General features: G+C 39.0%; 5 protein-coding genes across 7 annotated transcripts; 2 read left to right on the top strand and 3 right to left on the bottom strand.

Annotated features, from left to right (window-relative positions):
• Positions 1-5,260: 5,260 nt before the first annotated feature.
• On the top strand, positions 5,261-17,483 carry hipk1b (homeodomain interacting protein kinase 1b). 3 transcript variants are annotated; one of them, XM_079242275.1, is made up of 18 exons: positions 5,261-5,490; positions 6,823-7,547; positions 7,915-8,106; positions 8,186-8,367; positions 8,494-8,617; positions 8,756-8,875; positions 9,096-9,182; positions 9,272-9,456; positions 9,534-9,684; positions 9,862-10,048; positions 10,279-10,397; positions 12,156-12,290; positions 13,276-13,433; positions 13,849-13,920; positions 14,045-14,215; positions 14,326-14,546; positions 14,657-14,769; positions 15,631-17,483. In XM_079242275.1, exons 2-18 carry the CDS (start codon positions 6,825-6,827, stop codon positions 16,102-16,104), a joined length of 3,414 nt encoding a protein of 1,137 aa, XP_079098401.1. In that variant the 5' UTR covers positions 5,261-5,490; positions 6,823-6,824; the 3' UTR covers positions 16,105-17,483. The 3 variants fall into 3 exon arrangements, with proteins under 3 accessions (XP_079098401.1, XP_079098400.1, XP_079098402.1); XM_079242274.1 differs by having other exon boundaries at positions 13,273-13,433; XM_079242276.1 differs by lacking the exon at positions 12,156-12,290 and having other exon boundaries at positions 13,273-13,433.
• Positions 17,484-23,943: 6,460 nt separating this feature from the next.
• Positions 23,944-29,849, bottom strand: ube2j2 (ubiquitin-conjugating enzyme E2, J2). The gene is made up of 7 exons (XM_079241955.1): positions 29,723-29,849; positions 27,403-27,533; positions 25,098-25,138; positions 24,820-24,922; positions 24,590-24,728; positions 24,420-24,500; positions 23,944-24,337 (listed from the first exon to the last, which is right to left on the bottom strand). The coding sequence occupies exons 2-7, from the start codon at positions 27,531-27,533 to the stop codon at positions 24,047-24,049; spliced, it is 786 nt and encodes a 261-aa protein (XP_079098081.1). The 5' UTR covers positions 29,723-29,849; the 3' UTR covers positions 23,944-24,046.
• Positions 29,850-30,897: 1,048 nt separating this feature from the next.
• Positions 30,898-93,340, bottom strand: LOC306757662 (arf-GAP with coiled-coil, ANK repeat and PH domain-containing protein 3-like; the record flags this gene model as incomplete). The annotated part of the gene is made up of 25 exons (XM_079242784.1): positions 30,898-30,966; positions 32,303-32,352; positions 35,298-35,359; positions 45,114-45,224; positions 45,659-45,768; positions 46,106-46,329; positions 46,499-46,600; positions 46,872-46,964; positions 47,050-47,270; positions 47,849-47,943; positions 48,124-48,193; positions 48,792-49,015; positions 49,100-49,211; positions 49,373-49,473; positions 49,679-49,730; positions 49,959-50,095; positions 59,349-59,423; positions 59,622-59,717; positions 59,832-59,876; positions 60,075-60,258; positions 60,597-60,655; positions 64,701-64,754; positions 65,174-65,293; positions 69,936-69,993; positions 93,294-93,340. The coding sequence occupies 25 exons, from the start codon at positions 93,338-93,340 to the stop codon at positions 30,898-30,900; spliced, it is 2,571 nt and encodes an 856-aa protein (XP_079098910.1).
• Positions 93,341-94,816: 1,476 nt separating this feature from the next.
• On the top strand, positions 94,817-113,080 carry pusl1 (pseudouridine synthase like 1). Its single transcript, XM_079242718.1, has 8 exons — positions 94,817-95,094; positions 95,179-95,239; positions 96,281-96,468; positions 99,920-100,069; positions 102,727-102,897; positions 111,988-112,042; positions 112,228-112,390; positions 112,975-113,080. The coding sequence occupies exons 1-8, from the start codon at positions 95,039-95,041 to the stop codon at positions 113,022-113,024; spliced, it is 894 nt and encodes a 297-aa protein (XP_079098844.1). The 5' UTR covers positions 94,817-95,038; the 3' UTR covers positions 113,025-113,080.
• A 55-nt stretch (positions 113,081-113,135) lies between these two features.
• Positions 113,136-124,907, bottom strand: LOC306757300 (ATP-dependent RNA helicase DDX19B). The gene is made up of 12 exons (XM_079242312.1): positions 124,723-124,907; positions 124,059-124,098; positions 123,808-123,903; positions 123,522-123,657; positions 122,120-122,212; positions 120,115-120,217; positions 119,867-119,981; positions 119,610-119,787; positions 119,161-119,398; positions 118,689-118,851; positions 115,496-115,687; positions 113,136-115,287 (listed from the first exon to the last, which is right to left on the bottom strand). Exons 1-12 carry the CDS (start codon positions 124,777-124,779, stop codon positions 115,226-115,228), a joined length of 1,473 nt encoding a protein of 490 aa, XP_079098438.1. The 5' UTR covers positions 124,780-124,907; the 3' UTR covers positions 113,136-115,225.
• Positions 124,908-125,569: the final 662 nt, after the last annotated feature.

Here is a 125,569-nt window from a genome sequence, read left to right as displayed (position 1 = left end):
AACATGCTAGTTTTTTTTGTTTTTTGTTTTTTAACAAGACCATCAATCCCACCGTAGGATCCAGCCTGGCCTCCAGTCAAAAGCTTCCCATCCTTTAACAGAATGTCTCCCGCATTTAACATTTCATTTGATTGATTTTCCTCTTTCTCCTCATTGTCACTGCCATAATTATATGACATGTATATTAAGAGTCCTGGAAAGCTCTGTTGAGAAAGTGCCTGCTCAAAAATCACAAAACCGATTTCAGGAAATATCTATTTTATGTCCTCCAAAAGGTTCCCAGTTACCTCTTTATTTTCCTAAATTGTGTGTTTAAAATGAACTTGATGGTGTTCAAACTTGATCTGAATTTAAGCTAGAAGCTCTAATTTGTCTAGTATGAATGGATGCTCATGGCCTGATTGATGCTACGTGTTGCTTTTAAACAAGCAAAAATGTACGCCCCCCATGTTTGTGTGAATCTTTGCAGTATTAGGAGAAGAAAACTATCAAATACCACTTCTGTACTAAAGAGGTAATATCACAAGTTGTGTAACAGCTGGGAGGATGTTGTTTTTTTCCTCTCTCACCTTGTCAGTTTTTAACCCCAGTAGTTAATTTAGCCACATGCAAGCAAACGCATAACCAGACAGTTTTTAGCAGACTGAATAACTTAAGCATTTTATTTCTTTGTCTGTATCCGTCTCTCATGTCACCACACAGATGTGATCGTAAATGTGAACACATGCATATAATGTCAAACACAAATGTACACATTCTGGCTTACACACAGAGACACACAAATTGGCTACACTTTTTCTCTCGTGTGCTTATATCTTTGGGAACAATGATTTTCTCCCTTAGATTTTACTCAGGGTTGAAGAACAGGGAGGTGCTATGTGGAGTGTAATGACTGCTGGCACAAAGGTGTACCCCATCTGGTGACTGTGTACATTTGGGTGCAGATATTTGTGTGTGTGTGTGTGTGTGTGTGTGTGTGTGTGTGTGTGTGTGTGTGTGTGTGTACATAGCTAGGTATATTCCATTTGTCCATTCATACAATTTACTTTAACACGTGTTTTCTAATATTCCAGTCCTATTTAACGAAGCAACTAATGTTACTCTTGGATGGATTTTTCTAAGAAAAAACACCTCTGAACCCCTTATTTTATAGATTTTTGCTTGAATAAAAATTCAATTAAAAGTGAGCAATAAGAAAATATATTTATATAATTGCTCTTGTCTTGAATACACAAAATTCTTAATATGGGCGATTTTTAAAATCATGCAAAAATAGGTAACAGATCATCTTGAAACTCTTGAAATGAGTAAAAAAAAAAAAAAAAAAAGACTTGAAGAATGTGTCCAACATGTTTTCTGAATATTCATCATTCTGAGAGACAGCCATGGTTAGGACAGTGTCGTCAGAAACATTCACACAATATCACTTAAACTGCCCCTCCTCTCACACCAGCGCAACTAAACAAAAATCAACAAAAAAAAAATGTATATCATGTTAACACACAGGCACATAAACACCAGTTAAATGCTTATCAACTCACACAATACACAGACTACAAACACACACTGCAGAAAATCCATCAATATGTTCATGTTTTGAAGAAGATGATGACTGTAAAAAAAATAGTATGTAGTGTAGAAAAGGTCAAATAAAAGAGAAAAAAGAAATGATGCCATATTAGACAGCTGACGTGCAGAGATGGGCTGTTCTCATAAGTCCACGTAGACATGAATGGTATAACCTTTCAGGCCTTGTTTCAAGAGGGCGTGGCCAAACACCACATTGCATGCTAGAATGATAGACCCTTATAGATAATCTATGGCTAGACCTCTCCTTGCCTTCCTCTTCTGTCACCCTGTCTTCCCTTTCTCTCTCATTCCCTGCTGTACTCCCACCCTGCCTGCTGTTGTGTTCTCCATGCCTATCTCAGTCTCTCATTTCTCCTTTTTTGTGGCCTAGTTTAACTCTTTTGTTTGTTTGTTTTTGCTTTACAAACATGCATGCACAAGCATCACTAACTTGTTGATGTTTTTAAAAAAAAAAATTTTGTTGCTGAGGCCATGCAAAGTGTTTTGAATATTGCCCTTATATGTGGAATATGTCTTCTGAATGCTTTACATAATTTCTGCTGTAAAATGAAATCAGAATAAAGAGAAAATTTGCACTTTATGTTATTTTCTGCCTGATACTTATGGCTTTCTTGGTTCTTGATGAGAACTTTGCTGTTCCTGCTTGAGGCCTACATGCTTTGTTTTACAGTCTGTGCCGCACTGTGTTTGTATATCCCCCCCCAAAAAAACACCATTTCCAACAACTACACTTGTGGAAATCTTAAAAACTTGTATGCTGGGTGCAATGGTTGCGTTTTACAATTCTTAAAACATTTTTTCCTTCCAGATGGTAGGATGTAAATCACAAGGTAGTAGGTAGGAAATACAATTTGTGTGATTGGACTCTATCAAATATATTTATAAAATATTCAGTTTTACTATCAGACAGCTTTAAGGATACATTGGGGAAAATAATATATAAGAAAAAGAGCAATAACCATAAATTACAGATTATGCAAAGCTGGAATGTTGCTGCTCACATGTATGTTGTTTTAGATCAAATTATTTTCTGAATTATAGAATATAAACATAAAGCAAGTATGATATGATCACTGTTTAGTTTTACTAATTGTGCATGTGAGTTTTAAGCTTGCAGATACCATGAAGTGGGCTGAGGTGATTATAATATGATATCCAAGCTTTCACTTGCAGCTAAATAAGGGTGCCAACATCAGACAGTAAACAGTCAATCATACTTCATAGTTTTTTCATTTAAATCTGATCTATATTCACCAGACACAAATGCTGTATTGCAAATAAAAAAGTATAATCCCAGTTACAAATTTAGTGGGATGTTGTGCAAGTGTAAATTAAAATGGAATTTTATTGTTTGCAAATAGACATAGACATATTTTATTCCCAGTAGAGGACCACATATCAGAAGTTATGCAAAGAGATTTAAACATATCATGTAAAATATCAGCTTATGCTGAAAATGATGATGCCAACACACCTAAAATAAATGTAAACAAGCTGATGTTTACCATTGCGTAGCATCCCATCTTCTTTGTCTAGAACACTGACTGCAAATGTAAAGGGAACTAGTTGCTGGACTTTAAGCATCCAGATTCCAGATTCTGAGCCACTGATGCCAGGTTTTTGTTTCATGATGCGCATAATGTTTGTTTCATATTGATAAAAGGTCTGACCTGTAGGAAAGCCAGTTTAGCACAAGTCAGTACTTTTCCCTCAAGGTCATGCTATTGGAAACGATGCAGCATGTGATTTAGCATTGTCTTGCTGAAATCTGAAAGGCTTTACCTGAAATAGACGCTGTCTGGAAGGGAGCAGATGTTGCTTTAAAACCTCCATAATGTTCAGAAGTGTAAGCTGCCCACACATAGGCATTAATGCAGCCACTCACAATCAAAGATGCAGACTTTAATTTACAGATGTAATTTTTAATTATGTTGCTGACAGACACACAAACAGACAGACCAAACAGCTGCTGATGAGAATATGATTTCTGCCTAAGTGGAGGTGAAGAACTAATATTTCCCATTAAAGTTTTAACATCTTTTATGTTTTTTCTTTTGTACTGGGAATAAAATATCGGTTTGTGAGTTTTGAAAAATAGTGTGAGCTATTTTATTGACATTTTACAGTGTCCAACCTTTTTTTAATTTGAATTAGTAACACAACTCAACTAACTGTATTAAAACCACAAGCAGAAGCACAAGTATAGTGGACATAAGGCAAAAATTAAGAAAATATTCAATTAAACACAAGTAAAAAGAAACATGAAGGAATGTTACAAAACAGGGTTATATTTGTCTGACTATGTTAAAAAAATAAAATAAAAATCTAAATAAACTAAAATTGCAAATTGATCCGGTAAGTGAAAGGCTACTGTGCAAAATATAACATCACTTTATTAAACTTCATTTTGGAAAAGGTTTGGCTGAAACATTCAGTTCAGAAATAGTTCCCATTTTGGGGAAGAAAACTTTGCAATACAAGTTGGAAAATTCCTTGCAGCTAGGAAGTGTATGATAGGTAGAACATGTTGGTTTCTTTTTACAAGATGTCCAAAACTATTTAATTTTTCAATTCAACTTTATTTATATAGCACCACTTCACAACAATGTTGACACAGGGCACTTTACATACACGAATCAACATACACATAATTTCAAGCCAATTCATACATATCCTATAACAGAAACCAACTGATTGCTTTGAGTCATGACTTTGATCCAAGCCCCCATCCTGAGCATGCACACGGCGACAGTGGGAAAGAAAAAAACTCCCTTTTAACAGGAAGAAAACCTCCGGCAGATCTGCCTTAACTGGTTGGGGTGGAGAGGACAGGAAAGACAGATCAACATGTACAACTATACTGATTCATGAAGACCTGCGGAAAAAAGGAGAAATAAGTTAGATACGGCAATACTGTCATATATTTATACATTAATATATTAGAGAAATAGAGTGAAGTACTTCTCAGTGCATCAGGTAACATCCCAAATTGCTACATCAGTAATGGATGGCTAGACTACCCATAACTATAAGAGCAAAGAGCATAACCTGGACAGTTGGGTCCCGTACATGCAGACTCCAACTCAGGAGATGCTCATATCCTAACTATAAGAATCATGAGAAAGGAAAGTTTTCAGCTTGATCTTAAAGGTATGGAGTGAGTCTGCCTCCTGAGCTTACAGTCGGAGCTGGTTCCATAAGAGAGGAGCTTGATAGCTAAAGGCTCTTCCTCCTATAGTACTCTGGGAACCACAAGCAAACTTGCAGTCTGAGAGTGAAGTGCTCTATTTGGAATATATGGAACTATAAGATATTTTATGTACAATGGAGCTCGGTCATGGAGAGCTTTATATGTGAGGAGAAGAATTTTAAACTTTATCCTGGATTTAACAGGGAGCCAGTGTAGAGAGGCTAAAACTGGTGAAATATGATCTCTCCTGCTAACACCATTTAAGTCAGGTTTTAGCTGTGTATGTATGAAAGTCAGTCCATTTTGTTTACAGTAAAAGAAGTACCCAAGTCCACACACGTTTGCAGCAGCTACCGGAAATGACGTAAACTTCGCAGCTGACACAAGGACGTGGTGCGTTCCGGAGAAAAAGTGTTTTTCACTGCTTCCAATCTGGACGGTTTTAGAAACAAACTAATCATGTTTTAATTTTCAGATGTACATATTTTATAAATACATAGTTTAATTTAGCAATACAATGAGACCTTCGCGATTTTTCCCTTGGGAACTTGGTATTTTAACGTTGAAGAGCGACTGAAGAAACAATGCAGGCCTAGCTAGCGTGAAACGTTAGCTAGCGGAGGCTAATCCGATAACTCGTCGAGCAGACAGCAGTGGGATTTAAACCGTGGCTCAAGCTGTGATCCGAAGCTGTGGTAGCGTCATATCTGGTATGTTACAAATGATTATGTCTTTTATGTTGTAAATTGTGAATTTGTGTGTACTCAAACTACATTTGTCTAGTTAGACGAACATTATTTGACGCCATATTCTTGGAAAGTTAAATGTGTTAGCATTAGCGGGTTAAGTATTCATTTCTTTTTACATATTTTTCGTTTAAATGCAGCTTAATCATGTCCGTAGCTCGACAGATTTTTGTCGTTGACTAAAAAAATGACAGATAATTATATAAATCTAAGCCATAAAATGGTCATAAGTCTAAAAAAAAATGTTTACGAAATAGTTGCTTAATAGCTATCCAGACTGTACTTGTCTTGGTGTCGAAACTTAGACAAATAAAACTGTAGTTTGAGGCACATTCAATGATGTTAATACAATCTGATTGATTTAGTATAGCATTACCTCATTTTCAGTTCAAGTAGTGTTGTAATATGAAAATACATGACATACAGTTTTATGCTAATTTTTGTTTTTAGAGGTGTCTTCAATATTTCTTTAAATAATGTTTGACATGCCTTTTGTATGCATACCATACCATACATGTCACATACTGCAGCTAATAACTAAATTCTGTCAGCTAATTTAACAAACAAGGGGCCCTTTGTGTGTCATTGTATTTCGCATGTTATTTACCTCCAGTGTATGAAACATTAATGACTCTTTACATCAAGTTTAAATTTCGCAAAGGGGATTTATTTTAAACATTTGTAACATTTGTATAGCTGAAAATCTTTCTTGGACTTGGATTACAGAGCATGCATGACTATATTTCTGTATGTTACACTTTGCACTATGTAAACCAAATTCAGGTTTTACAACAGCTCTTCTAGAAATATTCATTATTTTAATGACTGACATGCTTGTGTATTGTAACTAGTGTATTGAATTATGCTGACTTTGTCTTTTAATATCTATTTTTTTGCAATGCATTAATGTAACCATGTTTTGAATTATGAGTACGGAATGGTAATATGAGTATTTGTTGACATGATTGGGATCTGGGAAGGTTAGCTGAAATTCTAACAGTTTGGGCTTTATTTTCTGTTATTCGACTGAGGTACTGCTGTTGGAAATTACTTCTGGGGAGTCCTAGATGTGTCAAAGTAGCATCAGTAATGTAAAAATTTGATCTCCATTTTGTTATAATATTGTAACAAAATGGTGAGTTTGATTAGCATTACTAGTCAGTGGTTTCATAATGTTTGATGATCAGTGTGTTATTTTCTGTTAATGTTTTTATTAGATATTTTGAGACTGTTTCCTTTTTAATTTGTGTTAATTATTATTTTCTATTTATCTAAATGTTCTCATTTTCATTACAGCAATGAGTTCGCAGCTGCAAGTCTTCTCTCCCCCTTCAATCTCCTCCAGTGCCTTCTGCCGTGTCAAAAAGCTCAAGGTGGAGCCTAATGTTTGGGACGTATCCACCACTGATGCCTATAGTACTATAGCAGGCCAGTCGGCATACGCATTTACCCCAGCCATGGCTGTACCGCCTTTTGCACCATCCCTTGTCTTTCCTACAGCAGCAGCTGGCTCTAGAGGTCAAGTGGTTATACGTGCGGCAGACAGTACAGGTAGTCTTCCTCGTGGATCCAGTCGACGCGTCGCTGAGCAGGCAACATCGTCCTCTTACAATCACGACACGTCCTCTGAGACAAGAGCACACAGGCATGGGCAAAAGAGAAAGGTTGAGGAGACCAGTGAAGGAAGCGGATGCGGCAGTGTTCAGATATTAGAAGAGCTCTCGGCTCCTGCAGCAACCTACTCCAACCGCACAGTTGGTGGTGGAGGAGGGGGCACAGGCCAATCTATTCCTCACTCGGCTCCAACCACCAAGAGCAGCAGCTCCAACGGGGAGGGAGATTATCAGCTTGTGCAGCATGAGATTCTCTGCTCCGTGTCCTGCAGCTACGAAGTGCTGGAGTTCCTAGGAAGGGGCACGTTTGGACAAGTGGCCAAGTGTTGGAAGAGGGGCACCAATGAAATTGTAGCAATTAAGATTCTGAAAAATCACCCTTCATATGCCCGTCAGGGTCAAATTGAGGTAAAGAAATATTTATTAATGTTAATGTGCAAGTATTTCAATCCAAAATATGTCTAATGGGTTGAACTCCAGAAGTTAATGAAGATAATTTGATGTGAAATAAACTAAGTTCTGATCCTAAAAGCATGGTGAGATCAGCAGTAAAATAGTCAGTTTGTGTCTAATTTTTCTAGAGAATTGTGTCCATCTGGATTTGCAGGCATTTAAGCACAACACTAAATAGCAAGGATATCAACTTTTTGTTTTGCTGTTTACATAAATGATATTGTACCTCACATAAGCTATATTGAATTTTTATTGTTCTAACATGAAATATAATCAAACTATTGTTTCTTGCCACTAATCTGAGTTTTGTTTTGTCTTAAAGGTGGGAATCCTAAACCGACTGAGTGCCGAGAATGCAGATGAGTATAACTTTGTGCGCTCGTACGAATGCTTCCAGCACAAAGGGCATACGTGCTTGGTGTTTGAGATGCTAGAGCAGAATCTGTATGACTTTCTGAAGCACAGCAAATTCAGCCCGCTCCCCTTACGGCACATCAGACCCATCCTGCAGCAGGTTAGCAAATCATTTACTCATTCTTGTTTTCCATCTTGGTATTTCAGCTGGATTAATATTTTTTGGATTGTATCCTTAGGTGGCCACTGCACTGATGAAACTCAAGAGCCTGGGATTGATTCATGCGGACTTAAAACCTGAAAACATCATGCTGGTTGACCCTCTTAAACAGCCTTATAGGGTGAAGGTTATTGACTTTGGCTCAGCAAGTCATGTGTCCAAAGCAGTGTGCTCAACCTATTTACAGTCTCGCTACTACAGGTATGTATTTTATGTAAATGCACATTAAATCTTAATCTTGCAGAGGAGAGGATTAAATTGCCATAAAATATGAAGACTTTGACGTTTAATTTTGTCATTACTTGTTTTCTCTCGTTTGCCGTCCAGGGCTCCAGAGATTATTTTGGGCCTGCCTTTTTGTGAAGCCATTGACATGTGGTCTTTAGGCTGTGTGATTGCAGAGCTGTTTCTAGGTTGGCCTCTCTACCCTGGAGCTTCTGAGTACGACCAGGTGAGCACAACTATCAGCATTTCAAATGCTTGAAGATTGCTAAATTGAGCAAATCAGATATAGGCCAAGAGACACCAGAGCCCTGCTGAACGTTACTATCTTGACTTTGCAACATAAATGTTTCTTTGGTCTGTCTAGATCCGTTACATTTCTCAGACTCAAGGCCTGCCTGCTGAGTACCTGCTAAGCGCCGGCACAAAGACCAGCCGCTTCTTTAATCGAGGCCCTGACTCTAGCTACCCACTCTGGAGACTTAAGGTTTACATATCATGTTGGATCCTAAAAAATATGTGCTTGTCAATGAAATTGTAAACGAACACTCAGTGAATACCGACAAACATGCTATATATAACTATACAGGACCATTTTTACTGTTTATTATTTTCAAATATAGTTCATATAATACTTAGGTCTGAAAAACTTTATTACAAAAGATAAGCACATATGTATATCTATTCTGTTTTTTATTTTTCTCCAGACTCCAGCAGAGCATGAAATGGAGATGGGCATCAAATCAAAGGAAGCTAGGAAATACATTTTTAACTGTCTGGATGACATGATGCAGGTAAAAGACAATAAGAGCACAGACAAACCTAATTAAGTATTCGTTGTTGAAATGTTGCTTGATGATTATTGTTGTCTTGTGGATTGTAGGTCAACCTATCTTCTCATTTGGAGGGGACAGACATGCTTGCAGAGAAAGCCGATAGACGGGAATTCATAGACCTTTTAAAGCGAATGCTTCGTCTGGACGCAGACAAAAGGATCACACCTACAAAAACTTTAGGTCATCCCTTTGTCACAATGAGCCACTTGATGGACTATCCCCACAGTTCCCAGTAAGTGTGTATTAAGGTAGAAGTGTTCTTTATTATGGGTGATTGTTATGTAAATGTAATCAATAAATCTTCTGCAGTGTGAAGTCGTGCTTCCAGAATATGGAGATCTGCAAACATCGGAGCTCTTATGACAGTGGCAAGTCCCTGTATTCCACCAATGCAGTCCCAGGCACTGCGTCAGGCAACCTCACAGTTACTTTCAGTAGCCAACTCAACCAGCATAACCAGGTAAGACTCGGTTGTGGTTTGATGTTATTTACAGTGAACAAATGCAATGTATGAGGAACTAACCTGATGCACGTGCCTGCAATAACAAGAAAAGTCAGACACACATTAATAAACATTTATTTTTTGGTTGGTGTTTAGATTGACCTATAATATGTTAATCTGTGTTAATCTCAACAGGTGCCTTCTGCAGGAGGTGCGGTGCCTTTGCTGAACTACCAGCCAGCTCTCTACCAGCAGGCGACCATCAACATTCCCGGACTGGCTCACCAGAGCGTACCTCTTCCAACCCGTCCTGCTGGGCTGTGTAGCCAGACAGAACCCTTCCAGCAGACCCTTATTGTCTGTCCACCCTCTACTATTCAAGGTACTGATAACAGATGTGCTCAGATTTAAATGACTTCAGATGAGCATGTTTGTAAAAATTCTTTGACTTCATTTTAATTTAAATCAAGTAGCTATCGGCAAGAAAGCAGGTCATGGTATTTTTAATCAAAACATTAAGATATTTAATATTAATGTTAAATCGTTAATGTTACTTTTGTTGTTGTCATTTCGTCAGTTTGTAAGGTTTATTATTGTGGCAATGTTTTCCAGGGCTACAATCGTCTACTAAGAGTTCCAGTTTCCCTGTAAGGGTGGAGAACTCTGTACCCATTGTACCTCAGAACCAGTCTGCTCAGTCTCTGCAGATTCAGCCAAGTATGCTGACACAGGTAAGCATTAGTGAGGTTTGCATATGTTCTTAGATTTTAGATATCAATATGGAATCACGTATTAGAAATTTACATAACTTGTGTCAAAGAGCTGTAAATAAAAGCTTGTTGCAGTCTTTTGTAGTCCAAAGCATGCACGCTTCAGGTACACAAAAGATACGGACTGATACTGGAGTGTGGTTTGGAGTTTTTCAGCTGTTTTATGTGCACTTCTCTGGTTGTGTGTCATAGATGCACGTTGTGCATCATAATGTTTTCTAACAGAGACAATTCAAGCAACATTTGTCTATTTGGAAGAGATCTAACACTGTCTGCACACAGTCTATGTAGATGGATGCAATTTGAAGAGTCTAAAAGTGTGTGAGAATAAGTTTGTGCAGCTCCTAACATGAAGTTGATCCATTGAGATGCAGCTTTAACCAACCTCATACCAGGAGAGAAATGTATGTCTGAGAGAAGTTTTTTGTTTTGCAAATATTTTTATAAGATTTTTGTTTGACATTGTGCACTTTGTGCCAGTCAAACGTTGAGGCACGGACCCATTAAATTTGATTGAATAGGTGGTTCAAACTTTTGATTGACACTTTATCACTTTATGTTCTACTATTATTCTTCAAATAACCCAAACTCCATCAAATTAGCGTAGCAAAAAAAAAAATTTTTTTTTGACTATTTGCTTTTTTATGTGGGAAATGACTAAAGTGCTTCCACAAAGTTACTACCGAAGTATAAACTATTTTTCTTTTGACATGATTAACTCTGCATGTACCAGGCATTGAATAAATGCTTGAAGCACCAGTATTGAGCCTTGACATCGGGCTTGCCATAAAACTTACGTGATGCTGGTTATATCACATCCAGGCTTGCCTGCTCCGTCCATCATTGGCAGTGTGCGGCGGGTAATCCTTGGCCTTTTGACTCGAGCTGTCACTCTCAATTTCCTTGGAGCTACAGAGCTGTGTCTCCCAGGGTGCACAGGTGTCTGTCTGCCTGACCTCTTAGTGTTTCCTCCGTCTCCCAAGTCAGGTCCACTCTCCTGCAACTCGGCCTGTTTGTCCCAAAATCATTTCAACCCACCGCAGACCAGCCTGCAACGTGCTTCAATGGATCAATGCATATGACGTTGTCAGGCACATGTAGGTCAGATGAAGGGTCCCTTTTCCCAATAAATCCTTTTCCCAGTCCACTCCCCTGAACTTTAACCCACCCCACACAAAAACTGCGGCTGAGTCAAGTGTCGATGGAGGAGTAGTGATGAAAGTTGTCCAGTGCAAATCTTCTGGGGTTTTTTTTTTGGTGGTAAAGCAAACTCTTGGAGCTTGGCTTGGGAGATGGGTGGAGAAGGTGTTTTTTTTTTTTGTTGTTTTTTTCCCAGGCAATTTTTTTTAATATGTTAGATTTATTTAGACCTATTTATCATTTTGTATTACTTGTGTTTCTACTGATTTCATCTAGTTTTGGATTTGCATCCAAAAGCGTTGGATCTCAGTAAGGGCTCTCATTTGGGGTCCTTTATGTGGAATAGAGGCTAGATGTGAAGCACAAGAAACACCTCCAGTCTAAATGCTAGTTAATTGTTTTTGGTTTTTTTTGAGAGGTCATTGCTGTACACACCAGGGGTCCGGTGTCCAGCTGACCAGTGTTTTCTGTATGCAGCTGGTTTTCTATGCTTTCCCTTTTTATCTTCATCAGCCTTGAAAGGCATTACTAGCAGTCATATCTAAACATTGCCCTTCCTATCCTCCCTCCTCCCTCCAGGGTTCCTGCACACCCCTGATGGTGGCCACTTTGCACCCACCCCCAGCAGGCATAGCCCCCCAGTATTCTCTGCCCCTTGGGCTGGGCACTGGGGTGGGTCGGCCCACCCTTCTGGAGCACACAGCCACAGTGCTGGTAAAGCATCAATGACTTCTCCGGAAGAAAGACATGCACACTCCCTCTACCACTAACAGCGCCATCTCTCTCTCCTCTTCTTTGCTTTTTATTTTCTTTTCATTTGTCTGCAAGTTTCTCTTCCGTAACTGTATAGGTTTTGTCTTTTTGTTTTTTACGCATCATATTTCCACATTTTCACATCCAAATTTATCATGGTTGTCTGAATCATGGATTTTAGATCAATTAAATCCATCTTTTTGGTCTAACATTACCTTTTGATCTGCCTCCTTATGACATTAGGTCAAGGTTAACAAACTTTTCATATTTTTCCGCTTCAAAGGACACTGTCTCCACACACCATTGACACATTCATTCCCAAGTTTTTCCCCATAGGTGTGCTCAGGGCATGGAGCGCATGTGTTGCCGAGTTGGTCTGTGCTTTGCTTGCAGCTTCTCTTGTCCTGTCCTCCCTTTGTTTCAGCTGAGGGGGTTGCAGCTAAAGAAAACTACTAAAAGCCATCCTCGACAGCTTGCCTGACTCTCACACACATCTTCTGTTTCAGCCTCAGAACGTGCGGCATGCCTTTTCCCAAGACATATTGTCAGCAGTCAGTTTGGCATCGGGGATCTAAAACTAACCTGTTTCTTCTCTAACAGGCACCATGGTTCTTTGTATTTTTGTCTTTATACCTGCTCTGTTTACAGTGCTACATTGTTCGTGCTTTGCATGGTATCATTTCGTGGATTTGTTGCAGGGGAATGCTAGGATAAAGGAATGGCTTGGGAAAGGTTGCTCGCCTGTCTAGCTCTGTGCTTTTGCCTGTAGAGGATATTGGCCATTGGCTTGTCTCTTGGTATTCAGTCTTTTGGATTTATTGCTTGGCATGGCTTACTTTGTCTAGCAATCCAGCAATCAGACAGTTTGTGTTGATTCATTCATTCATGACTAATTCTTTGTATTGTCTGTACTGAAGTGCACCTGTCTGTCGCCTTTCCTCAGCAGGCCTGGCCCGCTGGTACCCAACAAATTCTCATCCCATCATCATGGCAGCAGGTCCCTGGAGTGGCGGTCCACAGTGCTGCGCACCAGTCAAATGTCACCGGATCACCTCTAGAAGCGATCCGCTCTGATACCGCCATGCAGCAGGGACACAGCTGGCGGTGGGTCGATCCATCACTACAGCAGCCAAGACACATTCATGCAGACGTTTGTTTCTTAAATGTGACCAGCTGGAGTATTTAAGTCTTCAGTCACTTTTTTTCCTCATTCTACCAGAGATGGCAATTCCTGGTCCAGAAAGTAAAAGTCCTGCCATGTTTTTTGGGTCTACTTGTACATTTAGAACAGTTTTTTTCAGGCTTGTTTACCTGGCAAATAAACTCTGCTCGTTAAATTCAGCTCGTTTGGTGACTGGTCGGAACAGCTGCCAGACAGGACTTTTACTCTCTGGACCAGGAATTACCACCTCTGCATTCTACAAATAAAGTGTTTAAAGATGTATTCTGGTTTATAGTTGCTCCAGATTGATACTGATCACCTAGAATGGCTGATTTATTTAAAATGTCACCCCCACAGGAATATGACCCAAGCAAGGACGCAGCAGGAGAGGAAGAAGGTGAAAGCCAGACGCGGGGAGAACAGAAACAGGTTCGTTCCTGTTCCTGTTTTTTATCAGGCTTCCGTGTGGCTCAGGACATGGGAACTCTTTTTATATTTAGTTTTTTTTTATTGATAACCAGGATGGGAAACATGCATTTCTTTCTGATTCTAGGGGTTTATCTACTTCATCCTTGCTTAGCAGTAATGGTGTGACCCCACCCACTTCCACCATCATGTTGTCTCAACCAATCATCATCTCTGACACGCCCAGCCCAGCGGTCAGCATCATCACTATTCACAGCGACACAGACACCGAGGATGAGCGCAAGTTCCATCCAGCAAGGTGAAAACTGAGCTTCTCAGTTATTTTAATAAGGAATCCACGCACTTTTGTTTTATTCTTTTTCTTTTCTTTTGATGAGAATGGCAAATAAAACTTTTCTCCTTTTACAGTGTTGGACTTAGCCGCACTGAGCGCACTAATGTTATCAGCTGCGTAACCGTGCACGATTCGGATTCCTCTACGGCCAGTCCTCTTACTCCTCTACCCCGAGCACTTAACCCAGCAAGCACCATGTCGTCACGGCAGGCTAAGTCTCTCGCCGTGGTGGCACCTTCAATCAAACCCCAAGCAGCCGAAAGAGGGACCGTTTCACATGGCCGAGTAGAGACTGGTGAGTTGCGCTTCCGCTGCTGCACCTCCTGTTTTTATTTACAGTGAATTTTTTATTTTTAGTGTGAAAGCAGCAGGAGTCAATAATGATTTACTACCTTCAACCTGCAGTGAACTACATGAAGCCGAAAAGAGCATCAAACAGACAACCCTGCAGTTCAGGGGAGAGCATGGATCGGCATGGTGTGATCCCGAGCCAGTCACACCCCTTGAACCTCAGCCAGGTGAGACTGAAAGTAACTCTCTGACATATTAGTTTCACATATTTCCCCTGATGGAAAGCTTTCAAACTTGTCAGCATCTTCACCACAATGTCCAACCCTCTTACATGCCACATCGCATTGCTTTGAACTTCTCACCAGTCATAGCGGGCAGGATGCCATGTGATTATAATGTCAGCAATAATAAAGTTCAACAAAGTTCAAAGCATATTAAAAACACAATTTGCAAGAGCTATGTGTGTGTCTCAGAAGCACTACGGAAACAAAAATGGACTGGAAAAACATGTTATGTCTTGATTGGGGGGGGGGGGGGGGGGAGAAGCTCTCAAAGATCAGTATGTGATGTGACTTTTGTACTTTGTCCTTTTTTAAAAATGGTTTAAAGAGAGAAATGTGCTCTGTTGAATCCAAAGTGCACTCTGCTGGACAAAGGGTGTAATAGCAGATGAAGTCTGTAAATGAATTTTGAGATTCATGTACATTGGGGGCGCCCAAGTTTGTTCCTCAAGATATATCATCCTGCAACTTTTAGATGCAGCACTTATCCAACACTCCTGAGTCATATAAACAGCTCGTTACGAGGCCTCTGTAACTCTGAGGTGTTTGATTCTGGTCTGCTGGACAAGGGTTACATCTAAAAGTTGCAGGATGATGTATGTTGAGGACTATGTCTCCTGGCCTATTGAGCCTGGTGTGATTTTAAACTTTAAAACTGCTTTTCATCATAGATAAATGAGGATAATATAAAAACTAAGATCAGACTTTGTGTAGGTTATTTTCATGTTGACTAAAAGACAATAGATGGTAAAATATATGCATTTAGAAAACATTATTACTTCATGTGATACGATTTGTTTCCTTTAGGTGCAGTCTGTAGTTTCTTCGTCTCAGGAGCGTTTTGGGGCTTCCCACAGCGACTCATCTTTGCGTCGTCAGCAGACTTTCCCTCCGACAGTCTCTGCACCGCACTACAACTTCCCTGAAATGTCCGCCCTGGGATCGGGCTCAGCTGCTGCTACCAGCCTCTACACCTACCCAGCCTCCACTGCCCTCTCCTCAGCTTCTCAGGCTATGGAGCAGCTGCTAGGCCGCGGCCACAATAGCCACGGACATTCCCCCTCTGCCTATGCAGCCACATACACCTCATCTTCCTCATCCTCCAGGAGAGACTTGGCCAGTCGCAAAGATTCTGTTAGTAGCCTGCTGCACGGTCTCCCTGTAGCCTACCAGCATCAGTTTGCTGCTGGTTCTCCCTATGTTAGCGTGACGCCCCGGGCTGAGGCTTACAGTGCCTATCAGCTGAGCCCCAGGCGCCTCACTCAGTACCCCTACTTGTAGAGAATCTCACAATAAAGCAAAGAAGAAAACTTATCTACTTCTCTGCTCACGTACATCACAAAGAGACATTTAAACTGTAGAAAAAAGAAAAAATCTTGGCCACTTACTCGTTTGCTGCTTTTAATTCCAAGACAGCATTTCACTTCTGGCTCATTTATTTGCTCTTTTGGCCAATTTTAGTGTTTTTTGACATGTCTTTTGGTATTATATATCATTTTATTTTCCCTTTTAAAAGCATCTTTAATGATTCGCATTTTATTCTCAACCTATTCAGTCCAGTTCAGGCACCGTGTAATCTGTATCTTGCCCCTTTTTCACCTTGAGAATTTGTGTGATGAGAGATTATCCTCCTGACACGAGCGTTGACTACATTTTAGGTGAACTTTTTTTAGAGGCTGACTAGAAAGGTCGGTTGAGCTCATGGTCCTTAGTTTTTCATGAGCCTTGTTTCAAATGTTCCACACTAATCCACCGAGGCCCTTTGTTTTAGTGAACATATTGACTGTAACTTAACCATGTCTGTTTACTCATGTCTTTTTACTGTATTTAAATTATGTTTTGTCATTGTGAAGTAAGAAGAGGAAGGTCTGTGAAGATGAGAAGGTGTGGTGAAAACTGTGGATATGTTAATTTAAGTACACATTGTGGTAGTGTGTTTATGTAGTAACTGTGTGTGTAGGCAGGCTAGATCATGTCCGTATGCAATAGAATGAAACTACATACCTGGTGGCTGAATGTATTTATGAAGTTCAGAGTGTGATCACCTTCCTGAGGAATGATGTGAAAAGCTTTTAAATTGTTGGGGGGTAAAAAAAAAAAAAAAATCCACTTTAACTTTGAGCGCAAAATATTCTTTATATATAAATATGTGTGAATCCCGACTGTGTAGGACCTGTTATTGTTCAGATTGATTCATGGCCAGTCTTTTTTTTTTTTTTTTTTGGGACTCTTAGGAAATGCTTGCTAAGAAGCTGTAATAAACTACCCACTATGCTGCACAAAGACTAATGAATACAAGTGTATTCATACTTTTAGAAATACTCAGTTATCCAATGTGTGATGATAAATATCCTTTTGTGTCTCAAGCATACAGTGTCTTTCCTGCCAAAAAGGTGTTTGTTTTTTGTCTTGTAGATTGAACTGCAAATTCCTTGTGTGGAAAACTGCAGATACTGTGTTCAGACCAGACCTGCAGCTTTTCTGCTTCCCATCTTTGTTTTTAAAAGAGGTGGGGGTAAATCTCTGGATTATTTCTGGACTTTTTTTTTTTTTTTTTAAAGTAAATCCTTCCCCAGCTGTTTTTTTTTTCCCCTATCAGTTTTGTATTGTAATGTCTGAATATTTAACTGTATTTCATCTTAACATAGCATAGTTAAGGGGCTGTTTTTGGTAGAACTAATTCAGGGAAAAAGATTTGAGCTCAAATTATTCACTGTCACTGTTTCCAATAAAATAACCACAATCTCACAGTGCGTTGTCTTTTTTTTCCCCCCCTCTGTTTTGTGTTTAATAGTCTGAGTATCAAGCTGAAGAAAGTCCAGCGTATTTGAATGATTTTACTGTAAAAAAAAGAAAAAAATGTAATCAACTTTACTTATAAAGCACTTTTTGTACAGTTGCATTTTAAAGTGCTTGACAACCTAAAGCAGTTTCACATGCAGCTACACCCCTCCCCTAACGCTTAGTACCAAAATCAAATTTATTTCAGGTTTCTATCTCTGCATCTGGCTTGACACGGCTGTGAGGAAACAATACCTCTATCCACATCAGGAGCCGCCCCAAGAATGTCCACCAGAGACACAGTCACAAGAAGTCCTGGCGTTCCACAGACATTAGGCTGCAGTGCAGAGCCCCAAGCAACAACAACCCCACAGACCAAATGTGTAGCCCCCAACATAGAACCTCTCCATGTGGGAAAACACTGGCGCTATAAAGACAAAACTAAATCAAAATATAATTCTGAAAAACAAAAAGAACAATAGAATTAAACAGTGATTATATAAATGCATGAAGTACGTATGGTTTGCCATAAAATTAGGTAATACATTATATAATATTAAAAAAGTGTATGAAATAAGAAAAAATGTCAATTAAAAGCTAAACTAGTAATAAGCAAAAAACCTGTCAGTATTCAGATCTGCGCTGGTGTCTCCTGTTTTTCATGCTCGTAAACTCGTGAAAAAAAATACACCAGACCAGAAGAAATACAATAAGCAGTGTAAAGTGAACATTAGCCCTTCTGATTTATTATCAGCCTATTTGTCTTGTGTACTAATAAACGTATTCCCGTCATTAATCAACGGAAGTTAGTTTATGAGTGTTTTTCAGAGGAACTGCATTCAATGCCCAGCCTCTCCTGAAGTCTTTGAAGGAGCAGATAAAGGAGACGATAAGACTGATAAGATCATTTGCAGACCTGTCGTAGAGAGAATTAATATAAAACACGTGATGTAAACTAAACTTGATGGCATGGTGCTTGCTGCATTAAAGAAATTCTAGAGAACTGTGTCATAAAATGAGACTTTATGAAGGTCAAAAGTTTTGTTTACTTCTGTCATTTTATGCATGCAATATGCTGTGAGCTCACGTTTCTTTTATGGAGTTTCCTGTGACTAACTTAACATTAAAATTCCCAGGCAGAGGTTAAACCATATACTCCTCAGTTGTTTAAACAGCTCTTTATAGAAGCTGAATGGACAGGGTTGTGATGGCTGACTCACGGCTTTAAGCTAAAAAAAATAAATAAACAGGGTAGTTCATGAGAGCAGAACCAGGATCGTCACAGCTGTGACTCATGATAAACATGTAGCATCAACAAGCAGAAATGACAACTAAAAACACAATCGCTCTCATATTTCCTGTGAATTTAAGTTAAAATGACATAATTTAAAGATAATGTCATAGTTAAGAAAATTGTAATAAATCAGTTGTTATGGGGAATTTTAGCCCTCTCTTCTTTATAAAGGTTGATTGAGTTTTGTGCAATTGTTCCATGTTTTTCCATCTGGTAAAAGTCTTTAATTTCCCAGCATTTCTGATGTAGATTGATTGATGTGACTGGGATTATCTAGCAGTTTCATCGTCCTGATTAAGTCAAACTTAAATGTTAGGCTATCTGTCCAACAGTTTGACTGGTTTGCAGAAAGGCTTGCGCTGAAATCAACGACTGTGAGAAGCCCAAGTCCTGCAAAACAAGCCCATATCTTTGCACCTCTATTTCCTCATCAGTTGGTATGAGGTGTGTTTATATTCTGAGTTAGATTTTTTTTTTTTTTCTTTTACTAAACCTGGTGCAGTGCATCATGACTAAACACCTCAACTTTGAGCTGACTTTCTGGACGACCCTTCTGTCCTTTAGTGTAATAGGTCTTGTGGTTTGTTCAGATGCTACTGTCGTCTCCTTCTCAACACACAATATTTGATCAGTCTTTGTTGTACATCTTTGTGTTCACAGCTTTATGAAAGGTATTGGTTGAGATAAAGTGTCTTATTAGCAGCAAGATTATAAAAAAAAAAACAAGAGTTCAAACCAGTCAAAAGAATAAAAAACTTTTGTTTTACAGAATATATTTTATAACTTAATTTGGTCATATTTTAGTTATTCTTCAAAACAGAAAGGACTTACATATTAAGTCATTGTTTGTCTTTTACACACAGAGTGCACAACTGTGTGAAGTTTGCATTTGATCTGTAATATCTTCCTTTAAGCTAAAGTTGTGCAAAAAACTTATACAAAGTGTCTGTTTATTTATTTTCCCCCAGTCAAACACCAATGAAGGATCCTTTCAAAAGATGTTAATTCCACTGCTGCAAACCTAAATCACTTCAACAAGACTCTGCCTACAAAAATGCCCCAAACATGGTTATACTTCATGAATAAGACTCTCACTGCTGTAATAAATAAATTTCATGCAGCTTAGAATACTTGAATTCTTCATCTTTATTATACAAAATGTGAAATAGAGACAATCAAAAAATGAAAAACAGATCTTAGCAGCCCAACTAAAATAAACATAAATAACTTCAATAACCTGGTTGGAACAAATTATATCATGTATAACAGATGGATTACTAAATACTAAATTTTCACAATTTAAGACTATTTTACATAGATTTAAATTTTGATTAAATTTTCATGACATTTAATTGTTATATTAAAAATAAAACTTAACAGTAACATGCATGACAGATATGTTATACAGATATGAATCTACAAGGTGTCCTTCTGGAGCTGCAGTCAGGTCCAGTCCAAACAAGTAATACATTCAAAACTCGAAAGCATGAAGTTCAGGCCGTTCATCCATTCTCAGGAGACACACGCAGTCACACCATTTGTGTTTCCGTACATGACAGAATCATGTACGGCTTTCACATATTTATCAGTCCAAATATGATGACGAACAGATGTGCTGCAGGATTTTTTCCTCTGGTGTAACGCCATCAGTAGTTAACGATGTGATGGAACTCCAAAAAGATCCTTTAGGAATCTTCGGGCCATTAACTTGAGACCACACTGTCTTGAATGGGAGCTACAGAAATAAACAGAAGGAGATGCTTTCATTAGAACATGACACATTCAGAAATAAATCCAAACTATTCTTTAACAGATGAATAAATATGCTAGTAAGAAAAGCTAGGGAGCAGGATGGACTTACGGTGCTGAGCTCTTCTTTGACTTCTCTGGTTTTTTCCAATCTGAATCATTTCTCTCATTTTCATCTGAAATTTGATCCCATATCTCCGTGTTGATCCAGAGGGCCCCAGACAGGGTCAGATTGTCTGGGGTGCAGGTGATCCAGCGGCACAAAGGACAGGAGACGGTGTAGATGTTACCGTTAATCTTAGACATTTTCAACATGCAAGGAGCACAAAAAGTGTGATTGCAATGAAGAGTGCGTGGAATCCGGTGCCTGCGTGAGTACATGTAACAGCACACAGGGCACACTGGCTCTTCATCTGTCAACATGGTGACTTTGTCTAAGTCTTGATCAGAAGATTACCTCACAAAAAAAAAATGCCTGCAAAGCAATAGGATGCAAAAAACTGAGTTAAAAAGATTGCTGGTAAAACATTCACACACACAAAAGAAATGACATTAAAGTGAGGATAAAGCTGATTTAAAGGTATATTTCCAACACTCAAAACCACTACAGTATCACTACCAATCTATGAAAATACTCACTTAATGCAGCGTTGAGACACCTTTGCTGAACTGAATGAAGTTGACTGTGACTCTTGCCTCTGCCTCCCTCCTCTTATAGCTCTGCCTGCACAGCCTGTCCCATGTGCCAGGATTCCAAGGAAGCACTAGCCTCAGGTAAACAAGCTTCAGTGGAATGCCATATAAGCAGTTTGGAATAACTTCCTGAAACACCTGATAAAAGCAGCTCTGTAATATTCAAATTCTGTTTTCAGAAAAAAAAAAAAGACTTCTGGTCTGTTTTCCAGCATAACTTGATCATGGTGAGTGGTGACTGTCAAAAAAAAAGCACATTCAAATAGGGTCTTATTAAATGCCCTGCCAAACAGGGTGATTTATTTGCATTTACTATGAAAACATTTCACACAAGATTAACTGAAGCATGGAAATTTCTGCATTTGCTGTATCACTACACAAACGCACTCCCATTATCAGTTTGCCTTTTTGTTTTTAGATCCTTTTTTAGATGGTGCCAAGAAATGAAAAGCGACAGACAGGAGAATCTTCAGCTTTCAGATCATATCTCTGCTCAAACATGAGACACAAAGTAGAACCATCTTTACTAAATGCAATGCACAATAGTAAATTATCAGCAATTATGTGAGCTGAGGCCATTGCCTGTGTTTGACTTACTGCCCTGCTTAGCAAACACTAGACCAGCTGGCCGCTTCTATAAATAGGGAGAACGAAAAGAAAAAAAAAAAAAACATATTATGAAAAAGAAAACATAGTATACAGAAATAAAAATATTGGTTCTCTTCATGTGTCTTTATTTGGACCTAAACAGACTGGTGTTATACTGGTCAGCCAACCCAAATTTAAAAAAAAAAAAAAAAAAAAAAAGTTCTGGTCTCATGTTCCTGCAGTGCAGACAATGCTTGGCTCATGGGTTGACTGGAGGGGACTTCTGGACCTTTATCAGACTGTAACCAAGGAGTCAACAGCTCCATCATGAGCTTTAACACCTCAGTTTAATTCATAAAATCCATTTACAGATATTAAAACACTTTAATCAGAGATTAAAGAGATGTGTTTCATTAATCTAATCAGTCCATAATGCACCGTCATTAGTTATGAGCCCAAAAAAAGAAAGAAAAAAGGTAATAAAAAGCAAGTGTAGCTCATGTTTCTGCCACGTTGTGTCAATTCTAATCTCTGACAACATAATTCAATCCACATGTCTTCCTTTTATTCATTGTTGCTCAGCAGCTTTTTCTGACTTTTAGCCTGTGTTTAAATAACATAAAATTACTGATCTATTCTTAATTGTGACAGACATGCCATGAATGTTTCAGAGTGAAAAGGTCTTTCAGATATCAGGGAGTGCCATCTCTGTCTCCGGTAAGCATGACTGGTTTTGTTGGCTTATGAAAAGATCTTTCCTTGGAGAAAAAAAAAAAAAAAAGCTTTCTTGTTTGACCCACATTAATACAGCTTGGTGATCATACCACCCACAAAATGAAACCAGCTATTACATGATTAGCAGGTGATGTTGTCATAATCCTCGTGAAACGTGACAACGTGGAACACGTATACAGCTGCTGTTTAATTCCATACTCTGAAAACTCTGCTTTAAAAGAACTTGTGTTTCAGGAATCAGACATTTTTCAACAGAAATTTTCTGCAGAAGTGAAACTGTATGATCTGTTCAGGTTTCAAGCTTGTGGATTATGTCTAAGAAACTGGACCAGAATGGTGCTGCTGGACCAGAATGCCCCCCCCCCCCCCCCCCCCATTACCTCTGAAAAGAATCTCTATGCTTTGTCCAACCTTCCAACAAATTCCTTACCAGAAACCAGAGTAAGGCATGCCACTGCACATATCCTAGACTGATATTCACGAGTTTAGCTGCTCAGGCTAAACTGTACCTTAACAAGTTCTGCTCCAAGATCAGATTCTAATAACTTGCAATAACTTCCAACGAAAGAGTTGCTTTACTTGTACATGTAATGAGTTAAGGACTGCAACACTTTGAAGTGCGAGGTGGAAGACTTATTCAGAAACATTGGTCCAAATAAACACAGAGGAGAAGGGTGAAACATTGCTGTCACACACAGGCTTATAGATGGTTCATCATTGGCTTATGATCACCTTTTGATGTTCTGTTTGGATCAACTACAGAAATAAGCACAACAGTCAGAATAAACCTTCTTAAAAAGGCAAAAAAAAAAAAAAGTTATGAACATTAAATGTTTTTGTCATCAGACTTAAAGAGCAAATAATACAGCTTTTCTTTTTTTGGTTGGCTGTTTTGTCCTAGCAACGGCCAAAAAGGCCGTTGAGCTTGTCTCTCCACTCGTTTAGAAAAAAACCTTGTCTTTGTAACCTGACAAAAAAGAGAAAGAAAAAAAAAAAAAAAAAAAAAAAAAGACCCCGGGTGATTTCTGGATAACCGTCTTGGCGGTGAGACTTGCCGGGAAGGAATTAGTCTACACTCTTATACAACCCATGAGCCAAGTTTCTTTCTAGGACTGATATAAACCACTGAAACACAAAGTGGATCGTAACCATTTTAATAAAGCCCCTGCAACCCCCCTGGCCAAACTCCCACTCCCATCCACTTCCCCTCCCACCTCCCGCTTACAGTCTCTCCCAGGTGGGTGGGCTTTGAGTTTTTGTTTTCCAAAGTCCATGGTGGTAGTGGTGGTTGAGGAGGGGTTTAACATCTCTCCCCCACATAGTGTGTTTGTCAAGTTTGTTGTCCATAAAGAGGCTCACCAAGTATGGGGAGAGCCGCTCTTCTCACTCCTGGGCTATGCTCCTCAGAACGTACTTGACTGTGTAGGCAAATGCTGCGAAGCCAACAATCACAAACAGATTGGCTAGAGCCCCACCTACAAGTCCATGGTTGCGATTGGCCTGCTGCAGGCCAGGGGCAGGGTTGGCACCCCCCACTGGGGCCTGTCCTCCATTTAAGGCTGGAAGGCCATAGTGGGCTTGTTGAGGGTCACCGTCAGGCACCACATCAGGTAAAGGGAGGGGCTGAGTGCGGGCATTTAACTCTTCCTGGATCTTCTGTTTCTGCTTGATTTCCTGGAAGAAATCAATATCAAAAATCAAGAATCAGAAATCAAAAAAGAAAGAAAAAAAAAAGCTACCTGTGAGCCTTACTTACATCAACTACATCAGGAAACAGTTCACAGAACACTTTGTCTTTGAGGTTGAAGGCCAGACTTTGGGCTGAAAGTTGTCTTTTCTGGAAAAATAAAAAACATGCAGAATATATCTAAACGATCACAGGAGCTTCGTGCCATTATGCTTCATCTATATCTATTTTTAACTCACAGTGTAGTCTGACGTCTCAATGCTTCCGAGGGTTGGTCCTTTCTCCACCATGAAGCTGAGCAAACCAGTAAGGATTGTGGAGACGGACCAAGCTGGGTTCCATGTGTCTGGATGGAAGTCTGTGATGGACAAACATAACCTGTGGACAAACAAAAAGCAACCCAGACATTTTCTTTTAATTCAAAACCTGAATGGTCATTCGGTTCAACAATAATGAACTTATTTATTACCTCGTGTTACACTTAAATCTCCCATTTGGTGTTATCATGTAGATACTTGGTGGTTTAAAGGGAAATTCTCGTGGAAATATGAGTTTTCCATGATAATATCCTCCTAAAAAAAACAAGACCAGCATGACGCGCACATAAAAAGCAAGGAAAAAGTTTTGGCAGAAAACATGAGTCAGTCAGAAATGGCTGGCAAAATTAAAACTGAGTAATCAGGTTTCAACTTGCTTGTGAGCAAAACCCGTTGCATTAATGATTACGTTAAGAGGTTCAGGTTTTACCTTCATATGGCGTTTTCTCAGGACCTCTGACAACATAGTGCCTACAGAAAGAAAAAAAAGGGTTTCTTTATAACTTTTCCAGAATGATAGCATAAATATTGTTTTTATACCCACTAGATTGCATATCAATGTCATTTTACAAGACAAACAACTGCTTCCAATCACGATCAACAAATTCTTTTAATATTATATCTCCTTAAATTTTCTTTCTTCATAATAATTTCAGGTAGATTCTGATGTTTAAATACAACGTTTCCATTAAATGACGTATGTAGTTTTAGAAAACAAAAAGTTTCTCTGCAATCTAAAAGTAAAAGACTGAGATAGGTTTTCTGATCTGAGCCACAACTTAAACAGCATCATCTGTTGAGGATTTGCAAAATTTGGAAAAACAGCTTAATTGATGGTTTGCATACATGTGTGTGGATGTGTGGCAACAATCTTAACCCTGTAAAATTTGGAAGTTTTGATCCAGTTGCCAGATACAAAGTTCCTTTTTGACCCATCTGCAAACGTCCCAACATGACTAAATGTGTTTCCAGGCTTGTTGCCTACAAAAACCTGTCAATTCTGACCCTTGTCTCAAATTTTTCCTTTCAGATCTTTCTTGTGAAGCTTTATCATCACTAAACTTTTATGTGTTCACTGACTGAGAGGAAACAAAAAACATGTCAAATCTTAATCCCTTATCTTATGACCAGTCAACATAGGTTAACAGTTGCATTCTCAGATAGAAAATACCTTTATAAAAAGCCTCTTCTGGGGGTGTGGCTAAAGCAGAATGTGTAGGCAGTATTTTCTGGGATCTGATCTGACTCTGATCTGGGTTTGCTGAGGAACTAAAATAATCTCTGACAGTATTTCACAAGCGTGATAAGGCCAGGATAGGAGGAGTACAATAACTCCATGTCACACAGTCACAGGACAAAGAGACAAATTATCCTTAGAAAGAAACTTAAATGTGATGCAACTAATAACCAAATAACTTACTGGAACAAAACTTAATAGTGGTGGGTGAACCGCGACGTAAAAGGATAATCTATCATTAACTTGTCATGAGTTAGGCGTCGCTTTGGTCTGACGATGTCTAAATGTGAACAGCAGGATGAAGAGGACTGATTAGATTTAAGCTGGTATAGAACCAGAACATTTAGTGGTCCGCTTATGGTTCAGGCACATGTTTTTGGTTTTCATTGCAGTTAATCAATTTGTTAAGAAAAGCATGTTATGAAAAAAGGACACTGAAAAGTTGTATCTAAGCATTTAAACGTTTCTAATGGATTTTAGATTCATTCTGACGTCATACTACAAGTATATTATCCCTAACTTCTTCTGAGTAGTATAAACACAAAAAGATTTATATGATGAGGGGAAAGGAAGAAAGAAAACTGAAGGTTAAATAAGGAAAAAAGGAGCGGGGGTAGGTTATTTATTGAGTAATTGCAAAGCCAATGTGAAGCTGTTTTAAGATATTTTTAACAGGAGCAGCCATTACTACAAATATTACTATCAATCATCCAAATTATTATAGTGTGCTACTAAACAGTCTTATTATTGACAACAGAATTGGCTATAACAGAGCCAATATGTATGGCTATATAGATTTGATTAAAGTTTTGTGTTGAAATAAACAACACTCTGATCATAGCACACACATTTATTGATATTGTCTATGTTGTTGATATGTTGTACAATAATATCAACTACAATTATAATATTAGTAGTAGTAGTAGTAGTACAAGTTGTAAGATTACTGATATGTAATTTCTTGGGTATTATATGGATAATATATATACATAAACACATACAAACACACACACTGATAGTATGACTGTCCAAAATTCCCACTGTATAACACCCCCCACCCCTCCCCAACCACAAAAAAGTTAATTTAATTAGTTAAAAACTTATATTCCAGCTCCTGTTGGATAATGAACAAGAGTCTTATTTGTAAACATGGCATTTCTATTTAAGCGGACCTGGTGTGTCCAAAGTCATTCCTTGAGGCCTGCTGCATTACACGTGAATCAGATAAATGAGGCGATATGCTTCGGCAGAATGACAGTAACCTGTTGAAATCAGCCACTTATTAGAATCAGGTGTGTTGGAAGCAGGGGGACATCTAAAACCATGATTGCATCTCTCATGGACACCCCTGCTATAGATTATGCTATAGAATCCATTGATTTCACTTTCTTATCTATGCTAACAAAACACTACAGTCAAAGTTAAGAGTACTGACTTGTCTACTGTTTCTTCAAATATATTTCTCATGCAGTATGACTTGTGAAGATGGAGATTTTACCATTCTAGGATGTTGGAGGGTAGAGGTTCAGCACAGATATAAGGCACCGGGTCTTTCTTTATCCTGAGGTAATCCTGCTTAAGTCGTTGAGTGGCTGTAGTTGGAGCTCTCTTATTCCCGGCGCTGTTCATCTGAGATTGAGGAGGCAGAAATACAGAAATCTATTTTAGTAACCGTTATTGTTGCACCATTATCACGTCAAATTCCCTAAAGGCATTAAAAGAAAAACATATCATTCTATTATTGAGAAGATTTCAACTCAAAATATTTTTGTTATATGTATTGTTTATGACTTCAACACATGTATTTACACTGTCACATCCTGTTAAACACAAAGCTTGTGATTACATGTGAGTGACGTTATTTTGAACAGGGATCCCCAATCCTGGTCCTCGAGGACCGGTGTCCTGCAGGTTTTCCAAGTGAGCCTGCTGCAACACACCTGATTCAAATCAATGTGTATTTAGCAGATATGTGCAGAGCTTGGTTAAGTCTGAGTCAGGTGTGTTCTAGCAGGAAAACCTGCAGGACACCGGTCCTCGAGGACCAGGGTTGGGGATCCCTGATTTAGAACGTTGTGTTTCTAAATATCCTCCAAAGATGTAAAGATCTCACAATGCATCTATAGGAATGGAAAACGACAACATATTTTGTGAGATCTCACTGGCTTATGGAAAGGTTTAAGTGTAAAGCAACAGACTGATTGCCACTGTAAAGTTAGTCCTTGTACAGGTTGGTTCATTTAAAAAATAAGAAAAACTAAAAACCAACAGAAATTAAGCGATGCAATGGTTGTCCCAGATCTTGTTCCTAAATAAAACAGATGACAGTAGGTTGTGTGGATTAAAAGAGGTTACTTTGATGAACAAACCATGTAACAGAAAACGGTCTATAATATTTTCATACTTAAAAAAGGAAAACATCTATTAATTGCTTATTAGCAACTTAGTTTCTCCTTGAACAGTATTTCATTTTAAACTGTCTAAATGAGTTTTGTTTTTCCAAAAATGAAACCATCTGCTGACTTTGTTTATAAGCGAATCACTTGTTCCAAGCGGTTGAGGAGTGTTCTGCCAGCAAATCCAACTTGGCTACAGGAGGATGATTCAAAGTTCAGACATGAAAGTAATAAACTCATCTTCAGTAAAATTAGGGGTGGGAAAATCAAACCGAAAAATCGAAAATTGGGATTTTTTTGCTTCAATTTTGTGTTTTAAAAAAAATCTACTTTTTTCCCCAAATAAATAAAAATAATCCCTTATAATTTTTGGGTCATTTTTATCGTTTTTATTTATCTTTTTACTTGTCTTCATGGGCTTTATAGAAGCAGAATTATGGTTTGGCTACTGTGTTGTTTTTTCCTCATTGAAATCAAGAAAAATTAAACTTATTTCGTAAACATGGAATTTCTATTTAAGTCATACATTTATATATACATTTACCACATACATTTATTTTGTTTTTAAGCTACAAAAATCAGCAATATCGAAGAATTGTGAGAATTGCAATTTAAATCGAATCGGCACCCAAAAAAATCGGAATCGAATCGGGACAAAAGCATACTGTCACAGCCCTAGTAAAATTGGAGAGAAAATACAGTCTAATGTCATGTTGAAAATAAAAATAGCTAATAAAAAGTCCAAATTTTAAAACTACTCATCAATCATTGCCTTAACTGTCTAGTTTGTCCTGCTTATTTAAATGTAGCTCATTTTTAGGTATCATTCTTATGAATGATTTCACATTGATTATGTAATGCAGCACAACACAATTGTGTTGATATAACATGGTGCTACGAGTCAACCAACTTGCATTACAACACTGTATTTATCCACTCGGTGATATTATGAAACTAAAAGTACTTTCCTTTGTCAGATAACTTGTTAGACTATTTTACTTTAAATGAGGAAGAGTTGTCATGCAATGAAAAGCACAAGAAGTATGTCACTTTGTAATAAACAGGAGTTTATAACTTCTTTAGCCGAGGCTAATCCGGTGTAAGCTAGGCTAATGTTAAATCTGACATCCTGTGCGGATGGATACATTAGTAAGCTCATGATCGACATTTTATTATATCACTGACTTTAAACAGACATTTCAGACTAAATCTAAACTACAGGATGACATTAAAGAAGGCTGGTGGCATTTTGAATCAAAGTATCCGCCCGCTATGCTAGGCTAACTGTTAGCTAGCGGCTAACGCAGGCCAATGCTAACTGTGTTTAGCTTCTTAGCTTTAGCAACAGCTAGCAGGAACAGCTGTGATACGATTCCACATCTCTTCCTCTTAACTATCTGAGGGCATTTAATGCAGACGTACCTCTCCAGAGACCCCTGTGAAATAATACGTTCGTGTCTGGGCACGAAATAGGATTATAGTTTATGTTGACAAAACCCTTGAAGCGATAAGACGATGACACCAACGTAGCTTTAACTATCGCGAACCGGATCGACAGCTAAACTTCCGGTTCTTCTTCTTCTTCATCTGTTTTTCAACGAATACAGAAAAGTTCCTTACCGTCGCCAGCCGATGAAATGTCTTCCCGATTAAATACTTTATAGAAAACACACACCATCACATAAGTGTGACTACTTAGGTGACAAAAAAAAAATCACATTTGACCAAACTTTCGTTTGCCAATTTGTCACAGCTAACCCCCCCTATCCCCCAGAAGTTTGCTGTTGCAAATATAGAAATATATTGAATAAAAACATTCTACAATATCATTTAACTTTCAGTTGTTTATTTTTATGTTATTACTGCAGTTATATTTGTATTATATTGATATATTTCAAATACAATAAAAAAACATCTAATGTGCACCGATTTTAAATATCAGATTTATTTTACTCATCACAGAGAGTAAGCATAAAACCAGAAGAAACAAACTTTTAAATATCAGATTTATTTTACTCATCACAGAGAGTAACCATAAAACCAGAAGAAACAAACTTTTAAATATCAGATTTATTTTACTCATCACAGAGTAACCATAAAACCAGAAGAAACAAACTTTTACCTTTATTTTGTTTATTTATTATATATTGGCATAACATTCTGTGCAAAAAAAAAAGAAAGAAAGAAAAGAAATAGAGGCACAAATGATCATTTAGCCCCACCCTTTTTTATTTTTATTTTTATTTATTTATTAGCATTTTTGTTGTTTCTTTTACAAATCTCTTAATTTATTGACATTACTAAAATGGCTGTCAGGACAAGTAAATTAACAGCAATGTTGATGTGTTTAAATTAGACCTACATTTTGGCCTGACAAGCTGAATATTATAATCCTAAAGTGTGCTATATAGTAATCCTTGTAAATCTAGGCTGAGAACATTTTTCAATTTGTATTAAAACGTTTTAAAAACTGCCTGTAATGATTTGACCTTTTGCAGGAGCTATGTTTCTTGTGATTCCAAAACAATCAAAAAATGAGCAATGAAGTGAAAGTTATCATGACTTCTTGCAACGGCTGAACTGTATGCTCCTTCTCCTCAACTTCTCGGGCTGAAGAGATGCGAGGACAGAAAACTGGTGAAAGACGTCAGCACAGGAGATGTCACCTGTAACAGGGATATTAAGGTCAAGGGATAGTTGTCCTGAGGAATATGGAGACTGACCTAAACATTTTTTTAAGGATACGTCATCAAAACCACAAGCCTGAAATCTTCAGCAGCCCACTTTCCAAAAGTTAGAAGGAAAGAAAAGAAAAACCTTTTTCATGAACCCCCAAGAGAGAAAAACCCACAAAGTGGAGCCTGATAATTAAATGGAGCTCCTGAAGTATGTGTGGTTCATGAATAATCAGCCTTTTTACCCATCTAAATGGGAGCCATGGGGAATTTGCAGCAAATAAAAAACTAAAGTCATGGTGAAAATCTCGTGCCTTACACCATTTAATACATTTTATAATATGAAATGCCTTGCATTGTCCTTGTCCTGCGACCCTGAATTGGACTAAGCGGTTAAGAAAATGGATGAATGAATGTCCTCCTTGTTTTTAGTTTTTAGATGCTCTAAATCATTGTTTGTTATTTTGTTTACAGTTTAAATTGAAATTCAAGCTGATTTCCAGAGGCCATAAAATTCATAAGGAAAGAAAAAGATTGTTGTATTATTCCTGTTTTGGACAAAAGAGCAAATGATGTAAAGATGAACATTAATTCTAAACGTCAAGACAAATATTAGTCATGTTGCAAAAGAAAGCTCTAAAACGATAGCCAAGTGCTATTAGGTGATTGTAACTAGAACTCTGGACTTCATGTTCAGATCTAGATGACTAGGAAACAGTCTTGTAACATTCATTAGTAGTAGTTGTAGTCGCTGTCTGATTGTAAAAGTCTTCCAGGATGATCATCAAGACGATTCTAGAGAGGTGGTGCAAAGCTCTAGCGTTGCAGCACAAATACGACATGTTTGAACTTTACAATTTCTCCAAACAAGAACTGGAATGCCTCTAAAATACAAGCTGTGACGCTTACCAGAGGGAGCCCAGCAGTTTCAGAGAAAATTATATATTAGTTGAAAAAATGGATGTAAATGTTTTACTTACCCATATAGTTAAAGTTCATTTCTTGCTTAGAAATTTTAAGCTGGGTGTTTCACACTTGCAAATCTCACTTTTCAAAGACGTATTTACTATGTCAAGACTCCCTTGAGGCTGCATTAGGACATCCGTTTAAGGAAAATATTTTAGCTCAGATTTTATTCAGATATCTTGATTGTCAAAGTAAAAAAGAAAGTGCACAAGATTAAAATAGCTCCAAAGCTTTTGGAGATAAGCTTTAACAAAGAGGGCAGCAGATCAAGAGAACTAAATGATTTTGACCCGCAACCATCAGAGCAGAAAGAACCCCAGTGTCACACTGGCCCTAAGACCACCCAGGATGCTTCACTCACTCTATCCCGAATATCCTTGAGTTTAACTGTCCTTCTGCCCGTTGCAACCCCTGTGGTAACAGAACAATGATATGTCAGACAGTGTTTATCTTCACATGAGTATATGTTGCTGGCTTTTAGCGTAAGCTGAGAATTTAGACATTTCTAGTAAACAACTTTTGAGTGATGATGATACAGTGTTTGTGAGATCACAGCCATTTGTCCCCACCCAAAACACCAAATCATTTAAGGTCTGGTGACACTTCTGCAGACTAGAAGCTTATGTGTTTTTCTAGTTTGTAGGTGTCCATCTGAACACCTCGGATGTATTTCTTGACAGGAAAGTTACCATTTTATTGCTCATTAAAAAGTTTGTCAATCACCAGACTAGATTGCTAAAAAAAAAAAAAACCATTCTCCCAACATTATTGAATATTTAACTGAGTAAATTGAAACTAGCAGCATTACACTGACAGATCATTAACAGAGTCCATTCCCTGTAAAATTCCATGTTGGGAGAATGTTACACTGAATGGATGAGTCAGGGAACAGCAGGAAGAAGCAGGAAGCAAGGTTAGTTCATCAAGACTGTCTCAGTTTTATTGTATGCATTGTTTTAATGGATTTTTTCCCCTTAGTGCTTCTAAAGACAAGGAAGAAAGCATTCCAAAGATATTCAGAAAACAAACAGAAGAATGCCTCCAAGTTCTTTAGAAGCATGTTGGAGCACTGCCTGACAGGTGGTATTTTGGAAACAATAAAAAGACATGAAACGTGAAACAGATCAGACAGTCAGGCTATTGACTGAACTCTGAGAGGCAGGCAGTTTGCATCCAGTTAAGATCACACGAGAACTATTTACAGCATGATTCCTTAGAACAGCACCTTTAACCACTCTTATGTCAATAAACACAATGGACACGACATTTAATACTTCGCGAGGGCAAAGACCCTTGACAGTTTGGTCACAGTAGCTTCACATTACCCCCTAGACTGGTTCTATTTGCAGTACACTTAACTATTGCATCTATCTGGTAAAGATCACATCTCTGTAACCTCATCTGAACATGTGAGCACACAAACAGTTTTTCTACTGCTCCGTCACTTCACAGAGGATGGTAAGACTATTCTGTATCTACACTTTCCCTTTAAAAAACTCTTTGGCAGAGGAAAATAAAACGACAACATAAAAAAAAAAAAAAAAAAAAAACAATAGAAAGAAAGAAAATGAAAGTACTGTTGACAGAGATGAAGAAGCTGCCACAGACTTGGTCTGTGGATGGAAGAATAGGTCAGAAAAAGACACCAGAGGGGTGAAGGTGTTGCATGCTTACTCCACGGGACTGCACTGCACAGTGGTCAAACTATTAAAAAGGGATTTTTATTTTTATTTTGCATGCTTACAATGCAAACATTGACTTTCCTGTAAAGCATACAGAGAATATTGTGAGTACTAACCAGTGATAGAAGCCAAATACTCAAGTCATTTGATCACACAACTGTCAAAAAAAAGGTGCTCCATTTTCCCACCATGGATAAGCTATTAAAAGGTCACACGGAGTATTTACAAGAAACTGGAGGTGCATTTGTGTTCCAAATAACTTGTCTTCACTGGCAGTGCTCTGAGCAAGTTGGTAAAGCTGAGATGTGAGTGCTATTTTTTTTCTTTTAAACTCTCATTTGCACAGTTCCTGCTGTGTGCTGCATGTTTAAACTGCCAATAATTAAGGCCGTTCCAACGAAATGCACGTATTATGTCATCCAAAGTCTTCTTGTGAATTCCAAGTTATGCTTTAGGATTAAAATGACAATCATTGATTAAATATATACTGTATATATATATATATATATATATATATATATATATATATATATATATATACACACACACACACATATACATACATACATGTGTATATATATATTTTATGCAGATTAAAATTGCATCCAAGAATGCATTGCACTAGTCCTCTGGGTTGATAAATAAAATGACAGTCAAACAGACAATAACTAGAGAAGAACAATGTAAAAACTAAATTTAAAATGGACAAAATTATAACACTGTATATGGGAAAAGTGCACAGTTCCTTTTTTTTCCCTTTACATAATGTAACATAATCCTATTATTTAACTTTCTCAGTACTCTGAGCCACATGCACTCATGTTCTCTCCTATTCACTCACTCTTCACATCACAAACTATCTTACACAGCAGGCAAGGGTCTCTTCCCCACAAGCCCTTCAGTAATTTTTTTTTTGTCACAGTAAACCACTCTGCCACCTCCAATGTAACTTGTCGGTTACTCTATTTCTTTTAGTAACAGAACAAATACCTTTTTTTTTTCACCTCATGCCACAGTACACAGTTTCTAAATATCTAAATAAGTATATTTACATCTCTGGTTAAGAAGAGATGGGTAAGCTGGATGTTGCACAAATGGTTTGGATAGATATAAAGTATAGAGGGTTAATGTGGTGAGATTCTTCAGGTGTAAGAGCTGTCAGCCATCAATAGACCTTTGCAATCACGCAAGACGTTACACCGTGTAATGTTACGTTTGACGATAACCCTGTTAGCAAAAACACCCAAAAGGTGTTATTACTGTGTGTAAATAGCAGTAGCATAGGTGGAGCCAAGTAATAACAAGCAGAGTTGATGGTGGCGATGCAGGAAAATGGAGGTGGTGACTGCATTGTCAGTAGAGTTAGAAAGTTCCATCAGGGGTTGCCCGAAGACACGCTACACCTAACAATCACGCTTTCTTCTTCCATGGAACAAGAAGTTTCCCGCAAGTTTAGATCTCATAAACCAACCGGCTTCCGATCAGCACCTAGGGGCAACTTTTACATAATATTCTTTAGTTCTCAGGAAAGAGGGAATTAGACTGAAAAATGCAACACATGCTGTGCTCCTAGGTACAGAAGTGAACACTAGCTTTCGTCTATGGTGAGGCAGATGAATTCCTGGATGCACTTCCTATACTGCTGCTCAGTGGGGCTGCTGCTGGGGTATTGACCTGGTTGACCCAGTGGAGCCTCTGCCTCACGCATCTCCTCGTTCATCCGTGCCAGACGCAACCTACAAGAAAGAGGGGCAGAAAGAGGGAAAAGATGGGGGAAACATTATAAAAAACCGACTGAATGAAGGATGAAAGGTGGCTGAATAAAAAAACTAATAGTTAAATCTTAAAAATGAAACTTGCCAGCATCCAAGCACAACTTATAGTATTTAAAAAAATGTATCTGTTTTGTAAATCCTCACGTTACACGAAGATAAACTGAAAAATGGGGAAACTGTTAATTCAAGATGCATTTATGTTTAGTTTCATGATGGTAATCCTGAAACCCAGATTCTCACACGCACGCACGCACACGCACACACACACAACATAAAACAACAGCCCAATGCAACGGTAACAAAAAGCAAATAAAAAATTACTATTAATTTATGCTCATTCACAAAACACTAGCTCTCTTACACAAACCACAAGACATTGTTCAATATTATCTATACTGTCTTATTATCATATCTGTTGTATGAACAAAAAACAAGTTTAAGTTTCTTTTGAAAACATTTTCCATCATTTTCAATCGACAGAATTCCTGGTAGTCAACCGTGATGTGATAAAAACCTGCTTGTTAAAACAGATTAGTTCCTCCTAAAGGCAGAACACACCTCGTTGCACTGTAAGCTGATAGCTATCAAGCTATCAAGCTCCTCTCTTATGGAACCAGCTCCCACTGTGGGATCAGGAGGCAGACTCCCTCCACACCTTTAAGACTGAGCTGAAAACCTTCCTTTTTCATGATTCTTGTAGTTAGAATATGATAATCTCCTGAGTTGGAGTCTGCATGTACGGGACCTAACTGTCCAGGTTATGCTTATTGCTCCTATAGTTATGGGTAGTCTAGCTATCCATTACTTACGTAGCAATGGGGATGTTACCTGATACACTGAGAAGTACCTCGCTCTATTTCTCTAATATATTATTGTATAAATACATGCCAATATTGCCGTCTCTAACCAATTTCTCCTTTTTTCCGCAGGTCTTCCTGAATAAGTGCAGTTGTACATGTTGATCTGTCTTTCCTGTCGTCTCCACCCCAACCAGTTGAGGCAGATGGCTGCCCTCCCTGAGCCGGGTTCTGCCAGAGGTTTTCTTCCTGTTAAAGGGGAGTTTTTTCCTTCCCACTGTTGCTGCGTGCATGCTCAGGATGGGGGATTGAATTGAAGTTATGACTCGATGCAATCAGTTGGTTTCTATTATAGGATATGTATGAATTGGCTCGAAATGATGTGTATGTTGATTCGTGCATGTAAAGTGCCCTGTGACAACATTGTTGTGAAGTGGTGCTATACAAATAAAGTTGAATTGAGTTGAAGGTGTTTAGCAGATTGAATGATCTACAGGCAGACATTGTCCTGCTACAGGAGACTCATTTATTAAAAACAACAGCTAACGTACTCTCTACAGCACAGTTCCCTCACGTGTACTCGGCCTGCTTCAACTCAAGACAAAGAGGAGTAGCCATTCTGATAAACAGGAAAATTCATTTTACTGCTAATAATATAATTTTAGACCCAGGTGGAAGATTCATAATAATGACATTATCTATCCTAAACATGAAGTTATGCATTGCAAATATTTATGGCCCAAACACTGATGACCCCTCCTTTTTTCATTCCTTCTTCTCCTTACTATATGATCACCTTGATAATACACTTATCATTGGGGGCGACCTCAACATGACCTTAAACTCTGGGATGGACAAGGGGGGCGGAGCAGGGAAACATAGGGTCTGGCAGTCAGCAAGAGTTGTTAAACAATATATGGAGGATTTTGGTCTTTGTGATGTCTGGCGCTCACAACACCTCACTGCTAGAGAGTACACTTACTTTTCATCTGTCCACCACTCATACTCCAGAATAGACTACTTCCTCACTAACAGCTCTATGATGAACAGTATCTCAGAAACTAAAATCCATTCCATCACTATCAGTGATCACGCACCAGTATCATTTACCCTAATGAATAAGAAAACTAAACCATCTTATAGCAAATGGAGACTTAATACATCATTACTTAAAGATCCTGATTTTATCAGTTACTTCAAACGGGAGTGGTCTTTGTATATAGAAAACAATGACATACCAGGAACATCAGCATGTGTTCTTTGGGAGGCAGGAAAAGCAGTAATGAGAGGGAAAATAATTTCATTTTCATCACATAAGAAAAAGAAGGAGAGTTCAAAAATATCTGAACTAGAGCTTAAAATAAAATCACTAGAAGATGCCTACAAGGCTTCTCCAGAAGAGCAAGTGCTGAATCACATAAGAAAGGCTAAACTAGAGCTGAATGAAATAATTAACCAAAAAACCCAGTTTTTGCTACAAAGACTTCGCTTAGAGAATTTTGAACATAGCAACAAATCTGGAAGATTTCTCGCAAATCAATTAAAAGCAAACAAGGAGAAAACAACCATCTCCTCTGTTAAAGATTCAAGAGGAAATATCCTCCATGATCTTGATGGAATAAATGACACATTTAGGGATTTCTATAAAACATTATATTCCTCAGAAACAGATCCATCAGACAACAGCATTGAGGAATTTCTCAGCTACCTCAATCTTCCAAAGTTACAACAGGATCAGGAAATGGTTTTGGACGCACCCATTTCAGTAGGGGAACTACATGAAGCTTTAAAACACATGCCCAGCAATAAAGCTCCAGGACCAGACGGTTTTCCAGTTGAATATTATAAAGAATTTTGGTCTATACTAGCACCCACTTTTTATAAAATGGCTTCAGAAATTAAGGAAAAAGGTCGAATATCTCAAAACATGAATTTGGCTAGTATTACAGTAATACTAAAACCAGGAAAAGACCCCAAACTCCCATCTAGTTATCGTCCAATATCACTAATGAACGTAGATCTTAAAATAATCAGTAAAGTGCTTGCTACAAGACTAGAAAAAATAACCCCACTTATCATACATCCTGATCAAACAGGATTTATCAAGGGACGACATTCCACCACTAATACGCGCAGACTAATAAATCTAATTGATTATGCCACCATACATAACCTGGAAACTACAATAATCTCTCTAGATGCTGAAAAAGCATTTGACAGGGTGAACTGGAAATTCTTATTTGCAACATTAAGAAAATTCGGGTTTGGCTCATCGTTTATCGACTGGATAAAGATACTGTATAGCAATCCAAATGCATGCGTCAGGACAAATGATCAAACTTCTCACAGCTTCAGATTGCAGAGAGGCACCAGACAAGGCTGTCCACTCTCCCCTTCACTTTTTGCAATCTTTATTGAACCCTTAGCAGCTAGCATTAGACAAAACAAAGACATTAAAGGCATTAACTGTAGAAATATGGAGCATAAGACCAGTCTTTATGCTGATGATGTATTACTTTTCCTTCAAAATTCACAATCATCCATCTGTCAGACAATCGCACTCATCAATAAATTCTCATCAATTTCTGAATATTCCATTAATTGGTCTAAAACCACCGTTCTACCCATCAACTGTTCCTTCCATAATACTCCTGACACTGCTTTACAGTCAGGAGATATTAGATACTTGGGAATAAACATCTCACCCAGACTGTCAGACCTTATAAAGCTAAATTATGTCCCTCTACTAAAAACAGTTGAGGACGATCTCACACGGTGGAAATGTTTACCCATATCACTAATGGGAAGAGTTGCAACTATAAAAATGATGATTCTACCTAAAATCAATTATCTGTTTTCAATGATCCCCATTAAACCTCCCTCCACCTGGTTTAAATCGCTGGACTCTAATGTTACTAGATTTCTCTGGAAAGACAAACCACCACGGATTAGTCTAAAAACACTCCAGAAGACTAAAGATAGCGGTGGCTTAGACTTGCCTAATTTCCAAAATTACTTTATAAGCAATAGACTACAATACATCTCTAAATGGCTTAAACCTAGCTATCTAGATGAACCATGGCTTAATATAGAAGAAGCTATGTGTGAGGATATGGCAATTTCAGACCTGCCATTTATCAGCACAGCTGTCAAACGCCAAAAATGCTTTAAAAGCATTAATATCAGCTCCTCACTAATGGCCTGGTGGGAATTTCTTAAACTAACCAAATCCTTGCTTATTCCATGCAAACTTACACCTATTTGGAACAATCCCGACATCCAGCAAAACCGGAAAATGATAAACTTCCCTCAGTGGAAGAATAAAGGAATAAAACAGTTAGAACATTTAATAGAAAATGGGAACTTTCTCCCTTTTGATACAATTACTTCACGATATGAAATCAGCAGCACAAAATTCTTAGAATACCACCAACTTAAATCTATTATAGGTAAGAAATACACCCCTGATCAATTAAACTTGCAGCTACCTATCAGGGCTGCAGAATTCTTAAATCTCAATGCCCCGAAACTGTTATCCAAAAGATATAGATTACTATCAAAGCTAGACGATTCCATATGTCTCCCAACTTCTAAATGGGAAGCAGACTTATCCAGTAACTTTGACCAAAATGAATGGTCACAAATCTGTTCAAATACATTTACAATGACTAAGAATTCAAACATGCAACTAATACAATTTAAAATTCTGCATAGAACTCATTATACAGGACACAGGATGTTCAGGATGGGTCTGTCACAATCAAACATCTGTCCACACTGCACTGGCAACACGACTGACAGCTACTACCATGCTTTGTGGTCTTGCCCACCTGTCCAGGAATTCTGGTTTCAGGTATGTAAAGATCTGTCAAATTGCTTCAAATGTAACATCCCTACAAACCCCAAACTGGGCCTACTGGGTTACTTGGGTGAAATTAACATAGAATTTAATTCTGCAAACTTAATCCTCACCAGTTTATGTATCGCAAAGAAAACTATCCTTCTAAACTGGAAAAGCAAACAAAGTCTGTGTATCCAGCATTTCAGAAATCTCTTATTAGATCACATCAGTGTCGAGATGATGTCTGCCTCCTCAAGAGATCAGTCAGCTGAACTTTATTCCCTCTGGTCCCCTGTGATCAGCTCCATCACTTAGTATGGGGGGAGAATGTGACCTTATTGCGCTCGGGGTTGGTGGCCGGTTGGGGTTCTCTGGGGGCTGTGGGTCTGTGGTGGGCTCCTGGGGGGGGATTTTGACTGCTCCATTGCTGGAGTGGCTAGGTTTCTAGCCCTACTGTGGACCTGGATGGGCCAGCGGCTGGAGTTGCCGCGCAGCGGCGGGGCGAGGTCGCTAGCGGGGGATGGGTTGGCGGGCGTGACTCCGTAACGGGCGCCTGTGCCGCCGTGGGGTGGGCTGGGCGGGGTCCCGGGCTCCGGTGCCCGGGGTTGTCCCCTGTCTCTTGGGGGTGGGGGGTCGGCTTGTGCCGGGGGGGTGGGGGGCTGGGCTGACCTGGACCTGCCGCTGCGGCGGCGGGCAGGTACGTGCTCTGGTGCCTGGTTGCGACCCTGGGACTTGTTGAGTGGGGGGTGTTTGATAGTGTGGATGGGATGTGAGTGTGTATGGAGGGATGTGTGTAGGGGGTGTGCGTTGAGGACTGGTGGCGGTACATAGGTATGTGGATGTGTGTGGGTGGGGAAGTGTGATGATGCGTGTGTGGGGGGGGGTGTCGTGGTGTCTGTGGGGGGGGTAGTGCCGTGTGTGTAGGGGAGTGGGGTGATGCGTGTATGTGGGGAGTGGCGGTGGTGCATGTATACGGGTGTGTGTGGGGGGGGGGGGGGGGGGAGGGGGGAGGGGGGGCGTGCTGTCTGTCTGTGTGTGTGTGGGGGGGGGGGGGGGGGGGGGGCAGGGGTGTATGTATGGGGGAGTGGGTGGTGCATGTGTGTGGTAGGTTGGTGGATAAGGGTAGATATGATGGATGGGAGTGGGGGAGATTTGGATGTGACGTGGGGGTCAGGAGGATGGTTTTAAGGGTGGGCTGAACGGGTGGCTGGGTGGACCTGAATGTGTCCGGAAGTGTGTGTGTGTGTGGCTGTAGGTGTGTGCTGAGACAGTGTGAAGTGCCGATGTGTGGACAAGGGGGGACTTCATGTCCCCAGGTGGGGGTGTCCTCTGTGAGTGAGGGGGCGGTGGACAATCGGTCTGGGATTCCCCTTCTGCCGCCCCGCCTCCTCTTTGTCCTCGTGCCCCCCTTCTGCATGTGGTGAGTTGGTCCCCTCTTGGGTCGGTGATGACTCTCTGGTTAGAGTCGCCGAAGGCTCTGGTTACGGGGATGGCTGTCCCCGGCTTGTCCTGGTCCTTGGGGGGCCCTGGGAGTAGGGGGCATGCCCAGTGCCGCGGGCGGCTCACCTTCTGGAGGAAAGCTCACTTTCCTCCAGACTTAAATCCCTCAACCCCTCTTCCTCCCCGCTCCCCATCACACACAGGCAGGGTATTGGGAGGTGTGCACGTGGCGCTGGGTGGTGAGAAAGGCCATCAAGGTGGTCTTGATCGCTGCACCCAGCCTCGGCTCACCTCCCAGTTTTAATTACACTTAGACACCAAACACCAAAACACTGACGACTCACATGATTAGGGGGAAGAGCATGCGGTGTATGGTGGGCGGGGCTGCTTAGGTGGTCCCTCTCCCAACACCGCGTGGCACTTCCCTCAATTTTAATTGCAACTAATACATACTTCACAATCAGTCATAAGCGGGGGGGAGGCAGGGACGATAGGGTCTTCTCATGCCCCTGCTCTCGGGGCTTTACTGGGGGGGGGTACGGGTGGGGGAAGAGTGCCGTCCATTAGGCCTAAGTCTGGGCTGGCCTGGCTGTAGGAGGGTTGTCGCCGGCCCTGGGGGGGTGCTGGGTCGGCTGCATCTGTGGGGTGGTGGGGGGGACGCTGGGAGTGGTGGGCGGTAATTATGGGGGCCCTGATCGGGGCCATCCTGTCCTCTGCCCCCTCTGAGGTATCTCACATGGGACATGATGGAGGGGTGAGGTGAGGATGTGTGGGAGTGGGTGTATGGGGTTACAGATGGATGGTGGGTTGGCTGGGGGGGGATTAGGGTTGGGGATATAGGTGGGTAGGGGATAGGGATGTGTGAGGATGAGTAGATGTGTGTGTGGAGGGGTATGTTGGCGCGTGGGTTGTATTGGGGTGTGCCTGTGTTGGAGGAGTGAGGGTATGTGTGTGTGTGTGTGTGTGTGTGTGTGTGTGTAGGGGGGGGTGTATATGCGGAATGGGATGTGTGAGTGAGGGTGAAGTTTGGAGGGGGGCTATGGGTGGTGGAGGGGTGTTTGGTGGGGCATGTGTGGTTGGGTAGAAGTAGAGGGATGGGGTGGCGGGGTGTGAGCGTGTGTGTGGGGGGGGTGAGCGTGTGTGGGGGCGGGGGCGATTGGGGTTCGTGTGACTTGGTATGGGTGAGTGAGTAGAGGTGGGGTTGTATATGTGATGGATGATGTGCATGGATTGCAGAGGGTTGTGTGGATGGGGGTTGAGAGGGGAGTGCGTGTTGGGGGGGGGGGGGGGGGGGGGGGGGGGGTGCATGTATATGTGTGAGGGGAGTGCGTGTTGGGGGGGGGGGGGGGGGGGGGGGGGGGGGGGGTATGCATGTATATGTGTGTGTGGTTTGGTGGTGGGGGGGGTGGTGTCCTGTACCCGGGGGCGCAGCTGGTGCGCTGGGGTGCGACCTGGCTGCCGCTGGGTGGCGGTCTGGGGATCCTGGTCCTCCGTCGGTGTGGGCTGTGCCCTCTGCCTGCGGGGGCGGGGGGCTGCTCACGGGCTCTTGGGGCCCTGGGGCCTGCGCTCTGTCTGCCCTAGGTGGCCGGTGCCCGGCGGGATCGGCCCTTGCCGGCCTGGGCCTGCTGGGGCCTGTTCCCCCTGACTGCGGGGGACTCTGGTTGGGCACCTCCTTCGCCACCTCCTGGGCAGATGCATGGCTGGCTCTGGAGTGGGGGGGTTGGGATCTGTACCTGGGGGTGACTGTCGGTTACCCGGGTCTCTGGGTTCTCCTGGCCTTCCTCTAGCTGTAGGCGGGCGGGGTCACATTGGCATGATCACTCTTCTCTAAACACGTTCCACTCTGAATGTTCTGCATGAATGTTCTGCATGTGTCACAGTCACTGAGTCATCCAGCAAGTTTATTCACTAACAGCAGGTAGCTCTCTTTCTGTCTTTTTGACTTAACTTGCTAGTTTCTGGTCCTCATGATTGTCAACGGTTTTGTTCTCCACGAATCTAGAGTTGGCTTGTGTGGGTGTATATATTTATGTGTGTGAGTGGGTATGTGTGTGTACCTATGTGTATGTGTATGTATGTATGTGTATATATATATATATATATATATATATATATATATATATATATATATATATATATATATGTGTGTGTGTGTGTATGTATGTGTATATGTATGTATGTATATCTATCTTTATGTATGCATGTATGTGTACGTGTGTGTATGCATGTGTATGTATGTGTATATGTATGTATGTATGTATATATATATATAATGTATGTGCGAGTGTATATACATATATATGTAGGTGGGTATGTATGTGCATATACATGTATGCATTGATCTCTTTCTTTTGTTTTTTTTTTTTTTTTTTCTGTTCTCTTTTCTGTTCTCTTTCTGCCCCTTTCCTGTCCTTTCCGGTCGGGTCCAGCAGCATAAACTCTGTAATACAAGCTATTATCCAAAACAAATTGAAAAATAAAATAAGAATCAAGAAATACAAGGGGATCATTACATCTACAAAAGTTCCCCTTGGCAAAATAAATTTGCTCAGCAGAACACAGCATCCAGAACATCAGTCTGCTTGCTTAAATGCTGGACAAGACAAAAAAAAAGAAAAAAAAACCAAAAAAAACAACAAAAAAAAACAACAAAAAAAAACCAAATAAAGTTGAATTGAAATTTTTGTCTTGTGCAGAGATTATATTGATCAGCAGAAAAAGTTAATTCACGGTAAATAATTTCAGGAGTTTTTGTTACTTTTATATTGCAAATAAATGATAAAAAATATTTCAACCTATATTTCACAGATAGTTATCCACAACTACACCTAATAAACAAGCATCTTCTACGTGTTGAATCACGTTTTCTCCAACAGTTTAGTGTAATATTGTTGTAATATTTTGACCCAACCAGCATACATTTTGTTTTATCTGCATTTATCACTAACTTATTGCCAGTAATCCATTGTGTGACTAGATCTTAGATAATATTAAATGACCTACATTTTTTTAGATGAATACATTGTTGTGTCATCTGCATACATTGCCACGGTTGTGCACTTGATGACAAGTAGAAAATCATGTGTGAAGACTGAAAATTAAACAGGACTTAAACAACTACCCTGGGGCACCCCATAACCCATCTCTTCCACCTGAGAATAGCTACAAATAAAGTAGAAAGTGTACCCTTGACTATTAAGATAGCTTTCAATCCATTTAACAGAAAATGGTTCTAATCTATAACAAACTAGTCTTTTTAGTAGAATACTGCACTTAATTCAGTTTTGTGATATAAAGAAACAGTCTGACGTAAAAGATTTTTGTGAGTACTATTAACACATTTCAGCACATCAGGTTAACTTTTATACAAAATGCTGAAAAAAACCCTTCATATTTAACCTAAAAGAGACTCATATTGCCATAACAAAAACAAATGCTGTCACTTGGACACAGAATATTTAGAGATGTTGAAAAATGTGCGTTTGGAGTAGTTGGATCTTCCAAATTTCTCTCACATGGCACTGCAAAAAGAAAACATTGAGATCCACTATATGCGCCTCATAGTATTTCATAAGTGACTGGAATTATAAATAGAATATGAAAAACATAGTGAAACAAATGAAGTAGAAAGTCTTACAGGGTAACAATGTCTGCATTGGCAGCCTGCACAGCGATGCTGAGAGGATCTTGACCCTGTTCATCTACCTCCGTCTGCGATGCTCCTCGTTTGAGGAACAGACACACCTGACTGTATAAATCAAAAAGGTCAGGAAAAAAGAAAAATAAGATTAATATTTCAGTTATACAGAAGTAGAAATATTCTAAATCTGATACCTGGATTAATCTGTCATTCACTAATATTTTCATGCAATGTAAATAAATCTATTTCTTCCGCTTTAGTTTCTTATAACATGAATGAAGACATCACCATTTCATCATAAATTTAGATTAGATCTAAGCTCTAATCTAAATTGACTGGTTTAAATCGACTGGAACAGCTATGAGATGTTGAACTTCAGAGGATATTGACACCATGAACATTTGGAAAATAGGATTTCCTTTCCCAGGTGCAGGATTTAAGGTTTTGGCATTTGTCATTTCACACATAGCTCGGGACATGTACAGGAGTCACAGCAGCAGCTATCCGTCCTAACTTGTTTTTTCTTCACTTGCATGTCTTACCCAGTGTGACCCAAATAGGTTGCATGGTGTAGCGGGCCTCTGCCTCTCATGTCCCTCTGGTTGACATCAGCTCCATTCTGTAGCAAGAACTCACAGGCTATCAAAGAGCCCTGGGAGAGAGACATACACAAAATAAGATTGTTTTCTTTTCTTTGTTTTAATAAATTGTGTCTTTAAATATAATTATATACCAATTCATTTGAATAAAAACAGCTTGAATAGCTCATTTTCTCCCAGAGCATGAAAGCTGAGTGACTGAAAGTTTTTACAGCAGAAGTGTTTGTGTGAAGGTTTTTCCTTGTTTATAATTCTTTATGGCTTTGAAACTACATGGTATTATGAAATCTGAATTCCAAACAGGCATAAAAACATGACAGTAAAGGAAAATGAACACGTGACGGATACTTTCTAAGGCAACGCATTTAGATAAGATAAAAGATCTCTCACCCCGATTACAGCCTGTATAAGTGGTGTTTTCCCTTCGTCTTCCTCGGTAGCAGCATGAACATCAGCACCATGTGCCAATGCTTCTGCCATGAGTGGTAAATTATGAAGACGTGAGGATCGGTGGAGCAACGCTCCAGGATGCAGCTCCCTTGGATCCTCAGGGTCAGAAGACATTTCCTGTTCAATCTCCACTTCACCACTGGAGGACTCTTCAGACTCTTCCTCTGTGGACGTGCAATTGAACAGGACACTTTTATTAATAAATAATGTAACATTTAATTCAAGGGAAAATGCCAGTGTTTATAATAAAAACTGTTCAGGTAGGCTTTATTCTTAGAGGGGGCATTATGCATAACAAGCTGTTATATTTTGTATATTCTGCACTCTCATTACCTTCCTCTGTTACACTGTCCACCACAGAGCCAAAAACCAGGATGTCTGTGCTGCCGTCAGTGCTTCCGCCCAGGCCACTGTCACTGCTAAGACCTGCAGGGCCAAGCATTGCCAAGCGCGGACACGTTAATCATTATCAGACAATATTACAGTAGTAAATATTATCAGGGATGAACTGCCCTACCCAGACACATGCCACTACCACAGGTGAAGCAGCATAGCTGATTAAAACAAACTGCCTCACCCAAGTGTCATCAAAAAGTCACAACCAAAACATGTCATTAACAAATTACAGTGGCATAAAGAAGCTCCCTTCTGCAATTATCCTATAAAAGCAATGCATCTGTGTTAAGTAAATATTTTGGAGACTTACTGCGAGGGCCAGAGCCAGTGTCAAAGTAGGAAAAGAGTGAGTCCAGCTCATCTGGACAGAACAGGGAGTCCCGCCGAAACTTTGCTGCAGCTGCTGCAGGACGAAGGCAAAAGGTCAGGATTTGCCTCCGACACAACACGTGCAGGGATTACAGATTCAGTTCATTCTTTACTCTGACCTGCTGAGAGGTTTGCAGGCGAGGCGCTGCCCGGTTCATACCGGTGGTATTTCCTGCGGGCCTTGTTGGGTGGCCGAACAGAGCTGTTATGTCGCTGGCACTTCTTCACCGTCCATGGGCGGGACTTCCTCTCACCTTCCACCAGCGCCTCACTCCCACTCATCTTCTTCAGGAAACGTTTCTCCACATATTTAGACTTGATCCACGCTTCTTTCTCCTGCCTGTAGGGAGTCAATCACAGACATTTGTAATGTGCACCTGCATCATTTATTTATTAGAGCAAGATTCTGAAAAACTTCACCATCTTTCCGTCGCGCGCCCCCCTATCATCAACTAATCTGGCATCCATCTTGCATCCTACCTGACCTGTTAACTCTCTCCAGCCAGCAAAAGACAATATTTCAATTACTCTTGTTTTGTCTCTGTCTGTTTGAAACTTCTTGCATTTCTTTGCTAAATCAGCGACGTTGCGTGTTCAAAGCAGCCAGTGTGTTTTCTAGCATGAAGCGAAACTCTGCTGCAACGTCAGGAAGCGTCCTGAATGTAAAAGTTGTATAGTTTAGTTTCTCAGCCTCGGGACGCTGCTGGGCAACAGGAGCTCCAGAAATGCACATGATAGATGTCACTGTGTCATCAAACAAGTCCAGAAAGTTGAGTTTTAAGGTCATAAAGTTACATAATGTGTCTTTAATAACTTCAGCAATGGAAAAGTGAGAGGTTTTGGTAAGTCTGCATGAGATGACCCCCCGATGTCAGTGGCTCTAACCTCAGTTATGATTTCTTCTGGATTAATTCTTACCTTGAACTGGATGGTCCAGGCTTTTTTGCTCCTAGTTCCTCACAGGCTCCCTCATAAATCTGGTTGATCACAGTGTTCCCCAAATCACACATCAGCTAAAACACAAGGAAAAGAAGAGAAAAAGGTATTTTACAGAAAAGAAAGAAACACCAAAAAGCTAATTAAAATTGTAGCAGCGTTGTTACATTCTCAAGGAGTTAATAATGTAACATAAGGGGAGAAAACGCACTTTACATGCAGGATGAGCTTTAGGCAAAAGTGTTTGGGAGACGCACCTTAAGTAATTCGGGCTCCCATGAGTCTAACGTCAGCGAGCGTACTTTAGAGAAATGGACGCCTAAACTCCTAAAAGAGACAAGAAGACACAAAGGGAGAAATTACATTAAATGTATGAATAGTTTCTTCACAAAGTTTGTTGCTCTTTTTAAATTTTTATATTGTACTTCTCCTACTTTCAGTAGAAGTGCCTGGGGTGGCAGATATGAGCTTCAACACTCAGGAGGCCTTGAAAAGTTGGATGAAAACTGCAGTGCTTTTCTAAAAAAAACACCCACGCTTGCTAATTTAAATCCAGTTTGGACTCATCAAAAGTTCTGTATGCAAAAATATTTCCTCCTAATGTAACTCCCATAATATCAACTTAATGAAGACTCTTCAGAAAAGAGCAAGACCTCTTTAAAGAGCAATGTTTTTACTGGTGAGGGAACATTAAAGGGCACCAGGAAATCAGAGAAATATGTGCAAAATGAAACATAGGCCACTCCTAGGAACAGGAAAAGGTAAAAGACAAAATAACTCACTGATGTTCCTGATTTTGTTAACTTTATTTAAAAAAGGAAACGTACATAAAAAAAAAAATCCAGGTAAATGTGGTGATTCAGCTCTTCTGTTGCAATTCTTTGCCCCTTTTTTCTAAATAGCTTTCCCGGTTTGACGTAGTTACCTGTGGATCCCAGAGCACTCGATGCAGAGCAGGACTCCCAGGTTGATTGAGGCCCAGCAGGGAGTTGTTTGGCCGCAGTCGCTGCACAGCTCGTTACCTGGCAGGTTCTGTACCCGCTGGAGGAGACTCTCTCCCCCTCCACGAACCCCCCTATCGGCCCTCTCCCGGGGCTCGCTGGCAGAGTCGATGCTGCTTGTGGAGGGCGAAGCTGTCCGGTCCAAACGCTGCAGAAAAAGGTTACACATCCAGAATCAGTTACTTCTAAAGATCAATTATAAATAATGTCTTATGCGATTGTGTGTTCGCACCTCAATGTAATAGTTGTCGGCGATGTCTTTGTATGCAGAAGCGATGCTCGCTTGGACTGCCTGGATCCAAGCCTGCCGCAGCTTCTCGGACTCGGCTTGCAGCATACAGCTCCTGAAGAAGCCAATTAATAATTGTGTCATTCAAATGTTAACGTTTTAGCCTTGGCTCATTCAAGATGCCAAAATCAATAATACCACAACTAACTAAGAGTGAAAAATGAAACTAAATCCTTTATTCTGACAGGACGAACAGGCAACATCAAACACACTTACTTAGTGGGTGAAACCACCTCAAAGCAGAACCTCCTCTCATTGTCTTCACATGGTTTGACTGAGCACAACCTCAGATCCTCAACCACCACGGTCAAAGAATCCTGTCAGAGGAGTGTCAGAACAACGCTCAGCTATTACGTGCAAACCACGCAGAGCAGATTAGTATTTCACTTCTTTACCAATACACAAGATTTATTCTGAAAGTTAATATTTCTAAGCTGCTGTTTTTACAAAAATAAAAGAGATTAATAAAACTTTAAAAGGAAAAAGAAGGAAAGCTCTGCACATACAAAAATCAGCATGTACCTTAAGTTTCTTCTGGTAGACGAGCTGGCTGTTCTGAATTGAAAACCACCGCCTAGAGAGAGCAAAAAGTGTGACATCAGTCTGTTAGTGTGATAAAAAATCTTATCAGTCTGAGGGAAGAGCCACTGCCAACTTAAATACTTTGGTAAAGAAATAGAAAATCGAAAATCATACCTTCAACTTGTCTCTAACAATAACTGCATTTCTATTGTTTCTATAAAACCAGGATGTGCATAAGTTCTTATTTCCCCATTATTCTATATGCCAACTACCACTTTACCTGTTCCAGGTCTTGAAAGCATTGCTGGCCCGCTTGAACAGGTAGCCTTCCATGACGACACCATTGGGTGCATCCACATTGAATTCCAGCTTTGGATCATCATAGGAAAAGTCCTGTAGTGACAAGATGTTACATACCTGTCAGGGTCTGGTTTCTGTTTAGTTTTTTCTCTCTGAACAGACAGTAAATCACTGGTAAGGCCACATTTAGCAGAAATACACAGCAATACTTAGCATCTCTATAAAAGCAAGTTGCTTGTCTTGGAAACACCAGAATGAGCATGGCAGGTGATATAATGGAGAAATTTGTGTAAAGTCCACCACAACATAATGACTGGAAACATGGAGAACCTTATCAATCTTACATGAGGTTGCTGTGCTACTGTTGTATGAGAATCTGGGTCTCCTTTTCTTTAACAATCTGTCTCCATTCCCTCCAGGATGGCAACAGCACGCGTATGACGATTATATCAGCCTTTTTAAAACCTATCAGGTAAGACCTTTTCTGCATTCTTAAATTTCTTGGCTATGAAAAGAGTCCTTTAAAGTTAGATAGCACCTGCAGAGTGGACTGAAAAACACAAGCATACAGATTTAAATGAATCTGGAGACAGAGGTAAGGTTTCTCCATTGTTTGCCAGGTAGGCTCTTTGGTTTGGGGTAAGGTGATCTTGAGCATATGGCAAGCTGCACATACATGAGTGTAAAACTATATAGCACACACTGATGTCATTGCGTATTTTTGTTACCCTTTGACTTTGTTAAAAGCCTCAAAGCTTTTCTATTGATTGTTGGCAATGTGACAGCAATCAACAAATTGATTATTTTAATGGTAAATGGACTGCATGCTGTAGCACTTTGCTAATCTTCTCATTCACTCGATGCACTTTTACACCACACGAACCCTTTCACACACTTATACCCATACAGTGCTTTAATTCTATGCATAAAGAGCTTTCTGTAACACACACACACACACACACACACACACACACACACACACACACACTAATTAGCACCAAGTAGGGTTCAGTATCGTGTCAGCATCTTCAGCATCTGGACTGGAGGGGACGGCATAACCAGCAATATATTCACAGAAGGAAAAGTACTATATTACAAGCTTATTGTTAAATTCTAACATCATTTCCTGCTTCGCAGCAAATAAAACCATCCAGGCAATGTGAAGCATAAGAAAGCTATGTTGGGTTGTTACATAAAGAAACATATTTAGAGGCCTTGTGTGTCAACATGTAATTATCTGCACACATGCCTCACAGCAGGTGACAAACATGTTGAAAGACAAAAAAGTAATCTAATTATCAACACAAATGCATCATAACAATAAAAGCCTCTTAAAAAGTTCTTTAAAAAGATTTCAGACAAAATAAAAAAAGTTCCTCACCAGCATAAAGTCCAGCCTGCCAAATATCTTCATCTTCACAACACTGACATCTAACAGCATCTTCATTAAATAACTCATTTAATACTTGAATAAATATTAAATAATCCACAGGAGACGGATGCACAAGCCACGCGACCCCCGAGGAGACTGTGCCAATAACAGCACGCGCGTGCCGTTCCTTCACTCCACACCACCTGCTACAGAACTGACCACTGCCACGCGGATCTGTCGCGCGCTCATTAGCATACAGCTGTCACGCTCGTGCCCCACTGACCCCGTCGCTGCGACTGGAGATCAAACATTTTGGCTGCGTGTTCGGACGTCAGGGACCCGAACCCCGCCCAGCACCGCGATTTAAAGCCCCGCAACAATTCCAAAAGGCCCGAGGAGTCAGCTGTCCATCTGTCTGCAGCTCTCAAAACTGTTCCTGTTTAATCAAGCTGACGTTATTACCCCCCAAACACACACCCAGAGCCCCCGCTTCCCACCTTAAATCAGCTAGGACCGCGCGCAAGGATGCGGCCCAAAGGCGCGAGGCTGCGCAACCAGACGCACTGGCCAAAACACTTCCCATTGAGACTGGAGTCATGGTAACACAGTTAGTCTGCTTATGTGCTTCGAGGATATGATATAGTCATTAATAATTAGCAAATATGCTGCTAAAAGGTGTGTGTGTGTGTGTGTATGTGTGTGTGTGTGTGGGCGTGTGTGTCGGTCAATATTAAACTGGCACAACAACCTACCAACTGCTAAATGTTCAACAAAAGCTTCCATTGAAATAAAACACTGGTCCCATTTGAATGTCACCTAAACATCATTACCTTCAGGTCAGTCCAGTTCGGAATAATGGGGTCTTGAGATGGAAAAAGTTTAGATTACATCTACAATTAATCAGGGAGAAACTTAAAGCAGTTTCAGGTATCAATACAAACCCAATCAATGACTCTAATGGACTACCAGAGCGGAGTTCCACACTAGAAGCTACAAACATGGTGTGGTCAAGCAGATCCTGCAAATAAACTGTCAAAAATAAACAAAAAGCTCAATCATCACACATTAAATCTGCAGATTAGCTCTACTAAATATTGCTTTTATGGATTTGTTTGCTCGTCTTTCTGCAAACACATCTCTGACTAAAATGCTGCACAGCCAAAAGTTGGAACAATGAAGGAGGAGACAGCGGAGGCTACAGTTCCCCTGGGACCCACAATAAAGTCCTGCACACATAAAAGCGAAAGAATAGAAAGCAGAGAAAGACGGAGCGCCTGATATTTGCAGTGACGGGCTGATAGAAAGACAGGGACGAGGCAGCCAAGGCCATCAAAAGAAGGAGGAAGCAAAGAGATAAAGAGACAAAAAGGGAGGTGTGAGGTAATGCTGACAGATTTTCAATGTACAGAGATGAAAAGATTCACAATTACCATTCCTGTGGTAAAGCGTCATATATAATATCTTGTTGCATTTCATTTCTCTACGCTGAAATCCCACATTGAGTTTATGCTGGGTGTCCACTTTAAACTTAACTAATGTATACTTTAAGTCTGTGTGTTACAGCTGAAGTTACTTAAAGGCTTATTAATAATAAATGTTTAGCATCTATAATTCACAGACTCTGCTGCTGCATGGTTGTGCTTCTTGTTCCTCTACATCTGCATATGGAAGGAAAAGACAAAAGCAGATGTGATGTGGTGAAAAAAATATGTCTCGTCCCTTTGTTATCTTTGTTCAATGTTTTTTTTTAAAGTAAAGACAAAGTGAGTTTATAAAAGACAAAAAATATATATATTATTCTATAAGCTAAGGCTAAATAACATCTTTCCAAATATTTTATTTAAAAGCCATCAAAGCATGATGAGCAGCATCTGCCCTCCATTGAAAATGCTGTTTGTTGTGTCATTCTTTTAGTCAAGCGCAATTATGTCTGAAGTGCCACCAAAGTATCTGCTGTCACCCTCTTTTTCTTTTGTTTCCTCCATAGTTTTATTCTCCACCACACACAGCTTGTGTTTGGATCTTTAACTTGTTTGCTGTATATCCTTCCTGTTTTCTTTGTCTTCTTTTTCTACTGCGCAACCTCATATTCAGCCCCCTGCTGTGCCATCTGTTGACTTGGGTCAGAGCTGGCAGTGGACGAAGGAGAGAGCGGATTGAGGTTGGCATCATGCACAGCCTCGTCTCCCCGATCGCTTGACATGCTGACCTTTCTGGCACCATGATTACCAGGACTTTAATCTGAACAAGGGCGACATCTACAAAACCCAAGCCAGCTGTGCTCAGATCATGATTCTCATGCTGCTGCATGCTTGCTGTTGGGTTAAGAAAACATCTTTATCCTTTTAATAGCTGAAACAAGATAGGGGTTGTCTTTATACAATGACTTGTTTCTGTCACAATCAGCCTTGCTTCCTCCAGCATTGCTGCTTGCCACACCCCTAATCAGTTCACTGCTCTCACCTGCCTCTGCCACCTGTTCACAATCCCCATCAGTTCAGCCTGCGCATATATGCAGCCTCCACCATTCACTCACTGCTGGATTGTCATTGCTCTCATGCCTGACCTTCCAGCACTCCGACCGCAATTGCCTGCCCGTTACCGACCTGATCTGTCCCCGACTTCCGCTTCCTGCCTTGCCCTTGGAGCCTGCTCCCCTGTGGTTACTGGGTTTCTGTCCTGGAGGACCCCCAACCGTGAGTTGTGGATCTTCACTCACCTTGTTGTGCTAGGTGACCACTCTGTCGGCCCAGAGGAAAGTTACTCTGCCCTGCTCTGCTCATTGGGAACCAGAGTTCAACTCCAGCACCGAACCTCACCAAGTGGCTGAAATAAAAACTGTTAATCTGCCCAGATCTCTTGTGCTGCTTTTGGGTCCTTTCTCCGATCATTTCAGTTTCAGCATATTATGTTTGCACAAAGTCCAGGCTAACAATCATGTAATTATTCCTTAAATGAATTCTAAGCTAGAATGCAGAAGCAATGGATTAAAAAAAAAAAACTTGTTAACCTCATGATTAAAAAATGACTTGGCAGTAATAACTCCACAGAAATGTTTTCTGCACAACAGTGTCACAATGTTGTGGAGGAATTTGGACTCATTCTTCTTCAGTGTTGAAAGAAAAAAAATAATCACAATAAATAAATTTTAAAAAAAATTAAAAAATCACAGTATGTCCATCAGACTGAGGTTGGGACTATTTTCTTTTCTTTTAATTAAATTAAATTTCATTTTACAAAATTAAATTAAATTAAAACATTGTCATTGTTTCATTCATTTTCTGAACCGCTTAATCCAATTCAGGGTTGCGGGGAAGCTGGAGCCTATCCCAGCTGGCTTTGTGCAACAGGCAGGGTACACCCTGGACAGCTCGCCAGTCCATCGCAGATTTATATGCACATTTTTATATATATATATATATATATATATATATATATATAAAACCCTGTTTGGTTTTCATATTAACTCTTCATTTTAGCCTGTAGGGAAAAAAAATGTGTTTAGATCTTGTAACCTCTTTTAGCTCCTCTTTGAAATGAGGAAAACAGCAGATTATGTGACAGTCCAGGTCATGAAGAGGCAGTAAAAATACATCAAAACGTTTTTGGAAAGTCACAAAGTATCTGATGCATGCTTAAAAACCTATTTTAAATGTCACACATATAAAATATTTTCCATCCCTGCTGTTGTCATAAAGTTTCTGCTGAACATAAAAAAGTCTGTCAAGCAAGACGAGTAAAAAATGTCGACTGAAAACGATTTCTTCGAAAAAAGGTCTGACTTTTGACTTATGTTAACAGAATATATAGCTCAACATCTGCTTGAGGCTTTTCAGGTTTAACCAGGCCTTTCTAACATGCAAATTAACGAGCGTACCTTGATGCCTCAGGCCATGTTACTTTTCTGAAGTCTCACTGCAAAATATGTAAGAGCCAACCCTTGTTCCTGGCTGGGCTGTTCTATAAATGTGAGCAATGCATAGTCAGACCTTGAACGGGGGGGTGGGCCTTGCTAGGATGACTGGCAACTTTCTTAATATGTTTTTAATTTAATGAACCACCAAACGATGATGGATGACAGGTAGCAGCAGCTGCTAAGCTAAAGGGTTATTACTAATGTACTTTCTTTTGTTTTATTGTCTTTATTGTCCGATCTGTGTTTGGTGGTTATCGTAATGAGTTTTATGATCTTTTAGCTAAGAGTGTGGACTTTCTGTGGATCCGACACCTGTCTATCTTTGTATTACTTACGTGCAAGAGACACCTTTAGAAAAACCTTTGCTTTTCTAGAGATGCTCACAACCTGTTACAGATCAGTTAATGGAGTATTAGATTTGCAGGATTTCTCAATTAATTCGTATTCAACCAGAAATGGTAAAAGTGTTTTTTTTTCCACACAGTTTTTTCCACATTGTTGTCATTTTTCTGAAATAAATTCCAATACATTGTAATATGTAATTGTAATCTGTCATTTGTTGGTCATTTGAGGTGTATTTACCTCATTTAGAGACAAGACGATGTTCGATTATGCTCCTCTATCTAAAGCTTTAAAACCAGTCCTTTAGCTGTCCTTATTACCCTCCATTACTGTATATTGATAATAGTATGATACATCAGTGGGACTGCAGTTCTTAACAGTCAAAACTTGATGAACACCAAGTCTTCAACCCACAAATTTATGTGAAGCAAACAGGAAGATCTGAGAAAAACAAGATTAAAACAACAAACTGTTTTGCACAAAGCTGACTTGCCTGTGCAAGTATCCACAGCCTTTAGCAGACATTGTTTTGTCTGCTTTGTCCTGCAGTGCATACAGAAATACACACATCTGATGCTCACACGGTTAATCTCTATTATACACACACACACACACACACACACACAGAAAAGACTGTCTTTGTCTTTGTCTGTGTTTGTACAATAAACCCACATGTGATGTACTAAAACTGATTTCCAGTCATCCCCTCTACCTGCCTGCTTGTTTTTACTTTGTTTATAAATTGTTTATGTGACAGAATTTTCTTTTTAGGCAGCTTCTTGCTACAAATGATGCCTTCTGGATGAGTCCTGTCTCATCTTTTGATGAAACCAAAGTTAGGTAACCATTGGCACATAGCCTTACTATGAAAAAGAAAGAAGTTAATCTTCTGGATTGTAGTGTTTTCCTTACATGTTTCATTCATAAAATGGGGCGGGAAAAATCAAGGTTATCAAGATAAACAAGGCATACTCCGTTACTGTAGCTCCACTAGCTCACTGACCTCTCCAAACCACAGCACATGGATAAAATCTGACTGGATGCACAAGATCTGGCCCACTAAGAAGCAGATTGCATTTTTCCACAAAGAATATACCTTTAAAAATATTGTTGTTTGTCAGATCTCAATAACTGCCATTATTTCATTTAGTGACATGTTTTCAAAAGTTTTTGTATTTGACCTCCCAAAACACTGGGTTTTATCGGAACAAAACATCCAAATAATAAAAAAAAAAAATAGACACTTAAACAGATAAACCTAAACTTGCCTCTGTGTGGACCCTAATCCTAATAATCACCTGCAGAGTCAAAGTCTTGTGGACTCCAGGTTGGGTTGTAATGCACACCACCACCTGCACTTTCAAATATAGAAACCACTAAAAGGGTTGAGGCTAGTTCACATTGAGTATTGCTTATTGTGCACTGGGGAGCTTTGGATTAATTCAAAGGCTCAGAAAAGACAAAACAACAACAACAAAAAACAACAAAACGGTAACAACTCACCTGCATCAATGTCTGGAGAACAAAGAGTGAAGTCACGCAATGGCAAAATAAGGAGAGAGAGAGAAATATGTTAATGAAAGAACACCATTGCTTCAATAAAAACACACTGTAATTAACAGACACTAAAACAGACACTAAAAGTGTAAAATATTTAGAAGTAACGTGAGGAAGTAAGTCATGGGCCATGTTTTCCGATTAAGAAAGATGAGTTGTTGACAGGCCACGAGGGCACGAAGCTCTTTGCAGAGTCTGGCAAGATGCCTCCACTTGGCAACTCAATCGATCAGAGGAAAGGGCCAAGTCAGGCAGAAAAACAGACATGTTGCTGGCATCCCTTCCTTAACAGATGGATGATTTCAGTGCATCTGTGCATGAATGTGACTATTGGATGTGGGAGGTGAGTTATTCGGACGTTTTGCATCAACTGAGCAACCAGTAGAATAAAAATCTGAGCTTTTTAAGTTTGTTTGGTTTTTAAATTCTTTTAGCCTGCAGTAAAAAAAAAAAAAACCCAGAAAACTCTTTCAGCTCTTCTTTGAAAATAGGAAAACAGCAGAATATGTGGCAGTCCAAATCATAAAGAGGTAAGAAGTAAAAATACATCAAAATGACTTTGACTCAAAGTCAGTTCAGTTGTAGGTGTTAAAAGTAGCTGAACACAGGCAAAATTCAAGGTTGCAATCTGATCACGCTGAAGCGTTTATTGGCTAAAAATAGATCGGATGGCGACCTTGAAATCTGCCAGAATGATCAAAATGATTGCTAATATTCATTCATTTTCCGAACCGCTTATTCCAATTCAGGGTCGCGGGGAAGCTGGAGCCTATCCCAGCTGGCTTTGGGCGACAGGCAGGGTACACCCTGGACAGCTCGCCAGTCCATCGCAGGGCCACACAGAGAGACGAACAACCACACTCACACTCACTCCTAGGGACAATTTAGAGTAACCAATTAACCTATCATGCATGTCTTTGGATGGTGGGAGGAAGCCGGAGTACCCGGAGAGAACATGCAAACTCCACACAGAAAGGCCACTGACCAAACCAGCCAAGGATTGAACCAGTGACCTTCTTGCTGTGAGGCCACAGTGCTAACCACTGCGCCACTGTGCAGCCCCGATTGCTAATATTGTTTTTGAAAAAATCTTTAAATGGACCGGCCCCTCAATACATTACCGAATGCCTCAAAATTTACACCGCAGTGCGCACTTTGAGGTCTCAGGAACAGTCCCAGCTTGTGGTGCTTAAGATGAGACTTAGGACTAGAGGGGACAGGGTGTTCTTCATAGTCAGTCCTAGAATCTGGAACGCTCTGCCCCTCCATCTCCAAATTCCCCCCCACAGTGGAGTGCTTTAAGTCTCGTCTAAAGGCCCAATTTTATTTTTTAGCTATTAACACTGCTTGAGTTGTGTGGTCCTCTGTGTCTTTTACTTGTTTTATTTGTTCTTTTTAGTTATTTTATTTGGATATTTATTGATCTTAAATTGTTTTACCTGTTATTCTTATTTTAATTACCTTATTTTTTTATTTAATTTTATTTTTATTTTGTGATATTTGACTCTGTGCAGCACTTTGGAGACGTTCTGTTTTTTAAAATGGGCTTTATAAATAAAGCGGATTGGATTAGATAATATGCAAAAATGAGTTTGAAAGATTTGTCCAGCTCTTTGGCACAACTCAGCACTGAAAAAGCTGCTTGCACTTCAGGCCAAGATGATGCTTCATGTTCTCATAATTAAACAAAGGGACTGGAAGTGGAAAGAGAACAAAAAGATTTTTAAAAAGCAGCACAGCCGCACCTGCGTCTAACTGGACTTTGACTACTACTTAACTGTTTATGTTCCTTCTTGTGTTGTTCTCACTCTCAGACATTAGTAGTTTTGGAGAACTGTGTTGGCTAAAAGACTGTAGATTAGAATAAAAAATGTGGCTGCTACACATTCTTAAGTGTGACTAGGCTGCATGAGCATGCAACCATTCTCCGTTTAAACTGCCTCAAGCATGAAGTTTCGTTCAAAGGTTTCCAGAACATGTCAGTGCATGCATTTTCAAACTGGATAATTGACAGCTGAGGTAATTATACCATAAGCTGCTCCAACTTTTTTATTTAACTGGTGACAGATACTGTTGACAAAAGGAAGGGAAAAATGACACTGCTTTTATGAAAAGGAGGAGTAAACAGGACAGGTGATTATGACAATGAGAGCTGTGATTCGAGAACAATGTTGCTGCCTCACTCTTTGCTGGATGAGGGCGTGCTTGTGCTCCAGTTCTCTCTTCTCCATGGCCGAGTCGATGACCAGCTGATCCAGCTGCGTACAACAGATGATCAGAGACAAAAACAAAGCAGTCAGGACGACAGATGCTAACAAACAGAAAAAACTCTACAGTCACAACTAAAACAGCTGGTAAACAGAAAATGAAACACGTCCATCATTCTGGGGTGTTATTTTCTGAAACAACTGGTTTTAGCACAGCGGTGGTATTTGGCTTTGTTAGTTTAAGCTCACCTGTGCTGCCAGTTTCTTCATGTAGGGATCAATTTCATCCAAGATGTTAAAGCCTTGCTGAAACAAAGTATACTGGGCTCGCATGAAGGACAGCATCTACGGGAGACATGGGGGCAATAAGTGTTGCAAAAGGGCAGACGCATTCAGAAAAACCTGAGTGAGTGTCCTTGGATGTTTATGCAACGATATAGAAAAGTCGTAGTTACTCACAGCATCCAGGATTTCAAACTTCTTCTTGGCCTGAAGCACATTAATCTACCAAGAAGAAATGAGGAAATTCAAGGCTCATGTTTGAGTTTAGCATTAAAAATATTCTTCTTGCAACAACACTCAACAGTATGAGAGTACTAACGGTCAGATAGATAAACTCGGCACTTGTTGAGTGTTGGTGCCACCTACTGGACAACACTGGCAAAATAACCAAGAGTTAGTGTTAGTGTAGGTGTGCCTCACCTGTAGCACATAGTCCAAGGCCAGATGTCTGAAGGCTTTGCGGCTGAGGATCAGGGCTTGTGTGGCTTCCTCTGCCTCATGCACTTTGTTCCTGGGCGCCTGAGCATTCTTCACCTGAGCCAGCTCCATGTCCTCGCGCACCCTGTCAAACTGCTTCTTAGTGTCCTTGAACTTACGTACATCCCTGGTGAAACACAGAACAAATAACACTTGATATGTTCAGGCAATTGAAACAAAAAGGAAATTAAGCACATAAAACTGATTAGTTTTCAAGTTGTTTTCTGCATTTAATTGTAAAACAAATTACAAACCAGTTTAAAATGTGAATAAAAACTCAAACATGCTGATAAAAAATAAATATCTAACATGCTAAAGACTTGATCTTCTGACTGAAATACTCTGGAGCACCCTACAATGTCCACTTTTATCCTTCCTAACAAACATATAATAGCATTGCAACTTCACTTTTTTTTTTGTGGTGGATGTAGGCGGCTTCTTCACACACAGTGATGAGATACTCACTCTTTGATGAAGATATGAAGCTGCTGTTTGATCGACCTCTGAGCCTGGTCAAACAAAATCTGTCGGAGACACACAAATAAAAATCTAATTAAGGATCTACTGATATTTTCAAATGTGCTTTATTAAAGGTCACTTGGTGTGAGTTCAGCAGAACACCTGTAGTATTGATATTCTGCCACAAGGTGGCAGTATGAACCCTCTATCATGTGACAAATGCCACAGGCTGAGGAAGAAAGTAAGATGAGGACATACGTGCAGGTGCCGCCTCCACAGATTTTTTTTTTTTTTTGCCTTATAGATCCTTCATCTCTCTTCCTGTATACTATAGGATGCCCTCTCCTGCATCTTCTTCTTTCACCCTCACTTTTTTCCCTTCAACTCCATTTTCTCTAGAATAAAACTGAATCATGAACTTTTCTATTCATCTGGAGGAAGATCATAGTTCCCATTTCTTTATTTCTAACAACTGCAAGCACACGGACATCACTTAAATCATGATTGCTTCATAACACACACACAAAAAAAACCACATATCCAGCAGTCAATGTGGATTAAACTCTTCATATCAGGTCCTTGTTTACCCTAGACATACACATCGCAGATTAAAAGGGTTTAGGCCATGTATAAGCCTCCATCCACATAATGACCCTGCACAGTCTGATGACACGATAGAATCATGTTTAGGCTGACAAATATGCTGCCTGAGGTGAAAGGTCAAATATAAAGACAGTCTGAACTCAGTTGCAAGTTAAATTTAAGCATTAAACACCTTAATTTCTTCATGGAAGTCACAAACCTGCAATCTCCACTTATAAACAGTGTCTATAAGACTATATTTGTGACATACTATGTGACATACTCTGACTGTCAGCTAACACTGAAATCCAGCGAATTACACTTTACACACTGAAAGTCTTTTCCATCTGGTCCTCCATGAATTGGTGATAAATATATGTTCTTTAAAAAGGTAACAGTAAAGACCTATTTAGATATTTAGCATTATATTTAATTCAAGGAAAATAAAAGGAAACTTTAGCCAGGGTGAATAAAACTATAAGTAATAAATAAACAACATGATGGGTATCTACAGACAACTATCATTTAGGTCATTGAGGTATTTCTTTTCTTTTTCCTTTTTATTTTATTATCCATCATATCTGTATTGTAGTTAATTACACTTTAGATTATGAAGAGATTATAAGGAGATAACTCCTAATACCTATATTAATAAAATATAACCCTTTTCTTTTTCTCTAAATATTTTGAAAACAAATCTCACCAACTAAAGTTTTTGTTTTTTTTTCTTTTTGTCTGTCAATACAATTGTGATAGGAGAGTTTGGACAAATACTACCACCCCATGGTTACATCTAATTATGTCATGTTCAATTTCCTAATGACCCAATTCTTCCATTTAAAGAATATTAAATCGAAGAATTGGGTCTTTAAATTTTATTTAAACACACTCACACACACACACACACACACACACACACACACACACACACACACACACACACACACACACAAACCAGAAACTGCACAGAATCTTTTTTTTTCACTGGGAAAAAAATGTGGTAAATCTTGTGAGAGGACTTGGTGAGAAGTTTCTGTGTGATAATAAACACACTTGTGTCTGAGGATTTACAAGGAAAATTCTCTTTTTGCTTTCGTATATGTGAAAATCTGCAGAAACAGATATCAGATTTTCACCGTCACTATGTCCTTCCTTTACCTTTCTCCATCACTCCAATAAAAATGAGGACTGAAACATTTTTTGTGAAGAACAAATGAATAAGAGATTGAAAGGAAAGCATAAAAAACGTGGAGAAAGGGGCAACAAATATTGACCAACAAGCCAAAAGCCAAAAAATATTGACAATTAACAAGCCAAAAACTATATTTTCCTGTCATTCCTAAATGTGAGGATTTCATAAAAAGACTGCAGCTAGTCGCCTAGCATGTGTGTAATCTGTCAGCAAACTGTCTAAAGATAAGTAGATCCTAAAGGGTCAGAAGGATTAATCTGAACACTTCTATTAGATATGAAAAGGTCAGAGTTTGGTTGTCTAGAATGGATTAGAAGAGACATGGATGAAAAAGGACAAGAGTAAGGCAGATTGGTGAAGAATATGGGCTAAATTGGCTTTACTTACTGTATTTAATATGAGTGTGTGAGCTACTGGTCTATTTATGAAGCTGCAAGGCCATATTGATGTGAAAGTCTTTGAATAGACCAAGTCATTTTCTATATGCAGCATAACAAAGATTAATTTTTTTGACAAAGGTTGTTCATGTTCACTGACAATTTAAAGGAACAAAAAAAACCCAAACTAACTTAAACAAGATTCCTAACTGGAAACGTCCCCTCAAGGCGTAAACTGTATAATAACACAGGATTTACGAGGTGATATAATTAGATGTGATTGTAAATCACATTAGATGTAAATTAAAAAGCTGTAACATAAACTAAAACAGACAAGACAGGAATTACAGGAAATGATGGAAGTGAGAAACTGAAGGACAAAGGGTGGCAGAAAATCTATTTCTGCTGTTGTGTGATGTAACAACCAACCACAGCTTTTAATTAGAGTTATGACAATGCAAACTTCAATACACCTTTATCTTAACAATGCAGTGATCCATGTTTATCAGCCAATACGGAGAAGGGTAACAACAGAATTGTATTTTTCTCAGTTTTTATACACTCTGTCAGAAATTTAGAGATGTGTTTGTAACTCTGTCCAGACTGATAATCATCATATGATATTATATCATTAAGAGCTGTAATGAGTTGTGCGGAGCAAACTTTGATCAAATTCAATAAAAGAATAATTTACCATCAGCTACATGGATTGAAAACAGGATAATTATACATGTTATATTACCTACTAACCCCAGAAGTTCACTTAGTTTTAACACCAATATCTAACATTAATCATATTTCTGAATAGACGTATGATAAGAATTATGTCTCATTTGCTTAACTTGTTTTTTCATTACTTTTTATTCTTTTGATCTACTTATTCATCCAATCAGAACAATATAGGCCACATTTCCGCAGATAGTGACTGAGTCTTTCTAAGCTACTGTGAAATCAAGCCAGACATTTCAAAACATCAAGAAACAACACGTATACATATGTACACATTTTTACACATACACACACACACACACCACACACACACACACACAAACACACACACCACACACACACACACACACACACACATATATATATATATATATATATATATATATATATATATATATATATATATATATATATATATATATATATATGTATGTATATACATATAAAAATTGTATCATGACTAAAACATCTAAAAAATGCCAAAAGTTAAACAAAGGCCTGTTTTTTTTCTTTAAAGCCTCTTCCTTGTTCATTTTCTATCTCCTTAAAGTTGTTTTATCTACTATATATATATATATATATCTATATATATATCTATATATATATATATATATATATATATATATATATATATATATATATATATATATATATATATATATATATATATATATATATACTATATATAGTATATACATATACATATGTATATATATATAAAACATCTAAATGAAAACAGCTGATGCACAGATCTCTAAAAGTGTTGACTACATTTAACGGGGAATGCCTTCTGAAAATTTAAAAAATCAGAGTCTAATATCAGAGTCTGCATGAACATTTCAGGAGCTTCGCGTAGCAGTTTTTTTTCTTCTTTAAAATCACACTTAGTCATGAGGAAAAATCACTCTGGAGTCATGTGGGTAAAACCTACTCAAGTCTGTGTGATTTCTATCAGAGTTGGGGTTGGTGTATTAAAGCTCCCACATGCATATGATCTAGAAAGTCATCAGACAACAAGTCTGCGCACCAACCAGGGTGGACAGATTAACCAGCACATAGAGATTCTAGCATTAAATTTGGGTGTGTATTGTTGATACTAGACACTGGAATTTTTAAAAGATGTTAATTTGCCAGGATGACCTGCATGTGAGCAAGAGTCACTTCACATTGACCTCTCGCCTGTGGCCAAAACTCTGTGTGTGTGTGTGTAGAAGTGTGAAAGTGTCTCACCATGTGGTAGTTGACAATCTCCTGGAGGCTCTCTCCACACTTTTCAAGGCATTCCTGCAACATATAAAGTGTTAAAGAAAAGCCTCCAAATGAACATCACCTGCTTTTAACTGTCTTTATACACGTGTGTTTATTTCAGATAAAACAAAAAAACCTAAAAAGAATAAAATGTAAACTACAGCAATCCAGAAAACACAAGCACAGACATAAGATCCAGTTCACATGTTTTACTAAAACAACCATGAAGCTGGTTTCAGGTTTCTCTGCTTCCTGTCTGCATATGGTCACATCTTTCATCCCTACAACAGCTGGATGATTCTGTCTTCACGACGTCTGTTTATGCTCTTGAATGGACATTATTCAAGTGGGAAAACACTGGAATGTCCTCGCAGAGACTGATGAGTCTTCAAACATTCCTGAGCGGAGGAAATGATCAGACCTAGGTTTTTAAGGTCATGGCTGTTTCTACTCACCGATATCATCTCTTCTTTCTTGCACTGCTGCGACAGATCTTTGATGCCATTAACAAAGAGCTTATTGGCACCGACGTAGGCCCTGCCGGCCTCTATCATCCCACTACACAGCTTCACCAGCTAAAATGTGCAACAAAAGGACATCACTTTAATACACGAAAAGAATATCGTCTATTTAAAAGAGTCACATGTTTTACACAAAGCTCTGCAAGAGTATAAATAGTACAGTGATGATGTAACTCAAACAAGGCTCGAAATTGTTGGTCACATGTTAAATGTGCGAAGACACTTAAATCAAGAAAAATCCTGATTTTTGTATTAGGACCAGTGACAGCCTTTTCTGAAGCTGATGAGATTAAAATCTAAATTAGAACAGAGATTTCAAATAAAAGGTCAAATTAAAAGGAGAAAATCAATCATGATGGCAAAGCAGTGATTATACTTGAAACCAGAATTACACGCACGCTCACAGCTACGGACATAATGAATACTGGAGATTAACTAAACTGAGACTTTGGACACTTATTAATTAGAGAGATGAGAGATGTATTTAAAAATAGTGTGGATGGTGAAGTGAGTAATATTTTTGCTACATTGAAAGGATTTTTAATGGAGCTGTCGTTGTGGTGCATCCCGTGGTGCACTAGCAAGGCGCTGCTGCAGAATAAGAAGTGAGGAGCAACAAAGTTTGACTCAAACACTGTGAGGATTGACAGGTGTGTCCTTTTCAGCATCTGTCATGCATAACACATAACTGCAGACTGAAATGAACTGAAAGCTGATCTATATGTTGTAATAAAACACTGTTACTGCTAATCATGAGGTCATAAAGGGACAACAGAGAGATGATTTGGCTGTAAGACACCTGAAAGCTGGTGTTTGGTTAAAATAACGGCACCAAACTGAGGATACTTGTCCCTTTTTCCTCCTTTGCAAAAAGATTTAAGAAGTTTAGGATGTAAAAACTGAGATAAGAATCATCCCAGTGTTGTTTGGATATTTAATACAAAGGCAAAAATATCAGCCTCATGATGGTTTAGGAGCAGCAGGGAAAGTTTTCAGTTCCTCCACTTATTAAAAGAGCAATGTGAAAATACTCCATTACAAGTGGAAGTCCCCACACAATAACTTGGCTTAAGTTAATATATGTGAACATTAGCAGCAAAGTGTTTGCCATGTTTTACATTTAAAGAGCAGGTCTGGTTCCTCATACTGATATATTATGATATATGAAATGGGTGGATTCTAATCACTGAACCATCACAGCGTAATCAGTGTGTTCTGTTTGGGTCAGACTGCTTTTTAAGGACTTTATATAAACACCAGAAAAATGTGCTGGTTATGAAACTATTAATGTAAGAGGAAAAGATAAAAGTTTAATCAAGTTTAATCAAATATCAATTAAAAAAAACTTTTCTCACACATTTGATTTGGGGGGAAAGATAAATGAAATATTTACTGAAATGAAACGATGTGTGCTGCACAGTTGCATACTGCTTCGCATTGCGGCCTCACAGTAAGGAGATTGCCGGTTTGAGCCTTAGCTGGGTGGAGGTTCAGAAGGTGACCTTTTTGTGTGGAGTTTGCATGTTCTTCTCGCGTGTGTGTGGGTTCTCCATGGGTGTACCAGCTTCCTCTAAGGTTATTTGATTGCTCTAGGAGTGAGGGTGGGCGTAAATAGTTATTTGTCTCACTGAGTTGGCCATGCGATGGACTGGGGGCTTGTCAGGGTGTACCTCTGGCCTACCTGTGGCCTATCCCAGTGATTGCTGGGATAGGTGCCAGCTTAACCTGGAGACCAGTGACTCTTAATCGGAATGAAACAATGTTAAAAGCAAAAATAGTTACTTTGGTGGGGATGTGAACTGATCTAAATCAGACACAGCTCCACAGTGTATCCCAAACCAATACTCCCCTTTTGTTGGATGCAAAAGGTTGGAAAAGATCAGTTTTGTGTTTGTCTTCACCTTACTAAAAATCAATGACTAAAGTAGTTAAATACATTAATAGAGCTGTAGATATATAACGTTACTCATAATGATCATCGGATGGGCTTTTACATTACTTAATACTATATAAAGTTTTTTCCCACTACCGAGGACAAGGATCTCTAAGGATATATTTACCAAATCACTTGACGATCCTGAGATTGTTTCATTTTTCGTTTACTGTTTGCTATTTTTAAAAAAAAGATTGGTGATTATCTACATACAGTTACATACATCCTCAGCAGCTTGGTTCTGGACTTAATATCTGGCTGACTTGATGCTTCAAAGCGTTTTAGTCCCATGAAACCCCATTTCCTGTCTGTCTCCACCATAAAACCAGAGTAAAGTAAAAAACAAAGTAAAAAATATCAATCTTAAAAAAATGAGGAAAATAACCAGACATCAACATCTGGGAAGCATAAACGTCTGCGTATAATTTTGGTGTAAACCAAAGTGGTGGAGCATGCAACCAACAGACTGGTACTGGTATCATCGAGCCAAAGACACTAAGAAGGGATGCTGTGTTTAAAAACACTTGGTAGAGACTGTAGGAAACATTTCACACTGAGAGTTTTACTGTTTGGTTAAAAAAATAAAAGCAGAGTGATTCATAAATAGCCATACGAGCAGAATGCTAATCACAAAAAGCTAATTACAAATATTCATGCTTAAAGGCTTTGTACGAGTTGCCAGAAACTACACATCCTCACATGATGGGAAACTTGATAAGTAACAGAGAGGTACACTGTCATTACCAGTGCACAAATGCAGCTGTGCAGACTCCAACTACGTGTGTTAGCAAAGGGTGGATGGGACGGGGGTATGCTAAAGCAAGAGAGTGGATTTGACCTTTAATTATCGTATTTGGTGCAGGAGTTCCCAAGGTTGTCTCTATGCGAGTGTGGTTTTTTGGGCGGTTGACAGCAAGTCCTTTACTGTGTGCAGGCAAGCTGTGTAATGAGCTGCTGAATTAAACTGCGTGTTGCATTTGCCAAATGTGAAGTATATGAATACTTTGTATGCATAAACAAAGTAATCTGAAGAGCATCATACAACATGTTTGTCTACAGTCACGTGTGCTTGACAGACCATGTTAGGAGTCACAGAAAAATGCAAGAGGAGCACAATACCGCTGCCCCTGCCAGGCAACATGACAACATGCAGTAAATGTCAACAAACTGACCGATATGTGAATCTGATCTAATTGTGTGCCTGATTCAGCCCCCAGGGTGTGAGCACAGCCATTAAAAGCAGAGTATATGTGCCTGGATTTGTTAATAAATGGACTGGAAGAACAACAGGGTCCCACTTGAGGCCAAAATGCCAAATCTGGTACTACATGACAGACCCTGCAGTGTTAAGTGATCAAAACAGTTGAACTGTAAATGCAGTCTGGAAGAGTGCTTGGAAGGAACGTATTGTATCGCTTTTTTCCCCCCTCTTAAGTGTTCCTTAGCAGTACCAGTGTTTTTGTAACTGATGATGAAAGATAATGTGCAGCATAAATGCTTAGCCAATAGCCAGTGGAGTGAGCAGCAGTGAATGTTGGATGTTTATCTGAATCACTCTGCATTTATGAATCCTGTATTTGTCCTCTAAGAGCTGTCATTGCTTACAAAACAGGCAGCTTCAGATCACCCTCACATGGTTGCCAGAGGACCCCTGCAGGACTGAACCAATCAGCCTGATGAAAGCCTCTTAGACGCTCCCCCTCTGAATCTTTTCATCTTTAAGAAGCGCTCAAACACGGGTCAAAGTTCAGAGAAGGGTCCTGAACTGCTGGCTGTACCAACAATCTGTTGATGTTATGTTTTGCACGTTTCGTGTTGGCGATTCATTCAGAAAGACGGGCTGATATTTGAGACGAAGACCACGACTAGATCATTTAAACAGAAATACCGTGCGCGCTGAGGGATGATCTACAACTTGTGTAAAATAAATTTGACGCTTGATAATTGCTCTTCTGATTCATTTTTAGATAGAAAAAGCTGAGGTCATCATTTGACTTCAATAACACTACCTAGAAGTTTATTAGTAATATCTCAGCTCCCTCCCTGGAGACCATCAGACACCCATCTCCACAAGTCTTCTACCCAGAGAGATCAAACTAAAAGAGTGTAGCAAAGATGCAAGCAAGATATTAATCCAAACGGTCCCATTTTCTTTTTTTTTACAATTTATTCTAGCTCTCATTGATGAAGCAGTACCATAGACCTTTGTAAGATTGCAGCGATTTATCTCTTGATAAAGAGGTAAGACTCATCTTTTAGTGACTGTGGTCACATTTAGAGAGAACACCCTAACAATGCTCTTCAGATGGATTAATACTTAGAAAAACTGTCTTAAGGGAATTAAACTGCTAAACAGCCTTGTTCCATATTTTAGAAACCCTAAGCTGATGCTGTATTACTTGCAGAAGGGAAAAACCTTCCCATGCCTAGATTACAGAGTGCACTGTGCTGTGGGATTTCATACAGAATATAAAGCTGCCTCTGTGACATTAATCTGCGTTTGCTCCGTGCATCTACTGTGTACCAACATAAGCATGTGTGTGTGAGGTAGTATTTTATGACATATGGGAGTTTTCTTGATTTAAAAATCTCTGATATTTAAGATGTAGGAAAAAGAAAAAATATCAAGTCACTCATTATGTCGCTGTCAAATAATCTCAATAAAATCCAAAAATTCTGTGATAGATGCTTTTTTTTCCAGAAAAAATAAGATTTTGTTAGAAAAATATTCAAATAATGGGTCATTGTGGTCATGGGTTATACCTTGTCGAGCTTTGCTTCAATTTCTACCACATCTGTCTCCACATCATCGATTCCAGCCCTGTAAGAGAGAGGTAATACAAAGCCACACAGTTAATCAGATCTTCACTAATACCATTTCTGAGAAGAGGAATCACATGTTAAGCTGAAAAACACAGTCAGAGTAAGAATCGGTGCCTTGTTTGGGAGAGATTCTTGAATTAGCAGTAAGCCACAATATCACATAAAAATTAATTTAGACTTAGACAGGCCTTATTATCATTCATATGTGCACAAGTGTATACTGAATGAAATTTTGATTCATTGGCTCAACAGTTTTAAGAATATATATATATATATATATATATATATATATATATATATATATATATATATATATATATATATATATATATATATATATATATATATATATATATATATATATATATATATATATATATGAATAATAAATAATATAATATATATAATATAAAATATATATAATAATATATATATAATAAAACACAATGAAATATAAAATACTGTTCAAATGTAATGTACCATACAACACAGGAAAGTGTGAAATGTAAAGGTCAGGTAACTGCACTATATGTTAGAAGTGTGATAGCTTGAGTGACAAAGCTATTACAGAACCTGGTGGACCTGGACCGAATGCTGCCAGAAACAGCATCATAGAAAAGTTCTGAATGATTGTGTCTGCAACATCTAACATCAACAGAATCAGGGAAAGGAAGGAAAAGGGACAAGAAGATGGAAAATGGGACGAATTGTGCAGCCATAGGATGCATGAATTATTTAAAACATCTGTATTTAAGCCTCCTGCAAATTAAGCTGCAAAAAGACATGAAACATGTCAGCCTCTCAGGTAAGAGCATTAACCCTGATGATTAGATTGACAGAGGCATCGCTCTGGAAGATTAGTGGTCACAGCGCGGCGGTAAAAATCAATGAATGACATCATGCAGAAACATGGGACGGCACCTCTGTCTCCATGAAGTAAGCTGATAAAAGAGGCAGGAACAACACAGAGGATTGTATAAAGGCTGGTAAATCACTAATTTAACACCATTTAATAAACACACAGCCCATTTATTCTAGACTTAAATGGGAATGTTTATTTGAATGTTCAAACTGGTGTCATTTAATGTGAGGGTGATGGGACTCAGCAGGAGTTTGTCAGGAGGTCTGGGTGGGTGATGAGCCTTTATCATCCTTCCCCTCAGGATCTTCTTCCATTAGCGCATAAGTAAACACACACGCACACTCATCCATGACTGCACTGACAGGGTCAGTTGTTATGGCAACCCCATAAGGCCCTCGGAGGCCATGCATAAGGTCATATCAAATAAAATATTGTTCTTCCTTCTCTCACATGCTTCTATAAATCCTCCAAAAGGTCACATTAGGTTAAAAACTACATGTGTGAAGGATATTTATATAATCTTCTTAAGTAAATGAAACCAAACTATTATTCCAAGCCTCCATTTCTTAAATCAGCTGGAGCTTATTGGAAAGGTCCGATCTAGCCAGCAATCAGTGTCACGCCCTAAACGAACTGGAACATGTCGACCCTAAGCCTTGGGAACATGATGGTTTCATGATTTAATTTTAAACTCCACCCAAATCTTTAACTTCTTTTACACCCAAACAGCTGATCCTACGTCACAGAAGAAATATTGTGCAGAGATGGAGCAAGATGTCACCAACAAAACCCGCCAAGCTGGTTTATTATCCAAAGGTTGTAACTTTGCTTGTGTCAGTTTCACCCGGCGAGAGGCTGGGGGATGGTGCCGGAAGGGTAGGGGGGGTGGGGGGCAGCTTTATCACCTGTTCTACAGAAAAACAGTCCAAGAATTCCTTTCAGTTCCTTACGTTATCAGTGATACAAAGAGATGCTACTTCTTAACTTGTCCCCATTTCACTCTTGTTCTTTCATTCTCTGATCCAGAACACATGCCGTTTATACAGACTGAACTTTTCACCAACACAGTCATGACACCATCACAGCAAACCGGCCTGTGTGATCTATGCAGAATGCTTGTGTTGTTTAAAAAAAGAATAAAAACGGGCCTATAATAAATGCTCTTGTGTGATTTATTGCAAGCATGTGCCGCTGCTGCAAATTTTCTGACATACATTCTACTGGATGTGAGTAATGAGTACAACGCCCCTCAGCACCTATACACTTCACTCCCAGGCTCTGCAACGAACCCAGCAGCATCCTGTTTCCCATTAAGTCACTCTGAACCAACTAGTCACTCACAAACAGCTGTTCAATCCAGCGTAAGCTCATTACAAGCATGTGGTGTCTCACTGCCAATAAGCACAGAACAACACGAGATGACAAGGATGCAGACAAGACTTGTTACAACCAGGTTGATACTCTATTGATCAAAGTTTTCAAGTTCGGCAAGAAGGCTTTTAAAGATGACATTGCTAGTTGTGTTTTGTAGTGCAGTTTCATGCATGTTTCTGTTTGTCCATGCAAGCTTGGATGCAAAAAACATCCTCACTGCAATGTTGTGTGTGTGTGTTTGTGAGTTGATGCATGCTTGTCCTCATTTGCCTTTTTGTTCTGTATCATAGCTATTATTAATCTTTTTTTTCTAGCTAAGTGTACCATAGAGTTATGGGATTAAAGTGAAATGGAGTAAAAGCAACTCGGGAGTAGGATTATGGTTCATGCTGCAAAACATCTGAGAAGATGTGCAGACTTTGGATCAAATGTGCGTGTTAAACATTTTGTCCACATGACACTTGGCTCTGTAGCGTGTATGTTTAAACATTGAAGGAACACCTCAAAGCAGCTCTACAGATGATGGTGCTGATGACGCAGGCCACTCAGAGAGGAGGATGGGCTTATACGTGCTGCCCATGGTAGCATACTGTACAAGGTCTGACATCACTAGTGAAGAGGGGGAAGGGAGTGTCACGTGCATTTGGTCCATGTGCACTCCCGGCAGCCACTACAACAATATACGCAAGTGTAATGAACCTATTCTTGTGTTCTACGCCATTGGTGAACTGTAGCATGAAGCTTTCGTCTTGCATCTCCTCACACATGCACACATACACATCCAGCATAACCAAGCCTGCTATGTCTTCAAGACTCGATGTGTCACAAAGCATTATATCCACATCAAAATCATTTCAAGGGCTGAAAAGGTACCAAAGCAGCAGAAACAACAAGTTCTTTGATCCTTGATACAACGCAAAAACCAGTGACTTCAATGCACAATTCAAGTATGTTTGATCTTATTAATCTTTAGTAGAAGTAGAAAATGTTACCCTAAAACAAGAAAGCTGAGCCCAGAGAAAATAAACTAGAAGTTAAAACTGTCATTTTAACAAGTAATGCATCACATTGTCAATTATGACAAGCATAGCATCTTATCCATGCAAAGTCTGTGCATGGATGTTTTCCCTCTGGATTAGTCGTAATCTGAAAGGTCGACCTGTGCTACATCTGGATCCGTGCAACTGACCTAAAATGCAAACATATCTGTAAAATTCTTCCTTTCCATTGTGCTCATAATAAATAAAACTGCAGTTTATCAAGACATTAGATGACAAATAACTGCATCAGCAGTAGTTTGTAGTTAGATTTTAAAAAAAAACAAAAAAACATTGTTTCACTCTGTGAAAAAAGCTGACACTGCAAGTCAATAATGTCCGGTGACCTCCTTCTCTGCAGACACCTGATGAATGGAGAGCCACGTGTCTTAATACATTATTTTTATTTTAAAACTACACATACATGCACACATGCAGACAGACAGCAAAAAATAAAATTCAAGAAACAACTAAATGTCTGATATCTCGGACCAGCCTTCACTCACAGAGACACGTGCATGAGGAGACACAAATAGAAAATAAGTTAATGAATGATACATACACATACAATGAGAATAAGAATATTTGAGGTTTTTACTACAATCAGTAGGATTATCGATCCAACACATACTTAGAAGGATTTCCTTGAATGTTTTACTGTTGTAGAAACAGCTTCAGGTTGTCTTATATCACTCATTCATGCTTAATTTTGCTCACTCACGTGGTCTCATGAGACACTAATTACCATGACATCGCTGTGAACAGACATGTCAGACATGTTACAGTTATTAGAGGTGGGTAATCTGCAGATGCATGCAAATTTGTTAGCTGTCTAAGATTTTGAAATGTCTTGTCGTAGTCACTTCTTTGATATTTCTATTAGCTACATGTGGGCATTACAAAGCAGCACGGCAAAGTTTATATCATCAAAACAATGTTTTTAAAAATCTTACTTAACAGATTGTTAATTTCACCTGATCAACCTAAAACAGACATTGTCTGGTACGCCCATTCATGGTGCCCTGATTTTATTATATAGAGGGTGGATTGTCTTACCATCCATATAATCTCACAATTTAGATGTACAGAATGTGCAAACCGATAAAGAATTTTAAAAAAGCCCTGATTACAAACCCAAACCAAGCTGAGTTGTGTGTCAAATAAACTTTGCACAACATGATCTCCATTTTCTTTAATCTTTTAAACAATGTTGTGAAAAAGCAGGTAAATCTTTTGCAGCTTGCACTCCTTTTCTCTTCATTTTGATGAGTTATAAGAGTGATTGTTCCTGAACGTAGATTAACCCCTGGACATTCTCATTAATAATAGAGAATCTCCCTTTGTCATCCTCCACCCATAAGTTCAGGATGCACACGCAGACACACATCATAATTTTCTCCTCCCAGAATTCCAAGTGGTGGGCTCCATGGCAACCATTCATTGACCCCAATCACCATGGCAACAGGCATCAGCATTACTCACGCTTTTCTTTTTTTTTACTGACCAATTTCCTCTTTGTCTGAAGTGTCTGTCCCTGTGAATCTCCCTCGCATCCTTTTAGGCTTCTTCCTTGATCTACTGATGATTTTTTTTTTCCTAAGAGAGAAATATCAACTGCCAGATACAATCTTTGCCACTGATGAACCCGATTGTCACAGTGATGAGCTACTAGCCTGTTGTGCATCATGTAGCACATCTGCAGTGCTCGCTACTACAATCTAAGTGCCCTTGAGTTGCAAATGTTTTCCTTAAATGCAAAATCGACACTCTGAGTCTGGCAAGTCCTGCTAGATGCAAACATATTCAGGCTATTTATCTGTTTAAAGTATATTTAGTTAATAAAAATAAATTAAAATGCTACAAATTAAACAGGATTTTCTTCCTTTTGAGCTGATTTGTAAGTTTTAAGATGTTCTTTTTGTTTTAAAATAAGGCTAACCTACAGAAAAAGCTAAATAAGTTCATTGTGTTTGTGTCTGTAAATACGGATCATTTTCTTTGTCCGTTGGTGCAAGCAGACGCAGGTGGTTTTTTGGGTGGGGACAGTGACAGCAGCCCAACCCTCGTGTCTTTGTTCTTTCACTTTCAGCTGTTTCCAAGACTAAAACCAGCCTTAATCACATCAAATCAACTATACTGCATTAATATTTGAAGAAAATATAATAATCTTATTTATCCTAAGATGGTCAAATTTTTTTCCAGATTCCAAATTATATTTCTGTTCCTCTCTTTGTTTTATTACTGCACGCCTTCGTCTGTCTATCAGTAAATCTGTCTGCAAAACATTAGCTGATGACATAAAGCTGAAGATACTGTGAAAGTAAATGTTTGGAGTCTGTCCAGATAGACAAAAAAGCACTGAATTGATATTCATGTGCATATTTAATGGTTCATGCTGTCACTGAAGCCAAATGGCTGAAATTTCACTGCAGTCACACATTTATATAAATGTAATACGATTCATAAGTCTGAGCCGCTGGATACTCACACACGTGTCCAGACTCAATTAAAAGGGCCTCTAGTAAATGATCCTCACACAAAACAAACACACACACACTTCGCTAAACAGACCGCCTTTTCACACAAATAACAAGCCGAGCCAAACACTAGTATCTTATGTGCATCGAACAAAGATGCCTTCACTGCTTCCCCTCAAACCCCCCTCTTCCCTACACACAACAAACATCACACTCATTCCCTGAAAAAGCATTTGACTGTGCCGACGGCTGACGACACAAAGAGGCCAAACACGATGCTGACAAAAAGGACAACAAATCAGTGAACCAGCACCTTTAAAGCTGGCTGATTAATATCTACAGCTGACCAGAGGTGATTTTAAAAAGCCTGCCAAAAAAATGAGTCCCTCACATAACCCACCATAAAACCACAACTTCATGTTTTCACTGACTGATTTGCAGCTTAGGGGAATTACATGCAACGTCTTAATTACAAGCGATGATGGAGACATTTCCCAAAATCTCTTTCATATTGAAATGTTATCGCTGATTCATTGATCTTACTTAAATCTTAAAGCAATCTTAATATCTATGTTTTCTTTTGTCTTTTGGGTTTTTGTTTGAACACTGAAGATGCTTACTTACAAGACTTTGCAAGGCCTTAATGGGAAGAAAAATGGAAGTGAAATGACAGATAATATGTCAGCTTCTCTCTCTGCTTGCATATTGTCTGTGTGGTAGCTGCATAATTCAACAAAGCATCTCCGCAAACTGACTCTAAGAGAGAAGACGCAGTGCGTCTGCTTCCCACCAGCTGCCGGACCACCTGCCAGTTGGCCACACTAAAGCAAAACATTTGCTTAAATTGAATGTATCTGTGTTATCGTTACTCATAAGCAGCCATTCTGTAAACCGCCCACTGTCTAAACACGATGCGTTTCTAAATATTTCTGGCAAAGCAGTGGATGTGGAAATATCATTATATCATTCCAGAGTGCATTCCAGCTGCAGGCCAACAGGAAGTGTGCTGGAAAACTTCCCCAGTTGGAGTGTGAAGCAGACAGAAATCATTTTTCTCTAATGTACTGTAACCACAACTTGAGCCAGGTGGAACTACTTTTTCTTGGAAAATAAAAGTTTATTTGCTTTCCTGCCATGAGAGACGGAAAGAGGCTGCTAGGAGAAAAAAAAAAGTGTTTTCCACAGGAAGTCACTCCGCTGACTTAGAGAAATGCAAACTGAGTTACATCATCGTCAAGTGACATTTGTTACCCGGCAGCCAGAAAAATCTTAAAACTCTATGTAAGAAAGCAGGAGAGGAGCTGAAGTATAAGTCATGATTCTGTGTACATCCACAGCTGTCTCCATCCTTGCTGCTTATCCTGGGTGTTGCTAAATTAAGCAGACAACAAAATTGTCAGATTACAGAGCTGGAAGCAACACGTTCTGTGTTTTAATCCAGTCTATGAAGTTTGTAGAGTGGAGAAGCGAAGCAAAAAAATAAATCAGAGCTCTCACGAAAGAATGCAATCAACAGGAAGCTTAAAAAGGACAGTAAAAGTGGGACTGCGGGCTCCTCCCAATCCCTAACCTCTTTAACCTTCGCTGATCTCCCAGTGGGGTGTAAGCAGCAGCCGACGTGCACACAGATGCAGCTTACATGTGAAACACAGAGGAGGAAGACCCCTGTGGTGTATAAGCTCTTTGTTCCCAGGATTCTCTCTGCATCCATCCCACAGCCAGATCAGAGTGAGGGATGACAGAGTAGGACAGAGCTGCACTGGAACACAGTTAGACTGGCTGTCCTTTACAAAGTACAAATAATGATCTGCATAGTATCTTGTGTCATGAAAGACACACAAAAAAGAAGAAAACAGTTGCCTTCTTTTTAATTACTGGAGAATACAGACAGTTCTGTGAGTTTTGGCTCAAGTACAAGATTGTCTTATTTCTCTGTCTTAACAAGGCGTGTCTTATTTTTTCTTTAGTATACATCATTTGTCCCTTTCAAGAAAGCTAACACACACACACACACACACACACACACACACACACACACACACACACACACACACACACACACACACACACACACACACACACACACACACACACACACACATTCTAAACATCTTAGTTTACCCAATGTGAAACCTACTCCGTAGTACAACCATACATGATTGACTCTACAATATCAACATATCATGATGCCGATGACTAACCAAGCAGCATGTCACAGCCCCCACAAGCCAAGGGCTGAGAGCCAGAGAGAGAAACTAAACTCAGAATGAAAGTGCATGTTGTCCTTTAGGACATATCAGCCCTTCTTATTCCAGATTAACAGGACTCCCAAGACTTGGCACATAAAGGAAAAAAGCAAGTCTTCTCCTAAGACAACAAAAGACAACAGTTTTTTGGATTTAATCCACATTTGTGAAGCACCTGTTAAAGTCTCAGGAAGTAGGATATAATCTGTTATATTCCTGTCTGAATTACCAAGGAGTCATCGCTCTTTTTTACTGCTTTGTAAAAAGTTCACTTATTATTAAAGAGGATACAAGAGCTGTATTAACTGCTGATAGACAGACAAGCTTACAGGTAAGATTAACCTGCATTCCTTGAGCTTTGCTAAGCACAAGGAGCCACTGTTTGTGTTACAAAGCACAGAGAATGACTTCTTTCTTAAAGAATGTCTGGCAATGATAAGCCTTGCTTTTTGTTTTACTCCTGAGAAACAGAAACTTGCATGTGTATGGATAAGCCTACAGACATACAGCATTTACATACAAAGCCTCAAGCAAAACAGACACACACCTGGCTGACTGTCAAACAGATATGATCCCATGGCGACGACAGGACACCTGATATGGTCATACAGAGGTGTCATTAGCAGTATTGTTGTAAGTCAATACTATTGATCTGACTTTCTCTATTTTATTGAATGCTAACGGAATTCTGGTATCAATATTCTATGTTTAAGTAAACTTTTAATCGAAGAAGAAATTTGGAAGAACAGCAAGGCAGCTTGATGTAAACCGGATGTGAACATTCTTCACACGAAACATTCAAGAAGCCGTGCTTCGCGATGTTTCAGTTTGCTGCAATGAACAAGCTTGGCAAGAGCACATTCAGGTAAAACAGTGTTACGGTTTGTTTATCTGTGGCTTCATCTGCGTGCGAGCGCAATTTCATGTTAGAGAAAAGTGATGCTTCCTTAGAGTCGGTTGTGCACCAGAAGCAAGAAGTGAGCTTTGCACAACTGCCCGATTCTCCTGTTTTCCTTGGCAGCTTTGAGCGAACATGAGCAGAATGAGATTCCTGCTGACGCCACAAACAGATCTGCCAAAGAGGAAATAACCACAGATTTACACTTTTATCCTTCTAAGAAAGGCAAATCAATGCCAAACACTCGCCAAGGCTTGGCAGTGATCTTCTGATCATGTACATCACACCAACGCAAATCAATCAGAAGGTGGCCAGAAGTCTGGTTTGGTTTACTGAGTTTAGCTGTGGAATACTGTTACACTGTTCATAAGTATATGGCACCTTTTGACCATGCTCTATATTTGCTAATATTACCATTGAAAATCACTGCTAAGTTTGGGGTTTTTTAATGAAAAAGCACTTAAATATAATTAACTTTGTGGTGATATAGTTTGGCCATCTCTACTCAAAGTGGAAAGCGTTTTAATCTATTGCGTCTAATCTTTTTTTCATTGAGATGTAATTTTAAATGAGGTTGTTGTTCTAAGTAGAGAATGAAATCTGCTTTTCAGCGAGTGGATACTACGTCTACGCATTGTGGGGCGAGGCTTGAAATTCCAGGCAGCTTGACTGTAAAACAGCTGCAAATTTCTCATGTTTACATATTTAGGGTTATCGATTCCTTACTTTGCTTGAGTCTGTCGGCAAACAGATTGAATATCAGCCATGAGGCAAGGTTTTATTGCAGGTGACACTTTATATATACTAGTCAGTATAATTAGCATTTTTCACATCCTGTAGTTTAATTACCTCATTTAAAAAAAAAAACCTAAATCAGGTCAGGACCTTTTTACAAGTTTTAGACAAAGTTTTCAATGAACGCCTGTTAAAAACAAACATCTGATTTGAACAAAAAGACAATTTTTTCATTGTCTGTGTGTGTGTGCACCTCTGGTTTTGTGATGTGAGGAAAAGGATGGAATCTGCTGAAGAAGCCATGCAGACAATGAGGGCTCACAGACTAGACAAATTGAGTTTGGAATAAACATTTATATATCGAATTAAAACTTGATTCATGCAGCAAATCAGCGTCTTCCAGGCTAGAACCTCCATTAGAATTTTGGATTACAATGCAGAGACAGGAAAACCACTTGATTATTTACCCAGATTGTTGATACTTAACACTGATCTACTTAATTTGACCTTCAGACAGACAACAGTAGCTTTCACAAGTGCATGCTGAAACATATATCTTGATTGCGTCATGAGTGATTAGATGAAAGAGGTTTAACTGTATGCAAAGTGAGGACAAAAGTCTCAGGACTGAAAGTATGAAGAGGTGGGGCAGATCTTACGAAAGACTCCTACAAACTGTAACAGCAAGAGGACAGAAGGACGAATACACTGTCACAACTTAGCTCAAGCAGACTTTCAGATAATACTTGAAATAGAAATCATATTTTACAGTTCTTGTCATTGCCACTTCACACACGCACACAACAGTATTTTCTGAGATGTTTATTAGATGAATCATCCCATCAGGAGGCCGAGTACAGAAACTGTAATAGTGTTTTGTAGTTTTTATGACTCAAAACTCTGCTGGAGTTAAACAACATTCATTTTACAATGCAACCATCACCACCATGGATGCCATTTTCACTATTTTACATGTTCTCTTGATCACTACAGGTCATGTATTGTTTCAATATAGTTATTAATCATAACTTCCTGCATCCACATACTATTCATGGGCACATTTAAAAGAAAAGGACAGTCTCGAGGAAGCTGATACTTGGTCATGACCCCTTAACATCAGTCAAAAAGGCACAAAGGTTTATAGTAAGAATTCTTAAAGTCTCGGCTTGCGGTCAACAATTGCTCACAGATCATTTATTGGTAATTAATAAAATAAACATAACAAACCTGAATAGGGCTGCACTTAGATTATAGTGGTACAAATAACTGAACTTTTCATGTGTATCCTGGGAAAAAGAGCAAGGATGAGCTAGCATCACCTGTTTCTCAACAGCAGATAGCACACACACACACACAAATAAAAAAAGCAGTGTGATGAACACCTCCAACACCTTTTGCCAATCTTGCAGTGATGAAATAGCTCATTTTGAAGGAAATGTTTTGTTTTAGTATGATATTGTGGTATTTTACACCTACAACACTCTAAAGGTTTGAACAAAATTGCATTATTTGACAACTAAAACAGATTGATTCAAATGAAACTACATCCAGGTGAGAACAGCTTAGACATGAAAGAGAGAGAACTAATACAGTCAATATAACTCATTCATTCATTATCCTAACCGCTTCGCCCGAGGAAGGGTCGCGGGGAAGCTGGAGTCTATCCCAGCAGTCTTCAGGCGAAATGCAGGGAAGTCAATATAGCTTTGTATAATAAAACAAATCTTTAGCCAAAAAAGGAATTTAGAAACTTTTTTTACATGCTCAGTACTACTACATAAACTACAAACCTCTCAAAATAAATTACTTGTAAACAGATGCTTATTAACCAAACATGCATTACTTTTAAGAAATGTTATGTTTAATTCAGTGACGAATAGTTTCTTTCAATAAAAGGTTTTTAAATCGTGTGGTCTTGTGAAGTGTTTGCTAATGCTACTGTTGGCAAATATATTCAACTACAATAAAAATCCAAGAAACATAAATGCACAAAATCATAGTTGATATTACAGACCGAAGTGTGGACATGCAAGTCAACATACCATGGATGGATATCCATGATCACTTGCACTGACTTCAGAGTCACATCATTAAAAAGTTAATACAATGTACAATTTGTTTTACATTCAAGGATCTGAAATTAACCACATTAGTTTTACTATTTTAGGTAGTTTGACAAACTGTGGAAAAAATGTGCCTGCCTGCAGTGAAAAACAGAGATTTAACTGCCTGCTGTCTGATCTGGTTTATTACCCTCTGATCCAAACTAAACCACAAGTTGCAGCCACCATGAAAAGTCTAGTTATGCTTGTGTCATTTTACGCTGAAAGAAGCGTCTCCAAATGTCTCCAGCGTAACCTCCCTGTTCAGCTAGCTACATCTGTCTGCTCCACAGGGACATATGTGCATACAATTACACGCTGTGTAATTCCCGCCAAATCTCTACATCCACATACCAGAACAATGGTTGCGTATACACAAAAAATATAACCGTCATCCTTCCTTCCTACACAGTTACTGGGGTTCAGCTGTTTCGATTTTTTCCACTTGTGCTCCATGGGCAATCCATCGAACAAATGGTAGGAAGCAGTCTGTTTTGTGAACGAGTGCATGTGTGAAGGGGCTATGAGGGGGTAGGAATAATGGATCCAAGAAAGAGTGGGATTGCTGACACGGCAGATGGGAATGTTTTCATTTGGTTACACAGAATTCCACGGAGATCTGAGGCACGGATGCAAGCGGAATAATGTAAAGAGGAAGAATGTGAAAGGGAAATCCATCAGTTTCAAAGAGAACCATCAGTGTTCATGTCTACTTTCATGTCTGCAAAGAAGATTGGCTTGTCAATCACACTGGTTTGGCGGCAGGATCGTATGGATTGAGTAAAGATTAGAGCAGGTGGGCTGCCAAACATTCAGTGAGCTGGCATTAACAACCTGTGAGGGAACAATCAATGATGAATGCTTCAAGACACCAAAGCTGGGTTTCCAGAGAAAGAGCTACAAGGTTTAATTTAATTGCAAAGGTGTAAAAAAAAAAAAAAAAAAAAAAAAAAAAAAAAGTCTGTTAATGATGATGTTTACATAAAAAAGCTTTGAGTTCAGCGTCCAAAATTCTGACGCAAAGTGTTTTTTTTTTCATTCGCACCACATACTGCAGAGGGCAACAGGGAATGTGGGTGGAGGAGGAGATGGTGAGACAGAAGCAATGATGGCATGAGTAAACACAAAGAGCAAACAGCACATCGAAAGATTCAAACAATTATATGAATTAAAGGAAAACTTCACAAAACCAAGAGAGCACTATGAAAACAAAAGGAGGGAGAGTTGAGCCAAATCTGAACCAGCTGCCCAAGTGGATCCCAGATGTGAGAGAGCGAGAGTCAGCACGCGTACACACAAACACACATCTCTTTTCTTAGTTTGCATGCTGTGAACCAGAGCGAAGCACATGACTTTTTCATTTGTCACCTAAGGGAAGCTGTGCCCGAGCTTTGCCTGCAATTCAACAAGGCAGATGTCAGTTTCTTCTTCTGCGGGGCTCCACCTTGGTCATCTGTGTCTGAGGAAATATTGCCAGCAACATGTACTTTCTTTCATGCTTTATATGCACAGATGCATGTGCAGTTCACAATGTAAGTCATGAGTCATTAAGTATAACATATGAAATATGTGAATGGTTACCAAGACAACCCACTATATTAAAAGTAGAGATCATAAATCCTTCTCCATTCCTTGTCTTCCTTTTGCTGGCCTTCATGGTCTATACCTAGCATGAGTCCATTCATTCCCTCAATAAATCCATCTTTCTCACTCTATGGTGCTTCTCCCACGAGCACCCGTCCAACCACAATCTCCCTTATGATGATGTTAGTCATCTACAGTATAAACCATGGAGCCTTTGAACTGCATCCAATTCTTAAAAAACAAAATAAAAAAATACACAGACTTGGTTAATTTACTGACACTTCATCTCACTTCAGCTTTGCTCAGCAAATGTGACTGATCAGGGGGAGTACTGTGGACTGATCAGGGGGAGTACTGTGGACTGATCAGGGGGAATACTGTGGACTGATCAGGGGGAATACTGTGGACTGATCAGGGGGAGTACTGTGGACGGATCAGGGGGAGTACTGTGGACGGATCAGGGGGAGTACTGTGGACTGATCAGGGGGAGTACTGTGGAGACAAATAAAGACAAAAAGGGCAAAACTGGAAACACAAACTTGTCCATAATAAATGTGTGCAACCGGTGCAGCGAGAGAGATCTGGAAGAGTCAAAGACATGATTGATGATGGTACAAAAGACTTGTCACACGTTTCTTTTCAGTCAAATTGTTTTTTGTTTTTTCTTTTTTTGGAGTCCAGAAGGGCTCGACCCCAAAAGATAATTCCCACATTGCGTGTGGATGACAAATATCCACTGGTGGCTTAAACATTTCCGCTTTAAGGACAAGAAAAGAACACAGGCATTAGTCACACCGGCGTCAGAGGACAGGATCTCTTTTGGCAAGCTCCGATCTTGAAGTATATACAGATAAACAATATAAAAAATGCATGTGTTTCTTGCAGCAAATGCTTGTCCATTTGCATCTAATCCCTTGAAAAGGATGTAAAAGTTTCTCTTTTATTTCAAAACCAGGGATAAATAGAAAAAAAGGAGCACGCAGACCTCTGCCAAGCAAGTAATTTCCACCCATAATATGATTTTCATTCATTTTATTTGTATATACTATTAAATTTCTATACAACGTTCATGAATCCACAGGTTTTGTTTTTTTTTTGCTATATTGTGGTGTTTGTTGCATGTTTGCATGTTACTTTATTCTCTTCCAGCGATGAAAAGTCTGCAGATTGTAATATTCAGAATTTTGCCAGGATCCAGATTTAATTTTGTGAACTTCTACAATACAGTTTTTGGCCAAGCACCTCAACCATTTATTGTGGAGCTGTTAACAAACAGACATACAGACAGACAAACATAAATCTTGGCAAACACATAACATCCTTGGCAGAGGAAATTAGAAGAAGTCTAACACAGACTTCTAAACCAAAAGGCCAAAGGCAAATTCAAAGTTTTGTTTCTACTGACAGAAAACCGTAATTTTTTAAGTTCTTTAGTATATTTCTGAATCAACAAGCGGTTCAGTGGGAAAATCTGTCGACTGGTTGATCGTTTCATCCCGAAGGACATGACCTTACACACAGTTACATCACAGTTTCACACCATATGCTCAGCATCAATCTGTAATGTGTGTTAACATCCACATGATTAACAGCTTTATGCATGCATGCATACATTTAACGATGTTGCCTTCTGGTTCTGTCTATGCATGCTGCCGTGTGCGGCTGTCTGTACATGATTCCGACCATCACAGTTGCATTCCACATATTACGCACAGACTGGTCCTGCTGGTTTCTCTCTTGTGCGATTTAACAACTTCCTGGGGACTGAACTTTCCACTGTTCAGACTAAGCTTCCATTTTAATGGTTCAACCTCTGTGCACCCAAAGCAGAAGTCGTTCTTCAATAGATTCTCAAAACATGCCACCCAACAAGATTAACTGACAACTATACACCAAGCAACAAATACATGTGGGTTTTGGAAACAGCCTAATATCTTTAAAGTCTACCTCTTATTAAGAGAATGAGAGATTTAACATTAGAGAGGCAATGGTTTTCCATTGGTAAAATACAGAGTAATTCTTATATGATGAAAGTGGCTCAAGAACAAGATGCAGAAACTTTATTCAACTGTTCTGCTCTGAGTTTCAACAGGCCTTGGCAGGACCTAAATGCTGACATCAGTGCGAATGGATGACTGCACACAAATGTTGTTTTCGGTGAGCTATGAGACAGCATGAGAGTCGTGAGAAGGTTCCATTTTTGCTATGTTTCCTCTCATGTACAACTATAACTTAATACAGGGATTAAATCTATTCTGAGCTTTAATTCACCGTGGGAAAAACCTGTTGTGTAGCCTCCATCTTCCACAAACCACAAGAAACCATTATAATGTTGTAAAAAAAATATCTGAATGCTCTGGTTTGAGATTATTTAAATGGAGAGAAATGCTAGACACAAACACTCTTTATGGTTGCTGATGGCCATGTCTTAAATGAAAAGTTTATTGAATAAATGGCCCATTACCCTCTGTGCACCCTCCATAATTGGAAAAGTGAATTTGGAAAATGGGAAGGATTACAACTGGGATGATTAAATGACATTTTGTGTTGCCCTTCCCAGGAAATGTGAATGTTAGAGCATGACCAAAACAGCTCAAATTTAGTGTCTTTGTGCCTGGTTCACCTTAAATTGCATCCACCTTGAAACTTCCTTTTATTCTTGTCCCACAAGCAGTAGAGGTTTTGTCTCCTGCATCGAGCTGTCGCTGAAAGCCCTTTACAGTTGTAAACCACTACTGTTTTTAAAACTATAAAGCTAATTAAAATAGAAGACGTCTTTTTATGACAATTCATTCATTCATTATCCAAACCGCTTCGTCCGATAAAGGGTCGCGGGGGAGCTGGAGACTGGAGCAGTCTTTAGGCAAGAGGCGGGGTACAACCAGGACACGTCGCCAGTCCATCGCAGGTGTTTATGACCAATTCGAGCCAAACAGGTGTGTAAGGGGAGAGTTAGTTAGCAACCATGTCTTGTTTTGCATAATAGTTGGAAACGAAGGTGTTTTACATATTTAACTTGTGCATCAAGGCAGCTCTTGCAAGCAGGACACAGCAATGTTTGGATCAAAGCTGTGTGTACATGGTTAGTTTCAAACTGCAATATTAAAAAAAAAAAACTTGCTCTATCTGCATGAAATCAATATGGTCATGAGTCATATGAGAACTGGTCTTACAATAATCCAAAGCTACAAAGGTTAAAGGCTAAACTGAGATTCATATGGATAAAAAACTTAAAGGGAATAACACAGGAAGAGGTATAGAAAGGGCTTCAACAAGCTCAGAGACTATCTATGCAATACACTTAATGTGCCTTGAAGCACAGTCAGACAGGAAATGTCCTGCACACTATAGAAAGAGAAAAGGTAGTTGGTGGGGTAAGAGGCTGATAGTGGGTGAGACAGATAATCCTATTTCATATATGGGTCCCACGCTACCCCCCCCCCCCCCCCGGCAAAACGTGTGACCGAAAATCTGCTGCACTGTGGACGGAGAAGATATTTTCATGAGTGATGCTCTCATGAACATGTCAAGCTCCAATGTGGCTGGCAGAGGAATGAATGTGAGGATCTGATTTACATACATGTCACCAACAGGCGCAAACATGTGGAACACAAACTGAAAAGAATAATGACAACCACCTGCATAATGACCACAAGCTCATCACTCCCCCCAGATTTGTTCCCTTTTATTTTCACCTTCTATGAACATGCTTAATCACCTTCAGATCTTTTATACTGTAAAATATCCAGCCTCATATGAGACTAATAAAAATAAGTAGGCTTCTGAGTACAGTCGTGATGTGCACATTTTGTTTCCCGGCAAACAAACAGTTGGCACACAAGATGCTGTGTGAGCAAAAAATGGAGTTTGCAAGGTCTAAGGAGGGATGTCTGGGGAAACTTCCTGCAAAAAATATCCCTGCCTTCTGCTGAGCCTCCCTTTCTGCACTTTGTCATCTGAATAGCTTTATGCTGTAACGCTTAAATAAACTGAAGCTGCTGACTCGTGAAGGAAATTACATGTTTGGAAAACAACTAATGTTCGCTTTGTACACTTTATGGAGATTTTTTATAGTTGCAAAGTAAAAAAAAAACAAAAACCCACAAATCTAAATTTTAAATGTTTGAACAAAACAATGACAGTACTTACACCCTCTTGGCCAGAAACCGCATATTTCTGCAGTAACCTATCGTGCTCCGGACATCTCAGTTGGAGCTTTCCACCAAAGCCTCCACTTTTACACACACAGAGGGAACTAAAATATTTATGTGAACTCATGGGGGGTGTTTTTATAGGACAGCCACTCCGTATTGTCTTTTTGTGACACTTGGAGGTTAAAAGAGTTTAAGAGTTCAGTGGAGAATAAAAAACGCCTGCTTCTGAGAAGGAGAGATCCAAAGATTACAAAAACCAGTCATCACATCGCTGTTTTCTTAATCCCCAATCTGCTGCAGCTGAACTTTTCCAAGCATTTCTACAGCAGCGTGAAACTGCAAGTGAGGTTTGAGAGATTGGAGAACTACAGATCCATGTAGCAACAGGAAACCAACTGAGCATCTTTTCAGATCCAAAGCTCAACTATCGTTGAAATCAAAATCTTTTAACTTTATTGCTTCGATCGGTTATTCTAGATGGCACAATCTATTTTTTCATGCACTATATATTAACATATGCTCCTCACAGGCGCAAAACCTTTCCAGATTAAAGGGCACTTTGGCCATGACTGCCTGCTTATATATTTGATGTACCATGGGTATTAAATCTACATAAACCCATCCTCTTTGCGTGTGGGAGTAAATCAGGTATTAATATATTGCCTGACCGTTCTATACCTTCAAAGGAAAACAGGCTGCAAATCCATGAAGATTAGAGCCTAATGCAACAGATTTGCTCACCATTCCTCGGTGTTTGTCTATATATTGCTGGAAGTTCTTCAACTAAGCTGTTCAGAGAAAACACTGGATTCTCAAATGGAGCATAACAAAAAGTAGCTTTCATATTAATGAAAAAACCTCCACATAAAGAGGGTAGAGGTCAGTGATGATCCAGGGCCAGTAAGGTCATTTTAATTCCATCTGTGCGCATCTTTTGCACACAGCACATGGAAGTATGAGGGAAAGGGTTTGAGAAGGAGCATCATGACATTTGCAACTTAAGGTCAGTAGTTTGGAAGCTGCAAAGCAGTGACTCAGCAGAGAGGATTTTTTTCCTGCTCAAGTTCAAAGGTTCACAGTGGCTCTAAAAGATGATTGCTTTCAACAACCAGCCAGCTGGGCCAGCTATAGGTCTCTACACTTCCAAGGCACTGCATTGGGTCGTTTTTCTGGCATTGCTGTATTAACACGCATGCTGTTCATCAGTGTCACAGCACCTTTGGTAAAAAGCAATCTTGTTCAGCAGCTTAATGAATTTTCCTCATACTGTAAATTAATCTTTTCCATTCAAGGACATCCTTCTCCATCTTCTCTACTCTTCAAGTAACACAACTGCACCCTTCCTGCTGGCATACACACACTTCAAACAGCTGTGAGTGTTTCAGTGCTGAAAGTGACAGAGGAGCCTCTCTCGCCATCCTTGAGTGAGACATTTGGACAGGTAGTTTCCATGCCTGCCAAAGCCACCGATCACTCTTGGCAACGGCAGAGCTGCTAGAAAACACAGCAGGATGCATATTTACACATTTCACAGGCAGCTGACCAATAGGAATTCATTATCTCTAAGGGAGAAGCAAAGTGATGATGTGTGTAAAAAAAAAAAAAAAGGAGGATTAGAGGTGACGATAATGACGCAGGTAGGGAATAAATATCCAGACAGTCGAAAGAAACCAGGGCGCCAGACAGATATCTAAAGCATCAGAAAAAGCACTTTAATCTGCCAATAGATGGAGACATGCTTTTAAAATCATGTAGAGATATTGCACATAAGAAGAGCCAAAGCCCATTTTTGCCCTGCACTCTCAAATCTTTTACAAAATTCAATTCACTAATGAATTATAAGGACTGAATATTCATTAACCGTCTATATTTAGCAACATATTAAGATAAGGATCCACTCCTTTAGAGGTACCCTCTAACCACTGTCTAAAAGGTTGTGGTCTGATTACTTATTTCATCAACTCCTTAACGCTTCATTTTGTAGCAGATACTTAAAAAAAAATGCTAATCAACTAAGCTGCTGTATGCAATTTGATATACTTGTAAAAGAAGCCCTCCATCAGCTCGTCTTTTCTTTCTGGTCATTTTCCAAATGTGATTTCCTCAGTAAGGTGTGTGTCTGGAGCGGCTGATGCTGAGCAGTCAGTGTGGGTGGGATAGACCGACACTGAGAAAACAGACAGGTGCAGTTTGATCTGCAGAGTTGTAATTTCACAGCTGTATACACAATAACTTAAACCAACAATTGCTGGAGTAAGCACCTGCTAGCCCGTATTCCGCAGTCTCATTTTGTTTCCAGTTTATGTCTGTCACAGATACCATAAAACAGAGTAGACATGACTGCATGCTTGATGTTATCACCAACAGGAGACTCTGGCACCTGAACAGCAACCACATACTCTTAAAATAACCACACTCTACTAAGTTCAAACAAGTTCAAATACATTTTTTTTTTACTAGAAGTAGTATGGCAAAACAGCTTCAGATTGCGTGCTGAGTTGAAAAAAACAAATTAAAATGAACGCCTTCTAATAAAAATACTCATTGCTCTGAAATGTTTCTCCTTCACTGGGATGTGAAATGATGCGTCTTTTTCACAGCACCCCCTCTCCTCTTCCATTCTTAAATTTTCTGCCCTCTTTTCTTGCTGCTTCAGTCGTCAGGCTTACAGCAACTGTTGCTAAGCAACAGCTCACACCCACCCATATGCATATTAATACTTACATCACAACAATACAGTCAATGAAAAGTCTAAATATAAGTTGCGGGAAGGGTAATATCATGAGATTTCCACCTCAGTGGGTTTATGTTTTATTATAAATATTGTGTTAGTGGATGTTGGTGTGTAAAACACAGAAAGGCAAAGTGTGTGTGTGTGTGTATGGAGCCTGCTTGGTAATGTGCCATTCCTATAAGTGCCAATCAAAATGTGATGTTCTAGTCAAATGATTTTAGTGCATAATGATAACTTTGATAAGAAATTATCTCAAGGAAGACGCTCTGCGCACTGAACCAAATGACTCTGCAGGAAAGGAGACTCTTTGGCCAGAAATATACACAGTAATGACAGACATCTAAAAGAGATGTGCCTCAATGACATCAGATTATAGCCAACAGCTCGAAGCTCACGCTGCACCGGCATCGTCGCATGCCTTGTTAAGGCTGAATACATTGAGGGACGGCTGAATGAGTGGCAGGTCATCAAAGAGTACAGCAGAACAAGAGAACAAGGGACAGAACATGAAAGATGTGACCACTGAATGCACAGGCATACCTAAAATATTCTCTCATGTTCATTCAGCTGTGCACACACTGCTACATCACTGGTACAAGTACAGACCTGCCATGAACGGGTGTGTGAGAGCACTTTCAACTCCATGAGTGGGAGGAGAGACAAGACTGGTTCTCTGCTCTTCCATAACTTCTACTTCTCCAGAATGCCACAACAAGGAAACAGCTAGCAGAGAAGAAATTAAACTCAGTACCGAGGAAAATCCCTAATGACGTACTTTAACTGCCTGGCTACATCACCCAGAGGTCATAACCAGACATGCTGAGGTCTTTGGAGCATATTATGTTCCTTTAAAAATGTTAAAGATTTACTGGGATTGTGGAGCTTTAAATTAAAAATAGTAATAATAAAAAAAAAAAAAACACAAGCAGACTGCATAGATTATCTTTGTTTAAACTGTTTTGTAGATCGCCAAATACAGTTACAGGTACACAACATCTTCAATAATATGTATATTTTTTATTAAATTGTCTGTTTTCAAGTCAAATTCACAGTCTTATTAGCATGGTTTTGTGACAAGAATGTATACTTAAGAGCAGTGGTTCCCAACTTTTTACTCCACAGAGGAAAACGTAACACGTATTCACGTAACAACCACAAAGCTGTGGACAAATCATCTGCACTGAGGCATTTCTCAGACCTTCCTCATTAGTAAAAATGTGAAAAGTTTGTGTGCTCTCTCTAAACACCAGTTTAATGTGAATGAAAAACTTCAGAGAATCAACTCATATCTGTGTAGACATGGCCTTAATTTAAAATCACACTGGATACGAAAAATCAAAGCCTTGAGGACCCCCTGTCGTTTTTGGGGGACCCCAGTTGAGGGTCCAGGGATCTCTATACTGGGAACCACTGCTTTAAACAACGCTGCCACTGTTTTAATTACTGCATTTACACGTTGAACCACAGTAACCGGTTATCTGGTTGCAACAAGTTGTAATTTTACATAGGAGCAAGTGCTTGATGCTGCTGTCTTTACGTGGTTTAGGTAACTCAGACTATCATGTTGTTTAGAGGCTGAAAAAGTTATGAGGATTTCCAGAAAATGAAGTCAAAGGTCTTTGATGTTCAATGCAAACAATGCAAGAAATGAAGCGGAACAATACAACAGCATGAAATGATGGCATATACCATCAGTTTTTGTAAATTCAAAGTATCATAAATGTAAAAGGTGAAATATTTTTCATATTTTTGGTTACAATTATGGTATTCACATACGCTTCCTATGATCCAAGAAATCAGCAACATCTGCTTCTTTAGAAGAGGAGGACTTTTCCAAATAACTGTGAGGCGATAAAAAAAAAAAAAAGTCAACCAGCAGGGAAAAACGGAAGTCTGTACATATATGCTCCTTCCTCTTTCTCTTCCTGACCTTCTTTTTCAGTCATCCATCATCACTTAAGTGGGATTCAAGGAGCAGACTGGATGTCTGTCTCCCTCGCGCGCTTTCTGCTTCTCCCTTTCTGCTTGCTCGGTCAAATGAATGTTAAGTCTGTAGACTTCCACAGCATCACACAAAACAGGTTGATTTGTGTGTGAGAGCGAGAAAGAGAGACAAAATGAACTGGGAAGACACCCAGACAAGATCGAAGAGCAAACACGCAACAGCTGCTGCCTTGAAGAAACAAAAGAGACCTCACAATATTATGCCTTATTTCTGTAAATCTGACAGACCTGTGGATAAACTGGGGGATTCCTGACCTACATGTTGGCAGAATCTTCTCTTTCTTTTCCCCAAAAGGACTGCATCCAGACTGGCACGTGGACTCAGTAAGACTACAACCCTCCAGCACATAGGCACAGGGTGGAACAGCTGGATCTGTGCCCGGTGTATGAGCTCTATTCCAGCAGTAGTCATGTACCATGCTGCCTCTTTACCAATCCGGCCAATGCAACTGCAAGGGCATCTTCTCCTCAGTGTGCAGACTGACACTGTGGGTAACTGCAGGCCCTTTACTATGGATAACATGAACACTGCATCCACAACCATGCTCCAACACTCCATCCTACACAGGAGGACCCCTCTTGTGCTTACAATGAGTCCCCCATGTTGGAGCACAGATGAACGTATATGTATCAGAAGCACAATATTCTTATTGCATTTTACATTCTAGCAAAATGGATCCTCGTGCACAGCATCGGGTGTCCCTCCTCTCCTTATACTGAGGCAATTAACAACATACACTAAAACACTCCATCAGACATCCTTCCAATAAAAACCTCACAATGAAATTGAAATTCTTAATTACACACCAGATGATATAAAAACTGTCCATGCAGTAGCTACATCTCGGGGAAAATTCTCAAGGAAAAAAAAAGGGAGAATTAGACAGAGAAAACGGCAACCTATTGTTGCACATGTGCGAATCAGACATAAATCCCAACATGCTTTTATTTCCCCTGCTGATGACACAAATTCAGCATGAGACGAGTCTGTTGTCGTCTTGTAAGAGTGGGACAAAAATCATTTTTTGATTAGAAAAAAAAAAAGGTGTGCCATTTTTGCGCACCGCTGTGACGAAGAGGAGCAGTCTTACCTGAATCTGGGAGAATCTTTAATACATTCTTCAAAATCCACAGTCATTTTTGCGTTTTCTCGTGTATTCCTACTTTAGTCTACTACTGTCATTCCCCGCTGCGGGGTGTCGCTTGAGCCGCAGTGATGGTGACTGGTGTCCCCTGACGCGCAGCAGTCTGTCGCCCCGCTCCCGGTGGCACTGTGACACAAAATGCGCTCTCAGTCAGTGAGAAGCAGGCAGACTACTACTACGCTGCTATGAGAAGGCGTAGCTGCACCGTGGAGTCTGAAAGAGGAGGGGAGATAGCCGAGTATATGCAGCTGCCGTAACACTACCACAGACACGAAAAGAATCATGGGAGGAAGATGAAGATGAAGGAGAAAATCAATCAGAATCAGAATGAGAAAGACTTTTATTGCCATTGTCTTTGAACAATTCAAAGACTAGGAACTTGTTTCGGTGATAAGGTGCTCAATAATAATTTAAAAAAAAAAAAAAAAAAATCATAATAAAACCACTGAATAAGAATATTAAAGTAGAAATACAGCTATTGTATAACTACTTTACAAATAAGGTAAGGGTATGCAGAGAAATGAACATATATACATACATTTTTTTTTGTTGTTGAAAAATGTACAATAAGAGTAAAGGTAAAAGTAATCTCGTGTATAGAGCTCAAATCAAATGCGAAAATTGTTCATTTTTACAAGAGCAGCCAAATAATAAGTAATAGGAGCTTTGCAGCAACAAGGAAGCATATTTAAGAAGGTTTGTGTAAAAATTTGAACTTGTATAAAGCTGTGTCACTGCCTTACAGGGGGGTTATTGAAATAAATAACACGTATAACGAGATGTCCAGCTCTGGTCAGAATAGTGGCCATTGAGGAACAAATTTGGACCCCTCTGTGAAAAAGGAAATATATTTTTCCTCTTGAAAATCATAATAATATGATAATAACATTTTTGTAAAACGCTGACTACAGATTTTGCTTTTGGCGAAAAAAAAAAAGAAGAAGAAAGAAAATAAATAAATAAACAAGAGAAGATTTATTTAGTTTGTTTTTCGTATTGCCTGCCATTTGTTCACTTGCCCTGACCTAGCTATTGATAGTATCTGATCTATCTCCTATATTTATGGTATCTGGATTTAATTATTTGGAGGAAGATTGGCTCGCGCCTGACACGCCCTCCTTCGTTTACGATGATGCCATCACAAAGCGACAAGACTTCATTCTTGACCAAGCATTCAAAACAACCAGTTCAAGTTTGGATACATTATTTAGATGTGTCTTTATTTTATAGTTCGACCACAAAACTAATCTATCGGAGCTTTAAATGTTTACCTTCTGCTGTTCTTGTCACCTCTGAGTCTCACATGGGCGGATGTTAGTAACGCGCGCGCATGTAGTTTTGTTAATACGACATGCTTGTTATCGTAGAGCCACTGTTTGGTTCAAGACCTTTATCAAGGTTGTTTTTTCTTAGGATGATTCCTAAGTGGCACATTAACCCAAGCTTTTATTGATAATACGTTTGGACAAGCTGTAACTTGAGTTTGTACTTAAGTTCCGGACTACAAAAACCCTCTGGTTACTCTCGTACTTGTAGTCTTTTGCAGCTGTTCAGGACGCATGACCGCACAGGTCTGAGAAAGTCAACATTTGCCTCCTGGCTTAAACAGCTTCACTGTGTGTAATGCCAAAGCTGCACACATAAAATCATCCATCAGTGTTAACTCACTACAAATAATATATTTGTAAACCATGACCAACTCGGCACGTTACCTAATTTTTTTTCAGTACATTGGAACAAAATACAGGTGAGTTGCAGGGAGGATGGGATCACATTTTAAAGTGCTAGTATTAACTTTTTTTTAAAAAATTGTTTTTTTTTATGTCTGCAGTGGTGTTGTTAAAGTCCCTCCGCATCAGCTGGTTCAAAAAGGAGTTCAGGATCACTTAGAGGTGAGTTTTATTTAGACTTGGACTGTATTTAATCTCACAGTGGAGAAATTCACTTGTTAGGCAGCTTTTAGAATTAAATAAAGTGTAGGAAGCAACAGAGAAAAATGAACATGCATCACAACAAATATAAATATAGATAGATAAACAAATACTTGATACCAAGAAAAACTGAAGAAAAAAAGTCTTATCAGATTTTCTTTTGCCTGATTGATCATTTAAATTTGCACAGTTGTCACATCTAGTGATTTTTATGTGAGTTTTGGGTAATTTTTTTTTATAAATGTAAAGAGTTTGGATTGACAAGAAATTATCATTATTGTTAGCAGTTGGTGAGATGATGCGGTAGTGCATTACAAGCTGCATTAACTTACAATGTGATATCTTAGGTTTACCCCAATAAAAGTTGGCTTGTTCTAAATATGTTTTAGAATATAATTGTCTTTTATCCGGGTGTCACCTGGGGGGCAGTCAGATTTTGCCATACTATAAACAAGCGTAAAAAAAAAAAAAAAAAACATAAATCAATGCTGTAAACAACTCTAAGGGCCCACTGTAATTCTAAAACAAAACAAAACCCAGAAACATTTACAAAGTTACTTTGTTGGTTAATAGTTCTTACAGGTCACAGTTATGACTTGCTATGATTACCTGAAATAATTCTGCACCTCACATTGGATGGCAGGAGTCTTTTGATACAAGGGCATTGTTAAACAAATGCCATTTATGTTTATAGTGTAGTAATTACTAAAAAATTTTAAAAAAGGCTCGATACTCATGAACACCTTTGTGGTCTTGGATGTGGACTGACACAACAATCCTGTTTCACTTCTAGTCAGGGAACTTGGTTTCAGTCCTGTCCAGTCTGGACAGTCCATACTCTATATCTATATTTCTGCTAAAGATATAAAATATAAAAAAAAGGAGGGGGGGGGGGGACATACCACCATATCATATTGTGCTGCCATTTACAGCTCTTTTTTATCTTTTTTTTTTTTTTTTTTTTTTTAACACAGCCTTTTATATTTCTCTGTTTTCATGCAGGAAGCGATTCAGAGGCTGAGGCCACAGAATCCGGTATCACTGTCAGTGTCCAGCAGGACAGACACGGGTGTCCACGCCCTCTCTAACTCTGCACACTTTGATATCCAGCGCAGGAACGATAAACCACCATTTTCTGCAGATATTCTTGTTCAAGCTCTAAATTTCCAGCTCCGTACAGAGCAAATTAGGTGAGTTGCGCCTCCTTAGACGTGTGGTTTAAGCCAAAAACCTTTTACAGTTCGTATAAGTAAGGCTGGGTGAGATCGCCTAAAAATAAAATCTTTGATTTATTTTTTTTTTAACACTAAATCTGATTTCTGATTTCAATTGATTCCCCTTTAAATTCGCTGTTAAAGAATAAGAAATAAATTACCAACGTCAAAAATTATTTTTTTTTAAAAATGCTTTTATTGCAGTCAACAAAGGAGTTTACCTGAATTTAAAGGGCAACTAAACAAACTTTTAAACAAGCTTGTAAAAAAAAAAAGATGGCAGGTGCTGCCACTGTAAACATTGAACATATAAAACTCAACATGTTTGCACTTCGTTCTTTTGCACAGTGAGCAAGTTTATAGGTTTAACCATACATTAAAGAATAGGCTTAACTTCACTTGTGTAACTTTATTCTATCATTTAAAAAAACTAATAAAAATAAATAAATAAAAGTGCCTCCTGGAAGAAAAATAGTTAGTCATTTTAGAGTATTTTGAGAATAAATAACCAAAACATTCCCCGACTTTGGGAATGAGGTAATTTAAATGAAAGTTTCCCTTTTTTGAGAACAAGCGCTTCTCTGCCATCTTGATGTTTTTATGCGGTTCTCTGGGAAACCAGCAGGAGTTCGCTGACGTCACTATGATCTACGGAAGCCCAAAAAGTGCTGGCAGAACAAAAAATAAATCTCTATTTTCATAAATTAGATCGTCATAAACAGCAAATTTGAATCAGTTGATGAAATCAATGTATCTCCGAGCCCTACATATAAGATGGGTATTTCTACTTTCTCATTATTTACTGTTTTTATTGCTTTCACAGTGTTGTCTTGCCTCTTCACTGTGTCTGTTTATAATTAAGCCATTTGCACAAAAAAACTGAAGTTTAGTGACATATGGTATTAAGTCCCTGATATTATTTACGTATTTGTACTCCTCCCACTTGTTCCTGGAAAGCCAGCAAGAGCCCTAAGTGAATGAGGGCCCTTATATAAATTTATTTTTATTATTTATTCTTTTTTTTTTTTTTTAAACTAACTTTTAGCTCCTCCAACTGGTTAGACCTCTCAGAATTTCATGATATTCCTTACTTTTATGGTCGCCTCTTTGCTCCTATAATAAGTTTAAACTCTTCCTCAGTCAAAATGGCAGCTCAGCTTGAAGCTCTGAGCCTTTCTGTGCTGAAATGACACACAGCTACCTAAGCTTCAACTAAAAAAAAAAAAAAAAACACTTTGTCATTGGTTTTCCATTCCATTGTCATTGGTTGTCATTTAGTAAAAGACACAGGTGCATATGGTACATACATGACACCAGTGTACACGGTGCACACAGAATGGAGTCCATATCAAGGACATCTTTGTGTTGGAGATAATTATTTCAAATCACACCTGTCTCATCTGCTTTTTATTTTATTTTTTACCCCCACTGAGCTTTTCTTTTTCATCTCTTCCTCACAGCTCTAAATCACATCTGTGCATTCTTCAACACCATCTTCATATATGACTGGATTCACTGCCTTTATGTGTTTTTATATTCTTTTAGTCACCTTTTTTTTCATGGAAAGAAAAAAAGGGAAGCTCAAAGGATAGATGTGATAGCAATGGGAAGGGAGTCAGGGTCAGTCACTCAGGGAGGATCAGACCAACTGTTGATGAAACACTCAGTGAAGTTAGAAAGTGTGAAACACAATGAGACATTTGGGAAGCACGCGGGTAACAGAGCGGGAAGGAAAGGGGAGCTCCCATCGTCCTGCTAATCCTTAAACCTGCAGAGAGAAGGTTAGGAAGGATTATCCCATCTCTGCTGTTTGCTTTATAGCAGCTATTAACACACACACACATACATAGATAGCAAAATGGCAATATCCAACGTAAACACATTTTGATTTCAGTAGAGACATGGCAAAGCAGCAACATTTCTTTCTTTATTTAACAGAATTCGTGAATTAACTAAAACCAGCTCTCATATTCAAGTATCATAGTGCTTCAAGCAGATGCTAATTTGCAACATCCGTTCCCAGAAGGGCTTTCAGTGGTTATATAACTGCTTCATATACATACATGCTGCCAGAATATCAAGCCATCGGCAGTGGTAATAAAGAAACATATAATATGTGTCCAGATTGGATAGAAGTTTTGATCCTTTATTTATCTTAAAAAAAAAAAAAAAAGAAAAGCAAATGACATAGTTTGATTGGTCAAAACAGACTTCTCACCTGAATTATCTTTTTGGTTTTGTTCACAGTACATCTCCTGGCTCAAAGCTTAGTTCTGCCGCCTCCAGAGATTTAAACATAGACTGCACACTGTAAAAAGTAGCTCTCATTTGTCTTCAGTGCTGCTGTGAAAATGGGCCTAATTTAGCTTAAAATCAGTGGTGCTTTTCTTGAGGAAACTGCTGAATAGCAGAATGGTGCCATGCTGAACAATGCTCCACTTCCCAAATGTGTGAGACCATGCTTTGTACACTGCTTATTAAAATTTTATCTGGGTGTGTGTATTGAGGGGGGCCTGGCGAAAGCTGTCACTTTGCATTGGAGCAGCCGCTGAAGGCAGACGCAAGGGTTTCCTCTGCCACGTGTCGCACTCTATCTCCTCCCCTGGAAACGTAACCTAGTTTCTGTTTGTGCAGAGGCACATAACACACGCTTACATAGACATACACATGTGCACAGAAATGTACGATGTGGGGATATGATCACCAATGCTGTCATTCCTCCATTTATTCCGACATGCTTGCATGTCACTACCACTCACCATCCACAACATTTTCAGGCACATGTCAATACACTGGCTGTTTTCTCTTTGCACAGACACAAATGTCTGTTGGCAAACACTAATGGGTGCTTATCTGCTTTATGTTGTCAGTGTCACAATGGTGTAGCAGGCTGCATCCCCTTGTTTCTACAAAGCACAGATGTAAGCATTGAAGAGTCTTTGAGGAAATACTTGATAACTGCAATAACATCATGCACGAGGGCAGCTATATCCATAGTTAAGTTAGCGTTAAATGCCTGGAAAAGCGCCGTTTCGCACGTTTGTTTCTAGTAGAAGCACAGCCTCCTTTCACTAAAAGTCTTGTCTTTTGAGCTGGGGTGTAGCTAACTACTCTAATTTGTTTAGAAACACTTTGCTTTTCAGGGTTCTTACAGCAGTTGTAGGAATCTGATAGCAGGGGGAACTTCATGTGAATTTCTCATTCAGATTTTCATGCAAACTGTATAAATAAGACTCTTGAATCATCTGCGTTTGGTGGCTGCCTCTATTGGAAGTGGAAATAAAGACATTTGTTGATTTTTGTTCTTTTTAAGTGGCTTTTTATGATTTTAAATGTTTTTTTTTTCAATATATTATAAGCAATATAATGTATGTAATGGAAAACTAAATGTAATGGATTGATTTTATGTTTGTGCTCCTTTTCTCAGAATCACACAGGCTTTTCGTGTTCCAAATGACTTCCATGCCCGTTTTTGTGCAAAGTCTCGTACCTACATCTATCGTATAGCTTTGGGTATTGCCCACCACAGTCTGCTCCCCCTCATAGACTGCAATCTGTGCTGGAACCTCTGCAACATGTGAGTGATCTCAGTTTACACACAGCCTCTTAATTCATTCATATATAACCTTTTCTTCTTCTTTTTAGTTTGCAAACATGAGAATCATGCTCTGACTGAAAGCTCAAACTGTTCATCCGTGCAGTAAGCTCATGACAAGCCTTGCAGGACCAGTGGGACTTCAAACATGTAAATAAACTAGATGGGACTGTGAACATGTTTTATTTGAGCCCACTTCCCAAAAACAAACTGCAAGGATGTATCGAGGAGACAAGATGGATAAAGTATGTAAAGAGATAAAATGTTGAGGGATTTGAAGCTTAGGCGATGTTCTTTTAGCTTTTAGTGGAAGGAGGGGGCATTTCAGAGAGTGTATGTTTGAGCATTTGTCTGCTCTTCTCTCTTTGCTTTTTTTGGGAATAAGTAGGGCAAGATAAGCTGCAGGCTTATACACAGAACAGCACCCACGCATTTTAGCCAGGTTTCTCTTTTTTTTTTTTCCCCAACTTCCCATCTCTTTCCTTTCTCCTTCTCTCCTTTTCATTTTTAACCTCCATCTCTTTCGCTCTCCCTCCTTTCCTAATTTCTCTGCTTCTTTATCCCTCTCTCATGTTCTGCATTCATCTAGTCTTTTCTCCCCGGAGCGTCTCTGTCTCGGCAACGTATCTCCATTCTGTCTTTGATCGGCGGCTTCCTCGTCATCACACCAGCTCCACCTCCATCTCTTCCACTGCAAAAAATATCATTCAGATTTTTTTTTTTTTCTGATTTGTTCAAACTCAGCAATTACACAACATTAGAACAAAGTTTATTTCTATTATATTGTTGTAAAAATGTGTTTATATGCAAAAATAAAACAAGAATGAACAAATAACTGACATATAACAGCTGATTTAAGTTTTATTTAAGAATTTTCAGACTTTTTAACATCCATCCACTACTAACATGTTTTTTTTTTTATTTTAACATACATATTGTTCAAAAGTTATTGACTTTGTATGCAAATAAGTTTTTAAGTCTTTTAAAGTCTTTGGATTTTAAGTAAGACGTTACACAGGCTACTCACAACAGAGGACACACCCTGGCTTGGTCATTACCTCTGACCTGTCCACTGGTGTGTCCACTGTTGTTGACTTCACTGTACCAGATCACTACTGTTTATGTTTTAATATCACCAGTTTCAACAGGAGGCCCCAGTGAGAGGACGTTATAAGCCAGGAGACTCCACTTCCAAAGTGACTGGAAATTTTTACACCTGTACTCAGACTGAGTATTCATGTGATTTTATTGTAGATCATTTTAACAGCAAACTGAAGTCAGATATCAACAATGCAGCCTCTTTCAAAAGTTAAAACTACATCGCAATGGAGAAATGAGAGCATCAGAAATGAAAAGAAGTTGCAGGAGAGATAAAACAAAATTAACTTTTCACTTAGAGGTTTTTCAGGAACAACAAAACATTTACAGCACAGTGAAGCAGACAAGAACCGTCCATTTTTCAAACCTCATCATTCAAAACAAAAACAATCCCAGTTCCTTTTTAAAACACTCCATATTTTAATAAACAGAGGTTTTTAATTAACGGCTATGACAGCATCAGACGCTGCATGTGAGGGCACATCCAGAACAACCGGAGATTTCTGAGTGTCTTCCTGAGCCCATGAAAAGGTTTCCTGTAGAGTATCATGTCTGTTTTTGATGCATTGCTCCCTGAGGGTCTGAAGATCACAAGCAACCAGTTTTGACCTTCGGTCTTGTCCCGTGTGCACAGAGATTCCTCCTGGTTTTGTGACTCTTGGTGATAATATCACAATGTTACATTTGTTTGTCACAGATCAGTCCATCTTTCCATCTGAGATGCCTCTGAAAAGCACAGCACTGCGATTGACCTGACATCGGTTGACTTAATTAGTTGTCAAATGCTCTTCGGGCTGTTTCATGTCAGTAACTTTTCCCGCCTTTTCTTGCTCCTGCTCCAGCTTTTGCTCTTTTTTGTCAGATTTGAAAAAGAAAAAATGGGTTGATGAGATTTTCAAATCATTGCACTTTGGTTCTATTTCCATTTTACGCTGTGTCCAAACCTTTTTAAAGTTTTGAATTATATAGTTTGATGCTTCAGCGTCTTTCTTCCAAGAGAAATCCACTGCGTGTGGAATTTCTACTTCATTCATCATCTTTACTTTACATGTGAAAGCACTACGAAAGAAATGTGTAGATACTTTCACAACTTTATTCCTCTCAGGGTCAACATTTTAAATCTGTACATTAAGAATTTAATTAATGAGTCACTCAGCCCACTGCTCCATTTTCCTGCTCGCTGTATCCCTCCTCCACCCTTCTCCCTGTCAGCTTGTATTTAAGTAGTGACAGAAATATGAAGCTGTAGAGCTCTCCTCCTTAAATGAGTTCTTCATCGACACGCGCCGCTATCTCACGTGGCCTCGTCCCTCATGATGTTAATATTATATAAGTTTACTAGGGAAGCAGAACAAGGGGGCCTGAAAACAGGTTGTACTTGATGTGAGCACTTCTGTCTGACCCTGCTGTTCAGGCAAGTCGCTTCCAGGTCATTGGGCAATATCATGATAAGATTGTAAATGTATGCTGACTTAAAAAGACTCTTTACTCCAGGGACTCACATCTTTGCTGCTTTTACAATGAAGTGTATTGTTTTTCAGAGAGCTGGATGTGGAAGCCATGCGTGAGGCTGCTACCCTGCTAGTTGGGACACATGACTTCAGCAGCTTCAGGGCGGTGAACTCTGACATGGCTTTCAAGAACCCTGTGAAGACGCTGGATGTGGTGGACATACAACCGGGAAGCTCTTTTGCACGTGAATACTTTCACAGGTAGACCTAAACCATTTGTGAGCAGTAAAACAAACTCTTATGTACAACACACCATGGAGATGTCGTTCCAGCTCCGGTCCTCAAGGGCCAAAATCCTCCAGGTTTTTATGTTTTCTTGCTCCAACACACCTGACTCAAATCAATCAGTCATTGTGCAAAACCTCGTCGACTGTTGGATCCATTTAATTTAAAGACACACAGCAGAACTTTTTGCCATTTTCCCCATCACGTACCACTTACCGACGGCATCCGTCTTGCATCCTACCTGACCTGTTAACTCTTTTCTGCCAGCAAAAGACGATCTGAGGATGACTCTTTTTTTTTTTTCCATTTCTCTCTTTTAATCTTGTGTTTCTTTGCTGAATCAGAGACGTTGCGTGTTCAAAGTAGCCAGTTCCTTATTTTACCCTGAAGCGAAGCGTCAAGCCATGCCACATCACGTCACGTCACGTCACGTCACGTCACGTCACGTCACGTCACGTCACGTCACGTCACGTCACGTCACGTCACGTCACGTCACGCCACGCCACGCCACGCCACGCCACGCCACGCCACGCCACGTCACGCCACGTCACGCCACGTCACGTCACGTCACGTCACGTCACGTCATACATCATACGTCATATGTCACAAAGTTGTATAGTGCAGTTTCTCAGCCTCGGAACAGTACCAAGTAGCAGAGGCTCTAGAAATTCACCGGACAGATACCTCTGTGTCATCGAACAAGTCTGGACGCGGAGTTTTAAAGTAAAAAGTTACTGAATGTGTCTTTAAGTCAGATGTGTTGGAGCAGGAATACATAGAGCAGGGATCCCCAATCCTGGTCCTCGAGGACCGTGTCCTGCAAGTTTTTTCAAGTGTCCCTGCTGCAACCATACCATACCATACCATACCATACCATATTTATTTATAAAGCACTTTAAAAACAACATACAGCTGACCAAAGTGCTGTACAGAAACAACAAGTGAACAAAAACAGTTTATGAAAATAAAATAACAATAAAATGGTAAAATAAGAGATACATGAAAAAAAACCAGTTAAAACTAAAATACAAGGACACCGATGACAAGTCAGTCTTGCTAAAATGCCAGAGAATAAAAATGTGTGTTAAAACAGCTTTTAAAGACAGCGAGGGAGTTAGCCTGTCTAACCTGCAGAGGGAGGCTGTTCCAGATTTTTGGAGCTAGAACTGACAAGGCTCTGTCCCCTGGTTTTACAGCATGTCTGAGGGACAGTTAAAAGCAACTAGTCCACTGATCTAAGAGCACGTTGAGGTGTGATTCACACCTGATTCAAATCAGTGTGTATTAAGCAGACATGTGCAGAGTTTGTCTGAGTCCGAGTCAGGTGTGTTCCAGCTGGAACACTTTGAAAACCTGCAGGACACCGGTCCTTGAGGACCCGGGTTGGGGATCCCTGCCCTAGAGGACCAACTTTAGACACCCCCTGATATATGCATTTAGCATCAGCACAGATTTCCATCCTAATTTTTTATTTACTCTTTGAGTGAACTTGTTGTTTAGCACAACTACACAAGACCTGAATGGCTCTTCTTGTTGCAAGCATCTTTATATCCAGTAATTATATATCTGTATTTTGAACAGTCTGTCATTTCAGAATGAGCTAAAATTATTAAAAGCTTTGATTTTAAATGATCGATTAAATAAACACTCAACCATTTTATGTGAAAACAGAAAGATCCTGCTATACTGTTATCCTAAAAGCTGCCTTGTCAGAATACCAGCACATGTTTCAAAGGACTGCTGGATGCTATGCAACTTCACCATGTTAAATAAAAAAGAAAAAAAGAAAAAAGGAGGGGGTTAGTTGCCATCCGACATGCCGACACATCCTGCTGTTAGTTTATGTTGGTAGACACACTGTTTGTGTTAATTAATCTGCCCTTTGTGATTAGATGTTAAGCAGGTTTATGTACTTAAGACAATGAGAATCCAGTATAATCCAAAGTGGAGATGAAGAGTGAGGGCAGAGAGATAGAGAGAGGGTCATGCAGGCTCTGTGAGATTACATGTCCATGGGGGTTGCTCTGTATGCCAAATACCACTTTTGGGAGCATTAATTATTTGTCCTGGAAATATGGTGCACAATATGGACAGGAACAGACTGTTGGGTACTCAGAGTAAATGTCACACAGTCCCTCAACCCCAGCACATGTGGTGCTATAACAAGCTGTGAGCACAGGTCACAGATCTGAAAGATATTTAGTAGAAAATTTGCAGTGAAGCTTCCATGATGCATTTTTGCCAGATGAAATAAAAGCCTATTCAATCTTTAAATCTCCGTAGTATTACCATAAAGGAGGCCAACGTCAGTGTCATGTCAGTTACGGTCCAATAGAAAGCTTGCAGCTGAGCGGCATGTTCATTTTTTCATGAAGTCACTATTCTAAGTAACAGTGATAGAACGAAAAGAAACTGAGGGATAAATTATTGAAAAGCCAAAGGTTGAACTAAATTTTTTAACCTTTAACGGGCAGATGTGGGACGCCTTTGGTGGCCCCCATTCAACAAAAAAATGAGGTGTTTTTCTTTTTGTCCACATGTAAAACATCTTTTATTCGTTTATCCCTGAACAGCTCTTTATGCAACCCGTGTGTACATAATGTTATTCTCACTGAAAGTAGTTAATCTGTTGTGGTGATGAAGGAAAAAAGATGCAGTTTTTAAGATATAAGTGCAAGATGGATATGAAGGAATCTGTAGTTACATTTCATATCATAAACACATCTGATATTGCAGAAACAAAGTTACTGCTGATTTAGTTTTTTATTTTTGTCGACGTCTGATAGGTATGCATAGTTTGATATTCAATATTTAGTTTAGACATTCATGTTACATGATCTATAACTGCTTTAATGATCTCTAAACAAATCATTTTTAGGTCAAGATATTTCCTCCTCCAACATTTTGGTTTAAACTATAAACCAAAACGACTCTGTACTTTATGTTCACTTGCTCTGGTTTATCCTCACAGAGGAGCAACAGCTCAGTTTACAAGTTTATGTGCTCATCATCAACACTGGGCTCTTGTGATTTCCTGGAGTTTTTTCTCTTCTGGGACTGAATGATTAATAACAAACATAGCAGATCGGGGAAAAAAGTTATTAAAAAAATTTAATTCATTGGCTGCCAGAGCCCCGTGCCTTTCGGACCATTCTGGCTCATTTTGGCTGATTTTGCTTGGTGTGTGCATTGGGAACATCTTCAGGTTGCGAACTCGGAATGCATTCACCACATGTTGAGGCACATTTTGGAGGCGTTTTGATAGGCGCCTGGCCAAATCAGTTTTCCATATACAGACCACAAAAGCTCTAATGATGTCTTTGGCAGCCAGTTGGTTAAAAAGTTAAATGCCCTGTGAAAAATCTGTAAATATTTACATGAATAATCCAGTGGTTCTGATCATTTCTAAAGGACTTCTTTTTATTACTTTTTTAGCAATCATGGTTGTTGCCACTGCTTATCAGTGGCAGGGAGACTGTAGGTATGCAAACGAGGGTTGTGGAGACACAAGTCTGTTTTTAAACACTGGAGATTCCAACTTTATCCACTTCAACTTCCATCATTTTAACTTATTAGAGATGTACCCCAGGGGTGTCCAGCTCTGGTCCTCGAGGGCCAGGATGCTACAGGTTTTCTATGTATCCCTGTTCCATCCCATCAACATCGGTCATTGTGCAGATCTTCATTGGTTATTGGATCCATTTAATGAAAACTGGGTGTGTTGGAACAGGAATACATCAAAAACCTGTAGGACAGCAGCCCTTGAGGACCGACTTTGGACACCTCTGGTGTAGCCACTTTAAGGCAAACAAAAGTCCTTTCTGTTCCACTCAGAAGATATTAAAATGGTTTAGATTTTCACTTTCAAACCAGGAATGAAGTCAAAGGTTTGCCATAAGGTGGAACCTGCTGGAACACCAGTATCTGCTGTCATGTCATGTTTAAATTAAGAGAACTGAAAAACTACCATTTATGAAAGAAGCTTTTAAAATTTGGGGTTTTTTTCATTAACAAATGGAAAAAATATCATGTTGTTTGGCCTCGTTTGTTTCTTAGTATTTGTTACTTCTTGAAAACCGCTGTAAAATATTGGTAGTTTTTCTTACTTTTTGCATTATAACCTGTAATTTAGGCAAACCAAGTTAGTTAGTTTAGCACATTACATGTACAAGATGACTCATGGTGCTTTAAAAGCATTGCAAGATGCAAAAGAAGCTTAAAATAGGAGATGCCAAAAAGAGAACCTAAAATAAAACAAAAAATTAGATGGATCTTTAAGGGGGGGAGGGGATTTTTGTATAATATCTGCTTTTTGGTGAGGTGTGATATGATGATGGCTTTTATGAATATCTAAATTAACCCCTTTTTATGAGACTGTTAAGAAAATGGTAATGTCTTCCACACAATTAGTTTAACAAGTTGCATGATATTGACATACTGTGTAAACAAGTGTCCTGAAAGGCCCTGATGTCTCTAACACCACTAATAATGAGGAACCACGAAGTAAGCCACACCGAGAAGATCAAGAAGTTCTCCAAACACGTCAGGGACAAAGCTGTATTGAAGCTTAAATCTGGATTGGATTGTAAAAATGAAAATGAGAGATTTAATGGCAGATTTTCAAACTATCTTAGCAAATGGAAAGAATGTGGTGCCACACCAAATCTGCCTAAAGACTACCACCAACCAAAATTCATAAGCCAGGCAGGGAGGGCATAAATCAGATAAGCAACATAAGAGATTCCCCTGATGGAGCTGGAATGCTTCATCCCAAATAACACAGGTGCATCTGTGTGTAAAGTTAAAATTTTGACCTTTAAGAAAAACTGTTTACAACAAACCCAACCAACGGAGCGATGGGGTTCATTTCAAAGGCAGGAACTGGGAAACTGGTCTTGGATGTGGAGCGGGTGGCACCATGGGGTGTCTCTCTAGCCTCAGGGTAGTGTGAGGTGTGTAGATTAATTCTGGGTCCTAAATTAGCTCTGAGTAAGACTGCAAATGGAGTAAATGGTAGAACTTCCTCATTGATTTGCAAATAAATATGGTTAAAATTTTATTTCTGCTTTTGTCTCCTGGATGATGGAAAAACAGGGAAATTCAGTCTTGCAGAAATTTGAGACAGGTACAGAGACACACCTTCCAGCAGGACAATGACTAAAAGTACTGCAAAGCAGCACAATGTTTAATGTGTTGGATTAACCGAGTCAAAGCCCAGGCATTAGTCTAACTGCCAACTGGTGGCATGACTTGTGTACTGTAACACCGCCGTGCTGCTGTACTACAAGCCACTGCATGTGCCTGCATACTTAAACACAAAGAGAAGTCTGATTCAGAGCATGATACATTTTGGAGCATACTCAACAGGTTAATAAAAGGTGAAACCAAAACGGACACGTATCCACACTACTTTGTGGACAAAAACAGGGATATCACTGATATGCATGATATTGTAAATAAATTTAATGATTTTTTTATAAATGTTGGCCCTGATCTGGCATCAGAAATTCCAGTTCCTAATGATAAAGATGATCCAGTTATTGAAAGGAACTCCAAAACCATCTTTCTTTCAGATGTGAGTGAGGAGGAGGTTAAAGGAGTGATTAATAAATGTAAAAATAAAGTGTCTACTGATTGTTATGGCATAGATATGAAAATTGTCAAAAAAGTAATTGATGGCATTCAAAAACCGTTAACACATATATGTAATATTTCATTTCAGACTGGAACATTTCCTGAAAACATGAAAATTGCTAAAGTCATACCCCTTTTTAAAAATGGTGACAAACACATCTTCACAAACTACAGACCAGTCTCTCTGCTCCCACAGTTTTCAAAAGTTTTAGAAAAACTCTTCAACAAGAGATTAGAAAAGTTCATTGACAAGTGTAAAATTTTGAATGAAGGCCAGTATGGTTTTCGAGCCAACAGATCTACCGCAATGGCTATACTTGAAGCGGTAGAAGAAATTACAAATTCAGTAGACAAAAGAAAATATGCAGCTGGAATATTTATTGATTTAAAGAAAGCTTTTGACACAATTAATCATTCAATTTTAATGAAAAAGCTGGAACGATATGGCATAAGGGGAGTAGCTTGGCACTGGATCAAGAGTTATTTAACAGAGAGAGAACAGTTCGTGAAGATGGGTGATCATGAGTCAGAGAGACGTGGCATTGAGTGTGGAGTGCCGCAGGGGTCCATAGTTGGTCCAAAATTATTTATTTTATATATTAATGATACTTTTAATGTATCTAAAGCTTTAAAAATGATATTATTTGCAGACGACACAAATATCTTCTATTCCCATGACAATTATAGCACATTAATAAATATAATGAATAATGAATTAGAAAAAATAAAAAGATGGATGGATACTAATAAGCTATCACTAAATTTAGGCAAAACCAAAATGATTATTTTTGGTAATGTCATAAATCCTGAACTGGAAATAAAAATAAATGGTGTAACAATAGAAAAGGTGTTGGAAAACAAATTTTTAGGAATTATTATAGACAATAGATTGAATTGGAAGCCACACATCCAACACATACAGAATAGAATCTCCAAAAATATTGCAATAATGAATAAAGTAAAATTTAATTTGGATTCCAAAGCCCTTTACTTGTTGTACTGCAGCCTTGTTTTGCCCCATATAAGTTATGGTGTGGAAATTTGGGGTAATAATTATAAGACTTCCCTACAATCAATTTTTAAACTTCAAAAAAGAGCAGTTAAAACCATTCATAAAGCTGGATTCTATGACCACACACACATACTATTTCTACAGTCAAAATTATTTAAATTACATGACTTGGTAAACTTTTACACTGCACAGCTATTGTATAAGGCAAGTAAAAATGCATTGCCAGCAAACATTCAAATTATGTTCAAAGTAAGAGAAGGAGAACATAATTTACGAGAATGTAATAATTTCAAATATCCACCTGTTAGAACCACCAGAAAGAGTATGTGTGTGACTGTCTGCGGGGTTAGACTCTGGAACGGGTTGGGGAGAGAACTTAAGCAATGCTCTTCTATTTATCAATTTAAAGCTAAGTATAAAGCAATGGTATTGATGAAATATAATGCAGAGGAATATATGTAGGGTTATTTATAAGTATAATGTTGTTATAAGTGTGATGCTCAAGTATTCTTTCATTCATTCAAGACTACAGTATTGTTGTGATTATGTATGTAGTGGTGATGATGTTAATAGTTACATTTCCATACATGAATGGTCATGCACATTTTAAATATCAGATCAGGGCTGGCAAGTAGTGGATCGGTTGTTCAGAGGGCGCCCCCTACTGGCAGCTGACTCACCAAAACCTTGTTTATTTTAATGCACAGTATAGACTCAAAAACAGAACGTGTTACTGTTGTTGGGAGCTGTCTCCAATAACAGCAGGTTCATATTAATAGCCAACCTTTTTAAGGGACAATACACACAAGTTAATGAATTTGTTATTAACATAAACACCACTTAGAGAAATTGCTTAATACAATCTTTATGATTGTATTACAGTCTATTTATATTACAGTCTATTTACATATTGTTTTTGAGTGAAGATGAGTTATAACAATACTAAGTTATTTATTATTGTCCCTTACCATTGTTGGAAATAGTGAACTTAACATTGTTGGTATTAAGTCTTCTTAACTAATGTTGGTATTAAGTCATGTCGTTACTATTGTTTGGTATTACTCATGACCATTGTTGGTATTGTGTCGTGCATCCTTTGTATTGTAAGGTTTTGATTTGTGTTATCTAGGGGTGGGATTTAATAAGTTTTTCTTCTTCCCACTCCTTTTCGAGCTTATATATATATATTTTTTTTGGTTATGTATATGTACATCTTGGTATTGGTTTTGTTCATCTGCTCGAAATAAAGTTACTACTACTACTACCTAGTAGTTCCCAAACTGAGGGACGAGTCATCACTGGGGGGCAGTGAGGCTAAATAAAACTTGGAAATTTTTAAATTTGTAAAAACTATGATGAACCAACAAGACAGACTTCAAGAACTAAAAAATAAATAAAATATGATGGTGCATATATGTCCCTGGGTTGACCTGGTAATGGTCCAGTAATAGTAATAATGAACAGACACCATTTACAACACCACTCGGGAGCTTTTCATCCAGAACACAAAGAAAACTGCTGAAGTCATGACTTTTTCATGACTTTTTCTTCGTAGGTGTCTTTGGTGCATGTAAAGGGGGAGTTGTGGGCTTGACATCACTGCCATCAGTGAAGGGGGTGCCTGCTGAAAAAGTTTGGGAACCACTGCATAAACCCATTTTATATCTAGAGATAGTGCCAGCACCGAGTTTCTATGTTACCCCTGCTATAAAAATATGTATCTGTGTTTAATACATATCAAATGTAATCAGACAGCAAGCACAGAGTCAAATTTGTTTTTGACCCAATTCGTCCCTTGTGCCTGCTTGGTTGTCTCTTTCTTTCCCAAAATTAAAATGGGTTTCAGGGTGTGTGTGTGTGTGCGTGTGTCTTAATTTAAATTAATTAAATGTCAAATTGCAGAAAAATGATTCACATTTTCTGTGAGGTTACGCGTAATCCTGCTGGGCCTACGATGTGGTGCCATATTCTCTATGTGACATTTAAACAAATCTGTTCACAACTTCTTCTCTGTCTGATGTTTCACAAGGATGTCACATCAGCCTCCAACTCCGTCCATGCAGAGATAGCATTGAAATGTCGAACATAAGGGACATTTAACTATTCACTTTTGAATGCTAAACTCCAGTAATTTCCACATTTCTAAATTACATTTTTATTTGTAGTTTTTTATCTTTTGTTGAACTTTCATACTTGTCTTTTTGTTCTTCTGTCCTTTGTGAAATTATAATATTATACCTATTACATATTATTATTTTTGTTGTAATGTCACACTTTAAACACTTGAAATGTTTCATAGTCTTTATTTATTATTTGTGTGTACGTTCAATTCAAATTATGTTGTGGCTTCATGATAAGAATGTTGTGAATGTGCATCAGAGACATTATTAGCATAACATTAGTGCTCTTTATTTTTGCAGAGAGATCCCATTCTGGGAGCTGACTTTTACAAGCCAATCCTTTCTCTATAAACAGGTTTGTTCTTGGAAATGCCTCTTATAGTTCTGCTAATGTGTGTGATTGTTTTGGAGTTCAGTGTAAACAGTGCTATCTGCTGGTGATCAGTGAATCCTACAAGTCACAAATGTGAACGTTGTAGCAAAGATTAACAATCATCTTATCCACCAAGTTTCTTGTAAAATTCTGAATCCATGCGGCAGGTGAGGAGGATGACTGGTGCCCTGGTGGGTGTAGGTCGGGGGAAGCTGTCAGTGTCCCAGTTAAAAGAGATTCTGGAGGCTCGGGACACTTACTCCTACCCTCAAGGTCTGGTTGCTCCAGCTCACGGTCTTTTCCTTACTAAGGTGGATTACAGAGAATCCGGTAAGTAAGAACCAAAAACTCATTCAGCGAAGCTCTCAGTTGTCTACTAATACAGAGAAATATTGTAGATTTTTACAGTTTAGATGGAATAACCAGTTGCTTATTGAGGCGCAGTTACTGTTATGCAGTTTATTTAACACACTACAGTAAGCTTAGGGTCATATGTTTAATGGTATTTTCTGTATTTTTCATTTCATCTTTGGAGATTAGAGATTTCAGCTGCAACTCTGACAACTAATGATTTAATTGTAGTTTTGCTCAACTCTTAAATCTTCCAATCTGCTTTGCTTTTTGTCTATAAAGACTCAACACAGAAAATAAGCATGCTAGTAAAAAATATCATCCTTCATGTTTAGACTTTGTTTTTACCCTAAATTTTGTTTTCCGTCATGTGATTCACTGCACTGCTTAACTTGGGCAACAGATTTAATTTCCTCATGTTCAAAAGAACATTTCACAATAAACTAGGTTTTACTGAGCTTTGAGAAGCAGCTGTTTTATCATGCAGGAGTTTTTCACTATTAATAAGCTTTGTCATTTTATTTTTATCAGGACATGTCTGAGTAACTCTTTTGCTTCCTCAGATCTCCAACTTTCACAGCAGCCGTCTTCCAATGAAGACTCAAAAGACTGATGTTACTTTGATATTTCTACACATCTGCAGAAAATGTTTAATAAAGTCTTTATCTAAGTAACTATGTGGTATTTCTTACAGAGTACACACAGAAATGAGCAGATGGCCAGATAATGAACATCTATATGTTCCTTTAATTCAACATATTAAGAATACATAACTGTGTCCATGAACGCAGCTCAGCTACAGAAAACCACACGCTTTGAATCCATCGTGGTCTACTGATGACAGATAGCTTGCGTTAAGCCAACTTAGTCTACTCGCTTATGAACTGGGTTTCATAGGTACAGTTAATAAGATGTAAAGCAAGCAGGGGAAAGTGTGTAGTTCAACGGCCAAAACTGTGTCCATGGCTCTCACACAGTGGCATTACAATATGGATAACAAAGTGCACACACTCTCACTGATAATGTATACATCCGAGTGTCCTAATAAAACTGCATTCACTGCTTCTTCCCTCCCCCCAAAAGTCTTCAGACCATTCCTATGTATTTCCAGCACATGGTCACTTTTTTTTAATTTGGCTGCATCTGTTCAGCAAGTTGGAGTGGTTTTCCAGTGAAAGGTCCATAACAGTCCATTAAAACCAGAGTATCGGCAGCAGTTTTCTCCATGCTGCTGGCAGAGATGAGGTTTGTTGCAGTTGCTGGTTGTGACGTTCCAGCACCTTGGTCAAAAATATCAGATATCACTCTTTTTTTTTTTTTGTTCAGTCACCCAACCAATGCAATGTGAACTGATTTAGGCTCACTGTATTCAAAGTGCTGCATCTGTCATAACTGAACCTCATAAGGAATGTTTTGACACTTCTTAGAAGTGACAAACTTGATAATTCAGCCACACTTTTTCCTTTAACATAGAATTTTAAATATGTACACATGTACATTTTTTAATCCATGCAATCATGATGGAGCAACAGAGGGTCTGATTGGCATAGGTCCTCAAGTTATCTCAGCATTTGGTTTAAAAAAAAAAAAAAAAAGTTAATTCACACATCCTTGAGACGTTAATAATTCAATATATAATCAGAATTTCAAGTGTCAGTCAGAATATTAAGCCCAAATGTCTTAGAATATCAATAACAAAATCATATGAATATATATAATGCACTTGAGGAAGGCATTGCGTATGTTTTTATAACTCACAATCCTTATAACGGCACAGTCTGAATGAAGAATGTAGTTCAGCTTAAACTGGAAACCCTGATTGACAATGTTCTATGAAATGTTGAAATGCAAAAAGACAAATCACATCAGACCACACTGGTCACATTTTGAGTTTAAATGAGATTTTGAGAGTCTGATGAAGGAACAAAAGACTTTTCATGACTGCTCAGCAGTGGAGCCAAGCTTTTTCTGATAATGGCCATTTTTGAGTGTGAAAAAAAACAGATGGCATGTGTAAGAGATGTTTGGCTGATGAGTGGATAATCACAGAAACATCTAAATGTCTATTCTAAAGTCGGTAATATCTCTCTAGGCAGCCTTATTTTTGGCATTTGACTACACACCCTGATGCTAAACATGAGGTTATTTCAGAATTCATTTGTCATGTAAATACAGATTGATAGTATTTGAAATCTATCACAGGTTGATAAGTTTGCATAGACCCTTAAACCCCAACCAACACCATCTGAAAAACAAAGATTTAATTAACTACCACTCGAAGCAGCATACCCAAATTCACCCTTTGTACTGTTTGAACGATAAAACGGCATGTTAGAAGCTGTAGCAGTTCACACGATTTGGTTACATTCATTTATTCTTTGATTCTTTAAAATAAAAAAAAAAATTTTAAAAAGTGGCACATTATATATTTTTCCTTGATAATTTTTGTAAAATCTTTACAAATGATCTCGTAACATGCCGACACTGAAAAGTGGTTTTTAAAAAATGGTAAGCGTTCGATGAAATATGCTACTATGCATGCTCTTTTAGCATCACAATACACATCAATGAACTCAGACTTTATTCAAGGAAGTACAAAGAGTGAAATAGGGTATGTTCCAGAAAAATACAAAACACTTGTCTGAGAGACATGTCCACATGTAAACATATGCTGTGTGAGTGTTTTTGCTCTTTTCTCCAACAGCTAAAAATAAAAGATAAAAGCATAAAACACTGTAGGAGCATACAGTCCTTGGAGAGCGAAGAGAAAGGGAAGCTGGGCCAGCATCCTCAATGTGATCACACCCGCTCCCTTTAGCTGGCAATTTTCTCAATTTCATCCAGATCATCTGTATCTAGTCTTTCAATTTTCTTGTCTGGAAAAGGAGAGAGCAGAGTTTAAAGGATTCGATTGGAGGATCACTGAAAACCATCAATTTACTTATCTGATAAGAATTCAGCAAAATATAGAATATATAGGGGATGAATGTAGACTATAAATGTGATCCTGTGTGTGTGTGTGTGTGTGTGTGTGTGTGTGTGTGAGAATATGTATTAAATGTGTGTAGCTGCTGTGTGACTTACTGAAATGCTCCTGGATCCTGTTGAGGATGTTCATGCTCATCTTGCTGTCCACCATGTTGATGGCCAGTCCCCTTTTCCCAAATCGGCCTGTGCGTCCAATCCTGTGCAGGTACGTCTCATTGTCAGGGTTACCGTCCTTGTCAACCGGCAAGTCAAAATTGATCACCACGGAAACCTGCTCCACATCTATGCCTGTATGTGAAAAGAAAAAAAGCAGGGACAAGAAAGGAATGTTAAAAGATGTTTTCTGTGACAAACAACACTGGGGGCAGGCCTCTTCAAATGGGGACCCGTGGGCCACATGCAGCCCAGAACCAACTTCAATGTGGCCCAGCTTATGCAAAAGAATAATGATATTAATGAAGAACCTTCCATCATTCCTGCGCTGATTAAGTAGCCTACAATCCTAGTTGTTCAGACCATGAATGCAACACTTGGTTGCCTAGCAACATGAACCCCAGTGCATTGTTGTGTTTTGAAGTTGTAAGAGTAGAGCCAGCAAGCATGTCGCTCTCTGTCCCAAAACGCAAAATTGACAACAAAAACCGCAGCTTTAACCCCGTCTGGACTGATAAGTATTTGTTTATTTTGCCGTCATATTCGAGCGCCAAACCGATGTGTTTAATATGTAATGAATTTGTGGCGGTGTTTAAAGATTATAATGTCAGGAGGCACCACATTGACAAGTTTAGTTTGATATGACTCTTTTTTTTTTTTTTTTTAAAGTTAGGGGAAAAATAAGCTCTGACTGGATATTTCATTATTTTAATTTTCCTAGTGGATGTACTTCTTAGGACAAAGTGAGGGATACATGAGAGTATGAGGTCGGTCACAGAGCTGTTTATTTTCCTCAGAGAGTCCGCTAGTTTTGGGGTGTTGTGAACTCTATCTTAATTGTTTCAAAGAAGTGGACTTGATCCGCCTACAAACGTAGGTCTCGGTCAAGCGGCAACCTCCAGCAGTAAAAAGTGAAGTCGATGCGGAAGTGCATAAAACTGCAGTTCCCCCTTCATCCACTAGGGGCCGGCTACAAAACAGAGCAAATCCCCATAGACTCCCATGTTAAAAAGGCCAACTTCACGGCAGAAATAAACATGTTTACAGCCTGTTTCAAAAATCCATTTTCGGTTTATAGGTCAGGTTTACCTTCATGACAACTGTGGGGGGAGTGAATTTTTTTCTAACTCGCCCATTTTAAAGTAATTTAATCTCGAAGTTTGGCATATTTAGGGGCGGGTCCTTTTGATTGACAGGTACCGATCTCCGGCTTCAAGTCAGATTAACGTAGAACAACCGCGGTTTTTAGCCGGTTAACAACGTGACTTAGCTTTAGCCCGCTTACCTCCGTTAGCTGGGTAGCTCCCGTTATCTCAGGTTTAGCTCGGTTAGCTTTTAGCTACAGAAAGCTCAGAGTTTGCCCGATGTCAATCATCCGCCATGACGCTCACGGCTGCCCTCTCAGCTCCACCTCTTTGCCCATATTTGTATTTTCCAGGCGAGACGACGCGCATGACACTGCCAACATGGCGACGGTTGGAACCGCCCGCCGAGCTTCAATTCAGCTCTTCAGAAACCTACAGGTGACGTCATGGTGACTCCGTCCATCTCATTATATACAGTCTATGGTCTCGGTCCATTTCAAGTGGAGCAAATACAGGAAGCAGACGACAAAACAGTGCATTGTGGGTTCAGCCATCATGGGCAAACATAAGCAAAACAAACACATGTAGGCTGATATGCGGGTCTGGACAGGAGAAATGGCTCATGGTCAGAATCTGGTTAAACTTCTGACAGAAATCAAGTCAATCCAGAAAACTAGGATCTGATGCGGCTCCAAATTTTATTGTCTCTGTTGAGAGGAAAACATTTTTCATGATGTTTTGATTTGTTTGACAAATGCAGTTAGGGGGACCAGATCTTCTCTCACCAAATGTGGGACAAAGACGATGAAAATGTGGGACAATGTGAGATTCCACTCTTTCATGACAAAGTTTTTTTTTCTATTTTTTAAAAAACCTTTATATTCTGATCTTTGGTAATTAAATTACTATCCAAACATAACCAACCTGCTCCTAGATTTTTTTTTTTAAATTGAAATTCAAGTTCTCAGACAAAGGGAAACTGTAAAAGCTTACATACTATTTCCTTGTTCCTTTCACGTTATCAAGAATCAAACCGAATTAGCAGTCGAGGCTTTATCAGGAACATGTCTATTGACTGGGAAGCCTCCCTCTGAATAATGTGTTTTTCTGTGATTCTCGGATTTTTGGTGCTGTTTCAAGTCATATTCTCCGCCGTGTGACACGGAAAAATTACTCTGACAAACATCACAAAATATCCTGACAGTCTCCTTGAATAGGTTTAACCCAGGAATATATGCGTTTCCAGTCTTTGTTGTAACAAAACTTTCTTTTCTTCTTCGCTGCGGTCGTGTCCCTGTTCTCCATGATCAATCAGTTGTTTTTCTAATTTATTTTCGTTAGTTGGTGCACTGGTGCCTCCTAGATGTGCATTAAGTCCTGCCTCCTAGTTTGATTGACATGAATGTAAATCAAATCAGCAGGTGGTGTGACGTGACAGCCGTCAAATATTTTGCCACACACAATTAGTAAAAGCCCGTTTTGTTTGTTTTTTTTCTTTCACAAAAGTGAAGACTGGTCGTAACAATGCGGGACAGCGTCCCGTTTTGTGGGACGTGTGAAAAGTAATAGAAATGCACACAAAGCGTGACATCTGGCCACCCTAAATGCAGTATAAACGGGGCTTGTTCCAGAGCGATGTTGCAACCCCTAACCGTCCAATTGGATGTTGTCCAGCAGCCTATCCTGATGCAAATGCACCCTGACATACCTATTGTATTTATGCATGTAGAGGATGCATAAATGGGCATTAAGACAACTTCCCATAGTTTAAACTAATGTCTACATATTGACATCAGGTTCTTTTCAAGGCAAATGCTGCAATGAAATAATCTGAGAAAAGATGTACAGATCATTACCTCTGTAACATAACTGCATAAATCATATTTTGGCCAAACTGTGATAGTTTGGACAAATTCTCCTAACACTGTTGACTCACTGTGTATCACTGCTTATAAAACCTTGAAATATGACAGAGGTAGTTACGGTATTAGGCTAACGATATATCAGCTAAATGAAAGTCATGATCTTTCATGACAACACTTGGTCTTTACCTCGAGCACAAACATTTGTGGTCACCAAGACTTTCTCCTTTCCGTCTCTGAAGCGCTCAATGACAGCAGCCCTCTGTTCCACCTGCATTTCTCCACTGAGCAGTGCTACCTGGTGGCCTTCTCTGGACAGCTCTCCTGCCAACCAGCCTGCAGTCTTCCTTGTCTGCATTATACACACACAGAGAATATTTAATAGCCACTTTATCTAAACACCTAAGGAATTTGATTTCTTTCAAATTAGGTTAAAGTATTTACAATAAGAGTCAAACTACAACCAAAAAAACTTAATAATGAGCATAGTACCGCTTCAATGAATAACGATCACTTCCACAAAAAAACAAATTTAACAACTTGCATAGCTTATATGTGATAAGGTACCTGGAGGAAATTTTTTTTGATTCAATCTATAGATTTGTGCAATCAATTAAGCTTTAAAGTCAGAATCAATTAATTTAATGGTGAGTGAACCCACATGACAGAAGATCATGGCCTGAGCGATGGTGATGGCTCCGTAAATGTTACAGAGGGCTTGGAACTTCTCCTCCTTACTGGTGCACAACACATAGTACTGCTTGATAGTATCCAGTGTCTCCTCCTCTCTCTTCAGCTTAATGATGTTGGGATCAGGCACGATACGCTTAGCAAAGTTCCAAACACTCTCTTCAAACGTGGCTGAGAACAGCAACATCTGGCAGTTTTTAGGCAGCATCCTGCGAGGCAAAGATGTGAAGAATATTTTATATCATCGTGATCTTAACCAGCATGCAATGTGCTTTAGATAAACACTGTGCTGAGTAAACAAACAAGATTAGCAGTGGTTTGGACATAAAGCATGAAATAAGAGAGAATAAAAAGAAGGTTTAAATTAAATACAGCTGCAGTAAGCATGCTTTAGTTTCACATTAGTTCACTTCAACTAACCTTTGGATTCGGATACTCTGGTCCTGGTGACCCTGTGTGGCGATCATGACGTCAGCCTCATCCAGCACAAACACTTTGATCTTTTTCGGGTCAATAAATTTGAATTTACTGCACCAGTCCAGCATGGTGCCAGGTGTGCCAATGACTATCTGCTCCTGCAGTCTCATACCCCGCTGCACTGCAATAGACACAAGACAAAAACTGTAATTCATGTAAGGGAATAAAGACGCAATGTGGCATGAATTATGGAACCTTACATTTATTTCCTCGAATGGCATAAACTAGTTTGACTTCGGGATAATATTTGCCCATCTGCTCGATGACTTTACCAGTCTGAAGTGCCAGTTCATAGGTGGGCGACACACAGAGGCACTGATGAAAAGAAATGAAAGGTGTTAAAGATGGTCAATAATGGTTAAAGCTATAAGAAATAATGATAAATGTATTCAGCAATTAAGACTTAAATTCCAATGTTTCTAGGAAGGTAAAGCTATTGAATACCAACCTGGGGATATTTGTTGTTGGGGTCAACATGGCTGAGCATGGCCAGGACAAAGGCAGCTGTTTTACCTGTTCCTGACTGAGACTGAGCAATCAGGTTCTGTGGACTTTGGGAAACAAAAATGAAACAGTAAATAAGACAGAATTTTTTTTTTTTTTTTAAATTCAGAATATATTCCACAACCTGCAAAAGCAGATCTGCACCATGGATACAAAGTAGAAAAGGTTGTTTTACTTATCATTTACAGCTACTTCAGTTATAGTCCAAATACCACTAAATTAGCTTTGTAACCATAGTTACTCCGAATACTGAACAATGATCTGTAACTTAAATCCAGCTCTAGATGTTTGAGTCAGATGTGAATCCAGAATATGAAAGTGAGTAAAACAATGAAATTCATTAAAAACATGTCTGTGTTTGATAAATATGTTCATTGCCCACAGTTTTGCACATCACAGATTATTTAGTTCCTCTTTCAGTTTGTCCCCATACTTATACTTTTCTATGTCCGTGTTAATAGACAAAGTTACGGGAAATAGTAGTAAAATGCCTACTGAGGCGTTTGTTATCCAAGGCACAGATCCTGATTTAAACTTTTAAAATGATTTGTGAAGTGCATCAAGTCCAATGAAAGCAAGCCATAGTTACTTGTGTAACTTGATGTTTCTGAGTAGCAACAAATACTCTCTGTTGCCAAGGGAACCAATTTATAAACACAAAGTTTTTAAGCACTGTTCCTACTGAATGGTTCGGTACAGTCAAGTTTGGAAGGTTTACAAAGGTCCAGCCGATTCGGGTGTGCATTTCCACCACCACTGGGCATGCACGGTTTAAACCAAATGCCTGGCATGGCATCAGACAAACAACATGAGGTTGCAGCAGTAGCTAGGAAAGTTAGTATTTCCACAGCCAACCAGACCATGGACTGACCAGCAACAGCGCGTTTGTTCTGAGCTTGCTTTTGTCATGTGCAGTGACATTTTTCTGTCTACCAATCAATAGATTGTATTGTTTGGGGCCAGTAATTTCACCCTAACTATACCGGACAATTCTCTTGTGGAACTACAACTGAAGGGGGCCCAGAAAATCTTGGTTTGGTTATACGGGTCTCTTTTATAATGGAAAGACACAAAATAGTCCACCCGACTGTTTTGGTCCAAACCAAACTGCTCAGAGGAAACTAGGCTTTAGCTGCCTTTCACTCAGAGAGCCTGTGATGTGATGTTTGTACCAAAATACACTCACTAGCCCAACTCCAAAACAACAAAGATATCTATTTCCCATTTCCCTTACTGCTTTAACTTTGTGTCATGCTTTTTACAATAAGAATAAAAAAATTAAAAAAAACCTTCATTCGTGTTGGATCAGCTTTGAATTATTTTTAGCTTCAGTCTCCTTATGCAGCCAGTATCACATTGGGAGTTGATCAATAAAACTGTCGTCTATAAGCGAACAAATCTAAATAACTACTCTGATGACCAGGAACATCAAACTCCATTAGCTGATAGGTAAATGTTTAGAAAAGCTGGAGACAACAACTAGCACTCACGAACACATTTTGTTGGAGTATTGTAAAGTGTGGGTGAATCACTCATTTCTTACAGCACAAAACCTTCTGCTTTTAAAAATGGTCACGTCATGATGCACAACATGCACACTACAGATGAAGTACAGTTTGAGGAAAATTTGACCACACAAGTAAATCTAGAAACTGATGTGATAGTGGCCAGGTTGCTGACAAAATACTTTGAACTAAATTCCTTCTGCATGAAAGTACTAAACATGCTTATACCTTTTTTTTTCCCCCTTAACTTTTGGTTGTTGTTACAGGTGTTAATACATACTTTAGAAACTTCAACAAAACAAGGGAATATTGGAAAACACGCCACAGGCTCTTTGAAGTTGTTCTCCAACTTGTCGGGATGAGAGATTTCAGGAAATGTTCAAAAGCTGACACTCTGCTCGAGGCCTCCACAAAGCCTTTAGAGAATTTAAAAGCTTTACTCACGGCTCCGCCAACATCATAGGTAAGGCAGTTTCCTGGATTTTGGATGGCCGATTGAATCCCATGGCATACACTCCCTGAAGCAGCTGTGGTTTGCTACACAAAGGAGAAGAAAGATAAATATCAGGTCTTCAGCAAATCATTTGACAGATTAACATTTAAAACAACTCCTAAGAGAAGAAGCACATTCCTCTAGCAGATAAAAAGCTGAATCCTGGTAGAAACTAGACTTCGATCAGCAGCTATTTCTTGACCGCTTTAAATTTCCTGGTTTGGTTTGTTTTTAAGAAGTTTGACCCATTGATTCCAAAGTACTATGTTTTATGAAAAACTTAATCAAAATACAAAAATATTGAACCTTCCTGTACTGAAAAACCAAGTCAAATACTTTCCAAAACGGCAATAAACTGCAAAAACTCCATTTTTCTTAACTCTCAAATTTGATATTAATTTAACCAATTAAATGGATAGTCTCTGCTCTACAAATTAATAAAATAAAAATACAGACACACCAGAGGCTGCTCTTTCCTGTGGTGACCTTTGCAGCATTTAGCTGGTCACTAGACGCATGATGCTATTATAATTTATACCAATGACAATTAAAGGCCTGATGTGTTTTGACCATTTTTGTACATAAATTACTGATTATTAGGGCTGAGACAATATGTTTTTGTCGGTTGACTTCCAATTTTTTTGGTGCCGATTCGATTTAGATTGTGATTCTCACAATTCTGCGATATTGCTGATTTTTGTAGATTAAAAACATTTTTTGAAAAAAAGTACAAAACTATTTTTTGCTCGTCATTTTTCTTGATTTCAGTTAGGGAAAAACAACACAGTAGCCAGACCATCATTCTGCTGCTATAATGCCCAAGATAACAAGTAAAAAGATCAACAAAAACAATAAAAATGACAAACTTTTTTATATTGGTTTAATTTTATTTGAGAAAAAAAAAAGATCTATTTAAAAAAAAAATAATAATAAAATCAAAGTTTGATTTTCCCCACCCCTACTGATTATATTTTTTGTACATTCCCAACTTGTTCTCTGTGAACTGTATGCAATAATTCTGTTATTTTAAGCATTATAACAACTGCATATTATATATATATATATATATATATATATATATATATATATATATATATATATATATATATATATATATATATATTTAATTGCACTTCAGTGAAGAACTAACATAATATAATACATTGGTGGCAGTGATGAGACTTGCATGACACGAAACACCCTGCAGCAGGAGAATAAATCTAACCAGCACAGATTTGGATGTACTGGACAGTTATCGGCCAATCAAACTGAAATCACTTCAGGGAGATGGAAGCATCTCCACTTTATTATTGTAGAAAAATACAAGACAAACAATAAAAAGAAATCACTTACAGACGCAATTCTTCAAAGGATTTTACAGAATAAAGCGGTGAGTTGGGATCCTTCTGAAGAACTTCCACTTGATTTGTTGTGTTGACAAGATTATTCCTGATCAGCTTGTTCAATAATGACTGAGCTGCTTTATCCTCTTGAAAAAAGAAAAAAAAAAAAGCACATTGGGTTATAAGATATCTTAAAATCTCAAGAAACATTCTTTGGGAAAAGTCTAAACTAGTATCTAAAGAAGGATGATAAAGAATATGAAGATATCACACAGAGTTTATATGTAAACGCTTACCTTTATCGTCCTCTTCTGTAGTTTTGCTTTCTCCTTCAGCATCTGATTTTGTAGTTGTGCTGCTGCTGCTTGTGACTGAGGCGTTTGCAACCGTACCTGCAAAAGGTTATTCAGAATTTGTGTACTTGTCTTTTTCCTGTCTGTAAAGCATCTTGACATGGCATTGCCGTGATTTGACGCTATATAGATAAAGTTGAATTGAATTGAATTCCTGAAACGTATATTAACACGATTTAGATTTACACACTTACCATTTTCTTCCGGTTTATCTTTTATTTGAAGGCTACCGATCTGTGTGGACAAACGTTAAAGAAATTAAACTTAATAAGGAGAAACATCTTTGCAGAGCATCTCTTACCTGCTATCCTGGTGAAGCTAATCTGCTGGGGTGCACGCATAGACCGTATATGAAAGATATTAAAAGATTTTATATATATATATATATATATATATATATATATATATATATATATATATATATATATATACACACACACACACACACACACACACACACATACATATATATATATATATATATATATATATATATATATATATATATATATATATATATATATATTTTATGTTTTATTTGTATATTTTTTATTTATATATTTTATTTATATCAGATATCTTTATTTACAGTCTATGGGTGCACGCAGTAGCCCAGCGTGAGCTAACATAACTTAGCATTCACGTCAAGCCGGCAGTTTTGCATGCGGGTTATAATAAAAACAATAAAAACTTTTGGGGAAAGTCTAAACAACATTCACCCAACATAAAACAACACTGTCACAGAATCATGTGTAGAGTTCAAAAAGAGCAAAATTAACTGAGTTTTACTAACATTTAAACAGGCCACAGCATCATGCTAACAACAGGTTAGCTTGTATTGCGTCAGTTTAGCCTTACCGATTCTGCCGCGGCTTCTTGCTCATCCACTGCCAGTGCCCAGGAGTCTGTAGCCATAGTGGGATAGATTTTTCTATTATTGGTGCACTCGTAATAATATAGGTATGTATTCTAACTCGGAATGATTACTTCGCAATGTGAAAGTAACTATTTGCCCACAATGGCGTGGCAAACCCGATCCTGGTCTGTTGTGCAACAGCATACGTCGTCGGGCAGAATACTCTACAGGGGAACAATAGTTCCCATATTTATGCAAGTACCTATGTACCAGTACTATATAAATGACTGATTCTTACTATGTAAATGTGAAAATATATAATAAATTAAAAATGTTTTCATCCTCAGAAAGGTCTTTATTTGATCAAAATCAATCGAATGGAGTCTGAAACTCTTGAAACGCTTCTGTGTTGGGCCTGTAGATGGAACCAAAACGCTCTGGATAAAGTACATGCAATACAGTCTACTTAACCAAAGATAAGAGATTGAGAACAAATATACTGCAGGTCTTTTGAATTTATATTCCAAGCAAAGGTAAGAAGCTGGGCAGCTCTGGATAGGAATATGATTATGATAAGTAGGCAACAAGTCATCTCAGGATGTTTATCCTTAGGAAATCTGAAGGGCCCACCCTCTTTGTTTGGCAAGTTACCATACAATTAAAAGGTCATCCCAAATTTTACATACTAGGGCTTCAGTTTCATCTGGAGGATGGAGGCCCATATTACAATAAACACTATAACACTAAATGTTGTACTTATTTTAGTTGTGACATTTGGGATTTATTTCTTTTCTAAAATAAATAGTTTAGGTCAGGGGTAGGCAACTTCAGTCCTCAAGTGCCACAGTC

The sequence above is a fragment of the Telmatherina bonti genome (assembly GCF_933228915.1).
Source record: "Telmatherina bonti genome assembly, chromosome: 6".
NCBI classification, from domain to species: domain Eukaryota; kingdom Metazoa; phylum Chordata; class Actinopteri; order Atheriniformes; family Telmatherinidae; genus Telmatherina; species Telmatherina bonti.
Note: the sequence above shows the minus strand (reverse complement) of the source record. Positions and strands in the feature narration are given on the sequence as shown.

What these genes read in the sequence shown, in the direction of transcription:
- hipk1b (XM_079242274.1), top strand. Translation starts at nt 6,825, where the DNA reads ATGAGTTCGCAGCTGCAAGTCTTCTCTCCCCCTTCAATCTCCTCCAGT. An exon ending in TCCACCCTCTACTATTCAAG is followed by an intron (nt 10,049 to 10,278) that starts GTACTGATAACA and finishes AATGTTTTCCAG; the next exon opens with GGCTACAATCGTCTACTAAG. An exon ending in CGCAAGTTCCATCCAGCAAG is followed by an intron (nt 14,216 to 14,325) that starts GTGAAAACTGAG and finishes CTCCTTTTACAG; the next exon opens with TGTTGGACTTAGCCGCACTG.
- ube2j2 (XM_079241955.1), bottom strand. Translation starts at nt 27,533, where the DNA reads ATGAACAGCGCCGGGAATAAGAGAGCTCCAACTACAGCCACTCAACGA. An exon ending in AGATTTAAGTGTAACACGAG is followed by an intron (nt 24,729 to 24,819) that starts GTAATAAATAAG and finishes GTTTGTCCACAG; the next exon opens with GTTATGTTTGTCCATCACAG. An exon ending in TGTTTCCTGATGTAGTTGAT is followed by an intron (nt 24,338 to 24,419) that starts GTAAGTAAGGCT and finishes GATTTCTTCCAG; the next exon opens with GAAATCAAGCAGAAACAGAA.
- pusl1 (XM_079242718.1), top strand. Translation starts at nt 95,039, where the DNA reads ATGACCAACTCGGCACGTTACCTAATTTTTTTTCAGTACATTGGAACA. An exon ending in CTCCGTACAGAGCAAATTAG is followed by an intron (nt 96,469 to 99,919) that starts GTGAGTTGCGCC and finishes TCCTTTTCTCAG; the next exon opens with AATCACACAGGCTTTTCGTG. An exon ending in GCACGTGAATACTTTCACAG is followed by an intron (nt 102,898 to 111,987) that starts GTAGACCTAAAC and finishes TTATTTTTGCAG; the next exon opens with AGAGATCCCATTCTGGGAGC.
- LOC306757300 (XM_079242312.1), bottom strand. Translation starts at nt 124,779, where the DNA reads ATGGCTACAGACTCCTGGGCACTGGCAGTGGATGAGCAAGAAGCCGCG. An exon ending in AGGCCATGATCTTCTGTCAT is followed by an intron (nt 118,852 to 119,160) that starts GTGGGTTCACTC and finishes TGTATAATGCAG; the next exon opens with ACAAGGAAGACTGCAGGCTG. An exon ending in CACAAATGTTTGTGCTCGAG is followed by an intron (nt 115,688 to 118,688) that starts GTAAAGACCAAG and finishes TTTCACATACAG; the next exon opens with GCATAGATGTGGAGCAGGTT.